The 121,896-nt window shown below is 41.7% G+C and overlaps 3 protein-coding genes and 1 long non-coding RNA gene across 5 annotated transcripts; 2 read left to right on the top strand and 2 right to left on the bottom strand.

The window, feature by feature from the left end:
- Positions 1 to 201: 201 nt before the first annotated feature.
- On the bottom strand, positions 202 to 34,868 carry susd6 (sushi domain containing 6). Its single transcript, XM_037085772.1, has 7 exons — positions 34,607 to 34,868; positions 27,288 to 27,473; positions 8,416 to 8,610; positions 6,788 to 6,982; positions 6,531 to 6,669; positions 4,133 to 4,608; positions 202 to 2,728 (listed from the first exon to the last, which is right to left on the bottom strand). The coding sequence occupies exons 2-7, from the start codon at positions 27,430 to 27,432 to the stop codon at positions 2,703 to 2,705; spliced, it is 1,176 nt and encodes a 391-aa protein (XP_036941667.1). The 5' UTR covers positions 27,433 to 27,473; positions 34,607 to 34,868; the 3' UTR covers positions 202 to 2,702.
- A 2,382-nt stretch (positions 34,869 to 37,250) lies between these two features.
- On the bottom strand, positions 37,251 to 38,436 carry LOC119012192. The gene is made up of 2 exons (XR_005072390.1): positions 37,809 to 38,436; positions 37,251 to 37,670 (listed from the first exon to the last, which is right to left on the bottom strand). It is a non-coding gene; the product is annotated as an uncharacterized LOC119012192 (long non-coding RNA).
- Positions 37,514 to 40,875, top strand: acot20 (acyl-CoA thioesterase 20). The gene is made up of 4 exons (XM_037085771.1): positions 37,514 to 37,645; positions 38,445 to 38,985; positions 39,072 to 39,274; positions 39,810 to 40,875. The coding sequence occupies exons 2-4, from the start codon at positions 38,529 to 38,531 to the stop codon at positions 40,383 to 40,385; spliced, it is 1,236 nt and encodes a 411-aa protein (XP_036941666.1). The 5' UTR covers positions 37,514 to 37,645; positions 38,445 to 38,528; the 3' UTR covers positions 40,386 to 40,875.
- A 3,617-nt stretch (positions 40,876 to 44,492) lies between these two features.
- On the top strand, positions 44,493 to 58,871 carry gpr176 (G protein-coupled receptor 176). Of its 2 annotated transcripts, XM_037085475.1 has the most exons (4): positions 44,493 to 45,395; positions 53,468 to 53,720; positions 56,731 to 57,937; positions 58,108 to 58,871. In XM_037085475.1, the coding sequence occupies exons 1-4, from the start codon at positions 45,164 to 45,166 to the stop codon at positions 58,114 to 58,116; spliced, it is 1,701 nt and encodes a 566-aa protein (XP_036941370.1). In that variant the 5' UTR covers positions 44,493 to 45,163; the 3' UTR covers positions 58,117 to 58,871. The 2 variants fall into 2 exon arrangements, with proteins under 2 accessions (XP_036941370.1, XP_036941369.1); XM_037085474.1 differs by having other exon boundaries at positions 56,731 to 58,871.
- Positions 58,872 to 121,896: the final 63,025 nt, after the last annotated feature.

Here is a 121,896-nt window from a genome sequence, read left to right as displayed (position 1 = left end):
AGATCCTCCAGTATCTAATCTAAGGGCTAATGAAATCATAGTATTTTGACCAATAGAAGGAGATACACATTGCCATGGTTTATGGGCATCAGGAATATCTTGACATTCGATGCAGACCCCGCTTTTCAGGCTGAAATTGTGCACCTTTTCCAAGAGTTAGTCACACAGACAGACTGACACATTAAATAATGACACATCATCTTCCACATTCAAAAGAAAGCTTTAATTAGAAAGTTATATACACACTGTAAAATTAAATTAAACTTTATACAAATATTAAATTACTATCTTCACACCCACTGCCATGTACAGAGGAAAAAAAAAAACAAAGCTGAAAGCATCGAAACCTAGAATCAAGATGTGTACTTTTTTTTTTTTTAACTTGTTTTCTTTTTCAGGGAAGCAACACCGTACAACAGTGCTTCTGAATGCAAAAATTAATTTCACTTTTTTTTCTTTTCAATCCCGTTATTTCTTAATGCCTTGTAGCAAAAGAGAAGCAAAAGAACAGTGAAATATAGGTGCTTATAGGTTCATCACCATCATCTTCACAGTAGCTGGAAAAGCTAGGGCAGGAGGACAGAGAAGGATGGACATTCGTTTAGTCGTGTCCACAACAGAAGTAAAGTCATTGATAAATACACAAAGACAGTTGTATGCATAGAATAGAAAAAGAACAGAGTAAGGCCATTGGGAAAACAGAACACGTTGCAGTACTGTAAAGCAACCAACGCGGAGGCTTAAGATTATACATCCCAACAAAAAAAAAAATACAAAAGAAAATGTACAAGTCTAAGGCAACATTCTGTTTGCATTAATAATGTAGCCGTTGACACTGACAGACAGCCACAAATGCCAAATAAAATTGAGAACAGGAATCCACACAGGTTGTTCTGTGGGGGGGGGGGGGGGTTAACTGCTCTTCTGAGCAGATAAGCTTGAAAAGTAATTCTCAGGATCCTCTGGAGTCATGCTGTTTCCAGGGTGACCAGCTCAACCACCAAAGCTTTTTTCGAGAGGAGATGAAAACAGGTAGATGATTTCTAACAAAATAACACGATTCTCTCTTACATTTTCACTTGGCATTAGGAGGGTTCAGTGAGTGTGTGTAGCGGTGGTGGGGTGCTATATCACAAAACTTTTTTCCCGTTTTCACTGCAACCAGTTGCAGTTGTGTCAATAAAGCACAAAATTAGAGTGTCTTCGGTACAGTCTGAAAGTGGGCGGGAGCCATTTCTCTGAGGAGACTTGTTTTACAGCCACTCAGCAGAAAATGATAAATATTCGAGAGTGGATGAATAATACACACATTGTGTAGTGGACCCCGATGCCTGAAGTGATGCTGGTTTGTTCATGTGACTCGTTTTCTTATGGTGAACGACGGGGACATTGTGCAGCCTGAAAAGAGGCAAATCAGACTATGGCTGTGTCGAGGCCTACCATACGAGAAAGTGTCATCTTCTGCCTAGCTAACACACACAAACACACAAACACACACACACACGCACACACGCACACACGCACACACACACAGACACACACATGCTCTCGGACTCAGCAACTCAAAGCAAACCGAGCCACACACCAAACAATAAATACAGTGGGAGGAAAATTAAACAACGCTAGAAGTTCAGTCATGTGCCCAATCACTGTGCCTCCTCTGCTTCAAGACAAAATGTGATTTTACCCGTCTCCCTCTCCTCATTAAGATAAGATGTACGGCGCAGTCCTGGAACCAAAACACCAATTGATCCCACTCATGCGACAGGAGAAGCATCTTCCAGATCGTGGGTGCAGCTGGCAAGCAGAAAAGAAAAGGAGCAAGACGGGTCTTTTTATAGTTGTGATATGGTGCTTGGTAAGACGCTGCACCCTGTTTTTAGCTCTTGTGAAGTGGTTGTCAATCCCCCTAATCCACATGCTAGATGCCACCCGGTTACACAGATAGCGAGAGAGACAGAGAGAGGAAATGAGAGAGAGGGAGAGCAAGAGAGGGAGAGCGAGAGAGACTGAGAAGGGGGGCTTCATGCTTCATTCAGAGTGGGCCACCGTGCTGTGACAGCAATAACTAAAAAAACAACATGCAACATTCACAAAGCGGGCTGCAAAAAACACCAGCCGCCACTCACAACTTTTCAAGTACAGCGGGAAGACGATTTTGATTCTGAGCGCCGCAGCGTCAGGAGCAAACATCACAAGTTATTTTTTTTCTTATCCCAGACAGAGTCAACGTGTCTCGGTTGCTATAGCCTGCTCCAATGAAGCCTCTGTAGGTCATTTTAATATGGACAACTACACCTGCGAGGAGGCAAGTGTATGGTAATACATAGCCTATAGTATACAACCTTGACTCAGGATGTATGTTTTACTCGTATACATGGGATCTACAGGATTTATGTTGAGCTGGCACCACTTTGTTTATCTGGCTTGTCTTTATTTTGATCCAGCAGCTGGGTCCAGTGGTACTCTGTCACTGCTTATGATGCATGGAGTATTGGTTGTCGGCGTTGTCTGCATGGGTAGCAATGGCAGAAGAGGTTGCGTGGGGGAATGGGCGTAGTTCTAGTCTTTTCTCTGCTGGCTGCTGAGGGGAGTTGAGAGGGGGAAGAAGGTTGACAGCCACAGTCAGTCAGTCCTGGTCAGCAGTCAGAGATAGGGAGAGAGGGGCTCTGCTGCTGATGCTGATAGCAGGCTGGCAGGCTTCATGCTTCCTTCAACAGGGGAATATCTGCGGAGGAACAGAACAGATGTATCAGAATAGAACAGTGGCACTAGAGTCAGCCATCTACCCACCATACAGTCATACAAGTCATTACATCACAGAAAAGATTTCAATGAAACTGGATTTCCTGTATGTTTCAGCCATGAGAGGTCATTGCTTTGTTCGACTATCAGTTTCCTTCCTTGTTTTCTGCTGCACACATTCTCTGATTCAGATATAAAAGCAACATCATGTAACATTTTACATAGAATATAATTTTGATGGTACACTGACTTACAACCCAGTGAACAGCATGTCTCTCTCTCAGCCTCCTTGCCCCCATCACTGTTGAGAGGGTCTAAAATGCCTGAGCAAGCATGTTTATTCAAAGACTGAAGTTTTGTTTGTAATAAGCATGTTAAGTTACGTTATATTTAACAAAGTGTTGCAGAAACCTGGGATTTGTCTTTGCAGCAGCTGTGTTGCACTACTTAATGTTGCTTTAACAAATAAGCCAACAGGCTGCATTAAACAAGCTCCTTATTGGCTATTTGTAATAATAATAATAATAATAAAAACAATATCAATATCTATAACATCTATAATTTCCTGCTATTTTACCACCGTATGAAAGGTAAGTTAAAATGTTTAGGTGAAATTATTTGTTCAGTGTTTCTATGGTTAATTAGAATTATATAAGATATAATTTCTAAGCAATGTCCAGACTTTAAGAGTAGCTCCACAACTGTAGGGGGCAGCAGCACAGCTAAACCCTCTGAATACTGGTGTATGGTTGTTTTTCTTCTGTTTAATATGGAACATATGTGTAAAAATATTTCCTTTCTTGACATTTAGTGTTTTTATCTTGTTCACTGATTAGATCAAGCTGTAACTTTCGCAGCTTTAACAGTGTAGTAATACAGGACAGGCCAGGGCTAGTAGTTTAGCATGCTAAGTTTAGTAGACATCTTTGCAACACAGGGAATTCTTCACTTAAATGTTTTTAACTAAACATTTCTGGCCATACCAAAAAATACCCATTAACTCCAATCAAACAATTCAAACTTTTAATTAAGTCTGATTTTAGTACTTTAGTGAATGTGAGTCTATACAGTAAATAACATTGAACATGTGGTGACATTTCTACTAAAAATATTGATTGAGCTGGCTGGTGAAAATACTCGTCAGGGTTTTTAATATGATTTATATGAAATTTTATAATTTCATACACCAGAGTTTATTCTGCAACTTTAAACTAACATACCTCGGTTGTAATTCTAACAGTAATTCTAACAGTTAACAGACTACAACCAAAAATGGTGCATCTTTTGTGATCATGTAAAAAACAAAAACAAATTACCAATATCAATATTGGTAAGACATCTTGTTAAAAACTGAATGTGTGGAAAGACATGGTCTGTGTCCACTTACCATCAGAAAAGTCATCTGTAGAGGCGACAGAAAGCAGACTGTGCTGGTCGCTACTCTCAGAGTCTCTACGGAGCGGTAGGGGGCCAGCACATGCACCCCCAGGGTGCTCTCTAGCCCATGATGATGAAGAAGAGGAAGAGGAAGAGGGGGCTTGATGAACCAGCACAGTCTCTGCGTGACGGCGGGAGGAGAAGGATGATGAAGATGACGTAGATGGGAGACAGAAGTCTAAGTCTCTGTGGTGGCGGTTTCTGCTGGGGGCTTGGCCTCCAGTAGCTCCCTGAGGAAGCCCCTCAGAGAGCACGATGGGGACTCGCGACTCTGGAGGAGCCAGAGGAGGCGGTGGAGAAGGAGGAGGACCGGAGGCACCACAGGGTCCGCCACTTCCATATACAGCCTCTTCGTAGGAGGGCAGTGTCACCTGGACGCCCTCCACCATAATGGAGCTGGGCTGGCCTGAGACTCCCTGCTCCCTCCTGATGGACAGAGATGAAGGCAGAGTGAGATAGAGAGAAAGACGAGTGTAGAACATCAGGCCCAGGTTGATGGGCCTAAAGCAGTCATGTGTGTTGTGTGTCACAGCAGAACCAGAATGGGTGATTAGCATTGGCTGTACAATCCCTTTATAGCAGGCTACACCAAGCCCTAAGGCCCAGTACATGATCAAGTACCAAGGAACATTAGATCAAATCATTCTGGCTTTTTTTAAATTTTTTTTTTATCAGAGCCACAGCAGATGCACATTAGTGACTTAGATAAGATGAACTTACTTTCTCTTCTCTCTTACTTTCACTTTCATTTCTCAAGTATTTAAGAAATGTGAACTTGTAAAACTAGTTAGGTCTTTTGCATTTTAAACAGACAACTTGTTTATGGAATGTGTTTCAACCAAAACCTCTGAAGAATAGGTGTGTCCAAAGGACAGATTCTTGGCTTTTCTGTTCTATTGTGTTACTTTGTGACATAGTGGGAGGTGGTTTTACAGCACCGAATATAAAAGGGCAGTGTTCCTCCAAAGCAAACAGAACTAAAGCTTCTGAGCATTTCTGCCAAACACCGTTTGTGTGCGAAGCAAAAGACTGATAAAAAAAAAAAATCCTTTCAACACGTTCCCCGTTCAGGAGAAGAATGCAAAAAGCTTACAGATTGACAGAGGTTGAAGCATAAACATTCTCTTAATGAACAAAGACTAAATGAAAGGTCGTCTCAAAGAATATGATTACGGTTTAATTTATCAGTGTGATCTAAGGAAGTGTCAACTTTCTGAGGAACATCATAACAATGATTGCTATAGAAGGGGAATTCCAGTATCTATGTCAATGGTTCGTATTTACAAAAAGTTTTGGTAAATGGCTCCAGCCATTGCAGCCAATCTAGCGACATGGTCTTTTTTGTCTGACAACATTAGGGAAACGATTTGTATTTGTCAAAGAGCAAGATCCTGTTTATAACCAGAAACAGAAATCTTATTTTAGGTGAAGTATCATTCTGAAATCTCGTGAGGTGCACTGTTACTTCATCTAGAAAGGCAAAATCAGATAAATGTTCAGCCATGACTTTGGAAATACATTTTCTTCCTGTCAGCTCCTCTAGGTAAACTCCAAACTTCTCTCTCCAACTTATGTTTTCACTGTCGTCTTCCTGCAACAACTCACCTCTCGCGAGATTTCAGAGAGAAACTTTTTTTGGCTTTATCTGTGGCTTTACTCTGACAGTAAGGATCTGAACTGACAGGTTGATTTTGAACCCTGGCCCACTGCGGCGAGGACACAGTCTCTGAACACGGAGCACACACTCTACCAACTGAGCTACTGGGGCGCCTCAAGCGAGAATTCTCCTTGAACGAGATTTGTGTTTCTTGTTACAGAAACGATCTTAGTATTTCTGTCTCCGAACAAATTATTTTCTTGATGTTTGTCTGACACTTAGAATACCAGCCTCCGCCTGACAGTGGCAATAACAAACACTTTGTGTGGATGTAACACTGACAATCAGAGGTGCCCCAAAAGATTAAGCAGCAGCCACTGCAGCACTGTTACAGCTGCCAGCTGAGGTGATCTACTGACTGATTCCAAAGCTTTTGGTAAGTAATATGATAATGAGGAAACATTTACTAAGAATAAATATAAATACAGGGCCCAGGTGAAAGATTTTCCAGAATTCCCCTTTAAAACACACATCACAAGAAAAGGCACCTCAAACAACAACTGAAATATTATTAGAAAAAAACTGATCAGCTAACACAACCAATATAAGATCCGGGATGTAGAAACCATAATCTGTTTTTTGTCTTCATAAACAGCAGCACTAATCGCTGCATATAGACCAATTGAGTCAGCACTGAGCCGTTATTATACCCAGGGATCATGAATTACTTGACTGTGTGTGGGTGTCTTACCTGCTGTGATGGAAGGACTTAAGTTTGGGCTGTACAAGAACAAACAGCACCACTAAAAGCAGGATGAGTGCCACAGAACTGGCTGTGGACGCCACAATTGACAGGGCTGGTATACCCAGTGGAGAGCTGGGCTCCTTGTCTGAGGGACAGAGGAAGACAGAGAGCAAGTTATAATGTGTTTAAATCTGGTCTGATTTACATTTCCTGCATGAGGCAGAGACAGAGCACATCAGTTTAATTTAGCTAAGGTGACTGACCTTGTGTGAGTCGGCAGCTAATCTGCATGGGACCGTCCCACTCGCCGTTCTGGCAGGTGAGGAACTTGTAATCGCCCTTTAGAGCATAGCCCTCGTCACAGAAGTACTCAATGACGGTCTTCTGGGTGAGGCGGTGGCAGGGAGATGGGTGACAGCGGTAGCCCCCGTTCTCTGGTTCAGTGGGGGGCGAACACACTGGGAAGAGGTGGAGAAAATAGAGATTTGAACAATTGTGGCTGTTGTTGTGTATTGACATCATGTTTGGTGTTATTTCTACCTGTGGTAAGGTTTGATTCCTGCAGTTTAAACGCTCGTATTTCGGGTGAAATGTGTTCCCTGCTGGCTCTCAAGGACAATCCTTTCTATTCAAGTTATGATACTGTGTCATTTTGAACTGATCACGGCCAACCACAGAACCTGTGAAACTGACTTTTTAGGAAGTGAAAAAAATCATAGCTGTTGTCAAAGTGCTATTGTTATTATAATGGTTTTCCATGGGCTGAAATAATGTCTTAATAATAGGTTTGCATTGGAGTTGAGAAAAAACAGCTACAATGTAGATACTATTTTAACGATTTGTTATATATTGTGTGGAATTATACATTCACATTATCCCAAATGTTTCAATAATGATCAAACACACAGAAAGCCTAGGTTTACTCAAAGTATTTGGTGCATTTCATTGGGTCGCCTCTGCTTTAACTTCTGTGAGAGGTCTGAGATGCTGATAACCTTTGATACTGTCCTGAGTGATAAGCATTTTAGTCCTTCAATTCACACCATTTACATGTACATAACTAGAACAGATACTGTGTGTTTTAAACAGAGAAATATCTTCATGCATAACACTTGCTGAATTAATAAGCAGGCCCAAATAGTTGAAAATAAGCTGAAGATAGCATTTTCACCTTAAGCAACAGGTCTCATAATTAAGTATTTTTTTAAGGGAATCTGGGGACTTTCCCCATGGACAACAAAGAAGTAGAATTTATTAGTTACCATCTACTGTTTTTTGTAAAAATTGACATGTTTACTGTTGTCCTCTTTAATGAATTCAGTGTAAATGGTGAAATCAATTGGAAAGGTGTTTCAAACAACTGTAGAGAGGTACTAAACAGGTTAAGACATGTAAGCAGACAGACACTATTTATAAGGAAATAAACAACTTATTGTATTACATTTAATGCTAGATTTACAAGAAGGCACACATGATTTAGAAATTGCTGTGGCTGTTTTGCAAAGTTGTTAAGTTACTCTTCATGTAACAACTCTTAAAATCATGTGATTCTGAGAGTCTGGGATAATGCGATTACTATTTCAATGGTTAGTTGAAATAGACAGCATGTTCACAAACATCTGCTGCTTACATTAACAGGATAAGAGAGCCCACAAATCTAATTCACATTACAGAGAGCCACATGAAAATCAGACTGTGTGCAATCCCATCTGCCTGCTGTTGTTGCTCCTTCTACTTCTTCAATCCCGTGATCCCAAGCTACTGGAATCTTTTTATTAGATTGAGAGACACCCAGGAACAGAAATTAAATTGCATACTATGCATTTCAAAAGAACTAAATTACACTTAATTATGCTAAAGTATGTTTTTAGTATTTTTGAGTCTTGTTCACCGTTGCTTCTGACGCAGCGTGGAGGTTGATGGGACCAAGCTCCAGAGCTGGTACATATAATGCTGCTGGGTCCATCTGCAGTGTAGCCAGGCTCGCAGCCATAAGTCAGCAGGGTGCCCGGGGGAAAAGAGCCCCGGTTAGCTTCGGTCTGATTCAGCAAGTCTCCGTGCTGCACGCCGGGTGGCCGCGCACAACCTGAGGACACAGAAAAAAGTGAAGAAAATAAGAAGTAGTTGGCTGCTTGGAGGCTGGAATGAGAGAAGCCCTTCAGGTTCAGGGCAAAGTCAGATATGACGCTTCTTTTTCTGGCTCTAGGCTGGATTTATGATCATTACATAAGGAACTACCAACTTCAGGCCAGCAGACAAATTGGGATCCGGAACTGAATTTTAATCATGTAAGGTAAAACGGTAATTATAAGGCATGTAGGTAAACTTTGTAGAGTTAGAAACTGCCTGTAGACAGGATACGTAGCAATGTATGAATGGATTACCATGTATTACATGCCTGCTGAGTGAAACAAGGACAATTTGTCTCATATGTGGATGATTCTTTGAAGAATAATGCCCCAATATCATGTCAAACAAACAATGTCACTAATGCTGCTTGTTATGACTGGCTCAATCACAGTCAAATAGAGAACCTTGATAAGAGTTTTCCAGTGAGTCCATTACATTAATGTGGCGCTATTGGAATATTGTGCTATTCTATCATTACTACTGACATAAACTGTCTCCTCTGCAGGCAGCTGCCACTGGGTCAAACAACTTTTCACAGAGAAACTCTGTCAAGTTGACAGGTTGAGCTGATAATTAAAGCTCAGAGGTATTGTTTCTTGAAACTAGGCTGCAACTTACACAGGCGTGGGAGAAGCACTATATCAGCATGATGAGTTAGGTGGAGACAGAGAACACCTGAAATGCCTACAGTGGATTAAAATGTCACAAGAAGCTTCATATAGATCTAATTTCTCCTGATTATCTCCTGTTCATTAAACTGTCTTCATCTCATGCCACCGTTGTTGGGTCTTTCTTTCTGGCCGTCAGACTGGATCTTTTTGCGAGACTCATTTACTTTGCTCTAATGACAGACTTGAAGCTCCAAGCCAGCCAAAAGAAAGAATGAGGCTGAAGACCTGAAGTTAATTGTTCTTTGATCCACGGTCCCATGCTCCGTCTATGATGTTGCAGTGCCACGCAAGCTCCTTGTGTCTGGGTGTGTGTTTCATTGCAATATGAGAGTGAATTATCTGAATTTGTGCTGAACTCCCATAGCTCCAAACACATTCACCATGTACAGACAGTTTTGTGTTAATACACACATATTGGTAGCTGCAATCTGGCGGGAGCAGAGCGTCTAAATCCAGCAGGTCTGACAAAATATTGCAGCACCTGTGTAAACTGAGACATGACAGCATGACTTTACTTTCAGTATTACTGATATTTATCAACTGTGGCAACCAAAGATACAGACAAATCAATTTAATTACTACTAATCTGGCTCATCTGTGAAGTGGTTGCGCAAGAATTTGGGGCATGGCTTCAGTGGAAATGTCTCAAATGCTAACTATGAACACATAAAATCCATCTGGGCCATTATTTATAAATCAAACCTGTCATAAGTGAAAGCATTTCAGTGTTTCATCTGTACATATTATCCTCTTGATTTATCAAATGGAATTATACACACTGCACAGCGATTTTTCCTCTCTAACAAGACATAAGTCAATTTGAAACACCCCCACAATAAGGAACATTAATAACACCATCAACACTAATGACCATATGGCTCATTATTTAATCTTTGGTCTGAGTATTTATAAAAACGTATTAGCCATGGTCTATTGCAGGGTCTTATCACTCGATTGATGTAAACAAACACACCAACATTGCAAACAACCACTTTGTTTTGCCTGTGTGTGTTAGGAGATTGAAAGAGAGACTATTTCCACAGCAGTGCCTCCAACATCCTCTAATCTCCAGGGAAAAACGTTGCTCTAAGCTGGCAGCACAAGATTAAATGCAAACACTCAGATGTGTGAGTGCCTACTAGGTGACACACAGACACAGCCACACACACACACACAGAAGAAAGAAAGTCAACACCCACAAACAAAGACACTCCCAGGACTCAATCGTGTCATACCAAAGGGTGTGTTATTGAATTCATCTTGGGACAGATTTAGTGTGTGCTCAAGAAGTGCCAACACTGCTTACTGAAGGCCTACTGTAAAACTGTATGACACAGCTACTACTGATGAAGGTCAGTTCTACTCTACACAGAAGACTGCATTTTTACCCATCACAAGATATTTGTTAAAGCCCCCACACACCAAACCGACTTTGAAGAACTAGTGATCCCCATGGCCAACTGTTACCTCCTCTCATGTCAGCTGTGTCTTGGCCAACAATCTGCACCTGACTGCACCACAAAGACTACAGCCAATGGGCAACTAGCCAATAAATTTTGCGGTTGCTTGAGAGTAAATACCTCTTGATACCCCCAGGTGGAGGTTATATGTATTTGTCACTCAAAAAGGGAAACTGGAAAACTGTAGATATAGAAACCTTTGTTATGATAAAGCATGCTTTGTTAAAGCGCAAACTTAGAGTGTCATAAATCACAAGTCACAGCAATTTAAAGCACAGAATTACAGTTTATATGATTCAGTGGTTCAGTCATGACTAACAGTCTATATGCTATTCAGAGTATAATGTTCCAAAACAAGCTGAGGGTTTGTTTAATATAATACAGCATACACATGGTTTGTGTTTCAAAGTAGGATTAATCCTTCTCACTCAAACACATCCATGCTCTTCTCTTGCATGCAGAAACACTATCTGCACACTTATTTCAGGATGCCAGTTGACACCATGACCTAAGCAGTTGTTTGGTGAGCTGCTTCAGGGCGACTAAATGCTCTCTGAGGAAGAGATGGTGCTAATGGAGGTGGAAAAGGTGATGAATTGATGACCCCAGGCTACGAGGCAGCAGGGGACAAAAAAGGCCATAGGGGGCAGTTTAGGACAATAGCCTATAGCCAACAGCCTCTCTTATGATCTTTCGTGGCGCAGTTAATACAACCACAGAAGACAATGAGTGTTCATCACTACTCTCTAAACTGACTAAACTAAACTATATCTGTATAATATTCATTGTCATATATGAAAGGGATATCGTAGTATTTTTAAAGAAAAAAATAATACCGTGCCATAGATTCAAAACATTGGACCTTGCCAATACCTAAAGGAGTACACAGGTTATGTCTGCTTCATAAAATTCCAAAGAGACCACAAGGAAGAATATGCAACATGATCTACCTTCAACTCAGATAGAGGTGGGGGCAACAGAATGAGTCAAACTAGTTTTTCTTGTAGCTTTAAGCAAATCCACTGTTGATTTTGAACAGCTAAATTGACAAAGAAAGAACCTCTCTGCATTAGCATGAGGTTAGCTGATAATGCTTACAGTTTTAGGCTTGACCCAGCTGAGGGGTTACTGCGTGAGAGCTCAGGCCACAGAGGTCAGTGAAGTCAGGTCAGTCTTAACGCACCATGAGGCCAGTAAAATGTCTCAATTTTGCAACAAACCAGGCTCTCACTCTCATGCCAGAAAAACAATATGATATAAACCAAATCATGGTGCCTTTATCCAGGTTAGGTTCAAATCTTGACCTCCATATAGAACAATAGAGCAATATCATCTGAAGTTTACTGTGTTATTATATTGCCCATAAAGTCCTTTTTTGCATTAGAGCTGAAACATTTGGTTGATTATCAAAGTTTGTTGACCAAAAGATTAGGAATTGGCAACTATTTTGATTGTTTCCATAATTTTTCAAGCAAATTGGTTGTTTTTCATTGTCACATACACTAGTACGCTTAATATCTTTGGGCTTTGGCATTCGGTTGGCCAAAACTAGTCATTTGAATATGTTGCCTTGGGCTCAGAGAGGTTACAAGTGACATTCTTGTCTTAGTTATAGACAAAATGATCAATCTATCCTATGAAACTAACCAGCAGACAAACTGATGAAAACCATCATATTTTCATTAGTAGAAACTAACAAATAGACCCCAAATATAGACTGAACATGCCTGAATACTCACACACAGACACTCCTTAGCAAACTACGTCCCCTGAGGAAACCCATACCCTGACTATAAAAAGAAATGAAGACAATTATGGATAGATAAAGAAATGTCAAAGAAGTAGTTGTCAAACTTGCAGAAGTTGTAGTATTAAGAGCCTACCTTAGGAAAATAAAAATATATTCAACAAAAAAACCTGGCAGGGAAGAGAAAGGTCAATCTAGAAAGAAGTGAGGAATAAAACAAAAGAAAATACTGATGGCTAAAGGTATTCATCATCAGATAAACAGGCATGGAGAGAGGGGGGAGGGGAGATTGAGAAAGAGTAGAAGAGAGCGCAGAAAAACGTCAGCATCATGGAGCACTGTGGCCCTGAGCAATTACAAGCCAAAATGAGACATGTCGTGGCAGGTCGATCACTAGTTCTGTGTGTGAGGGAGAGGCTCTGTACAGCGACAATGGGAAGAGGAGGCAGCCACAGTACATACCACACTGTGGGCTGGGCTAGCACAAATGGAGAGACTCTGTTAAAGGAAAGAATGAATGCTGCTTCAGTGTCCAGAGATGGTAGAGTGCTTGCTGTGACTCCCTTTTCCATCGCCCTCTCAGCCTAGATTGAATATTGGCTTTAAAAACACACAGAGTGGAAAAAAACCTGATTAAAGCACTAAGCAATGACAGAGTGGATTTCAGCATGCCGTGTTTTGTGCTTATGAGGAAGGGAATGACTCACAGTTAAACACAAGCTGTTCTCCCACTGGTCTGATGTTGAAATGTCGAAAACAATCATGGCTAACATAGAGTCACAAGTACCTTGTGGAAGCTAGTGAGAAAGAGTGTGTAAGAAAATATTACCGGTACATAAATAAAAAAAAACTATAGAAATGTTAAGCATGTTTGTGTGTTGACAGGGATCGTCTCAAGTGTGCTCCTTTTAGTGTACAAGCTTTGGTTTTTGCCACACTGAGTTAAATAAAATAGACATTTAAAAAAGGTTAAACTGCTTGAAATCTTCTGGGACACACGAGTGTAAGCTGATCAAAGAGCTTAATTGCTAAAAGGTTGGAGAAACACTCCGTGTAGTGGGAGGACTGGGTCGGGATAGAGAGCCCATGAGGCTGATTGCTAATCCCAACATCCAGCGCCTTAAGGCAGTGCTGGAGGACACTCAGGCCATGGGGGGCGTTAAAATCCCCTGCCTTACTCTGAAGTGCCTGCCTGGCTGTGAATATCTCCCTTTCTCCATCTGTAACAGATGGCACCCGCCCGCTAAGAGCTGGTAGGTGGATTGACGAAGACATGGGTGGGGGGCTTTTAGCCCTCTTTGCCCGGGCAAATTAAAATTCTAATTATCCTCCATTACAAGCTGGGAACGTTCTAAAGCAGACCAGATATCGATGACTTCTGCAACCAGCTGTTTAGTTGCTCTACGGAACAATAGGCTATAAAAGAGGGTGTGTTTTCAAGTGTGTGTGTGTGTGTGTGTGTGTGTGTGTGTGTGTGTGTGTGTGTGTGTGTGTGTGTGTGTGTGTGTGTGTATAGCAGAGGAATCTGTGTGTGTCTATGTATACTAAGGGGGGGATGTGTGCTGGATTAAGCTAAGGGCCAAGAGGATGATGATGCTCTCTTTGGCCTGGTAAATATGTTTTTGTTCATGTGCTGGCCTCTCCCCAAGCCCTCTGTTTTTGCTGATGTTGCGGTCATTTTTGAGCAAAGGGTGTTTTTGTTTTTTGCCACGTTCCCATCTCTGCTGCTAATCCAGCTGTTGTTATTAGAGTGCAGTACAGTGTAGCAGAGCCCAAGGTGGGATAGTGTTGGAGGGTATAAGGGGGCGCGCAATACATTTCTGCTATCGGTGGAAAGTGTTTTGTTTTTTCTCTGAGATTGTATAGGGGGGTATTTTTTGCTTTCAATAAAGTGCTGACAGTGTAGTTAAGGAGAACAAACACAGGGACATGGGGACAGATGGCAATAAGGTGCAACAAAGATCTCAAAATGCTACCTGCCACAGGATGTCTCCGAAAAACAACTTGTTAAATCCATCTTTGTTACAAAAGCAGATAGTCTGAAAATTTGAGAACCTGGAACCAGATTAATTGGCTAATCATACTTGTTAGCTCGGTATCACTTTACATTATAAACAACCTATAAGTGTTTAATATTAATTTAACATCACCAGATTTGGAACAGCCAATATTATGCAGAGGGAATCATAATTCCATTGTGTTGTAGAAGAAGACCTTCTATATACACATTTTTCTGGGAAATAATGGTACATGTGGCCCATGTTGATACAGACACCATGCTATGATTGTACTCACTCATGGGTACCAGCCCCCTGAATACACCTGATTTCTTTCATCACGATACATGCATTAATCCCTTGGAAATAAATAAATCAATTTGAAAAATGCCCGGTCACACTTAATAAAAGACAGTGAGAAAATAAGTTCCTAGATCGCATACCTCCATGGTGAAGTTAACAATTTAAGCAAACAGTCTATAAGTATTTGAAAATGATACCTTGATACTGGTCTCTCTGAAGTCCTAAAGGTCAAACAGTTTCAACAGGTGTACAGTCTAATAGAAGATACAATACGGATGCTAAAATCTGGCTTCATATCAAGTGAAAGTTTTTCAAGCGTCATTTGGTCAGAAACTGCAACCTCGAAACTATGAGCGAGTCATAGTAAAACTTCATAATGTGATATAGCGTGAATATATGTGAAAAGCAAGCTTTCTGCACTTACGTTCTTTCACACATACACAGACCTCACAGATGAGCTTCACAGAGTATGAAGTGACACAACTCAGTACACTGACCTGAGTGTGACACCGGTACCAGTAACATAAGTTGCTTAATGTCTGGGTGAGTGATACTAGTAGTGTCATGTTCCACTGCAAGTCAGTGAGAAGTCGTCATGCTTCAACACTGATGCAAACACACTTCTGCTTTCATATTCTCTGCACTCACAACAGCTGGGCCCTGACTTAAAAGCAGATTTTGTTGAACAAGGGGAAAGGTTATGGGAAAGAAAATGAGAAAAAAAAAACAGCTTATGAAGCTGGACTTTTATACTGTAGGGCAGAAAGAATGCAGAACAAAGCTGAAACCTTAAAGCATGAAACCCATTAAAAAAAATGCACACTGAGGGCCTCTGGGGAGAAGGTGGAGGGACCTTACTTAAGAGGAATGGGGGAGGCGGAGGAGGATGAAGGACAGGGAGGCGTTGTGAGGGAGTTGCCGGAGTACACAGAGATCCAGGTGGACAGTTTACTCTCTATGCAAGTGTGGGCTGGAAGTGTCCCAAGGCGCCTTTGTAAACAGCAGGTTTGTACTGCTCACTGACATCCTATCTATGTTGTGTGAATGATTAAGGGTATGAATCTGAGTGTGGGCAAAAATATCTTCTCCATACACTCTAAAAAGGCTAGCCAGGGTCCGTATAGCACACTGGTGTCATAGCTTAAGGTGTCATTTGTACAGTAAACAGGAAATTTGCAAGAAAACATGAGTCAAGGGCCTCCAGAAGAGCATTTCCAGAGAACTCAGCTGCCTACTCACAACACATCTTCCCCCAGCTGCAAAACACACATGCTGCATACACCCAGGGTGAAGGAAGTCTCTTAACAGACACCACATCCTCCATATCCCCACCCATTTCTCCCCTGCTGTTCCAATGCATTTAGCAAGCCACGTGTGCTGCCATTACAGCCCATTGTCCCCGCTCACTGAAGGATGGGGCACAGTGACAGATTTAAGCAGCGTGCCTCCGAACAGGACAACAGACAACTTTGCATTTGAAGGGTTAAATATGCATGGGAGGCCAAAGCGGTTGAGGGCAAGGGGGAGTACCATTGTGTGACCCTATTTCCAACCCGAGATATAGGCATACACACGCACTCTGCTGCCCTCGAGTAACAGATGGGAGGATGTTCGCAAATGCGAACAGTGAGTGCCCCCCCCGCTTCTCTCTGCTTCTATCACCCTCACTGCTGGGGACAGCTGGGAGGCAGACATTCCTTCTTCTCAGCTTTCAGAGGAAAACAAAAGAGTGTGTGGGACCCCTCCTACACACACGTGCATGTGTTCAGACACACACAGAACCCCCTCCCAAAAAACTGTCAGTGCAACTGTGGGCTGATCATATTTCAGCAGCCAGCAGAGGTATGAGTGCTGAGCCTGGAACATTTGCTGAAGGTGAAAGTCAGGGAGATAATCCCAGCCCTGCTTACCAAGGCTGGCACGCTGATATGTTCGTAGCACGAGTTAGGTGTGGGCAGTTTAAGTCTATTGTTAGTTGTACGACAGATTTTTATTTCAAACCACAGTAAACCATAATTCAGTCCGCAGCTGGTTGCTCTTTTCTTTTCTTCTTATGGGGACATTTGAGTTGCTGAACATGTTCACAGCAGCGGCTATGAAGGAAGCAGCTTTCAATGGAGCACAGGAAGTCCCATATTGTGTTCGAACAGCTTTTTACAATTCACTTACACTTTGGAAGTACCCAAACTGAACTTTGTCAGAGCAACTGCTCTAGCAGGTTGTCAAGTGGGTGATCAAATTGCACCAGCCAGAGTACAACCTCTTAACATATGCTCCGCTGAGAGAAGACATATGTTGTCAGTGTGTGACTAGAATTTCTTTTACAACAGAAGGAACTTACCATTGACTGCATCAAATCTGGTCTGAAAAGTTAAGCCAATGCCGAAGTGCTTAAAACATTCATGGCACAACTGTACAACTGTTTTTCCAAAAGAGGCCCGATTGTCTGTGCGCTTATGAGAAAATGGCCTTGCTTCCATCGTGATTTATCACCTCACTAAACAGTTTCTTCAGGAGTTTATGGTCTTTACTGCTAAGTTCCAGTCTTCATCAACATGGCGAGTCATGTCATTATTTAAACTATGGTCCCATTTAAATAGACAATAAAGCAGGCAAACTTGTGAATGACAGGTTGCTACCACAGCATGTCCTCAGGTCTCTTCTGGCTCTGAAGACCAATGTGGCTAAAACCAATCTCAAGGACTTAGCAGCCCACAAACTACTGGGTGAACATCCTGATGGGTTTACACCTTGTTCTTATGTGTCAACATACTATATGTTTGCAATGGCCGTGAATGTAACTGTGAATCTTTCTTTGCACTTGGTATGGCAACTGCTGTTCCCAATGAACAAAATTCTGAGAATATTAACAGCCACGTGCTGAAAATACATAAATAGCAGCAAGAAATCTTATCAATGTGTTCACAGTGTAAGAACTTGGATCTGGATCAAGCGCCTAAAACAGGAAATCCCCAGTCACTGCTGTCATCATGTTAGTGCTAGTGAAAAGAGAAGAAAGACTGGGAAAAAGCAGCATACCTGTATTTGACAGAGACGAAACATTGCCAAAAATAACATTAATCTCCTTGGCAACCATCAATTAGCCTCAAGTAAAAGCCACGCAAGCCATGTTAAGACAAGTTAAACAAAGATTTAAAAGTTTCCAAGATGTTTTAACTTTGGACATTTTCTTCAAGTCAATAATCATGGCTTCATGACACATAAATATACAAGATAATAACACTGAAACCTTTAGTTACTCAAGTGCAAACATTTTGGTGGGCAAATTTGACTCAAGCCAAAAATACAAGACGAAAAGTCCAGTAAGAGAGTTACTAATAAACTACTTCTTATCATCACGAAGAAGATACAAAGTACACTTTATATAGTTGGCTAGACCTCCAACACAGCAAACCTTTCATGGACTCAAACACAGATATGAAACTCTTCCAAAGCCTGGATGGGACTGCTGCCAGCATGAAGAGCACAGTAACATCACCTACACACCTCAGTAACCTACTGCGTGTGAAAGGAAACAGAGCACAATTAACAATAGACAACATGGTTATTTACTCACACAAACTGAAATAAATATTGCAACCTAGTCAAGTCAAGCCTTCAGTCGTCAAATGTGTCAGAAGAAAGTCACACGTTTCATGTTATTTTCTAATGTGCAAAGTGAATTATAAATAGTTGAATTTGTGACTCAAGCCCAACCCCAACTGCAACAATCTACAGTTAATGAGGACTTCAGCCCACACCTACAAACACAAGCTGTTAAAGATAACATGTTTTAAAAATCTGTTACTTATAGTGCTGCAAGGATTAAAGAATTAATCATCCAGTTATGATAATTGTTTCCATCATTTATCAATCCAAAACACCAAATTTATGGAGGTTGCAGCTTCTCAAATACTATAAGTTGGTCACTTTTCTCTCTATAAACTAATCATCTGTGCTTTTGGAGCACAGGTCGGACTAAGCTTGAAAATAAAAGATAACTTTGGATTCTGTTGCCTTTTTTAAAATCTGATATAATTTCGAGGAATTAATTCATAGATGTACAAACATATACAAACAGATGTATACAGATGCAGAGACATGCACGTTTCTCATCAACCCTGACACAATTATCCAAATGGACTCCAGTGCAGCCTATACAAAGGCCTTTGGCATTTGGCTGTTGTTTGTTCCAGAGAGCTGTTTACAGATGATGTAATAAGGACAGAGGGCATTAGAGTGGAGCTAAGCCAACTGGCCACTAAACATATCAACACTCAATCTAATGGACTGGTTACAGTTGGAGGGATAGGACAAGACAGAACAAAACAAAAAAAAACAGGAAATATGTTTAAACGCCTAAAATGATGGGAAATATTAGGACATCCTGCGGTCAAAAAATGAGTCCACGAAATGTACCATGTAGTCACAGGAGAAAGTGAATACAAGATGTGTCAAAAGGGTTGTGTGGGAACAAGAGAGGGCATGCTTAAAGTGGGGGCACAGGGTAAGGCAAGCGAGTCAGCAACTATGCACAGAACTCCAATACAACTCCATGGATGCTGGTCTGATTAAAACTCTAGGCTCTGACCTCACTCTGGAGAAAGATCAGCAAGAATCATGAATTGTGGAGTGTCATCCCATCTACTACCCTTATTTACAATCTCAATTAAACATCTATTAAAGCAGGAATAGAAATGACTTTTCTGCTGAAATGCACTCAGTTAAAGAGAAACAGCTGTACACCATATCCACTCATGACAACCAGCAAAGCACATGCGGCAGGATAGCACATGTTAGAGCCCAGCCCTTCCCCTCAGCTCAATATCAGCGAGTCCGTCAGATCAAGTGGTTAACTTTATTTTTCTGCCTAAGACTGGCTGTGTTTGAGTAGCCTCTATATGCACTTTAGATAATTTATTTAGGAATAAACTAGCAAAGAGTTTCTGACAAAGCTAAAGTTGGACTAAAGCTAAAAGCTGAATCAACAGATTAAGGGTTGTGCATGCTGCAGTACAGTGTTGCCCCATTTCCAACGTCTTTCTACAGCTGTGGCATGTTGAAGCATGACTGTTTGCATTTCCACTCGGTAGTCCACTGTGGATTCTCAGCAGGTGATAACTGTGCAGGCTGTCGACATTTCAGTCGAAACACGTAAGCCGCCGCTCTTGTGCTAAACCGATGGTCATGCAGGCGGCTGAGGAGAAACCACTGTTTGAAAAACAGTCTTGTTATATCCAGCTGTCAGTAATTTAGTAGCTGCTGTCTAACCTAAAATTTTCTGTGGCTTAGAGATGTAATTGCTGTTTTAAGATAGTGTTAATGCAAGCCAAACATTTACTGCTGCTGCTGCTGTTTAACATTAACAGCCCTGAGACAACTACAAAGTAGATTTGAGTGAGTACCGTATGTCCTCAACTTTATCTATTCAGCCAAACTAAATTATCTGTATCCATATCCTTCCTGGAATGGATATGGATATGTCCTGCAACGTCACAGGGAAGAGGGTTGAAGATTTCCCCTCCCTTATAAATTGGACAGTGCTACAAACTTCTTTCCATGTCCCCAAAATCAACTGGAAGTGGTGACCCACCCCAGCAAGATTTAGGAGCTTTCCACCTTTACTCTCCTCCCTGTTAAGTCGCATTTGGAGATCGTCACTTCACGGCTGGCAAGATGGCAGCAAGTGGAAAAAACAACTGCTAAAGTGAGCTGTTCAAAAACTTTCTTTATAGTAAACTCTGTGTACATGAACAATCTTCTCAATTCTCGAGTTCATGTGCAGAGACCCTGGTGATACAAGCAAAGTTTCATGGTGTGTTGAGCCTTCTTTTTGATTCATTTCGATGCTATCATATTAGTGCCCCTTGCACTCCTATTGAAAATAATTATGACCCAAAAATGAAAATGCTGGCAATCTTAAAATTGGCGCTTTTGTTGTAATTATGCTTTTTTAACTTAAGTTAAATTACAAAAGTACATTCACAAAAGACCCTAGGTTGCATTTTGGCGAGAGTTTTGCTTTAAAAATGCATCATAAACTTATTGAGGGAAACAAAGGAATGCTAGCTTCTGGGTTACAGACAAAATGTCATCCCTACCCCTCCCTTCTGTTATAGGTTAATCAGAAGTTGCCAGAGCAATGTCAGTATTGAACTTCAAATTAATGTTTTTGATCACCAGAGCGAGAAAACTATTATAGAATTGGCACATTTTACTTGTTTGCTCAACTCTACTAGAAAGCTTTGCTGTGAAGCATCAAACAAGCCAGATGTGGATGTTTGTGCACTTCATGTCAGTAGTTTACTGTTTACAGTTTTCCTGATAACATTACTGAAATATGGTAAAAGCCACAGACAAAACCTAAAGCTTTCAACTTGTCAGCAAGATTTTTTAGCAAACCATTCATACTATGCCTGTGTCATGAGCTCTGACATTGTTGCACATAGTCTGGCGCAGTCTGGATGCCTCAACCATTGTCAAATTCAGCATAACTGTGTAGGACGCTCTGTGTCTTATGTGTAAGCCGATAAACTTGTTTGAACAGGATGCTGCCGTTGACTAATGATGTGATGAAAAAAATGGCGCACACTGTTTCAGTGGGCCAGAAAACACACAAATCAAAGAGTAGGTGTGACAGGAGGGACCAAAGACAAGACAGACAAAGAAAAAAGTCAAATAAGAGAGAGATTATGGATATGTACTTTGGCAAGAGTTTGAGGAGACAGCTTGATGATGCAAATCCAAAAGAATACAAAACACACACAAGTACAATGATGGTCAAAACACAAAATAAGAGAAAGAAGAATGATTAAAAGACTGAAAGAAAGAGCTGAAGCAGAAGCAACAGAAGACAGGAGAGACTGGGGGATATATTTAGCAGCTCATTAGTCAGAGATGTCCTCTACTCAGCAGGCTGGTCCCACAGATGAGGCCCTTTGGAAATCATTATGACTGCCTGCTTCTTCAGACAACTGCACACGTTTCACAGAAAAAACAATTTACAAATCTGGTCTCTCCGGCTTTAATGTAACTTCAGAATAATCCTCAAGTGCCGGAGAAAACAAAGCTTTGAACAATGCAAAGTATGACGTTTTTAAAAGTAACTGGCTTTTTAATATTATCATATTTAATATTGCATTAGCGAATAAGCAGTAAGAGAGCTGGTTTATAAATGCTGCTCCATGTATCTTAAACTATTTTGTATGTTATCAGATTTGACCGGTTGTGTGCCAGTGCCACCACTCCCTTGTTTTGACATTCATTAACCTTTACCACATGGCAACTGTCACCAGGGGAGGAATAACAAAATGGCAAATAGCACACCACACACAAAAAAACTGCAAAAACTCTGTATAATACAAAAATATGATGACAGACACAGAATGGTAAATCAAATCTTCATAGAAGTAATAAAAAAATGGGATTCAAAAAATAAAAATCACGTCTGATAATAAGCTTAGCGTTACAAGGTGCTGTGTAGCTTACAATAATCCCGGCCATCTGTGATCTTCACCAAGTAATGGAACTGTCTGATCAACCATTCAAAGTGAATGAAACGGTACTGTGTCGCCTGTCTGCACTGCAGTATCTGTTTCCATGGAGTATTTTTTTTTTTTTCTATCTGGTGAGGCGTTTAAAGTTTCCCTTCAGGGCCTGATCGGGTGTGAGAGCTGTTAAATGGCAAAGGGTGAGAGCAGAAAGTGATGGCTCAAGTGATAAACACACAGGTAATGAAAGAGAAAGGCTGATGGATTCAACCAACGGCCTCTAATGGGCTCTGGTCTCACCTGGCTAATGGCTAAAGCCTTAAAGAGAGCAAGAAGGAAGAACAGAGACATCACAGAAAAGGGGGCTGCGCTAGGCTCAATATACTCAGTCACACACACGCGCGCGCGCACGCACACACACACACACAGTTCGCAGTCCTAATTGCAGACTGGTGATCTAGCGGGGCAGCAGCTTGCAGTGGTTTGGCCTGTGGCTTCCAACACCCCCCTAAAAGCCCTCTTTGTTCTCACATTTCAGAAAGGAGCCAGTAGCCAACTTATTACTTTACTCCTGCCTGCCTGCTAACAGCCATGCTAACAGGACTTCAGGGGACTATTCTGAACAGTTAATTGCACTGGACCCACTGTTCCCCCATCCCCTTGGGCTGCAATGTTTGTAAACCCAGCCTATCTAGCAAACGTTCTGCGAGGAGAAACCAACAGTGTGCAAGTGTGTCTGCACACTGTTGGTTGGGGTTTTTTGTACAGCCACACGATTTTGTTTGGCTTCAGAAAGCAACAAGTTTCAAAGACTACAGCTGTTTAAGATGCCAGAAGTAGGGCATGGTGGCCCATTCAGATATTTTCCTCTGTGGTCAGAGCAATGACGCTATGCTAGCCACTGGAGTCTACTCTGTTATTACAGAGAAAAAGGGAGTTGTCAAGCACTTTTTTTAAGCAACTCAACTTACAAGCAAACATCCTTATATCATTGGTTAGGTCCATCACACTGATGCAAGACCTGCCAAATCAAAGGGATCTGTCTGTGCAATACGCCTTCATCGGGTGGAGAAAAATGTATTCAACTCAAGCCAAGAATGGATAACAATCAATTGTCAAAAACAAACACAAATCTCAGAGGAAATTGCAAAGGCAGCTCTCTGCCCCTTCTCTTGCTCCCCCACCCCCTTTCACCTTGCTCTCTTCTCTACCCTATTGACTCCACTTTTCTTCCAAGCCCACTGAAAGCCATTTCCCGTTCTCACACATGAACATACATAAACGTCACCGCCACACAGAGCACACAGCAGGCTTGTTTGTGGGAGACTTCTGGTCCTCACTGGCACTTTCCTGTCCAGCTTTAACTCAACTTCACAAGACAATGGCTTTTCAGAGGGTATCGTTTATCTATTTAAGTGGACCCACAAGAATCACGCAAGTCTTTTTACCTCCTGGTATATAACACTGTTAGAGCAAAAAACATGGTGTGTGATCATGTGAACAGACCCTTTGGCGCTCCTAGTTTTCATCTTTACTCTTTCTGACTCACTGTCTAGGACCACTTCCTCTGGAACAAACCACAAAGGCTCACTCTAAGGAATTGTCACCATATTAGGAACTTAGCTCTATGCAGCCAACATTAGTGGGATGTCAGATAGACTCAGAAAAGTCACGAAACAAGCAATATTTGCACTGTGCCCTGAAAATCCTCCAGTCTGAAGCCATTTATCCTTAGCAAACAGTACACAAAACCCAAGGTGCTGCTTTGTTGCTGTGTCTGTTTACTGGCATCCAGCTTGAATGCAGAGGATGTTTTTGTTGAGCATGTTGCTATTTTTGGAAGACTGTCCTGAATTATAAACACAAATGTTATCATACACAGTAATCGCAAACACAAATTTGAGTGCAACATTTACATTAGCTCAGCAGATACCCTGCTGGTAATCTTGTTTACACTCAACAACTAAATGACACATTAAAAAAAAGACATGACATGACTTGGACTGTGATTGGCTCTAAAAATACCTCAGCCCCAGCAGGTTTGTGATTGTGTTCTAACAGAGCGCATTAAGAGATATAAGAAATTGTTGTCCTGACCTTTCCTCTGAGAACATGAAGTCTCCAATGCAGGAACTTAAAGCTTTTCCTTTCTTTGTTAAGCGAGTCAAAATGGGAGCAAAGGGTCCCTCAACCCTTATGGTGTATCATCCTGTCTCTACATCTTATTTCCTATCACTCAAAGGCCTTATTTCCAAAAAGAATAATATCCACAAAAAATGAGTTAAAGTGACACATCAAACTCCACAGACTCGAAATAGAGGCTGCTCTGTGCTGTATGCTGGTCTCTGGTGTTTAGAGCTCAGCACTTGTATGTAAATGCTGTACAGTATATTTTTTTTATCATCCATTTCTATTCACAAAGCACACTGCTATTTGTATGAGTCTGGAATAAGCCTGTCAGCAGTGATGAAATTTCATATTCATGAAAATTTCCAGAGCAATCTCCATCCCTGGAACACGTCAAGGGATTACCTGTGTGAATTATGTATAGAGAGCAGAGGAGAGATGGCGGCAAGCGAACAGCAGAACTAATAACACAATGAATTTAAAGCTTTTAAACAAGTGTCGCACCCCGATGGTAATATGTCTCATTATAGGTTTAATTTCATATATTCATGTTGTCAGTGTTGCTAGTCATGTTTTTTGTTGTTTGAGTGTTGCAATTGCTGTTATCGCTTCTAATATTTCCATTTGAGCTGTTCTGATTTAAATCCACTTTTATTGTCTTCTACTGAAAGGAAACAAACCCATTTTTATCATCAATAATCATTTTTAAAAGCAAAACAACATGAAAACTATTTGAAATGAGCAGTGGGTTTTTGTTTGTTTCTGTTATTTCTGTTATCGTCTTTCCTTTCTGAATAGAAGTAGCTTGTGATGTTTGATTAAATATTTAAGTTCATACTACAGCGCATGAATTGAAAAATTCCAAACCCCCCCACTGTACACATTCATCATTAGCAAGTCAGGGAAGAGATATATTTCAACACAGCTTCCCAGATGGTGTTAATATATTTTTTAGCTTATATTCATTTAATGCGAGAAAGCAAATATCAAGTGTTGTACACCATTTTGATGAGCCTGAACTCTCAAGCTGTGAGTCAGCATAAACAACTTCTTGCAAACAATAAGGAAGTAATCGTGCAAGAAAAACACAGGTATGACAACACCTACAAATAACCAGTCAGTTCACTCAAAGTACCATTTAGAATTTTCCATTACATTTTGGAAAAGTAATTACAACATAAAATAATGCCAGTGGCAAAATGAAAACAAAGGAAACTATGAACAATAAAACGTGTGTTTGTCTGGGCGTGTTGTCCATGGAAATTCCTTCAAGAAGCTAATGAGACAGTAGGATCTAGAAAGCTTCAGTCAGTTCATAAATCGCACTGCCAGTTGAAAAAAGTCTTTGGAGTGAACGTGGAGTCTAGGAAACTGTCCTTTTCCATCAGTTGACTGACAGGCTTAAAGGCACAGGTCTAATACGGGTACTGTAATGAAATTCTTGAGAGCACATTTGTCCCAACGTAATGCAAAAACAGTCAAAAACATTTGTCGACACAGCCTCTTGATACCCTGCCTAACAGATTTTTTGGGTGTTCTGATAGTGTATGTTACATGCATACCATCCATGAATAACCACAGTGAGTGGAGCGATTTGCACACATGCACACACAAGTATATACACAAACACAGTGCACAGAGCACGTGGGCTGGGGATTTGAGGACACATTTCCTTGGTATTGGTAGGCAGTGTGTGTTTGTGAGTGTGTTGGATGCAGAACGTGAGCGTGATACCAGCCCCTCTGGGCTCTACATGAATCATGTGTATTACATAAGACAGAGAGAGACAGAGAGATAGAGAAAGAAAGAGAGAGAGGATACACTAGGGCTCAACGGTTTCCTCCCCCCACCCCCCACCCCCACCCCCTCATTGCAGACATTTAGGAAAGGAAATCAATTAACACTTTAAAAACAACCCAGAGCCTTATACCACCACTCACACACATTATTCACACATACACAGTCCGCCTCCTCTCTGTGGCAAGGACATCTGGCACATTTCACAAGCTGGATATGTGAGGGGAGAGTGTGAGTGTGTGTGTGTGTGTGTGTGTGTGTGTGTGTGTGTGTGTGTGTGTGTGTGTGTGTGTGTGTGTGTGTGTGTGTGCGCGCGTGTGTGTGGGTTGTTCACGTGGGTAGGTAGTGTGTGTTTGTTTGGGGAGGAGGGGACTGGAACATTGGAGGGCTGAAGTGAAAGGAAAGCTGGCACAAGTGAAGGGGTTCAGTGAGTACAAGTCATCAAGATTGTATTTCTTTTGAAGAAACACAAGCTCTGCATGTCCCCTGATGCTTGATGTATTCTTGAACTTCTTGTGTTTACTTTGACTTCCAAGTATGAACAAAATTTTCCTCCACTAAACAACAATCAGTTCAATTTGAAAACCTGATACCTCACACTCAGATAATAATCTTAGATCTGAGGCTGAAATACAAAACCTGATCTGAGGGTTGTTGTGGAGTAATGACCAGAGCTGGCTATTCGTGCTAAAAGCTCTCACAGGACTGTAAATGTCACGGCTGATTAAAACCTTATGACAGCAATGTGACCGCAGACAACATCATGTCTATATTTCACTCAATAGCGGAGGAACACTGTTGTGACTCATTAGGGCAGTGAATGGATACGCAGAGTGTGTGAGATTGAGCTCTCAGCTGCCGCTCGGAGGCAGACCAACCTGACCAAACCAAGGGTAAAAGGAAGCCACTTTAATCTAACTGACCTGCAAGACAGTGGGGGGAAATAACCTCGATCAATTCACAAAAAATGGGCAAAGATCAATCAATGTGTAGCATACGGGAGCAGAAAAATATGTGTGGGTATGTGTGTCTGTGTCTTACCTGATGCGTGACCATGAGGGAGCAGGGTGAAGAGGAGGAGAAGCACGGAGGCAGCCAGCCTGTGGGCTCGAGAGGAGGAGGTGAAGGAAGAGGAAGAAGAGGAGGAAAGGGTTCTCGTCTGAAACGCTACCATTCCATCGCACATCTTTTCCTCCGGCGACCAGCGAGAGTCCTCTACGGCTTAACCTGTCCAGGCCACATAGAGAGGAAGGGATAGAGAGGGAGGGGGAGGGAAAGGACGCGGATTACTATCAACATTCAGCGAGGATTATGTAACCAAAAGCAACACAGAGAGACAGGAGGGAATAGAGTGAGAGAGCTGTAAAGACTTTAAGAGAGCGAGACAGTGACGGAGAGAAGGCCGTCTCTGCACGTCATCAAGTAACAGTTGGTTTACTGATAATAACGATGGCATGAATGAGTCTACATGTACTTCCTCTTCTCATGTTTCAGTTCCTTAAATGGCATCCTGCTATTTAACCAGGTCCCAGACAAACAATTTCCAGCTCTCTATTCAAAAAACCACCACAGACTTTCTCTGATCTCCCCTCCATGACTACGTTCGTACGTCCTGCCACAAGATCTAACTAAATAAACCAGGAATTACACTCTGCTGTAGATGATGTAACATGGAAAAGATCCCTGCTGCTGATGAGGTAGCAGCTTTAGGGCAAGAGAGACTAAAAGCTTGTAAGAGAGAGAGAGAGAGAGAGAGAGAGAGAGAGAGCGAGAGAGAGAGCGAGAGAGAGAGAGAGAGAGAGAGAGAGAGAGAGCACAAAACAAAACAGTGATTACAACTGTAACTTTAGTGAAAGTCTCGACGCGGAGAGAGGGCCGCATTTTCCTCAAGCTTCATCATAAAATAAATAACATTTCAATACGTCTATGGCTCCGACTGCTCCCTGGTGCCTGAGCAGCAAATATATGTAAGTTTGTGCATTAATAAATGTAGATGAAAACTTCTGATGCAGAATTTCCTTAAATGTAATTATAAAAGAGATGTGATAATGAGGGAACAGTACTTTACAGTTGAATGAAAAAACAGATGCCATACCACCCTCTGCTCAGCTGTGATGCTACTCTGCCATATGCTATGATGGAGTTTGATGTCTCAATTATGTAAAATACATCAGGTGCTTTATTCTGATATATCTCCTGTATTCTTTAGCAGCTTGTTCAACGTTCTGTATAAAATGCAAACTACATCAGCCTAATAAGCTTTTGTTTTGTTCCTTCTAGCATATATTACTGCATTGACTGCAACAAATGTTGTTACTCTGTTTGTCTAAGTTCAAATCTACATATAATAAAGGCATTGACATTTCTGCCTATGTTGGGGTCATAAGTGAGCGTCCGTGGCACTATTTGTTGCGGTTTGTCCCTCACCATTGACACTATTCGGCCCTTACTGCCGGCTTTTTGGCCAATTGAGCATGTAGAATCAGTGGTGATGCACAATAAGCGAAACAGAAAAATAATTCATTTTGAACAACGAATACAGACTACTGCTTACACAGGTGCAATACATAAAAGTAGGCCGTCATCTGTGGTCACTGCGGTACGGTGAAATACAGTTTCTTGGTCGTGACACGGGCAATGCAACATACAGCCATTATTGCCACTTATTCTTTGATGTGGGTTTGGTTAAGTGGCATCTGCTGTGACAGTGGAAACAGTGAATTTTGATAACAGCTGGATGACAGCAGTGTTACTATGAGACACCTTTAAATGGCACCACAGTTAGGAAAAACACAAACCACATGCACAGCCTCATCCTCTCTTCACAAACTACTCTCCATGATACCAACGTAACTAACTTCTTAAAAGCATTTGTCAGTTGATTGGGGGGATACAACAAGGCTCACACTGTCATTACATAAATGAAATGCAGGTGCACATGTGCACATAGGCTAGGTCATGTTGTTTCAGATAGAGTGGGATAAAGTAGCAGTAGTTGCATTTTTTAAGGAACTTGCTTGCTGCCAGGCAGCATATCCTCAAGAGCAGGCAGAGGGCCCATTACAGCCACACAAGACTGCTGAGCTAATGGCTACGGTAATGGTATGGCTGCACTTAGAGAGCCACGAATTTGATTGCAGATCGGCTGCGTGGCTACTGGCACTGCCACGGACGACCCAGAACTACTGTGATGGGGAAAGTGAATGGAAACACACATGCACAACCAGTACGTAGTTAGGTAGGGCTGCACAAAATGCAATATGACCAAGTGCAATATCCAAATCACAGAGGGTAACAGCATTACAGGTAGTACTGTTGTGCTGCAGAGCACACCTGGCCTACAAATCCTGTTCTCCAGATGCAAGACAACATATTTGTTTTGTACAGGCTCAAACTAATTTCACATCATTATGATTTTAATCTGTTTTTTTGAGTGAAAAGGAAAATCTGGATGCAAAAATTATCATTCCAACTATGCATGGATCATATCGCAATCATAAGATATGTGAAATCAGCCATACTTTTTGCATTGTTTTGGAATTTTAAATGAAAAAAGGTGAAGCAGGAAAGAAGGGTTAGCTACTTTCCAGACATAGAACTGGACCCCCTTCTTCCTCCCACCTTTGTGATGCCACAATAATAGGATGGAGAGCCATACCTGCATGTGGAGCAAGGCAGCAGGAGAGAGTGACGTGAGTCGGTTTTGGCAGGACAGTTTGAGTCTCGCGTTGAGCCAAAGGGCAGACAGTCAAAAACACATGCAGGGGACCTGTGCCAGCCATTTGATCCATAGACGCTTTCTCATTTGTCCATGTTGGGATCAAAGCACTGGGTTACAGAGATGCCCTATGTAACTAACACGGACGATGTTCTTGCCAGATGAAAATCTTAGAAATATCAATGTCAGATAAAAATCAAAGTCAAGACAAAAAGTAACATGCTTTCTTTTCAAAGACGCTTGTTGGGATGTAAACAACCACTTAGGATGGCATTTGTAATGCAGGAATGACCTCCTGAGAGAGCTGAGGGCAGAGTATTGACTATCCAGTGTGTTTGCAAACTGAAAACTTAAGCAGAATCAGGCTAATTGCTTTCACACAAGAGCGTCTAAGAAAGGGGAAAGTCATTAGCGCAGTGCTAAGGTATCTCACAAAACAGAGCATTACAATTAGCTGGAACAAGATAGCTCAGAGCCTTAAAAATGTATTTTAGCTGATCTTTTAATGCTCTGACTTCTCGTTCATGCTTTTAATTGATTACTAACATGACAGATAGTTTCTAACTTGCATCTCTCTGTTTTTCCTGTCAGATGATTAGCTTGACACATCACATTAAAGACTGCACTGCTATTTTTAAACCTTCATGAGATTTTGTTTCTTTTTCCTGGAACATACTGTTGTGTCAACCTCAAACAAACACTTCCTGCCTACAGCTGCAAGTAACCAGGTAACATTAGCTTATCCAGGTCACAGTTTATGGCTTGTAATGACGTTGGTGTGTGTACAGTCAAACAGTGCATGTTTCAATAGTTACCGGCATAATTTCAAAGCCATTTTAAATGGCTGACATTCAAGCCATTAAATTGGTGTTATTACAATATGTGTTATTGGCTTTGAAGCACCAATGGCTCCTAAATGACACATAGATGTTGCAAGAAAGGCAAACACGACCTTGTTTCATACAAAAGAACAAGCCAACTTCCTTGTTTCATAATAAGTAAGGTTCTGAGTGGCTGGAACTTCTTTTAATAATTAAATAGAGTGTTGCAGCTCACTGTCAGATTTGAACAAGACGGTGGAAAATGGCATTGTTAGGCGGGAATTACTGCCACAACCAGAACAAAGATGCCCAGAAGTTGTCCACTAAAAAGCAGTGTTGAAACTCAACATCATGCTGGGCCAGATGAAAATGAAGACATTTATTTTCTTACAACATATCTTTATGTTTAACGTCAGTCCTATTCTTTTTCAATGATTTATCAAGACATATGTTGTTATGCTCGATGTTTTGGTTCCAGAGTATTTAAAATATGACTTAAAGGTATCATTATGATTGATTACACAGTGCACTGGCTATAGAATAACAACACCATCTGCGTTTAGATTGGTTCTCTGCAAACCGCATTTATTATGCCATTTTGTCTGCAACTGGTCGTGAAATCTTTAAGGAAACTGAAGGCTGACTGGTGATCCAGAAGCCGGGTAGCATTTCGGTCTGCTTTTAGGTCTTTATTATCAACTAAATTAAAGAATAACTATGATTTGTCCTGTGTGGTTGGTAGTTGCTTCTTTGATGAAAACAGAAACAATGCCATAACCGCTGCACTAACTATAATACCACGTTCACAGGCTGCCAAGCTAGTGACTGCGATTCAATCTGTGATTCATCATTTGTAAACATGACACCAAATGACATTTTTAAGGAGGCCTTTGGGCAATTTCCAGTCTAGTTTGTGGGGAACAAAACATCTGGACAGGTTGCAGCACTTGTAGGTTACCAAAATACTGTATTCGTCAGTCTTTTGTACATATCAAGCAAAAAATGATAAAAATGCAAATTTGCTGCTTCTTCAAGGTCAAAACTGCTTTATTAATCTTACACTGAAAAAATATATAACCACTGGGGCATTCTGATTTTCATTTTCACCGACCAATAACTATCAAAATCACAATATTATTTGTCTGTTTGTGCCAAATAAATATGATTTACATCTGAGAACAAGAATTATAGGCTTTGCTGCACTACAGTACTTTATTATAATGCTGTTTTGTCAAACACTTTACCATTATCAAAGAATTACACACTTTTGTGATTTGGATGTAGTAGACATTTTGATCAACTGTGTAATCCTAGTTACCAATTCAAATAATTGTGTGTTGCAGCTCTTGAGAACTTTTCTGAAAATAGCAATGGTATTTGACAATTCCGTGAGATAAGCTTCTGCCCACTACATTAAGAAAGTAGAGGTTCATAAAGAATAAATACTTTGTCTATTTAGTCCACCACATGGGGAAAAACCTGTGCAACTCTCCACTTCAGACACCAGTGAGACAACCAGCCAGCCAACAGGCTGCTTCTGCAATTTTTCAGCTGCCAGGGGCTCCTGGAATGCAAAGGGAGCCAAGGCGAGCAGCAGCACAGGCATGTGTCCGGGAACAGAGAGGACTCAGTGTGCCAAAGAAACAGCCGGGAGGAGATTTCCACCCGATAGGCCCCAGTGCTGCTACTGCTGCTGGTAAAGCCCGCCTGGGCCTGCGGAGGGAGCCCAGAGATGGGGCTCTGCATGGCAGCACAGAAAGGAGTCTTTGTTATTAAGTATTATGTAGTGTTAAGCCCCACAGTGGCTGAGCATCCCTCTGTACTGCCGTAAGGATGGGGACAAAAAGAGACAGGAAGATGGAGATGAGAGAAAAAGAGAGCAGAGAGACAGAGCATAAGGGGAGAGGAGCTAAATGAAACATGAGAATACACAGGAAACATACAAAAAAAAATTGAGAAATGCTGTCAAATGTTATGTGGACAGCGGTGAAAGGCTGGGATATCCGAGAATGGGATTGGAGCCAAACACAGTGCTCTTATCTTAACTCACAAGATGTTTTCTCTAAGCTATGTTGTCAAACAGAAAAAGCCTCTGAATGCCAGACTGGGAGTTATAAAAATCTCACTGCAGCAACACAATGGGTTTTAAATTGAGAATCATTAAAGCTGCACATTGTATATCTGCTTGTTGCTCCAGAATGTGGACAATGTGTAGAAGCAAATTGTGTCAGTCTGAACAATGGGAGTCAAGTGAGTGATTATGAGACATTAAAAAAAGTACTCTAATCAGTTTTGTCCAGATAAATAAGCTGCCCTTGAGATATTATGAAAACATCGGATATTGTCGAACGCTGAAAATACAGCAATGACAGTTTAGTGTGATTAAAAACATAATAAAAATAGCATAAGCAAGCACATAAAGACACATTGCCTTGCATAAAATTATGTTTACCAGCAAAAATCGTATTGTAGGCGGGCTGAATTCATTTACAACAGTGATAATTGTGTTAAAAAGCAGTTCGGACGTTTGAACATTGAGAGACCCTCAGTGGATAAAAGGGATTGAATGTTTTTGTCTAAACCCCATCACATCAAGGAAGTAAAAATATCTAAACTAAAACACAATAAAGCAAGGATAGCTACCACAGTATAAACTGTGTGGCAAAACTGTCTCTAAGAATGCAGATCATATCCCCAAACCTAGCTCTACAACAACATGTGGTGCACCATGATTTGATCAAAACATTAGCCAACTCAAAAGGCTGTTTGCTTTAAGGGGGAACATTACCTTCCTCTCCTTGGCTCAAAGGGTCTCCCAAAATGTTTAGTCTTCATTACGATGATAAGCAACAGCTCACATCTGGACTTCCCTGACATTTTGCTTTTGTTATGTGTCATATCTTTCCTCATGAAAGCCAACAGGAAACGACTCAAACTTTTACTGGAACATGAAGCGGTTGTAGGAAATTACAGCGTTGGGAACATCCGAGCAGGCAGGCAGACCCTCGAGATTCAAAAATAATGATCATAACAATAATACGAGCCCTGTAACTGCATGAAACGTGCTCAACTGGCTTCATTGCAGCTCTGAGGCAGAGTCACACGCTTCGACACGTGCAACTGTACTGCGAGCTATTTAAACAAAGAGTGTGGTGGGCTGCCAGGACGACACACACACACACACACACACACACACACACACACACTCAGACAAAAACAAAGACACAACCACGGCAACACACTGGCTAGAGCTGTAAGATATTTGTTACAGTAAGTCTGTCGTTAATACGCCATAAAATCAGGATTCAACGCGACGTTTTTCCGTCACTCAGCTAGCTTCTACTTATTGTTGTTCACATGACCAGAATGTAACAATACAGTAAGGCTCCAGCTGTTAACTGTTAACTAGCTACTCGAGCCGGTTTTCTGTTTTACTGTGCCTGTAAGCACTTTGTCAAGCAACTGTACGCCAGCAAACAAATACATAGAGCCAGCTGAAAACGGCAGACATGTCATAAACATGTAGTTAGATTAGTTATCTTGACGTTGATAGAAAAGAGCGGATCACGACTAGCTTCGTGACTGTAACAGCACACTTCGTTAGGTTAGTTAGCTGACACAAAAACTGACACCTCGTTATTCTCGTCAACAAAATGCTGACGGTTTACCCTAGCATTGGGAACTATTTCCCCAGTTTTTAATCATGAAGTTAACAAATACAGGACAGGCAGAAAGGGAAAGGCAGAGCAGCAGATCTCGTAGTGGCCTATGTGTGCTTAGCTTGCGAAAAAAAAAAAAAAAACACGAAAAAAAGAACTCACCAACGTAAAGGTTACCAGCAGCGAGCCCTCCTCTCACCGCTTCACATCCGAGGCATTAACGCTCGTTAAAAATGGCGACACCCGAACGAGAATGTGGCGGAATACAGAAAGAAAAAATACACAGTTTTCGTCGTCTAGTTCCGTCCGCGCCGCTGTGTTGTTCCCCCGTCCTCGGCTCGCCAGCTCTTTATTCGAGGTGTGCGGAAACACTCGCTGTGAGAACTCTACCAGCTGCCTGGCTCTCGCGCGGTCTCCATGACTACCTCGTTAAAAAGGGCGGATCCTAATGTGTCAGGCCCAACCAAAGGTTCGACTTCAAAATAAAAGCACAGGATGTGTTTTTTTTTTTTTGGTGGGGGGGACAAAAGAATCCAGCAGCATACAGAACAATAAATGCTGCAAATGCATATCAGAAAATTGGATGTATTATGGTGTAAGTGTCACTGTAGAGCTTGCTTATGGTGAATGGCCCTGATGCCGATTTTTATAATAACGGTATCTAAAAAAAAAATAATAATAGGTAAATCGTCATCCTTGATATAAACAGAAACAAAACTATGGCAGGGAACCATCATATTCATTGCTTTCCTTTCAGTTACTATCTTTAATGGGATAAAAAAAAAATAGAACATCTTTATATATAAAATAAAATAATGTTCTTTGTGTTTTATACTTTATTCTTTTAGCTTTTCAGTCTCTTTGTAAACATTTTCAAACAAGAAATCCCTGTCTTCATCATGACAGGGGCTCGGTGAACTGTGTAAATACCAAATGCGGAAATAAATTCAAGCCTTCATTGTCACATCTCTGAACTAGTCTTACGCGTGGCCTTTTTACATATCTGCCTCCTTAAATGCAATGGAATATTTTTCCCGTCAACCAAATCAAACTGAAATACTTATCTGACAACACCTATATCCATACCATCTGAAAGATTCTTCTGTGACTGCAATATTTCTTTTATCTCTGACGCTTCACACAGAATCTTGCTTGTTGCCTCTGCAAGGGTGTTTCATTTGATCCTTTGATACAGGGCTTTCTTTGTAGCTTTTGCCGCTGGAGAGAGTACATCATCACAGTGTGCATATGTATTAGATCCACACTCAGATGAGTAGCTGCTAAACCCAAAAGATGATAAATAAATAGATGCAAGATCTGAATGTGCTTACACCATATGGGAAACTGTGCTTCATTATGTAACAAACAGTGCTACACTGTATTTACACAATGTGCTTGCAGGTGGAAGATAGAAACGAACAAGTGGGTGGCAAGACTACTTTCATTCACACAAAGGGGAAAGAGAGATCTCTCCTTGCACCTAACCGCAGTTCATGCTGCACAGTAACCTTGCAAATCATAATGCGTCACTGCAAAGAAACATCAAAAGAGGCAGTCATGTATTTTTTGAACCCCTATCTAGTCCTATACCCTGGGGGAGGTCAGTAAGTGCAAACATCTGTCTTAAAGCTAAAGATCAGAAAATATAAACAATCATGTGGTATGCAGCAGTTGAACTCAGAGCCTTTATGAAGCTACATACACATTCGTTTTGCCATTATTATCAAGAATTTGAATGTCTCACTGTGTTTTGTGAAGCTATTCTTGAAATGTTATGGTTATTAAATATGTATCTTATCTATGTTTTCCCTCTACTTGAACCTATCTGTGGTTTTGTCCATTAAATGTTGGACTAAGTGATCCGTCTCTACTTGGTGTGACGTCGCTGCACTTAAAAAAAATAGTACAAAAGTTCACTCCAAGCACATGAATCATTCTGTGCAAATATTGTAAGTGGGAAGGAAATTCATACCCAACTGCCGACTTAAGTGGTGTTCCTCTAAATGTAAAAATACGCACAAAAGTTCTGAAAGGTATCCAGAAACAGGTCAGTTTAGCTATAAAATGTCATCCCATTGGTAAAATACTAACACTATCAGATGTTTGGTTTGTTGATTCCATGTACCAACTTTACTTTCACTTTCTCAGTACCAGTTAAATCTGGCTCCCTCCCTGATCTTCATTACATCCAGCTCATGTCTTAACCCCCCCTTTATCCAATACGAAAGACTCTCTCCCTTCCCCTCTCCTTAAGAAGAAATCTTTCATGGGCCCTGAGGTTCTAAAGTCCTGGCACTGACCAACTGCTAATTAATAGGATCAAACTCCTGCTAAACACCTTGACATGTCATTGAGGCGTGCGGAGAACCTCCAACAGGACACCCACAGGTCCACCCTGGAGATAAACAAGAAGCAGCCGGGCCCAGCAACCATCCATTTTGCTCATTGATATTAAAAAATATGCAGCAAGGTGGTCCAACACCTAATCAGATAATCTATTCCATGGTGGATCATGTGGTGTATGTGAGCCCCCCATCATGCACTGCTCCACTCTATCATGTTGATGATGACACAAGGGCACAGGCCTACGCTCCACTGCATGCACTGTGCATGAGATAAAAAATGTGATGTTCTTGGTGAGGAAGGGCGTCTTTAACCTTTTCCAGCTCCGCAGGTGTTCAAACTCTGTGCCATTCCTGACATCTTGTGGCTGTTTTACCTTCCTACATACATGTATACCGCTGGTTATATGTAAGAGTGAATTTTATATGATGGGAAATAATGAAAAATGATCGGAATGCATTTGTTTTGTCTTATTTATTTATTTAATGTCAACACATATTTTCAGACGGATGACGTAAACTCTCTCTCGTTTGCGCCGAGGGTCAACAACTAAAAATATGGACTGTTTCATTCCGCAGGGGCAACCGTGACCTTCTGCTTTTATCTGTCAACCACTGTACATTTCTCATTGAATACAGTTTTGACAGGTGAACTTTAAGTTGATTATCTGACATACCATCAGTACACAAAGCGTTACGGTCGTAAACAAACAATCACTAGAGGCGGCACATTCCAAAGCGGCTCCCCCTGATCTTGTAAAGTGGTTGCGTCCAGCGTCTTCCTTATATGTGACGCTTCCTCCGCAGTTGGGGTCCTGTAGTAACAACATTGCTACCTTCTTCTAAAGTTGTCCTGAAGGTAGGTTTTTCGGGCTGCTTTATGGCTGGTGAAAGGTATCACTGTATTAGTCATCATTACTGTCAGCTAAATTAGTGTATGAAATAGTCAGTGTGATTAAAACAAAGGCGGCAAACAAAAACTAACACCACAGTCAAGCTCACATCTGCAAAGTAAACGTTACCTTCTTTCAAAGCTAGCTAGCCCGAGTAGTTCATCAAGCTGTATGCACAGGAGGTCTTCACCCACAATCTGATGTTAGCTGTCATGTTTGAGGTGCCAGCTGCTCGTCTCCATCTGGAGAATTGTGAGCTCTGTGCTTGCCTGACCTTTCACCCAGTTTGTCATGGTCGTGCCCCTGAATTCACTCTCCTTTATCAGCCACAGGAAGACCCTCACAGCATTTTTCGGTACAGACCATAGCAAATGTGGCATCACTGATCGAATTGATAAATGTTTTTAATAGTTTTTTTGAAAATGAAAAGTGTGATGCAAATGGGACTATTCCCAGTAATCGTGAACATCCATCAAAAATAATTGCGGCATTTTGCCTGCAGGGACCTATCAAGACCTCAATCTCAATGAACACTGTTAATTAAAAAAAAAGAAAAAGAAAGAAACAATAAACTACATATATACAGAATCTCATTTTGCCACATCACATATTCTGGTTAGAAGATTATTGAAGCTTGATGAAAACTCACACACCAAAGTTTCTCAGTAACTCAATTTTAAGCACGATTGCTTTCGATGGATCTGAAACACATATGAATTACTTTTTTGCAATGACAGCAATTTCATTCTTGATTTTCCCTGACAGATGTAGTAAGATAAAGGCCTGAGTAAAGGATAAGGACATTCAGGCCATTACAGTGATTTATGGTTCCCATCTCGGAGAGCTGAAATGGCATACTCACAGATCCGCCTGAAAATTCTCCCCAGTGTTCGCTGCCTTTTTGACAAACTGGTGCAGGTAAAAGTCGAGGGACTTGCTCCGCACAAACCGGTGGAACTGAGGTCTAGGCTGGTTGATGACAGGGGGGTGGCTTTCAAGGCCTCTGCCCTGTACAAAGCAGATGAAACTGGCCAGGTGGATGTCAGCCGTGCACCCTCCCTGGGAGGAAGCTACACCGGAGTGGAGCCCATGGGTTTGTTTTGGTCCATGGCACCGGAGACTCCCCACAGTAAATACGTGAAGAAGAATGTGCTCAGCCCAACAGTGGTGGAGTTAGAAGCACTGAGCAGAGACACTGGTGAGATCTTAGCCTCCGAAACCAACGAGAGAGGATTCATGACAGAGGGGATGAAGAGAATACCTGTGCAAGAAGGAAGAATCCGAGGAGTCCTGTTCATACCACCAGGTATGGATTGTACTGTGTGCCAGCTGATTAAAGCTGGGAGATGTTAGTGTGACCTCTTATTTTATTATTTTCTTTTTTTTCTCCAGGAAAGGGTCCGTTCCCAGGGATCGTGGATCTGTACACATTTGGTGGAGCTCTTTCTGAACCCAAAGCCAGCCTCCTGGCAAATAAAGGGTTTGTTGTTCTGGCACTGGCCTATTATGGTTACAAGGATTTACCAAAAAACCCTAAACATTTTGATTTGGAGTACTTTGAAGAGGCTGTAACATATCTGAGAGGACAACCAGAGGTCAGTATTCAAGAATAAATCAATAAAGAAAATTATATATAGGGTGTTAGAATTTCCATTTTATTCCCTCTTGTGATGTTTGCTTTGTTTTTGAACTGATTATGAATATTGGGAAAGCTGAATTCATAAAATCCAGAGTAGGATTTTGTCAAATATTTACACCCATATTCACATTTAATGTGTTCAGTGCTGCCATCTGCTGGATAATTTCTTTCATTTAAAGACCTTGAACTTCAGGAATTTCTGATAGACATCTGCCATTTTTTAAGATTAAAACAATTCATGTATTGATTGAGATAGGAATCAGCAAAAAGGAATTCAAAATGACTGTTATTTGCGACCTCAGTCCATTGAAGCTCTACTTTCAGGGTGAATTCCGGGATGGTTGTTATTCATTAATGTACTGTGCGCTGATCAGCCATTGACATTGATGACCAATGTTGTGGAGGATCCATGTGTGTAATTGATGACATCTTATGACTGGACATATGAGCTGCTCTAAACATGATTATTACCATGACGCCTCTCTGTGCAGGTTAAAGGTCCTGGGATTGGCATCACATCGATCTCTCACAGTTGTGGGATGGCTTTGGCAATGTCATCTTTCTTCTCTGGCATCGCCGCGACCGTCTGTGTCAATGCCTGCATTGGAAACACTGTGCTTCCCGTACACTACAAAGACATTGTTATACCTCCACTAACCCCTATCATCAAGAATATTAAAATGACAGATTCTGGGCTTGTAGATATACGCGATGCCTTACCAGACCCCTGCTGGGAAAAGCACAAGGAGTCGTTGCTTCCAATCGAACGTGCTAGCTGCCACTTCCTGTTCGCCGTGTCTGAAGATGACCACAACTGGAACAGTGCGCTTTTTGCCAAGCGGGCTGCTGAAAGGCTGAGAGACCACGGCAAAGAGACCTTGCAGGTGCTAACGTACCCGAAAGCCGGCCACTTTTTGGAGGTCCCTCACATGCCTTATTGTCCGTCTGGGTTCCATGCAGCTGTGGGGCAGAACGTGGTGTTTGGTGGGGAGCCAAAAGCCCACTCTGACGCTCAGCTGGACCTGTGGGGGAGAGTCCAGGAGTTCTTCAAGAGCCACTTGATTTAACAAGAGCCCTTGATGGCAGGCAATGCTGCTTCAAGTGCACCAGGCATCCCAGAATGGCCATCCTTAGCTATTCTTATCCTTGTCTCCAGTTTCTAATAAATTAGATTGTCAAAGGATCTTGAATCAGACTGTGTCAGCATTTTCCTGTTGAAGCTTTGGTTTAGTGAGTTCTACAATCCTTGTCAAAGCAGAAAAAAACACAGATGGAGCTAATTATGTATTCCACTGAGGCCCAGTCCACACATGCACTCAGGTATTTGTGTATACATACAATGCAGGTTGTCTGCTCTGTGGTTGGTTGCTTTGTTGCAGAAAATAATGATTTTTTTTACTCGTACTGACACTTCAAACACAACCTATACGGCCGCCCGTTCATCAGACACGTTGATTGCATTTGTAGGACATAGGATTGTTTCACCTGACTCTGTATACATTTGCCTTATTTTGATTGAAACTGATACCAATAAAGAATTGTTATTAATAAAAAGAAGGCAGAAATTGCATACTCATTAGTCTCCCAGGTGTAACTCATGTATGTGAATTACGAGTTGTGCAAATGTTGGCATCTAGTGGCAGCTTGGCCTTCCTACATTTATCTTCAACATTAGCACATAAACGTGAGGTATGTTTCATCACATACAGCACGATGTGAAGCAGACCGGGGGGAGCAGAACTTTGAATGATGAAACAAAAGCCTGCGTTTGGAATAGCATTAAGCCCGCTGTTGTGTGTCTTATTTAAAATTCCCCTTTCAGAGTAGAAAAGCTTGGAGTTTTACAAGAAAGGTTGTTCTGTTTCAAAGAGAAGTGAATTTACTTTGATGATGTAAGTGCTTTTTAATTTTTTTATTTTTTATTAATGTGCATCAAAGAGGGGAGTCTGAAGCAGAAGACAAAGACAATGGCATGCCCTGAATCACATTCATCTTTATGAAGGCAGTTATTCATTACATCTTTCTAAATCACACAATGAAGGATGACGCTTCTCATTTGTTGAGTCAAGATTTGATTTGACCCAATTTCAATCGATATTCACATTTTTAGCAAATATGTAATAAAGGCCGCCACTTTTGTTGGACTGAACCGGCTGCTTTTTGGAATAAATATGTCTTTCTTTCTTTCTTACACATCGATCCTGAGCTCTTTTCTCTGCAATGGGTCCATGATGAACATCCCCTGGGGAAAAACACTCACTAGCTTGCACAAAAGAGACTACAAAGGATTCATTGTCATTAATTAAACATTGAATATAAAATACTGTGAGACGTGTCTCCTCCTATTTTTGGTATTTTCAGCAAACCAAAGAGGAATGTCACAAGCTCCTGTGAGGGAACAGACCGAGCAAGACAACAGCACAGTTGTTGAGGGCGAACCTCATCTACACTGATGTTGGTTTACCTCTGTATGTCTGAAAACCACATTTAAAGGGTTGACATAACACAGATTCATAGGGCTCCTTGTTATAAAATTGAGACCCATTAATACTGTCTAGCCTAGATTCTGGTTTGATCGCTGATGATTAAAGACAGGATCAGGAATGTGTGGTTGAGTTTTTTTGATCGGTGTCACGCGGGTTGTCTCCAGCTAAATGCCAAAAAAATTTGGGAAATTATCTTTAAATGGATATGACTATCTAGGTAAAGAAACTGATGAAAAAACATTATGGGACATAAACATCGGTGTCATCTTGGAAAGGATTGCAACGATTGAATATCATGTGGAAACTCCAGCAGTTTGGAATGGACAGACAAATATTAGCTCTGTTTTATCGTTTATTTGTGGATAGTATTTTTAACTTTATCCTTCATGACCCGTGGTAGTTTTCACTGTGCAAAGTTAACAAGAACAAACTCAGTAAGATAACACAAGTTCACATGACAGGAAATATTGCAGGTTAAAAACCCTGCCACACTGTCACTTTGAGAGGCCCCAGCAATCCTCAGTGATGTATCGTCCTTTATACCATCCAGTATCTCTCCATTAAAAAGATCCAAGGTGGCCGACACTTGCATTTGTTTGTATGCAGCACAATGCACAATTGAATGCACACCTAAATTCCCAGGTGTACTGCCTCAGTATACTGGCATTATTTTAGACACTTTAAAATATCCTGCCTCCAAACATCAAATTTTTGATAATCATAATTGAGGGATCATATGTTAATATCAGCCGATATATAAAAGGAGCTCCATGTAGTTTTGGGGAGGTAATTTTTCATGACTGAATAAACAAACTTACCTTAAAGCTGTAGACTGTAACAATTTTTTGGTTACATTTGCTAAAATTGTCGTTATGATCTGCCTGTAGAATAAGATACAGGTCAGCTGTGTAAAAATCCGCTGTCTGTAGGTCCATCCAGTGGCCCTAATTTGATTTGCAAGAATCCATCGCTCCCAGATCAATACAACCAATCAAAGGGAGTGACTGAGAAGTGTCAATCATTCATGTGCATACACTGCTGGCCCTCCCTCACGCAACACGTACTGGGCAGTACATGCCCCTCCCCATGTTCAAGCTCAAACTGTAAACAGTGGCGGAGAACAGACAACAACAACAGAGCCAAAAATTGTCCCGCCATTGCCCACGTCAAAGAGAAGAAATAAGAACATTGACAAAGAAAAGCAGTGACAAAAGAAAGAACTGGACTGGAAAATAAGGATAAATCCCGGAGCATCATTTCTGAGGTGGAGGGAGCTGCGGGATTTGTAATGACTCAAAAGCAATGCAGAGTTAGTAGCTTTTCTGCTGGACAAGTAAGGACCACTGCTTGATATATGTTTCATTCTATGTTTTAATCACAAGGCTATGGTGGTGATGGTTGCAGTAATACTCACACTGGTGCTTATTGCCGATGTTACAGTCAAGCTACGCAGCTTGTTGGTAAATATAGCTTGATAGCTTGTATGCTAACTCCAGTGTTAAGCTCTGTCTTTATGGCCACTGGTTAGCAAAAGTGTCTTTCAAGTGACCGGGCAGTTAAATGTTAGTTCGCGTTGTCAGTTTGCTCTTAAGAAATAACATTTCTCATGCTTGAGAAAGGCAGCATGGCGTTGCACCAACTAACGATTACGTGATAGCTCCTTTCATGGCAGTGTGAGGAATACTGTTTGTAATTTGGGATACAGTGATCTGTACGAGGCACTCGTCATTGTAATTTAGTTGTATTGATCAGAAATGGGCTTATTTTGTTGTTTTTTGAATGCGCCATCTTGAATTTTTTTGAATGCGCTGTTATCAGAGAAGAAGAAGGAGGGACCTGGGGGCTGTGCTCATTCAAATTGTCTGGCTAAGTCCACTTTTTTCTCAAAACTCCAGACTGCGGCTTTAAAGGACAACCCAATTTCAAACTGTTTTACTTTGATTATATGTAGTGGACCCTGCTACTTTTCTATCTTTAAACAGTGTTTTCCTCTGAGAACAGCTTGTTTATTCAGTTATGGAAAAAAAATCTGAGTTTGTGATATTACCCCATTAATACTGTAATAATTAAAATTCAGATTTTGGACCAAAAACTACATAGTGCTATCATAGTGCTATCAGAATTAATCCTGAACTGCACTGTGACTTTAATCCTTAAGTCTTGTCTCTTTTAAACCTCATCTATCTTAGCTTATTATCTTATTTCTTAACTTATCTTGATGTCTTCCACTTGTTTATTGATTTATTTTAAATGCAATTTTTATTGTCTTTTGGTGCAATTTAATGCCCCTGTAAAGCACTTTGAGTTGCCTTGTGTCTGAATCTTGCTATATAAACAAACTTGCCTCATCTTACCTGAGGGCAAAACAAATGTGTGTGCCACAATTAAGAATTAAATGACAACACAATTTCATACTGTGGCGGACCCTGCCACCTCTCTAGCTTCCGTTCAGTTCCGGGGACCTTATTTTTCCTCTGAGAACAGTTTGTTTATTCAGTCATTCATCATTCTGGGTTTGAATTTCTTTCTTCAAATCTGCATACCACCCCTTTATATCTGAATATTTGACTCCTTGATATCGGTATCGGCCCAAAATATCGGACATCGGTGGGGCTGCAGCTGCAACATGAAATGGTAAAAGTTTCGACATATCAGTGGTTTGCATGCCAACATTTCTTCTGACCAGTGGGTTTGGTCATTTCCCACACTTCCCTCCCTCCCCCTGCTTGTCATTCATAAGATTCCGTGGAGTTTCCTCAGAAGAGGAGGGGCTCTCCTCTCTCCTCTCCTCTCCTCTCCAGTCTTGCACCTCACGCTGTGAAATATCCAGCCAGTCTACCAATAAACAGCCTCTGACAGTGCGGTTGGCAGCAGCAGCAGCAGCAGCCGGAGTAACAGCCCTGACAGACACTGTGTGTGTGTGTGTGTGTGTGTGTTTTTTTTTTTCCCTTCCTGAGCTTGATGGTAGTGAGCTCTACGTGCCGGAGGCTTCCCCGGAATGGACTCTTTGCAGCCCGCCGCGGTTTGAGGCGCGCTGGGTGTCAGAGAGCGTAGATCCAGCCGACCTCTCTGCGCACGGATCCCCCGCCATGAGGGGGGGACGATGGAGCGTGCATCCTCGCTGCTCTGATGTGTGATCATTATCGCACCATTCAACACTGAGAGATCTCCTGCGCGCGTTTTCCTACCTGTGTCCATCTTGCATGCACACACTGACATGCACGGTGTTAGGGACTGTGACAACACTTCACCCCTCAAGTAGCACAGCGGTGACCAGAGGATGCCTCTTCCGCGCCTGCCGCTGACATCCCGCCAGCCCTCTTAACGAACCCGCGGGGATAGCGGGGGCTGATCCGACAATGAATAGCGGGAGCCGGGCTGCGACGGTCGGGGACGGTGCCGCCAATTTCACAGCAGCAGCCCACCTCAGGCTGGAGCTCCTGAACGCGTCGAGCCCGCCGACCCGGTGGGACGGCAGCCCACCCGCCGAGGGGAGCGGGCTGGAAGAGCAGCAGCGCCTCGTCCGAGAGCAAGCCTACCGGGACTTCACCACCACCATTCAGATCTTCATCCTCCTAAGTTCGCTGCTGGGTAAGTGGAAATGAACATATTGACAGAAAGGCCACATAAATAACCGAGAAAGGTGCAAATGAGGATGAATATTTTACATTTTTTAATGGTTCTGCAGCTAGAACATTTTTTCCCCCATGACTCAACAGTTTGATTCTTAGATCTGGGTCAGGAAAACCTAGGTGGACTCCCTTTATCCCAGAATGGTTAAAAAATTAAAGGAAATTTGCAACGCCCCCCCCCAAAAAAAAACCCCCAAACAAGTCTGTTAAAGGTACACTGTGTAGTTTTATCGTAGAGGCCCAAACTCAGAATTTTGATAATTACAATATTAATGAGGTAACAATACAAACCCGGAAATATGTACATTTTCCATAAGTGAATAAACAAGTTGCTCTCAGAGTAAAAATAAGGCTTGAAGCAAGATGGGTGGCAGGGTCCGCCACATATAAACAGTATGAAATTGTGTTGCCCTTTAAGGTCACTTTGTTTGTTCAGTTTATTCAGACATGAAAACAAAAAGTGTTTGTTTCTTTAGTTTGGTTAGACATGAAACAAAATATCTTTGAAGATCTCTCTCTTCTGATTGAAATGTCTCCCCCAAAACTACATACTGCACCTTTAAATGTGGCCTCATTATTTAATACTGTGAGTATCAATGTCAAAACTGTTATTCCTTAATATTCAGTTGATAATTTAAGTGCATTTTTTTAAAATGAATTTCAACTAAATTTTTTACATTTTGCACCTTTACGTACATTTTTATTGTTTCTTTTTTCCCTACTTTGTACTTCCACTCCTCTACATTTATTTGATAACTTAATTTATGAGTTGCTTTGCAGATTCAGATTATTCTGCATTGTAGGCGGAACACTGAGTAAAACTACACATTGAGCGGTGACTTCAGAAAGAATGTTGCATCAGAGCCAAAGTAGCACATTCAAATGAATATTTATAGACAATTGGACACAAAAAAACACAGATCGAGATGACTGGAAATCGGTGAATATCAGCTCTGATAGCGAGCTAGGCCAATGGAGACTTGGTCAACTTGTTGCCTGTGTGTAGCTTAAAGTTGTCTGTGTGTGAATGTTTTGCATTCACATGTTGGTTTGTAGCTAACGTGATTATCGGATATCAAACATTAATATGTTAATCAATCAAACACAAGAAAAATTCCATACAAAAAACAAACATAAATTTAACCAAAACGCATGTATTTGGCACTGTTTGAAGGAACTGAAGGAAGCTTCGGCATCCTGACAGGCATTCAGCTGCATATATCACCTTGAAATTGGCAAATATTGATAGTAATAATTCTATCATACACATTTTGAGCTTCTTTTAAGCCTGATCTGTACTGGCTCTGTGACAGATATTCCTCCTGGTACCAGCAGAAGCACTGGCTGCTGCTGCGAGGAAGGAGCCCTGTGAATTGATGTGCTGCACCAGCACATCAGTCACACACAGTCCTGGCTTTGACATACCCACATACCCTACTGGCAGCCAGGAACACAATCCTCCTGCTAATATGAAAGTGGGATTTGTCGCAAATGTAGCTGTAACATCTGACATCTGTCTCCTCGCCGCTCAGAACATGCTCGGCCATGATTCCCAGAAGTGTTTGGAAGAAGTGTGGACTCGGTTAGAGGCTGGGCAAATAGTTCAGCATGATGAAATATGGTGAAACTGATGCCGAAATCAGCTGAACCTGGCCCAATGATTCTCGCTCGATACCACCTCCTGCTGTGTAGTGCAGTGTGGCAGGGCCAGGAAACAAGACACGAATAGCTGCTAAATATTCTCCTTTGGCAGCATGGCTCAAAAGGCCTCCTCTTTCCCAGTATTTTGTGTTGATTGCTTGGAAAACATTATATGAACCCAGAAATCCAGGATGGGAGGGGTCGGCCACAATCCTGCCTGCACGCCTCAGAGCCCTGGAGGTGTGCAGGTCCTGAAGGGATGGAAGGTTGCAGCCAATCACCTTCTCAGCTGAGTGTATGATAAGCTGCAGTCTGCTCTTGTCCTTAGCAGTGGCGGCAGCGTACCAGACGGTGATGGAGGAGGTGAAGATGGACTCGATGATGGCAGTGTAGAAGTGTACCATCATCATCTTTGGCAGGTTGAACTTCTTCAGCTTTTTTGATGAGGGACCTGATGTTCAGCTCCCATTTTAGGTTCTGGGTGATGATGGTGCCCAGGACGTGGCAGGACTCCACAGAGTCGACTGGGGAGCCACACAGGATGACGAGGGCGGGTGGGGCTGGGTTCTTCCTGAAGTCCACGACTATCTCCACTGTCTAGAGTGTTAAGCTCCAGGTTGTTCTGGCTGCACCAGGTCACCAGACGGTCTATCTCCTACCTGTAGGCAGACTCTCCGCCAGAGATGAGCCCAATGAGAGTGGTGTCGTGAGTGAACTTCAGGAGCTTGATGGACTGGTGACAGTGAGAAGATGTTAATAAACGTGAAAGATGATCCTTGATTAACATTTTAGGGTTCAAAGGGTTCAACAGGCGAAGGGGTGACAGTGAATTCCGTGGAAGCCATTTCGCTCCACCTATTGACAATGGAAAAGAAAAATCAAGGCGATTTCATCTGCAGGCAACTCTCAAGCTGAGTGCGAATACATAAATACCCCGGAGAATAAAACAATGAATAATCAAAGCAATGATGGTCCAGAGAGCATCACAAAATGTCTGTTCTTTGTTCTCAAGCCACTTTTTATGACATCAAAAAAGATTTTAGTACACTGATAAAAGCCACAATATCCTTTTTTGATATTCAGACCGCACTTACCCTCAGGGAAGCACAGAACATGCAGCTCCCATCATGTCGGCACTTTTGTTGTCCTGATGCAGGTGGGATTTCATCTGTAAGTCTGTAAGGGTGAGTGAAAAATGGCAGCAGTCTTCTTTTGGCAATATACATGAACAATCGAGAAAAAAACAATTAAACAATATGATGAAATATGTTCTGTACTTATTCACTTTCTTTCTGAGAGCTGAATAAGAAAGGTTGATCCAGAATGTGATTAGCCTAGCATAGCCTAACGACCCTGTTGTTTCTCGTTTGTTTACTCCGGAATAGAATTGAAGTAAAAGACTTTCTGGGGTCTTGTCGTCACCATGAAGTTGCCAGATGTGACAAAATGGTACTCATACAGAGGCCTACAGCGTAAAGGGCTCAAACCCATTTCCTAGTTGTATTTCTACTCCAGAGACTAGAGCTACAAGGGGTAGTGGTTAACTGATCAGACATTTCTAATATGCCGCCTTCAGCTGAGGTTATTTCTGATGGACTGCGGGTATCGTATACAATCAAATGTCGAGAATGCAACGTTGAAATACGCCAAAATGCAAAACTTTCATGCACAAAACTAGTCATAACTCACCCTACCCCACCAAGTATTTGACACCCTAAGGCCTAAGTGTCAGGGGTTAGGATTTTGCCCACTGACCTTTTCTGACAAACTGTGCTATAGCTTAAAAGCTGCACAGACATGATGGATGGGTAAACTGTTAGTTTTTTCAAGAAATTGTTCAACACTTAACTCCACCTTAAACCACAAACCCTCAATTTGACCCTCTCTGATTGTGTATCGATAAATCAAACAAGATGAAACAGGCTTTAGCTGAACTTTGGAAAGAACCAGGCTAGTTCCCCTTTCCCAGACTTTATGCTGAGATAGGCCAAGCTGACGTGAAAGTCATATTTCTCCTCTTGTCTCACTCTCAACAAGAAAGCAAATAAGTGTAACTCCCCCTAAAATGTCGAACCGCTCTTTTACATTTGGAACATTTCAATTAATTAGCGGTGCTCAATACTTACAGCTCAAGCACAGATCAGAGTTAAACTGCAAATGTGATTAATCTGCCACAGAGTGCACGGCGCCTGCTAGAGTTATTGTAATCACGTCTGTGACTAATTACAGCACGAGGACTATGTGGATATCAGGCTCTCCATTCATCTGTTGGTTACCATTCATTAAGTCTCCCATTGAAACTCAAGTAATTATGGCACCAAAGGGATGCAAATTTAAGAAGGTGTTAAGTGTGCTAATGATGTTTCACACTTTTGAAATTTTACACCGCGCGATACTTTGTTTAGACTGCTGGATGAGTCCCATCCGCCGATAACAGCCTCTTATTAACACCCATCCAGAGATGGCGCAGCTTACTTTCACGCACGTGAGGCAGATAAACAAAGCATTTCCACTAGAATGAGATTTTTTTTTCTTTTCTCCTTTGTGTTGCTACCTGTAGTCGGACTACCATTTTTTTTAAGTGGGGAAAAAAAAGCAATCGTGTTTGGTGTTTCTCTTTCTCCCCATTGGCTGCTGTGAGTGTGGTTGCCAAGGTGTTCCTCAAGTGCTAGGTGAGTATTTCAGGCACAAAAGGATTGAGTGATTTTAAAGACAACACGAGCTCTGACTGAAAGCGTTGCAATACTGTGGCATGACAAGGACATATCTTATTAATTAGACATGGCTATGTAGAGCACTTTGTAACCCTGATCTTAAAAAAACTGCTCAAAAACATTCCTTTAAGCAGACGTTCTTAAAAAAACCCTTTCACTCTTACTATGGTTCTCTAGACTTTTATCAAAATAACTGAGTGTATACCATAATGCTTGTGTGGGATATAATATAATGCATTTGATTCTTTTGATCCTGTTTGTTTGTTTTAATTCTTCAAAATGTTCAATATTACGGTGAAACTGTGATCCCACACGCATCACTTGCATTGCAGCCACATGGAGGGTGTGACATTGCACCGTCGCAGCTGTACCAAAGTGCGACTCTCACCCAGCTCCTGTCAACAGCCCTTCCTCTACTATTATTACCTCCAGTGATTTCAAAACACTTCTTCTCTTTTTGTCAGGAGTAATTATATCTAAAAATGGCAAATGTTTCCTTGTATACAACACAAACAAAGACCAATTGCACTCCTTTCTGTCTCCATCCAACTGCTACTTTTTCTTTTTGTGAAATATCTCAACAGCTATTGGTTGGATTAATGTGAAATCCAATCCAACCATCCAACCAACACTCGTGGTGCCAGTAGTGTGAATCCTGGTGATTTAGAAAATTTCTCTTTCTATTCATCTAGCGACATACATGATCTCAATGTACATTTCTGCAAATGTTGGATATGTTAAAACTTAACATTTCTGTTTTTCTTTTGGTTCAGTGTTATTTTTATGTTATGACAACACTGTGCTGAGGCTTAGAAAAACAATACAGTAGTTTTGGTACCTAGAACTGACCAAGTCATTTTGGTACATAAACCTAACAAATCAGTTTTGGTGCCTAAACCTTATCAAGTGGTTTTGGCACCTAAAGCTAACCAAACCATACCACTGTCATTCACATACATTGTAGGAAGCAAGAATTTTCAAAACACTGGCATCGACTGTAATCTGGGGTTTTGCAGAACCATCCGATATCGATGTTTGGCTAAAAGGCTACATGGCTGATGCGTACATTTTCCTGAGATCGGCTTAAGGCTTTTGGCAAATAAGTGCATGACATTCTGAGAACATCATGAAACCTGTTGCAAGAATGTCGGGGTTCATGCAACACATTTGAAACACAAGACTACAGTTTGCATCCTGTATCTGATTAGCAGTCAACATCTAGTAGATCTTTTTACAATGACCCCGTTCCTCTCATAGAAAGTACTTTCCCTCTGCAAGTATGATTTACAACGGTTTCCAAAGGGCACTGGCAAATCATGTTGCACTGACAGTAGGGGTGTCAGATCAGAGCAAACTAATGGGTTTTCAGTAACAAGGGACCTTTTATGTCCTCCCTTTACTTCTCATTATGCCTCTTCTTCTTCCTCTGCACAGACGAGATCTCACCTCACCATTATCAAACTCGTTAGAATGCTACAAACAGAAACCCTAACCCTAACCCACAAAAATAGAATCTGCATGTTGGAATGTGAATGTATTGTTGCACAAAACGTCCTGTCTTATGTAATGCTGCATTATAAACAATGGCTATTTGTGCTAGTGTCATTATCCCATGTGAGTCAGCTTCACAGTGCGCAGAGGCTGATCACTGATTACCACAACATTAGGGTTTCCCCGAAACACAACTGCATGCTGCCCTGTAACAACGTGTGTTACTGAAATCCTGAACAGCTAACCGGCAGTAACCGCTTCAAAACCGCTTCTTACAGCTCCATCCGAAACCTTGCACGGCTAAATTCTAACCCAATCCTCGATAAATTATTTATTACATGTAGTGCAGTGCATTGATTTTAAGTGTTTTTTTTGGGCATGTTTTCCAGCATTCACATCGGCTGTAAAAAAAAAAAAACCTGAGGAAAAAATAAAACAGTTTTCGTCACCAGAGAACATCTTGCTCTGTTTCTGACAGTGAGAGCACGGCGTCTGCGGGTAATTACATTTGGAGAGGCTGCTATCACATGTGTCCCTGTGTGACCTGACATCAGTCGATGCACCACAGGGAGTGTAAAGTTCACCTTTTTAAACCTAATTAACCACCATTACCGTCTCATCACTCCAAATTATGGGGGGATCTTACCATGAAAATGGCAGTTTCACCGCTTGCACCTGATTATGTGCCTGTCTCACTCAGTAATGGCTTAATTGATTTCTTCACCCGGCAGAGAGCTCTTTAGGATTTCTAGCAGCAATACTAAAGCCGTAGGTTAGAGTAAAAATCATTTTAAAAACCTGTCTCCAGAAAAACACTTGCTTTTGTCAAACATTCTGTATTAAGGGGCGGGTTTGCCGAAGCAAACTGAAATGCTTTTCCATGAATCAATACCTGAAAGCATGTCCTGCCATCAGGGGCACGTGCTGCCTCACCAACAAAAGACATACGTATTCTAAAGGAACAGTCCGTTCAAACTCACTGTCATCTGGATTTTTACCCCAAACGGCAGAAAAAATTTTGTCATTGTCCTTTCCTGAAAATCACAGATATGGTGTAACTTTATGTTTCTTTGGGTTCTATTTTCAATGTTACGTTGCCACAGCACTTTGGTGATGACATGGTTATATTTAGTGGGGGAAAAAAAAAAACACTTTCGTGTTATGGCTGAAAACACCTGTTTTAGTCTCAACAGATTCAGCTGGAGATATATCCAGACTTGTTGTCAAAAATATCTTTCAAAAATCAAAAATTGCTGCCACAAACACGACTTTGTCTAAAGTCGCCTTAAAAAACAACCTGTCATGTCAGGCTTGCAAATGTCAGAACACAGTCTTGAACTCTGGTCACTGGGTTGCCGGCCTTCTTGCCTCGTACTCCAACACCATCCCCTTCACCTACCAATATGAAATTCAGGAAATAAACATGTAATGTGAACATGATATGACAGGCATTGAGGGAGTGTCAATATGGTACGTAGTCTATGACACCTCCAGTGTGAATGTATCAGTGGTTTGCAGATAAGCTGATTGTCAACATGTTGTCCTGGCGACTGGGCCGGGATATTACATGAACATGAGTCTAAGGCATTTCCTGCAGCAGCAAGATGCTGATCAACACAAGGTTGCCATGAAAGGAGCAGAGAAGATTTATGTTTGAACCTGCAACCTGCGATTAAAATGTTAAGCATGCATGATTAGGCATGTCTTTTTTGGTTGTTTTGCCTTGATCTGTGGCACAAAACATTTAATTAACTGACAGTTTTGGCCTGTGAGGGCTATAAAAGGAAGAGATTGGAACCAGCGCATTAATATGAGATGGTTAAAGCCTAACTTCTCACTCTTTGGTTCATGAAGTCTGTTCATTCCTTAATTTGCTTAACTGTCCCTTTGCTTAATGGAAATCAGGAAGACATGTCAAATAAATCATCCACCCATCTGCGCTGACTCACATAGATTAGACAGATCATCACCCTTCTCTCATACCAATGCACAATTAAGCGTCTCCAGGCGACCCAAGTATTTTCTGTCTGGACTGTGGGAGGAAGATTGAGGAAACAAGCTTGAACAGAGGATACAGAGAGATCTGAGGACTTGACCTTTGTAGATATTCCAGTTGTTAAAGGATGCTTTCACACCAGTGTTTGCAGTGGTTGATCTTCTTCTGAAACCTTCCTCTGCCCCGCAGGAAATGCCACGGTGTTGTGGTGCACCTGCTGCACGAACGTCTTTAAATCCGTGACCAACCGCTTCATCAAGAACCTGGCGTGCTCGGGGATCTGTGCCAGCCTGGTCTGCGTTCCCTTCGACGTTGCACTGGGAGCCAGCCCTCGCTGCTGCTGGTGGCTGCACACTCTGCTGCTCTGCAAGGCCATCAAGTTCCTCCACAAACTCTTCTGCTCCGTCACCGTGCTCAGTTTCAGCGCCATCGCGCTCGACAGGTCAGTTCAGAGGACATGATTGATGTGAAACGCTTACCAATTTAGGCACACTGTTAAAGAAGAAAGCGATAATGCACTTTTTAGCCAAAGATAATTGAGGTTTGCACTTGAAATGACAAAAAAGAAGAGCAGTCTGTGTCCCTGAGGACTTGAGTGATATTTTGTTTTGTGCTCCTCTCAGCGCTGCAGTAACAACCACTGACTTTGAAATATGTGTTTGAAAGAGGCCGGTGTGTACCTCCCACTCACTTTACAGGATTTGAAAGTACCTCTTGAAAGAGGTGGATGGTGGAAATCGATCCTCTGATCACTTCATCAATACGCTGCTTAGCTGAGTCAGAAGGAGTAATTCTCTTCATAAAAAGCTGAGATGTGGACGTGCGAACAACCATGCTGCAAAAGTGGTGCAAGCAAACTCGGGAATTTTTTATTTTTTTGCAGAAGTCTTTTTCAATCTACATCTACACCCTGCGGCGCGGACTAGAAAGGTTGGGGGTCCGCGATCGATGCGAGCATGTGTACACCACGCTGGGCAGCCTCCCTGCAGTGTTAAAAGCCGCAGCTAAAAGCAGCCTGAGATGAATTCTGCTGTCCTTATATGGTCGCAACTGATCCGGCTTTTTAAATGTAATGCTGAGCATGCCCTAACTTACCTGGAATGAAAACCTCGACTAAACAGCTCTCATTTTAGTTGAAGTTTTCTCAATAAACGTGTAATTTGTTCTGTATTAACACTAGTCCTTTTAATTGATGCACGACATTCATGTGTTTGTATTTATTAGAATGGCCAGAATGACATGCATCTAATTGTTATTGCCAGTAATTTACAAGATTTGGTTTTTGATCATTCCGCAGACGGCAAACTTGAACACCAGCATATTACAAAACAGCCACATCAGCTACGGTCAACAAGTAAAAGGAGATGAAGAGGGATGGAAATTTCCCGGTCTCCCTTATCAAATTGCTCACATTTGTGATTTTTAGAGTCAGGATAAACTCTATAACCTTTTGTGAAGCGCTGTTCCTGAAAATTTCTTAATCATTTGGGCCTTTTTGTAAAGTCGGCATATGTTATGGACTCGTTTTTGAGTGCCCTTGTCCCTGTTAAGAGCAAAGCAATTGCTGACCCCATTCTAGGTCATCAAGTTATAAGATCACTGTGTATGAAAACCCTGCTGTTTCCTCAATAAATTTCATAGATTTTATAGTTTTAGTGCAAAAAATGGCATTGGAAGCTTCACAAATGATGACAGACATTGCTACACTCATTCCTCAAACTCTGAGCATAACCATACCAAGCACATAGAGAAAATTAAATCAAAGGTCTCTTTTTTTTTTTTGATGATGATTGCGCTCAGATCCTGTGTTTGTGCAGCCTCACCGCAGCCTTGGTTTCACTGCAACAAAGATAATATATTGCCTCCATAGCAACTAATACAGCCAGAATGCCATCAAAGCGATGAATTATTTATTCTCAAGGAGGGTAATTCACGCTGTGGATATAGAGGCGGGCTGAGACTGCAGCAGTTATGGGCTCACGCACAATCTGCATGCAACAGATATGAGGAGATCTAGTTATGTGTTTGTGGGTTTGCATGAAAAAACACCCACACAGTTTCAACTTCTGCATAAGGTCGTCGAGATAAATGGAGAGAAAACCCGTCCTGGTTCAGTCGTTAAACCAAAACCAATCAAGAAAGCTTTTTTTTAATTTTTATTTTTGAATTGATTGATTAGTTAGGTCTGTGTGAGCACCTTCAAATTAGCAACTTTTTGCTAAAAATGTGTTTACTAATGCTTTTATTAAACATTTTCATTCATTCAAAACACATCACAAAGTATCACCAAGAATACAGTAAGACGGTGGATGTGATAAGTGGACGCAGGATGAATTTAGCGTCGACAGATTATACTATAAAGCAGCTGCTCCTAGTTCCATTCTGTCAGTTTTTCACCTTTTTGTAGTGAGTGCATGAATGGTTTGGATTGTACCATCCAGAAAAAAAACCTCTTGAAACTCTACCTCACTGAGAGGGTTGTAGTTTCAGCCTCACTTAACTCACTTGATTAACTACTAAGAACGTAAGCAATGTATTTTCATAGCGAGATACTTAAATTTTTGTTGGGGGGGGGGGGTGTTTTAGGTGGATTCACTTAAGAGATATTTAATCATAAGCTGTGTGAGCATGACTGTATTCAGTCAGCCAAATGGCCATTTTAACAGTTGACACAATAGTCAACACAGATGTTACTGATAACTTAATGATTGTTCTCCCAAAATGGAAATTCAGACATTACTTTCTCATCCCCTGTGAGAACAGGCGAAGTTTCCCAGTCCACAAATAATTTCAGTTCAGTTCAGTTTCACAGCGAAACACTGCAGCATTCTCCTAAACAACTGAAGTGGACGGGCACTGCTTCGAAATGTGAAAAACATCTGAAAAAGAAAACATAAAGTTTTAATCCAAGTCTTTAGAAACCTGGTCCTGGATTTTGATAAGACTCTTTTAACACCCTTGACACACAGTTGAGTTTATGCATGTACTTCAGACAGGATATTCATTAAAACTTTTAGCAGCTACAGTGAAGATTTTGGCTTAAAAAACAATTGAAATAATGTCTTTCAAAATTAATTTGGGATCTGGGTGCCTCGGGAGACTAGCATTATGCTGACTGAGCTATATGGAGTCATTTTATGTTTTTTGCATGTTTTTTGTGTGTTTTACATCAAACGTCATTGTTTAGCAGACTTGGGAAACTTAATCCGACTTCCTATCGGCGTGTGAGTGTGATTAGTACTACTCCGCTGGTCTATATCCTAAAGCTTTGCAGAATATGGACAAAATGAATGCAGAGTATGAAGAGAAGACTGCTGTGTATCTGTATCCCCAAGACGCCATTCATTTTATTTACATCTGAGTTTCTCTTGCTGTGAAACGTGTACATTTTCTTCTGCTTGAAAAGGCCAAAATGTCTTTAAGCTGAAATGATGTGTATTTTTTGCGTCTAGATACTATTCTGTGCTGTACCCGTTAGAGAGGAAGATCTCTGATGCAAGATCCCGAGATCTGGTCATCTATATCTGGGTCCACGCTGCCGTGGCGAGCCTCCCTGTGTTTGCTGTGACCAATGTGACAGACGTGTACGTCACCTCGTCCTGCTCCGATGACCATGCCCGCTCCCTGGGCCACATGGTGTACGTGCTGATCTACAACGTCACCACACTGATCCTCCCGCTCGCTCTGGTTTTCCTCTTCATGCTGCTGATCCGCAGAGCGCTCAGTGCCAGTCAGAAGAAGAAGGTGATAATCGCGGCGCTGCGGACTCCCCAGAACAGCATCTCCATCCCGTATGTGTCCCAGAGAGAGGCTGAGCTACACGCCACTCTGCTGGCTGTGGTACTGGCTTTCTCAGCCTGCAGCGCCCCCTATGGAGCATTGGTGGTGTATCGCACCATCTTGGCAGACACTAAAGAGCTCCCCATCTCACTGTATCTGACGGCCCTCTGGCTGCCCAAGGTGTCCCTGCTCACCAATCCACTTTTGTTCCTCACTGTTAACCGCTCAGCTCGTCACAGCTGGCTGGACCTGCTGGCAAGGATTCACAGACGCTACAGCCGCCGTAACGTGGTCAGCACAGGAGGTCTGGCCTCTTTAGGAGCAGAGGGTGTGATCGGGGAGCCGGTCGGACTGGAGACGGCTGGACGCTCCGGGAGCCAGCTTCTGGAGATGTTTAACATCGGCCAGCAGCAGATCTTCAGGCCCTCTGAGGAAGAAGAGGAAGAAGAAGATGTAGAGAATGAAATCCCTTCCCAAGGACCAGGAGGGTGCCCCGGGTCTAAAGAGGACCATCAGGGTGGGTCGAGAATGGGGAGCCTCAGAGGAGAGGTGATCACCAAAAAGGACCCTCTACAGGGGACGGGTGGAGGGCTGGTCATTACCAAGGAAGGGCCTCCTTCTGTCATAGCACCTCGGGCCTCTCCGGTCCACACGTGTGCTTATGCTTCCTCATCTCAGGTGGCACCTGCTACACCCACAGAGGCTGAGGACTCCACACAGTTTGGTTTTGGACCCTTCGAACTGCCACCTCAGTGGTTACCAGAGACCAGGAACAGCAAGAAGAGGCTGCTGCCTCCGCTTGGTAACACACCGGAGGAGCTGATCCAGACCAAACTGCCTCGGCCGAGGCCTGAACGGAGAATCAGCCGGAACAACAAGGTGAGCACCATCCCCACTGTGGACCCATGAACTGTTCCTGCCGGCCAATGATCTGCAACACTGGACACGGCTCTTTGATAGGGCAGGTCTCTTGGGTCAACCAGGACTTGGCAGGGTATTGATGTGTTGGTTCATTGAAGCCTTTTCACTGTCTTTTCAACTTTTATCAGATGCAGTAGGAGCTCCAGTGTCCAGGTTTTCCACTTTACTGCACAAAAGCCAGATGCCTGAGGCGCTGCAGCTTCCTTACTGGACAACAATCAATTTGATATCAGATATTTTCAATGCTGTGAGAAAAATGCCTGCTCAGTCCAACTGCACTGCGACTTGGACGGATCCAATCCCATAATTAGGGACTCATGATTTAGAGAGCAGATCCGATATTGATGAGCTGGCATCTGGAGTTAAATGAACACACTGTACAAATCCAATTATCCTGAGAGATGCACTGATATTGAGTAATATATTTCCATAGCCAATAATCAAGCGAGGATATTAAACCTCCTCACAAAGCATTTTGTAAAATGGTTATGCTGTGATTGCACTCTGTATATGAACACATCTCAGTGTCGGTCCTCTCTCTTAACCCTTTGTGGGCCTGTTTTTGTAACCATGTTTGACAAGTTGTACTTCAAAAGAATTTGCCATTTGCTGGCCGTTTTTTCTCAAGTCTTTTCACTTTCCTTCTAACGTGGTAGATGTTGTCATTTGTATTTTAACTGTAAGTGAATTTGATAAGAAAAAAATGCAGATGTAGAGTGCAAATGTGTGTTTAACTCTGTGTTCAAAAAAATGGAGGAATATCACTGGTACGTTTGGATAGAAGCAAGAAAGAAAGGCAATCATCCAGGTCAGGGATCTGCTAGTCCTAGTGGATCAATTTTATTGATTTCTCCCAGGTTTCCTGAATAACAATCGCTCATTTGAATGACTGTAAAATAAATAAGAGCAAAAAACACTCAAACAGAAGCTCTGTGAAACTGTTTTCAATTTTCAATTTCTCTGACACTGACACTGCCGGCTCTGTTGTCTTTGTGATACATAATTCAATAGCAGCAGCATCAACCTGCGGCTGTGGCTGAGGTAAACAGAGCTGGGCTGCACTTCAAATATTTGTCAAGCCGTAACTCCCTTCGGGGGCTACCACCAATCCCCTGCTATGTCCACAACCCGAATCTATGCTGCATCCTACACTTGCTGTTATCGGGTAAAATTGTGCAGTCACGCCCGACTGGAAACAGTATCCACTGCTATGACGTAAAAGTAGGAAAGAGATGAGTAATGTGTTTATTACAGTATTGGCACAGTCATTAGAGAATACAGTAGCTGCTATGGTAGATGTGCAGCTCTGAATGAGTACTAATCCAAGAATGCTGCTGGACGCAGGAAGATCATGAATTTCTCTGGTGTGAGTGTTTAACAGCATTTCAGCCTTGGCTCAGATTTTCCACCTGATTTGATTTAAGGCTTATTCAAGCAAAAGTCTTTTACTCCTTGAGCCATTAAGATCTTAACAACGGGGCTATAGTGCAGTCAGAGTTAATACAGAGAGGCAATTCTTTTAAAAACCTTTGTGCATTGATTGATTTTCACAAAAAGATGGGTAAAGGAGAAAGCCATACATTTAATAGTTGAGAAGTGTTAAGGTTCACATTTAAAACATTAGTTAAACCTTTGTAGTTGTAATTTGTAAGAAAAAGGCAGCTCCAAAGCAGCATATCTGGTAATCACTTTGCCGTAACAACCTTTTGCTGTGGGGGCAAGCTGCTCAGTTAGTTGTGGAGCTAAGTGACCCTATTAGCTGATGAGTCTGCCACACAACTCTGATAACGGTAGGGGTCATTGAGCAACAGGGCCAAGTCAATGGGCCCCCCAGGCCAGTGTGAACATTGTGGATGGAGGTGATTTACAGCGGCTCTGACTAAGATGCCTCCTCTCCCAGCCGTGTCCTCTCCCATCCCTGGGATGGGAGAGGACACGGCTCGTTGAGATGGAATATTTTGACATTCTTACACGATGAATGGAAGATTTATTTCCACCACACAAAAGATGATTGTGAAAAAACCAACCAAGCAACCAAACCAAGACTGTTATGGTGAGTTTTATTTAGTTTCGGTTGAGTAAGAAGCGTGTTTTAACGAGACCGTTAACCCCATCTTAGTTTGGTAAAAGAAAGACACTATAATCACAAAGTGTACAGTTGTATTTTATTTTTATTTTTATTTAAATTATGTTTATTATGTGAGTTTATTTTGTTAAGAAGCAAATTTGACCACTCCCAGCTGAAAGTAGACCAGCGGTTGAGCAAGATCATGTATTGTGATTAAAAGCTGCAGAGGAGCTACTAAATGGACTTTGATATTTTTTCAAAGTAATTATTCAAATACACATTATAAACCAAATAAAATGGAGAAAATATACAGTATGTGCTCCATCTGTATGCTCCATTATACATGTTTGCCCATTTTACAGTGATAGTACATGATAATATAATGTATAGCAGACTGGGTCCTAACACAACCACTCCTACATTGGCGGTAAAACTCTGCTCTAGTAGGTATAGTTTTCCCTGCAGTGACTTTTCAGAGAAAGCAGTTGTTTTCAAGGATTATGCTCTCGTGACCAATGGGTTAGTGAATGTCTAGACATATTAATGAAAGATCAGAGACTTACTGCCTACGCAAAGGCTCTAATGTATTCAATCAGCAGCACAACCACTGGGTTTGGACAGCAGGGTCAGTATGGTGACAGTAAAACTCCACATTCAGGTTGTCAGAAAAACCTAATCTCAGAGATCCCGGTTGCAGCATTTTGAAATAAAGCAAATTATAGCAGCTGCAGTCCACAGAGTACAAGTACGTAAAAGTTTAATCTTCTTTTCAGTCTCTGTAAGAAGGAGCACATGAGGCGGCTTTGAGCAACGGAAGCAGGAGAACAAAGTCTCTATTTGTTATCAGATTTGGTTTATTTTAATTCTATTGTAATTGTCGTCAGTGGTGTTATTCATGTCGTCACTGCTGTCGTCATTCCTGTTTTCTCCCCCTAGGCTTGATCTTCATGAATAATCCAGTATGGAAAACGACAAATTTACCTGGGCAGTCTAAGTCAATGGACACAGTCAAGTCAGTGGCGTTATCGAGAACAAAAGCCTTCACCTTATCACACACAATACACTGTTAGAAAACAGCAGCTCTCACAGTAACCTACCACAGTCATGCTTTCGCAGAATGTAATTATAACAGTAAGAATATAACAGTAAGCTGCTGTGAATTTGAATTTAAGCAGCGTTCTGATGTGGAAATACTGTAATAAGGGTACAGCATCATACTGTATTGTCACAATGAAATATTGTAGATTTACAGCAAGGCTCACATGCTTACATGTTAAAAGGCTAACAACATGCTAACAGACCTACAAGTGGTCCAACAAGTTACACATGCTAACTTGCTAATAGGGCCATTATGCTATTTTCCATTTTCACAATGGAAGTAAGAGATTGAAAAGGCCCAGATTTTTTTGACAGATGCATGCAACATTCTCCTCACTATATTTCATTTTGTGCTTACAACATCCAAATATTTCTCTTCTTTCCCGGCTGTTTTAGTCTAACATGTGGAAGTGTGTCACATTGGATTTGTTCCAAATTGTGATTTTATGCTGAAGAATTATGCAAATCCCTCCAGTCCACGTTTGAACTGGAATGACTTCCCTCAGTGTGTTGATGTGTCTCATCTGAATTAGAAGGGAAGCTCCTCACTACTGCCATTTAGGTGACACTGTTCTCATTATGTCTATCAGTCAACGGTAACAATTCAATTTAAAGTTGTTTTTTTGTACAAATAAAATAATGAAGATTATGAGGTACCCACACAGGCTGCAGGAGGCTGTTGAAAATGAGAAGGGGAGCACCGTAAATCTACAAAGATATAACAGGTAAGGTGGTTTAAAGGGCCTGTTCACCTGTTTTACTAGAAATTGTGCTTGATGTGCTCAAGGTGCTGAACACCCATGGAACCATTATCTCATCGGGGCAAAGTTGTACATCAGTGCCTTTTAAAATGTAAATGACTCAAATGAACACTGGTTAAGTTTAATCAACACAATTTGCATAGTGTAATAAAAGAAATGACACTATTCCGATTTAGATTAGTTCCCCATAAACCTCACTTTTTATTCTCCCAGAAAAATGAAGGACAAATAACAACGTCTGCCATTAAGCAACCGAACAGGAAGAGGCATTGCTTTCCCCCAGTTTCTATCTCCTTTGGATGGTGGAACAACTGGAACAGCTGTGGAAAAAAAAAAAAAAAAAAAAAAACAGCAGTGGAGAAGGAAAAGAAGGCGAAGAGGGAAAGTGACATTCTTTCTGCTAGATCAGTAAGTAACAAAACCTGCCAACTAATGAATATAACTTTTAGTGGCTTTTCCTGGCACCGGGATCATGATTTCCTTACGGTGGTTTTTGTTTTGCACAGTAGTCAGGCTGCTTGTCATCTTTCAGGCGTGTCTTCGTGACACTGGCACCAACAGTATGACCACAGGAAAATGCTTGGAGGGGGGAATTTAAAAAAAGCGGTCTTGGTTCAAAGAAACCAACTCAGACGGTAGGGGACGGGACATGAACAACAGAATCTTGTGTCTGATTGTTATGTGCCATTCAAACCTCTTCTGCTGTTGTCATCACAAAAAGACCACCAAAGGATGCATACCACAGAATATGTAAACATAGCTTGAAATAGGCAGTGGGATTTGGGATATGGGGATTTTACGTCAGTAGAAAGTTTGTTCACAGCGAGAACTGTGATCCGACCCTTTAACTACCACTCAGCTACTGAGCATGGCTGATGAAGAAAATCTGTATGACTTCCATTACAATGTAATTGTGAGACACAGGCCCAGTTTGAGGGCTACTGAATGATAATTGCCTTCCTCTCAGAACTCATGCTTAAAACGACTTTTTTTAATCACACAGAGCCGACGTTCGTTTGTTTTACAGACAAAACTATATTTGCGCGTCCCGCAGCTTTATGCAGCCTCGTTCATATTCATCAAAACAAATTGCAATGTTTTGCCCAGCCGCAGAAGGCTGTAAGCTAACAGTGAATCACAGAAAACAACAGTGCAGCGTTACATGCGATCGGCTCATTCAGATGCACAACAATTATGATAATTTAATTTGCTCCCTTTTATTATGCAGTAGTTAAAGCTTATTTTAATTAGAGAAAATCAGTCACCAAATGGCTGACAGAGTTATTATCGGCACCATGGATACGTTCATTAACAGCAAGTCCACTTATTGGACTCACAAATAGATGGAGCATTAACGAGTTTTTAACAACTTGATTTTTTATGATGGCCATTACTCGTAATAACTGCAAGCAAAGACCGATTTAATTAGCATGGTTGCTAGGCAACGGGTAACCCAGATGCTTAAGAGCAAGTTATATAGCGTCCGCAGTCCTCTCTCTCTCTCATTCCTGACTTCAAACATAAGGCTGAGGCCAGTTCGAGTGAGAGGCTAAGGACATGATATAGAAAGACGGTGTTAATGTGGAATGACTCACCGAACACTGGCCGTGGCAGATGGTCGCAAAGTCCTTTCAATTCATTTCAAGCGGACCCCAGAGGAAGGGAGGCTTACAAAGATGTCAATTTGTTCCACCCACTCTCTCCTCGACATGGATGAGCTCCTCTGGAAATCACCATGACATTTTGTCACTTTACTTATGCCTCAATTCAGACTTTTATCCAGCAACCTAACTCACGAATGCACACGTCTCGTTCTTCTACCTTGCTGAATGAGAGACTAAAGAGACGGAACGAACGTACAAGGGAAACGTGCACGGCTAACATGCATTTGCAGGCTCGTCATGCACGACGCTGAAGTTAGCGTTTGATTTGGAAGTCGAGGGGAAAATTCAGGGAAGCTTAAGTTACAAGGCTGCATGAATCAAAGTACAGTTCTATACCTAGACTTGTCAAATCTGGACTAAAGATAAAGTTAAAGATACAGTCACAACAACTATACCTAGACTTGTCAAATATAGAAAAGATTATCCCAGAGAGCAGAATTTAAAAAAAAAAAAAAAACATGTATGACAATCCAATAGTCCAGATTCAACAAGTCTAGCTATAGGGGTTTTTGACAGAGACCTGGTCCAGTGTGGCCTAGATCTGAAGAAAGCAGTGAAGCCTACCTTGTTTGTATTTGCACAAATTGAATAAGGTTTTCACAATTTGAGAGTGAGTAAGTTTTGTCTCCCACTTTCTCCCGCACTGCTGAATAGGCAGCGGAGAACCGAAAGCTAACTTAAGCGTTGTTAGTCATCTGCTAAGTAGATTGTCAGCACTTCAGCATTTGTCCTTACAGCATAAAAAACCCCTACAATTGTCATTATGGTATTTTAGATGCTAGTACAATCCTTACTCTTCAATAACCTAATATATTAAAGGGAGTTTACGTAGCTTGGCTAGTAGCAAAGGCTTTATGCTAGCTAGGCAAATCACCTTCTGATTCTAGCGCCATAGTAACCGTACGAACATGACAGGGACAGAAATCTGCTCATCTATCCAAGGGAATAAAGGCAAAGGAAGTGTATATCCCACACTGCCACTGCTTTCTACAGATGTGCAACGAAGCTGCCAAGCCACTGACCACAGTTCAAGACTACGTTTCAACATTTGTAAGTCTTAAACCACAGATACTTTTACACAGACCACACAGCCATTTTCAGCCGTGTTTGTGGTGACAGAATCATTTATTATTGGCCCAAACATGATCTTTTTCTAACCCAGTGGTTTTTGTGCTGAAACCTAATCACATCCGTAGCACAACGCTGTCCAGTGGTGAACTCGCGATGTTTGAGGGGCAGGGGTGAAAAAAAGGGCCCCAGCTGTGATATATACTTTAATCACAAAAAATAAAATATATAAATAAAAAGATGATTTTATTCTAGGTTGACTAATATTGGGTTCATGTCTTACTTTTTGCTTGTCTTACTTAAAACGTCAGCTCTTCCATAAATTCTGCCCTTGCACAAAGATAATAACTGGATGGCAACACACTGTGAGGTCTTTTGAATATTTTGGCCACCCCATTTACATAAAAGAGAGGGGCAGAGCATTAGACAGTTTTAAGCTGAATGCACTCCGGTGCAACACAATAATGAACAAGAAGAGTAATTATCTTTCTGAGAGTGTCAACGAAGACTTAAAGATTATAAGCTTTGAAATAGCAGAATTAATGGCAGAGCTGTCGTATTGCATCACATTAACTCGTTCAGGTGCACCTAAAGGTGTCAGACATCTGTCTGATTTCGGAGTCCTTGTTGTTGTGGTGTTAATAAACACATGCGGCTCTACCTGACAGGTGGAGGGGAGCTGTTTGTGCCGGAGGGAAGAGACAAACAACTCGTCTTCTCGGCTCGGCTCCGATTGTCTGACAACTCGGAAAAGAAAAATGCAGTGAGTCACGGCCGTTTGCTTCTGCAGACTTCTCATACAGTATCTCTGCCGTTTGAGTGAGTCAAACAATTACTCTGTCCCGAAACTCACCAGCAGCTCTATTATTAAGCCCAAGAGGAAAGTGTTATGAGCGATGACTAAATGGTCACTTGACAAAAACAAAGTAATGCCGGAGGTTTGAAATACATAAAATCACTAATGGAATGGATTTATCCTGAAATCGCCAGGGGAAAAAATAAAGAAAAGCTGGCTTGCAGAGCAGCAGTTAGTATTACAGATTCAAGGGTTGGTCCTGTGTGTGTGTGTGTGTGTGTGTGTGTGTGTGTGTGTGTGTGTGTGACAGGTGTGATCATGTTAGTGTCGGGTCGTCTTGACTCTGACACTCAGTCCCGTGTGAAAGCTTGACATTTACAGAGACGCATGCCGTCGAAACACTTAGAACCTTTAGAACGGACACTTTTATATCCATTTTTTAAAGAGTTCGGCCTTCAAGGTGCGTATGAAAACCCTAATCTTAGAAAACAAGATACACTCTATTCTCTGTAGATCTTTGTGAGCCTCAGAGCTCAGCTGCTGCCTGCATCCCTCACCCTCACCTCCTCTCCTCTTTAATCAGACATGTATTTTCATGGAGACCTAAGCCTGTCATGATGATTCCCCTCGCGGCTCTCACAGAGCTGATGCTGGTCTTGTCGAACCGTCTAGACTCCTCTCGCCTCCTCACAAGACCTTGATCCCACCTGAGGGACGTAAATCACTACTGTGACTCTACTTTGTAAAGTGTGGACTGCTGCAGCTATTTGATTTGAAATTTGATTTATTTTATTTTCGTGTCAAAAGCACACCACCAAAAGGTTCCGTGGCAGCGCTCAAAACGTTTAATGGATTTGTTTTTATTGCAAAATTACAGGATGTTTCGCAGCTCAGTCTCAAACAGGATATTCTGCCTTCCATCCGGCGCTTGGCAAACAAAATCTGTCACAAAGAAGGTTCACCAGCTGCAGCACAGCTCGAGTTTTCAGAGTCCTCCAGCCAAAATAGATCTGCATAAACGGAGGATAATTTAGTGAAAAATATATCCGCTATGTGTAGACAGAGCAGCAAAACAGAAAAATCTCAATCCCGTCTAGTTCACACATTAAAATAAAGTGTGTCCTCCTCTGCAGTGCCATTAAAGCTGCCGGTGTCTAAGGTTCATGGTAATGTTGAACGTGAGCTGCAGCTGTTCTTTATGAGACAATACGTGTGTACGTTTTTGCAACAGACCATGCATTTATTGAACTGTGCAATGAACACATAAATTATGTATTAAATAAAATATTTTATATTGGTCCTTTTCTGCAAATAAGCCTTCTATATAGAATACTGAGCTTGTAGCATTGAATGTGTGAGCAGCGAGGCAACATGAACTACAGCTTTTCTGCAACCGTGAGGTTAGATGAAAAACCTGACGTTTATAAAACATTAAATTGTTTAATAATTATCAATTTAATTAACTGTAAATGTGCCATTTATCAATGATGGTTATTGTAAATGTTACCTGGCATCGTGTATAATGCAGAAAACAGGGTTTAGCTTTATGTTTTGTTTGTCTTGGCCTGCTTTACGCTTTGGCCTATTTCTTTCTATCTTTAGTCTTTATGCTAAGCTAGGCTAATCACCTCCTGGCTGTAGCAACACAATCACCATGCAGTAAAGAGAGCAATGTCAACTCAATGCAATACATTGAGTTGTATTTCGGGGCAGGAGATAGCAGGAATTTCTTTTATGGAATATTTCTTTGGTGGCATTTTTGCCCAGGATTGCAGACAGCTACGTCTGGATAAAATAAAAAATATTTTTATACTAACACAACGGATTCAACTTATTTAAAAATGCTTTAATAGGGGTTTTATTTGATAAATCTCTTACAGGGGACTTTGATATTTTATTGTCTAAAATGAATTTATTCCAAGAAACAACTCCTCCTGCTTTGTTTGAACTTTCATTAAGCAAATTGCTAATTCTGACTCTTGATGGTACAGAATTCAAAATTAACAGGGACATTCATGGAATAACAGGAGGTTTTCCACGAACTCCCCGTTCCGTGTGCGAGTGTGTCATGACTCATCCTCTAAGAACAGCTGGCTTTGTGAGGTTTCCACGAACAAGACCCTGAAAACCTTTACTCAACCTATACATCAAGGAGCAGGTATGGCAAAGCTAAAAGTGAGCGTGCCTATTTGTGAGATTTGTCTTGAGACCCTTTTGTGCTCAGCACAAAAGTAGAAATGCAGCCCCATCGACCATTACATGCAGCCCTTGTACTGGTGCTTTACATCCACTCTAAGTGGCTAATCCATCGCAACGCACATGTACAGTTTAGGTCGAGGTTCCAGTATGTTTAATGCCGATAATGGATGCTCAAAGAGGGATTCGTTTGGAAAATTGCAGACGTCTGATATGCTAAAACCTTCACATACAAGGCGCCAGAGTTTTCCGTCAGTAAGTCGTCCTTTCGGTACGGGAAACAAACACATTCACATCACAAAGTTCATTGTGTTCAGACTAAACAAATAGTACCATTTTTTCTTTCTGTTTTGAAGAACGCCCCCGACTGTCAGCAAAGTGCTGAATGAGTGCCGGGAAGAGGACGAGAGAGAGAGAGAGAGAGAGAGAGAGAGAGAGAGAGAGAGAGAGAGAGAGAGAGAAAAAGATAGTGAAGAGGAACAATTACCTGCTCTAGTGAATGGCAACCAGCAAATATCCCCATGGCAACCTCCCCCCAATTCTCAGAATACTGGTGATGATGGTGAAAGAAGAAAATGGACTGTCCTATTATATAATCTGTACAATGCGTACTGTAGAATACATGCTTGGTCCTTCTTTCCTGTTAGAGTTCAGCAACTTCTACCTCTGTTATTCATTCTTGGGCTTTTATCTTGGTTCATTTTGATATTCAGGGGGCATAGTCATCATCAGATAATCACAGTTGAAACGTCAACACAGAGCGCAGGGTCCAAACACTATTCTCGGCCTGTCGGAGGTGTTTAACCAACAGAGCATCATCCCTCTGGGAGTCCGGTGTTCACCCGGGGTCTCTTCAGCTCTCTGGGACTCACGCAGGGTTTGTGTCAGATGGTGAATCAAGGGATGACAACGGCAAAAAACAGCCAGGTCAATAGTCATTAGAAGGTCTGGAGGTCTCTGTACTACACCCTCTCTGCTTCAGATGATGGATTCACACATTTATAAGCATGAACTAAATCAATGATCGGCTGATGTCAGGTGACGCTGACCTTTGGACTGAATCTATGCAGCTCCTGGAGATATCTTGTCGATCAACAGCAGTAAACACAGTTCTTCTTTTAAAATCATAAACTGCTATGTTACAAGATAGTAGTCTTTAAAGGAGCGCTGTGTAGCTTTGAAGAAAACATTTTAGTCAGAAGAGAAAGATTTTCATTGACAGATTATTTTATGCTTAAACAAACTAAATAAACAGAGTATCCTTGTTTCATAACTGAATAATCTGACCTTAAAGGACAACACAGTTTCATACTGTTTTTCTTTGTTTATATGTGGTGGACCCTGCCAACTTTCTAGCACCAAACAGTGTTCTGGGGACTTTATTTTTCTTTGAGAACAGCTTGTTTTATATTTTCTTATTTAGATTTTGTTATGGAAAAATGATATGTATGAGTTTGCACTATAACCTGATTTAATATTGTAAATACGAAGTTGAATATGAGTATGAGTATCTGAGTATGAATTTCTTCTCCATAAACTACATTATGCCCCTGTAATGTCTCAGTCTTTCAGATCAACATAAACACACAGTGGTTCATTAACAAATGACACACAGGTGCGCACAGAAAACAGATGGGAAAAAGACAAGCACAGGAAGTGTAACATAAAATGTGGCACAGAGAGAGAGAGACTCTCAACATAAAACAGGAAATAACAAAAGTGATAGCTATAACAAATATTTTCATATAACAAACAAATAAACCCAAAAGTTCTGAGTGAAGAGAAACAAGTCCACAAAGAATTGTCATCACAGCTCCATTCAACTTTCTGGAGAATTTTAGTGCCTTTGAGCTAATTGTTTTGGTTTTATGGCCCATCGACTCCGCTGTATTGATTCGCTCTCACTTCTCTCATATCTTAATTTTTTGGTGTTCTCAGCAAAACGCTGCAATCAACCCACCAAGCAAAAGACAGGCAAAATTAGCAACTAGCTGGTGAACACTGTGGAGCGTTTGGCTGCTAAATAGCCAGGAACTTTCCCACAGGAGTTGTAAGCAAACACACAGCTTAAAGGAGCAAATATTAGACTAACGTTTGCCAGGCGGCCACACAGCTCGAATGATAATGTTGCTTTTGTGTGCTGAACACCTTCACCATATCAGCTTTATGATGTGACAATGTCTATTATGCTTGCAGCTTGTTTCCGCTCCCCCTCAACTGGCCAGATATCAGCTTTTGTTTCCATTTCGCAAAGTAGCTGGCTGAAGTGTGCATGCAGTCATTATATCAAAATCAGTGCCAAGCAGTAGGATGGACACGGGGAACTGAATCAGAGGCTGTTTACACCTGACGCTGACATGAGTCTTGGATGCTCTGAGCTTGAGCGGACAGCTCTGGGCACATCACTTCACAGCTGGCATTAACACGCATCTCCAGCGGACACCTGTGAGGGGATCTCACTTTCCCCAAGTCGACCCAAATGATTAAGAATTTGTGGCAGACAGCATTTTCAAAAAGTTTAGAAAGATTCTCCCGACTCAACAAATCACAAAATTGCATGATGTGTTAAGGAGTTTCTCCACGGTCTGCATAGAGCTAGCCTATCTTGGTTACTGTTTACTGTATTTGTAAGGATTTGACATGTGATAAAATTGTGTTATCTTTCATAAATCTAGTGTAAATGGTGAAATTAGTTAAAACAGCGTTCAAACTGCTGCTAATGTGCTGCAGAAATTAATGAAGTAAATTAATGAATTCAGTTAATGGAGACATTACAAGAAGGCCTGAAGGATTTAGAGCATGCTGCTGTTAGTGTTTTGCAAGGTTTGATCCTCCAAGTTCCTCCTCACTCAATACTTCTTCTTTCAAATTTTTTAAGGGAGTCTGGTGTTATTGCACTCATGAAAATCAGTTTAAATAGACAGAGCTCACTGACGTCTGCTGCTTACTGTGGCAGGTAAGAGAGCCCTTTACCGTGAACCAAACGGGAAATCAGTTAATCTGTTCTGTCTGTCGAAGCTTTTTCTTCTTGTTTTGCATTGGACATCAGATCTCGCGTCTCCAGGCGTCTTGGTGTGTGCTCACAACAGTACTCAGAGCTGTCCGTTGGTTGGATAACCCGAGAGCCATGTTAGTGCCAGTTGTGAACAGCCTCTCAGTTGCATTTATAAGCCTCTTCATTCGAAATGTTTGTTTTATAGCACTTCTGATTATACAGTTTCTCTTTATTAATTTCAAGTGCTGCCCTCTTAACCAAGAGGACTGATTAGTCACTCTGTTCATGCTATTAAACTCAGAGAGGCACTGCAGCTTCAAGAAGCACTGAGTGGAGTTCAAAGCAAGCGGCATTTCAGTTACGTCACTGCACTTCACAGTCCTTGTTTCATGTAGCTTCATTTGGACGCGATTTAAAAAAAGCTCAACATCTTCACTTCGTTTATTTGCCGTCCCAGGCGGCTGACATTTTGTCCCGAACATGACTGTAATTCCTAATTCAGCTGACAGCCTGTTCCTCAGACATTTAGTGCACACGGCGCTGATCCAGTGTGACATTTTCATTTTCTAAATTTGGCCAATTGGGCAGAGCCATTAGGTGACAGTGTTTTATTTATTTAATTCAGATTGACCTTTATTTGAACAGCTTCCCTGCTACATGGTGCAGAGAATGAAAAATACATATATTAAGAAAATCTACAAAATAAGTGAGTAAATAAATGGATTTGAAATTTTATGCACCAGAAATGTTAAAAATAAATGTAGGCATCGAGTTCTTGGATATTCTATAAATAGATATATTTCTAAAATAGCTCCTGTTTTCCTCAGTCCATGGTTATCTGCATTTATTTTTCAAATATGAGAGTGTTAATTGAACACTTCAATCTTTATGTCATGCAAAAACAGTTTTCTTGCTCTGGTTAAGTTATGCTATTCTATTCTATACGAATTTATTAATCTATGCCACACTTTGCATGGCAGCCCCCTTATGAGCATGATGAAACAGGTTGAATAAAAACACCGAGCAAGAAAATACATTAATAAATACATCTGGGGGAAATGCAAAAATGGGGCGGCTGTGGCTCAGCGGGTAGAGCAGGTCAGCTAGTGATCGGAAGGTTGCTGGTTTAAATACCAGCTCCTGGGCTGGGCCAAGTGGAGCTGCATGTTGAAATGTCCTTGAGCAAGATACTGAACCCCAGATTGCTCCTGATGTGCGGCTGGCACCTTGCATGGTGGCCTCTGCCATCAGTGAAGGGCCCTACGATGAGCTGGCGACTTGTCCAGGGAGTACCCTGCCCTCGCCCAGAGACAGCTGGGACTGGCTCCAGCAAAAAGCTTGTTTATATTATTTTTGGTTCATTTAGTGGTATTTAAAAAAAACAAAAAAAACAAAACAACTTTTATTGCATTAAGTTCATATGTCAGTACAGCCACAAGGTATATTTTGTGTTTACTTACATACAATACAAAACAAAATCCTTATGACCACCTCTCTAACTTAAGTAGTCATTTACTTTATTTTTGATTCTGGCACTTTTGGTCCTCCATATATGTCATCCATGACAGACTGTCCTGCTATAACACAATGCTCTGTACTCACTCCCCCACTCATACCCTCCAAAACACAAACCGATACAACGTGGGTTTCACTGAGACTGAATAAAGGATAAAGGATAAAGTTAAACAGAACAAAACAAAAAATCTTAATTAATAAACATAGTTGTCAGAGAAATCCTAAGAAAAGCAGATGCACACACACCTGAAGGCAGAAACTAATTCAACCACTGCCTGTTCTGCCGGTAGAGGGCAGCAGTGCTCCACAGAAACACTTCTTCATCATTCAGTTACTTTCCTTTTATTGACAGTCGCATGCAGACAGAAAAAACCCCCAAAAAGCATTCATCTCATTCATATACATGATCATCGGCCCTGAGAGTAAATGGACAGGTATAACTCCTTAAGAAGGCGAAGAAGAACAACAGCCAAGTGTTGAGGAATGTAAAGTGGGCCAGATAAAAGCAGTCATCTTCTCAGCAGGTCACATTGCTGGACTCAGAGATGTCTGGCTGCGATGACACGCCGTCCCATCATCCCTCGGGCGCTTTCTCTCATTCCTGACAATTGAACGTGCCCCACAGAGCAGCTTTCACACACGGGACTGACACGTTTATTTCATGCTTTTTTCTTTTCACGTTTTTATGACAGCGACCATCAAAGCTTCAGCGCTTCAGTCCACAGGTAGCGGCACGACACATCGGCAGGCTGACAGGCGCCCATCGATCTCTTTTCAAACATGCGTGTTAAACATGACGGGGCGCAGGTTCAACGTCGAGGCGAGCAGGAAGGAGACATTCGCAGCGTGGCCAGCTGAGCTCCGAAGTAGGTCAGAGTGTGTCAAGTCAAGTGTGTGTTTTTTAGGGCTTGCACCTCCAGAATCTCAGAGGTCAGTGGACGAAATCAAAGTTCAGATAAGAAGAGATAAGAATGTCTGCAATCTGGGAGACGTGTAATAAATTCTGTTTGAATGGAAGGGCGTGAGCACAATCGGACAAGTATCCCACCATCTACGTAGATGTGGTGTGGCGTTATAAAATGACAAATGTGTTATTGACGTGTGTCTTAAATCAAATATGTCACTGACGCTGCATGACATTCTTCCTGGGTGCCGTCACGTTTGTCGTTATTAATTACGGTATTGCGCAAAATACAGACAAACTCTACGTGAATGTGACACTTTGCAGATACTGTTAGCATTTCTTTGTCACTATTTGTGACACACAGTGATGCAATCTTTTCAGAAAGTTCAGAGTCAGGAGAGGAGAAGAGGAGCTATTTTACTGGATTGAAACACCTCGCCTCCGGGTGTTTTTTCCTCCCCATGGATACTGCTGGGTAAAGTTAACCCATTAGACCTTTTACATTACACGGTCCTGTGGTTCTGTCACTGTTCAACATCGAACATGACCTGAAACTTCATTGTCTTTAATTTTGACTGTCAAGGTCATTGTGACCACTCCCCACAGTGTCGCAGCAGCCTACACCAGGACAACCTAATGTATAGATTACCAGGTTGGATTAGTCACACTGGGGGGAGGATAGTTAGCATCGGAGCTCTGAGCGGCTAACAGGCCTCGCTACTGATCAATATCACCATGGAGATCTGCTGGCAACCAAATAGTTTGGTAATTACATGGCTTTTGATGCACCAAAAGAGCAGGGAAAGCGTTGACATTGTCCCAGTTTTCATTTGTTATTGTTTTGACCTGAGTGAGCGCTGACAGGAAGACATAAATCTGAGTCATGTAAGTGGCTGCACTTCACACACGCAACGCCGTTAAACCAGCGTCCCGCAGCCACAGGCACCATTCTGAGCCCGTCACGACATGAAACGCATAAATCAGAGTGGAAGATGAATGTTCTGTTTGCTGTTTTTCCGTGAGTTGTTCACTTTTTTTTGGTTTTATTTGTTTGTTTCATTCCTCATCTGTGTTGTTATTTGGGTCTTTATTTTTCCTTTTCTGGAAAACCGCTTTGTGACCTTATACAACAATAAAGTTTATTATTATTATGATAATGAAGCTGCAGGTTAAGAGCTACAAACATAAGACAGCAAAATGCAGGAAGTGAAAATCAAACAAAATCGGCATTTTCAAGACAGGAAGTCTGTTAATGACCACATTTTCACACAATTAGCCAGACTAGCAAAGCGGGGCAGTTTAAAGCAATGACACACAAAGCATCCTGTTATAGACCATAATATTACTTTTGATAAAATGGCTGAAGAACTAGTATGAAAATTTTAAGATGGCTCTGCACAATTATCACAACATTGTGAGCCACACATGTCTTATCACTTTCAACGCCGGCCTAGGTGCTAGCAGAACAGCCTGTTTTCAGAAATTGTGCCTCCGCAAGGTTGTGGTGTCACGACTATACAGCCACTGCTCTCAGCCACGTCCCCTGGCACTGCTGTGTTTGCAAAAACACCAGCAGACTTGATGTTGAAACAGGGTGGGCAGTGCTTGCTCAGGCCTGTGAGAGCTGACCAATCAGAGTGGTTTTTCAAGAGGCCTTAAAGAGACATTTAGACGGAGCACTCAGACAGAGGGTGAATTGAGGGGCTGCAGAAATAGAAAGTATGAGGACAATGATATGGGCCTTGATCATATTGATACTGCATTATCTATGAAATGCGAGTAAAAACATACATACCAAAGCCTTGCTGTCCAACTGATACATTTCAAGCCAGACTTGGTGCATATGGTCTGGGCCAATGTGCACATGTGAAGCTCACTGATTTGAATTTGTTTTTCCATCCACTGTTTTACTGCAGTGGCACACTGACATACAGACTCCCCTGTAAAAACCCTGCTGTCTTTACACAGAGATGGATATTTATTCCATCCAGTGTGACCACACTCGGCTAATTTCTCAGGTTTGCGGATGGGCTCCGGTTCAAAAATGTTGTTGCAAATAGTGGCGCTGAAAGGAATTCATCATCGGTATTTAATTAGGATTCAGGGGGCTTTGTTGGGTTTGGCAAGAGCGCTTTGAAATTCCTGCGTGTTTCGGGCTTTTTCGGAGTCAAAGTTCTATATTTACATGACTGCATGAGATAAGAATCTCTGAAATAACCCAGCTCTGAATGGTTTGTAATTTCATACACAAAGCAGTCGGAGTAAAGTCATAATTAGCTCTGATCAAGGGCTTTATTTCGGTCAGAGTTCCAACCCCATCTGCTGGATGAAACGGAGTAAAACACCTTCATTCACATGCTGCAGTGAGCGTGCACAAATACGATTGACACAAATATGACGAGAAGAGATCCCTGCATGAAAATACAACATTTAAAATATGACTTTTTGACCCCGTCTCAGAAGCTATATGATGCTGATTTCTAGCGTCATTGCATGAGCCTGATGAAGGATTTGCCAGTGCTTTAGTTTCAGAGAAAAGTCTGCGCTCAGAAAATGTGTCTTCCTGGGGTGCCGAGTGAAGTAGACATCTGCAACTCGCGTGGGACGGGGTCTCACCACGGTGCCAGAAACACCTCCTGGGTGCCAAATGGACTTGTTTTTTAGGAAAGGGAGTCCCACAAAACACGACTTCTGACAAACCTCAACCCAGAAATACATTTTTAAAAGGACTTTTAAATACAGTTTAAATGTACTTTCCTTTTCTTTTTATACGACCCTTTAATTTGCATGTACTTGTGTGTGTGCATGGGTTTATTGTCATGTAATAAAATCATCATTAGCATCAAAATACCAGCCTTTATATTATAATGTTACTAACTAATGCTGCAAACTTTATTCTTGCCTGCAGAGCAGTATAGATTTTTTAACACCAGACAGCTCAGAAGGGTTTCCCAATTAAAGGCCTTTACTGATTCTCCTCCTTTTGTATGGATGCTCTGAGGGTGTACTCCAGTTTTTATGATCTCTATTCTTTCGCTTCCTCCCGTCCCTGGCTTCCAGTCCTCGCCTCTTGTTTCTTTGGCCTCTCGTGATTTTAAGGGAGATTTTCTGGTTTTGTCAGCGCTTTCTCAGCTCCCCCAACGGCGGCTCGGCCAGCGCGTTCCCTCTTGTTATTTCCATCCAGTCGCCTCTCTCTGCCACACACTTTACTGTGTCTCATATAAAAACACGCACAGTGACTCTCAGAGACAGAGTCTTGCTGCTACCAAGGTGCAGTTTTATCAGCTGGAAAGCTCATGTTGTTTGTGGCGTGTTAAAAAAGAGAGGGGGGCCACAGGGTTACAGGCTCGCTGTTGGCACAGTGGTATAACACTGGACATTTGATCCAAGTCTAACCAATGGATGATGGTGTGTTATTTTCCTTTTGTAGATGTGGCAAGGAGCGGATCTTCCAAACGTAAATAAGAGAGAGGGTAAATAAAGATAACCAAGTAGGGAAGGGACCAATTTAGGGATCAACAATGCCACCTGGGGACTTGCACCCCAGGATGTGAAAACCAAATATTATACAGGGCACAGACAACTAATCAAAACCATACAAAATGAGCAAAAATAGGCAAATAAGGCCAGAACAAATGAAAAAGCTGGTCCAAAAGGAGATTAGGGAAAAGAAAAAAGCAAACCAAAAGCAAAGCAAAAACAAAACAAAACAGAACAGAACAGGTGACCAACTTCAGCAGGAAACCACCACCAGCGACCAGCTAGAGGCTGAACTGAGCCAAGCGAGGCGTTATATAATGCACCTGGGCAGGGGGAGGAGCCAAGGGAGGAGCTTGGCTGACTACCTGGTTGCGTTCAAAAACACCTCACTAAGGTTCACTACATAGACAACAAAGTGTCTGTAATTCCCAGACATATTTGATACAGGTACGAATGAAATCTGATATAAATGAAAAGGATGAAGTTACACTTTTATCCTGCATTATACTTTAAGAACTATGTGTGGCATTATTATGTGATTTCCACATCGTCATCATGGTGGCATTAGTCGTTTGTAGAAAAATGAGACATGAAAATAAATGCAGCCTGTGATGGTGAAAGCAGGGGCGCATTGCCGTCTCCAACATCGTTTTCTTAAGTCCTGCCACTGGAGGACACCGACTTCATTTATTTTCATATTATGTCACTAGGCGTCTCTCAAACTGCACTGCATCAATGTTTTGATATAAACAATGTTGAATAGGGTTGCGTATGGTGATTGCGAATTATGATGACCACCTTGCTAGCTAGACATCTTAAAGAACCGTTCACAAAAGGCGAGTGGTGCTCACAGGAGCAAATGTTGGTCTGCTGAATCTGGACTTAAATCCTGACACAAAAAGTTTGTTAACTGTTGCAGTAGATCACCTCAGATGGCAGATGATCAAAACAGGCTGCAAATGGTCGTGTCATGGTAAGAAAGTCAAATTGCTGTTTTTGTCAACAGCAACGCGGCTTAGAAAAGAGACTTAATGGCTGTTTCTGGTAAAACAAAGAGAATGCTCTACCAGGAAGGTCTATTTTGGTTGGGATCCTCTCCATAATGTTGTCATTCACTTACAATTGCACTCCATAATGCCTGTCAGTGGCAAAACCTAGTACTCATAGTGAATATTTGACAGTGGAAGTTGCACTCAGTGATTACATTGCAGCACTTTTTGCACCCGTTTGTCATTTAGACCCTAAGATATGTAAAAATATTGGGGGGGGGCGGGGCGCACAGAATTCCCCTTTAAATCCTGCTGCGATCAGTGCCACGTTAAAGTCAGCAGAAGCAGAGGTTACCTGAGGCACACTCAAAAAAAAAAAAAAAATCTCACAACAGCATTTTTGCCATTGAGTAATGACCAGCTATGTGCAGACTTGGAACTGATGAGTCATCCACGTCACAGTCAACATGTTCGGTTCGTTCATCAGAACCTTGTTTTGAAGTTTGCGCGGTTTGGGAAAATCATTCACACAGTAGTTTTACTGTGTGAAGACAGATCATGTAGAAAGAAAAAAAGTCTGCTGGACGAAGGATGAGCAGCTCATAAGTGTTTCCATCGATTGTTTATGTTTGTGCATTTGGCCTCGCCGCGCTCACGTGCGGGGAACTTTTTTTGCCGCCAAGTGAAGTCGGGCGACCTCGGAGAAGAGCTGGAGAATTACTCTTGTCTGTCTTTTTCTCAGCTAGACTTGTCTCACAACGGCGCTAACTTGTGCCCGGGCACAGAGGGGGGGTTGGAAACAAACCGAGGGCTTCCCATGTGAAAGTGGTTCCCTTGCGGACCGGCACAAGCCCTCGTCCTAATTAGCAGGAATGAGTTACGGCTGGAAAAGCTGAGCTCAGGCGGGCGGGAAGGCAGGGTGAGATGGAGCAGCAGCGGCAGGCATACTCTCGTGCAGCAACACTCGGGGCATTGACCTGCCAACGAGCAAGACTTCAGGTCCCGGCAGCCCCTGATCCAAAGCAGCAAGGCTTACGCAGGACAGGGAGGTGAGGCTTTAACCTGACAGAACCTGGAAAAAAGTTAATGGGAACAATAAAAGGTTGTGATCAAGTTAACAGCAGCTCCTGTGAGAAAGATAAAAATCAGATGGGGTCAGTGTCGGGGCAAGCGTACCGCGGGGATCTCCCACCAAACCCACCAGCTCCAGGCAGTCAGCCCCGGAGCTGGAGTCTGGAAATGATGTAAGACCCACAAGGCAACACAAAGACTCATTTGTGCCACTGTGCCACACAGTGCCTCACAGTGCCCTCTATATGCACCGGGCTTTCTGTGAGATTAGGTTTCAGGAAAAATACCTGGCAGTGCAGAGAGTGTTTCAGTATGTATCTTCAAGGTCAGGGAGTTTTTCTGGACAGGCTTCAAAACACAGGGTGAGGGTACAACCACCTTTGGGTTAGGTTGCAACCACGTCACTAACTGAGGTTGAGTGCTGGAGATCTGACAAAAGATGAGCCTGCCCGGTGTGGCTCTATAGGGACATTTACGTGAGGCAACGCTGAGCCAGCATCTCCAGGTATTTGGCCAACATGTTATTTTTTTTTTAACAGCTCTGCACAGAATCAACCAGTCAGCCCAATCAGGCTAAACTTGGGCTTTGGTGGCCATAATGGGTAAATACTTATGTAAGAGGCTTACATGTACCTCCACATGAAACTTTCTTGACGATTTACACTTAGAAATTAAACAAGTACGAGACCGGTTTGTTTTTATCTTCAAGAGTTTTTTTTGCCGCATTTGCCGAGTTTTGGCAAGACATCGCCAACACTGACGGTCACTTCGGCCTGACACTATTAAGTCGGTGAACTACGGCCACGTTCATTGACGGAATTTAAGAGCCTGACAGGAACTCATACATGCCTCAGTGTGTGTAACCTTGCGATCCTTGCTGAAACAACAAAATAGAAAACGTTTCTTTTCCTTCTAGTTTCTTCGATGCAAATCGGAGCACAAACAGCTTGGTTAGAAAGAGAAACTGGAAAAAGAGTGGACGGGGCTTCCGGGCCTGAGCAATGAAGCCGAGTAAGCGCTTCAAACCTGCGTTCCCCACTGGTTGCAAAAATAAGTCTGATTGGATGTAAGCTTATGAAAAAAATGACCATACTTCTCAACTGATTTAGTAACTCAATAAACAGTTTCGTAATGAATTTATGGTCCTAATCGGTAGTTCAAGTCTTTTTCTATACAGCCTGATGTTCATTTTGTAAATTATGGTCTGATGTAGAGTAAAACAGATGATAAAACAGGGTGTGATTTAGCACATGGCTACCTTATTGACTGACCAGGGCTTATATTCTGGTTCTCAGGCAGACCAAACCAGGACATGCTCCCCAGCTCCAAAAAACCAAGATGGTGTCACAATGGGTTTAGGTAAAATTGTGAACTGTAAAACCAAAACAATGAGCTGCAAGGTACTAAAACCATCCACAGAGCTGAGGGGAGCTGCACATGATAATTCTTTGTAGGTTTCATCACTTAGAGCGACCCATTTCACAGCTCACGTCGTCATTAGATACATATAGATATTGATGATAGTCTCATGCGTGACCGACTTCACATGAAACCATTCGACCATCGTCATTCGACCCCGTCTCCTCTGTGTCTGAAATCGCAGCAGCTCCACCTGTCAGCAGAGTATAATTATTCTCACAACCAGATGTGATGAACACGAGCCAGAGCCACACCTGGTGATTAAGAAAACCATCCTTATCGTTTGCAGCGACATGCCAAGAAAAGTATGTCTCCTGTGGAGGAGGTTAACACGTAGCGACCCCTTGATGAATAACTCACCTCTCAGGTGGTGCGTGCGCTCTTGAGTCATCCTCTTGTTGGAGAGGAGACACTTGTGCGGTTAGAGTGCTGCGGCTGTCTCTGAAGGAGAGCGCGGAGAGGGCTCATCGATCATCTCTGATTGTTAAAATCCAATAAAACTGATGCAGAGGTGACACAGGCAGTTAGGCAAATACATCTTTACATTGACAACAGGCCTGCGCCCATGAGATTGAGGGTCGTAGGGTTAGAGGTTGTCAAACGATGTATTGTGAAGCCCTTTGAGGCTAATTTGTAATTTGGGGCCATTCGTTAACTGAGTTGACTAGTTGCTTCGGTGGACGTGTGTCTTGACTGACCACTTATCAGATCAGTTTTTTACACAAATGAAAACATATTTTCATGTATAACATTAACAGCAAGGCCCAATTAGTTAAGAGTGTGTGCAGACAGTGATTCACTAAGTTTATACAGTTTCTCCTAATGCATCGAGTCACACAAATTCAGCGTTTTTTTAAAGGGAGTCTGGTGATTTTCTCCACGGACGTCGTAAGGAGTAGCCTATGTGAGCAACCGTTTACTTCGCATCGAAATATTCATCACATTAGTAAGTTAACATTGAGTGAGAAGTTCTTTGTGTGCATATTCTACCTGGTTAAGCTATGACAACATTTCAAAAAGTGGTGGAGACATGTTCCCTGCTCTCCCTGGTGTATATTACATCTTAAAGCTCCTCTAGTCCAAATACTGTAAATACATTTTGAGTTTGGTGTTGGGATGCATCTTAAAGGAAAAATGTTGGACTAGAGTCTAAAGATGTGTTGTTTGTGCACAGATTGAGGCAGGCTGGCAGGCATTACATCAACTGATGGACAATTCTAATGTACATTTTTGTATTTGAATTACCCACCAGCAGTCTTTGCACAAGTGAAAGAAAAAGACTGAGAATAAAAAAAAAGCTGTGCTCCAAATGTGGTTCAAATCTTGATCTGATTAGGATAATTACAGGGATTTGCTTTACAATTCAGGTCATCCAAGTACTGGCCTGACTGGATACCGACTGAACGCGCACACTTGTGCATGTATACCCGTTCATTATGATATTAGTTTGTCCAGGTGCCCCATGTAAAAACAAAAGCCATGAAATAACAGAGTCACATGCTGCAACCTGTTTTCCATACTGTTCATCATGTGACTGACCACTAAAATTGAAAACATCTCACAGATTGAACATTCTCGTGTCCACATTTTTATTGCTTTTCCATTCATTTTCAGGAATGTCCGTTAATTTTGTGATTCTAATGCGTCACTCGCATTCTTCTGTGGATTGGTAAAGGGCAGTGGATTTCACGCTGGAGGCAGGACGGCGATGTGTTTTTCCACGGCACGTGCAGGACGTCCAGGAAATGTCTGGCTGCAGCTGAAAGAACAACTTGTGGCCCCGCTGCTCTGCAGGAGCCTGTGCGGGGCCACGACTGTTTTCAAACTTGCCGAGACCTTCTCCACAGGTACATGCTGGGAGGTTTAATGTGCACGGCTGACATGTCTGCTCTCAGCGCAACAACACGTCTATAGGAGGGGAGTGGGAGCTGTTGGTGATGGTCTGTAGGAAATGAAAAAGAAACATTGTGTTTGAATGTTTGGCATTCTGGATTCATTTCAGCTTTCCTTGGTTTTATTGGTTACCTTTTTACAAGTGAATTTTATGTATTATTGAGCTGATCAAATTAAAGGAAACGTTCCCCCAAAAATTTTAATTTTGTCTCCATCCCTTTAGTACCAATGCCGATGAAAAGTCAGGAGGATATTCGTAGTCCGCACAATGCACTTTGAAAGCTAATTAGCTAGCACCAGCCATTTGTTTTGCTTGTGTCTGCTGTGGGGTGATTAGCAGGACAGATGATGCACACTCCTACATGAGAGCAAGATCTATCTCGCGTGAATCTTTTCTGAAACGGAGCATTTTTATTGGTATTTGTCTCATTATCATCTCTGACTCTGAGGCCAATCGCCGGCTGACTGAGACGGCCCGCCGCTGAGATCCAGACAGCTGACCGACCAGGGACTTCTTCAGATGGGGTCTGACCTCCACAGTCAGTCTGGGAGTGTCATCCCGCGAGAGCCCTTTTATCTCTGATGGTTTGTAGCCAGCAGACAGGTGTTATTAGGCAGCTTGTGGAGTGACCCCAGGCTACCATTCATCAGCTGACGATTAGCGACACGCACCCTGCGAACTGCAAGATGTAATGATGAGCCGTCGTCTCCGGGCTGATTTAATCAGTGACCTCTGAGACCTGAAGAAGGACCGAGTTGTCCGAGCCTTTCAACACAGCTGATGAAGACGGATGCTGCAAAGCTATTCTGATTATTGAGAAAAAATCCTTATTCTGTCCTTTTTTTTTTTTTTTTTAATCCTTTTAAGTTTACGCAATGGTGTGAATTAATGAGACAAAACTTATCCCACTTGTATTGCAGTCACTTGCCACAGAAAAAAACCAAAAACCAAAAACAATAATGCTTTCTGTGAGCAAAATCTAACATTTTCCACAAGGTATAACTTACTGAAGGTTTGACTAAAAGCTGGAACAATCATTACCATCCCATAAGGTTAATATGCAATGGAAATGTTCTTTACTTCTCCAGTAAGTAGGACAAACCCTAGATGCGACTTGTCAACAGGAGATACTTCTAGTGTGCTCACTCACTTTGGCTCAGCTGTTAGCCAGAAAGCTAACGTCATGCTAAAAAGATTCAAAGTCAATAACACTGCAATCCTTTGTCAAATGGTGTGTTTAACAACTAGTGTAACTAATTAGCTAGCCACATTGTTGTCCCCAAACAGATATTAAAGATGCTGTTGGCTGCAGCCTAACTACTTCAGGCTGCAGCCAACAGCATCTTTAATGCCTTTTGTTCAGTCATTTTGAAGCCAGTTCATGGACTGAAAAATGTGACAAATATGAGGAAGATGAAATGACAATGAATTATACAATGACACATCTGTAATTGGTTTACAATCCTAAATTTTGATCATTTTACCTCAGTTTTTTTTTAAATTCTGTTTTGTTCTAATGATAAACTGATTTTAATACTTCTCTCTATTCCTAGTTTTTGACATGACAGGGGATATCACAGCGTCTGATAACCCTGACTGTTAATTTATTTTTACTGTAGCATCTCCTGTTGACCTTAAAAAACCCTTTATTCTATTTGTGAAAATACTGCATTCAGTATTGAGAATAAGATCAGATTTTTCATTTCAATTAATCATGTTTTTCATCCAGGTGTCTGCAGCCAAATTATGCCAATGCCACTCACTCATTGAATGACTTTGCAGTCAAATGACATTAGAAGTAGTCTCTTCATTGCAGGACGGTAAGATCTATGTCATAAAGTATAACATGAAGATATCTTGAAGACGTCCAGAGGAGCAGCATTGTGTACTTTTCAGCAAGATCCTCCCTTTGAGGGGTCTGGAGCAGAGGTTAATAGAAGGGGATTTGTGGTCACATGCAGCCTGAGTGAGCGAGAGGTATCCGAGGCAGTCAGGGAGTGGAAGTTATGATTGTGCAAACCAGAGAAACCGCATTTGTTACTCGAGCGCCGACCCGATTCAGTCGTAATCAAATCATGCTGCCGGAGTCAAGGTCTCCGCGCTGCTCCTGTGGTGCGACCTCGCCTCCTGCTCCCATTAGAAGTCATTTTTACCATTTTAGAAATGAAAACTGGGGCCAGTCGCAGACATTGTCATGCCTCGCTGTGAAAAGGATTACGAACGAATACTGAAAGACCATAGCTGAGATGAATGGTAACTGCAGCACGCTTCCCCCGGTCTCTCTCCTCTCTGCACTGTCACATGCACAGTGTCGGGAAAAAAAAAAAGTCCTGGTGTGCTGCACCACCACCCTCTTGTTAAGGGCCACATCAAGCCAGGGGGCAAACTCTGTAAAATATGTGGAAAGACAGCGAGACGACCGGTTGGCTGCTGGTTTTGGGTGGTGCGCTGCTACATTTACGCTTCTATTTTGAAGAGCTTGGCTTAGCCCGCATGGGAACTTCATCTGGCAAGGAGGACGTAATGGATAGAGATGTAAAGGAGGATAATAATGACGGGTAGAGCTGCAGAGAGTGGCGGCGGTTCGCTGTGGTCCTCAGTTTCATGACGTTATCATGGCGGCATCAGCCACAGAGCCATGATACAATCAGGACCACCTCAGACAGACACATACAGACGACTGGAGGGCCCGGGCTGAACAACATCTCGTCGATGAGGCTCAGAGAAGCAGTGGTGGAATGCAACCAAGTACAGTCACTCAAGTACTGCACCCGAGTCTTTCCTCTTAATGCCACTTTCTTCTTCCTCTACAATTCAGAGGTCAATACTGTACTTTTAACTTTTAACTCTACAGCTATTTGCAATGGCGGAAGGTAACTAAATGCATTTTTACTCACGTTTAGTTCACATCAACATGGATGTCGGGAATCATCGCTCTGATTTTGCCTGGAGCACACAGCAAAAATAAAGAAGACAAAAAAATAAATAAAACAGAAGAGAGTACGAGTATTTTCCCATAAACATTTAATTTTCTCTGGGTTTTTTCAGTGCAAGGGACCACAGCACGTTAAATTGTAAATGTGACAGTAAGTCAGGATATCTCTGGTGTAGCTGTGGTCGTGGTGATAAAATTGGACGTTTTTTAATGAGACCTCAAGACACACCAAAACAGGCATTTTAAGTCCAAAGATGATCTTTTCCTAACCCTAACCAAGTGTTTTTGTACCTAAACCCAAACCAACTAACTCCCAAAGTGTATTCTGGTGATTGGGTTGGACCCATCCGACAGTGTGGCTCCCATCCTGCTGAGCCCTAAAAAAACTATTTCTTCTATTTGTCGTGTCTTCTATTTTGCTTCATGAATTCATCTAATGTGATGGGAGTGTTTCCACACAAACCCATGAATCTCAAAGGTCCAATGTAACCTCAGGCATCATATTAAAGGAGAGCGTCACGTGTGGTAAATGTACACCGTCGATGTGAGTCGCGTCACATGCGATCGCATTTTAATTCGCAGGCTGCATCATGACCAAGCGCTCGCTTTAGGGAATTCCCCATAAACAACGACGCGTTTATGTATAAACCTTGTTGATGTTTTCCTTTTGCCGACAGCCTTCACACATGTGGTTATGAAGTCACAGCTTCCCGCTGAGTGTATGGGCCGTGTGGGGAGGCCACGGCTTGGCAGCGTCCAATTAACGGTCGTTTTTTGACTCCAGCCGACCATAATGACGGGTCCGTAATGTCAATGTTCATGGAAACACAACAAAAACAAGAAGCTTGAAGAGAATACAATGTTAGGAGAGTTGGATCACCTTGAAATTACGTAGTTGCTGTCCTATCCGTGATTGTAAATGTCCAAGATGAAAATCTTAACGTCCACTTTTTAAGGAAGAACGCACGGATGTCCCTCTTAGTGGTGTGAATTCATGAATCTTTGTGCTTTCCTGTTGGATTCCACCTTCTGAGTAACAATAAGGTCGATATCATTAGCAGTGGAGTCTTGACTGTCACAGACTGATTTGATATAGCCCTCACGAGCAACATGCAAGGAAAGAAAAGCCATATTATTTGTCCTGAAGGGTTCACTTGTCTTTCCAGAATAGCAATCTGACACCTGTGTCTTATTAAAATGTATAAAAAGTTGTGTCAGTCAGGTGGAAGAAGAAAAAGCCCGACCGGTGGATATAAGAATGCATTCCTGGTCAAGTGCAAATTGAATTGCCGTTGAAAGGGCAGTTTGAATCCAGCCAGCCGGCAAAAAATGAATTAATTTTCTCTGTCAGATTCTTGGAGGAGCCGGGCGGAGACAGCATCTGCTCAGAATCACTCGCCTGTCACTGAAACCTGCTACTAAAAATACCGGATAGACTTGCTGATGTGCAAAACAAAGCTCCACGTTTAGAAGCCAGGTCACAGTAACGTCAGGATCACAGATCTGAAGTGTGTGTGTGTGTATATGTGTGTATCAGGTGCACCAGGAGATCAGATGCAGTCAAAATAAAACGTTTTTATTTTAATTTAAACACTCGAACTGGGATTTCTTGGATTGCAAAAATGACAGTGTGTTTGTTTCCTCATCCGTACGTCTGAAACATAAACATGCCAGGTTAGCTAGATTTAAAAAAAAAAAAAATTCACCCCGGGGTCACAAATGTTCACACCCTTTCACCCTCACACTGTTTCTGGTGCTGTACACTGTCCTCTAAAGTGAGCGAGAAATGGACAGAGAAATGGAAGAGACAAAGAAATACTAAATTTCAGATGAGAGAGGGGATTCTGTTACTCGCATAATATTTTAAAGGAAAGGGGCATGCATTTTGTGTAAAATCTGCCACACTGATTGTTCTGTTTATCATGGGGGGCGTACCGATGTCAATCACCATCGAGAGGCTGAGAATCACTCAACTTCACGTCAGAGGAGCGGATACGTTTGCATCATTCCTTGAGAATTAAGAGTAAAATTACTCTGGTTTCAAAGTCTTCCCTTATTTTGAGGTGTCAGTGTTGCAGAGCATGGCGACAGTATTAACCTCATGTCACTTTAACGGCCGCTACGCAGCGATATTCTGGGCTTACACTTTATGCAAGAACAACCATGGTTCATTAATGAGAGATGCACCGGATACCACTACATCAAAGTCTAGACTGCGGCCACTGTAGGTTCCACTTTTTGTTCAAAGTGAAACACATATGCAAAAAAATAAGCATAATATGTTTTTTCTGTAGACATCATCCAGGCAGAGTTAATAGAACAAAACAGATCTGCGTGTTTCGTACATTTTTCTACCCAAACGCAACAGACCAGACTGACGTCCCAGCGTCGAGCACCGAGGCTGCAACCCCTTAAAAATATGACAGGTTCATTAAAATCCAATAAAGCTTTCACACTGAGATTTGTGGCACATGAGATTCATGAATATAAACTGTCAGTGTGGTCATAATATTAATAATAATGAGGGCTGAATGATTCTGGCAAAGGATAGTGACAGTGTGCAGATGATGGATACTGATGGACCGGACATCTTTAACTGAGTTGGAGGCCCTTTGCTTGTGATGGGAAAATGTCCCTTATTTCTTCGTCTTATTATTGTTATTATTATTTTAGTTTTATTATTCTCACTTCCCAGAGGCACTGTCGTAAATACATCTATTGCATGCGAGCTGATGCCTTAAACTTACCTTCCAACTGCTTCACACCCTCTGTTCTGCCCAGAACGATCGATTCTCGCCTCGGAAACATTTTGTCAGTCTTCTTTAGGTTCATATGAATCATAAGACGTGCGGTACCTATATTAGCATTAATGCGAAACACGTTTTGAGTCCATCCTGCTCTGTATGTGGCTGCTCTCGGAAAAAAAAAAACCCAGCAAGTTATTATTTTGGCAAAGTGATTTAGTGAGGGTGAAGATGCAGAAAACAATCGTAACGCTCATCTTGTTTTGCGCAATGAAGCTTTCATGGCCTGCCAGCGGTGGCCAGAGGCACAGTGTGTGGCGCAGGCTGTTCTCATCCTCCCCTTTTCAAATGGTTCTGCTTTACGAGAAGCTATCATCTGGCTGAGAACAATGGTGTGCCAAATGCAAAGAAAAGAATGTGGTTTTTTTTTTTTTTTTTTGGGTTTTGTATGCAACTGGGGTTGTGTTCCCTTCTTTTCTGGCTTTGCAGCTTGTGTCAGAAAAATTCAGAAGCAAGGCCACGTAAAACACAATTCAAGGACCAAAGTGCCGCTTCAAAATGAACGACTCGCTTGGCGGCCTCAGCAGTTTCGAGCTTGTTCGTGTCTCGATGGCGACAGTGATGCTTTAATAACGTGCGGCCTCCGCGTGTGTTGCAGCTCTGCCGTCAATGGGATCCCTTACCCCAACCCCTGGCCTCTAATCCAGACTCTTGTAATCTGGCCAGCTGCGGCTTGGCTCCCGGAGCGACAAAGCAGCCCTTCCACTTCCACTGGTTCCCCCACATTCCCCCTCGGCCACAGTCAAACCCCACACCGACCCATATATACTGCGTGCCCTGTCATTCTCCACGTCTCACAGTAACTCTGCACACCATCAAAGTTTGGGTGATGATGATAATGATAAGTGGTGCAGCCCTCGTTTGGCTCACTGAGCGCTTACAGTGTCCCCATATACATTTCAGAGACATTTATGTCCAGAATGTTTTTTGAAGAACTTAACGTATATAATTTATGTGGAACCCCTGTTGTCGGGCAGAACACAACTTCCCAATTCTCTTGCACGACTCCTGAGCAAATAAAACTGTCAGCGATTGATGTGTGGATTATTTAGACAAATTGGCGCAAGTGAATAATGCCATATTCTCACTTCCCAAAGAACAAAGAGATGTAAACATGTAGCATTTGTCCTACTATCATCAGTCCAATCGTCAGAGTGTTCACTTCACTTCTGTATGACACAGAAAAGCATCAATCCATTACATCTGAGAAGCTTGAACATTAACTGACCAATCATTTCAGCTCTAATTTTGATGATCTATGGATACAAATTTAGCAAGCATCCATTTAAATCTTTCTGTTTCCAGCATCTAAAATGAAATGAAAGGATTTATTGTTTTTCTCTGTTTACATCCTGAGGAACTGATTTGAGTTTTAAACGACTGCAAGTGTCCTTCCTGATACTGATTCCAATACCTGAACAACGGGCATTGGCCGGTGCCACGTACCAATCCGATGATAGTGTGGTAATAATACAGTAATAAAGATATTCTATGTATTAGTTCTGCATTTAACAAGGAAACAACAAAACAAAACAAAACAAAACAATCAGCATCTCTTTGGGTTCAGTTTCACAACTCTTCCTCTTTCTCCCAGTTTAGTCATTGTCATTGAACACTCAGCTGTCATTCTGTGGTGGAACACTGTCGTCGAGTCAACACATGAAGACAAATCAACAACAGCAACAACAACACTGATTGTTTTGTTTTGTTGTTTTTGTTTCCTTGTTAATTCCAAAGAAACAGTTTTCAGTTGGTCGCCGCAAGTCTCATAATTCAGCGCGGATTTAAACTGCGTGCAAAGACGTAAATAGGGATCATGTTTGTTTGACTGTGGTCAGCAAAACATGTGACAATTAGCAAATAAAACTGATCGTGTCATGTTCGAAATGCTCTGCGTTTGACCTCGCTGTTTACGAGGTGACGCTTTAATTGTTTTCAACATGATATCAGTATCCATCTGCTTTCACTATGGACTTGGAACCTCCCGGCAGAATTCAATGGAACCCTTGGTGTTTGTGTGGTCTTCTGTGAACACAGTCTGTCTGCGTCACCGGCAACCGACACCAGGGACCATCGCTGACACTGAAGGCGTTTTTGAACCATTTGGGTTTGAAAGTGTGACCCACATGGTGGGTTTTGTGCTGCACAATGAGTGGCACGGGGCTCATGAGAATATGATTTCACGTAGACATCGTATGATAATGTGTGGTTGGTTTGTGTAGTTGTAAATAGAAGCGGGGAGCGGTTGACAACAACATTCATGTCGGGTGCAGCTCAGGTCTGATGAGAAATTTGACATGTTAATCTGGCCTTTTTCATGCTCTCACTATTTCCAGTGGATGCCCGTTTTTATAGCTAGTTAAGGTGAATGATATTCTCTATATAGATGACTCTAGCAGTGAGCTTTAGCAGCATTGTGTTCTTCTGATACTATAAGTTATACCTTGCCTTCATACATAGACAATACAAATATCCCTTTTATCCCATAGACATCCCAGTTGAAGACCTCTGTTCTACAGTCGCTGGGACTATATTAGTCCATTACTCTCAAGACCTGGTCTTAGTTCACTTTCAAGCAAATGCTTTGCATTGCTACTCAGGCATGAGAACATAATACAAAACTATAGGTGGCAACCCAAAAACTGGAACGTATTTGTGTATACAGAAACAGATGTTGACATCTGATCACCAGCAGTTCCTCATGCTCGGAATGCTTAGAAAAACAAAATGAACTGAAGGTGGACCTGGAGTCACATGAGGTGAAATCTGCACAGCTTTAATGCCAAAGAATGACTGTGGTGCTGTATGTATAATCACTTGAGGTCAGCAGGAAAAAAATGTACAGATTAGTCTATTATGCAAAGCTAAAATTACATGTTGACAGGAAACTAAGGAAATGGAATCTGCATCCGATAAACAAGCGTTGGAGTTGTAAGAAATCTTGTTTTCTCCATCAGTCGTGACAGGACAGCCCCAGATAGTACGGTGCCAATGAGTCAGTGTTGTTTTGTAGAAGACGCCAGTCAGCGTTTCATATTAATTTAAGCAAATTTAAAACCTTTTTGTCTTTGCAGTTGGGAACAAAACGTCCTGCCAGTGTTTCTGAATTTGTACAAAGTGGCCAATGATTTCCCAAATAAATTGATTACAACTGCAGTTTCAGCCAAGTTTTGCCCCCAAAAAAAGAAGCAACATTTAGCTTCCGCCCGTTGTTTATGGCCCTCAGAACTGAATTTTCAGTTTTATGGTTGGATGCTTCTCACTGAGATGACTCTTGAGGCGCAGTTAGTTAGATATCATCCCTACTTTTGCAACCCAAACTTTACACATCCCCTTCTTACCTTTGTTTATTGTCCTTTTTGTGGAATTAGTGGGATATATAATCTCCAGACACACCTGGTGTCATGTTTCCACGCTAAATAAAACGCTTTAAAGGCCTCTGTTCTGTGGATGTTATGTCTTAAGTGATGGCCTAAAGTGCTCTGCTCTCTTCCTCTGCCCACTAATAATTCAATTTTGTCTTGGCTTACTTGAGCAGAAAGCGTTCTCCTGAATATGGGACCATTTTGACAGTCAAATGTGTGTTTGTCCTTGAAAGAAGTAGGCCATGGGATTAAGACAGTGCGTGATTTTGATGCTTGGACAAACATGAAAAGTCGGTTATTAAGTTGGAGTTTTGTTGTCGAGCCAGTGTTCGTCACTGCCTGGCAGATCCATTTGTTATTCATTTACAAAGCACAGCAAGTGGAGACCTTATCCAAACGTCAATTATCTTTGTCGCTGTTGCACATGTTTTCTGCCAGAGTAGGATTTTTTCAAAAGAGTTATCTGGTAACCTGACGCACAAGATGGTTTGTATTTTATAGAGGCATCTGGCAGGTTTTTCGGATAGAACTTGTTTGGAAAAGGGCAGTCACCTTAAAAAAATACTTTGCAGGTGACTGGACAAACCATCCGTCTATGACCGTCAATCTGGGGTGAACTCACCTAATCAGACCAACAGCAGAAGTGTGCTATTAGTTGTTAAACCTTACGCTTGCCGAAGCCAGGTGAGCGAAGATCGAGGAAAAACTTCAGTGTCCTTTTTTTTTTTTTTTACTCATCTCTTTCTTTCATATATACTATTCAAATCGAGTAAAATGGTTGCTATAGCAGCTCCTACAAACAAGAAGCGGCCACTGTTGTTTTCAATCAAGCAGTCACTTCTCTCATTGGCCAGTAGCTCCTCGTAGGACGCTGACTGATTCTAACCACATATCGTGAAGTTGGCAAGGAGGATTTGAATTTATTTGGAATTTTTTTTGTTGTTGACATTAGTTTAACATAAAGCCAAGTTCAGTTTGACTTTTACCCCCTGATTTTGTGTCACACTAGCACAAGTAGCACTGGGCTGCAGAGCAGCTCAGCCAACAGCTGGAGTCTTTGTGTTGCAGATGCAGCCCTTTCGCAACTTTTGACATCAGTCTGAAATCCATAAACACTGCTCTCAAGAGAATGAAAGCCTGGATGTACTTGGCCTCATGCATTGTTGTTGGGAGTGTTTGATTTGGTGAGCGCCTGAGCCACAGACGGTGACCTGACTCAATCAATCACCTCCGCACTGAGAGCTCAGCAGGATGAGAGACTTTCTAGACTCCAGGCCACCCAAATTTAATTTAGTTTGAGGCTGAAATTGCTGTTATTGTCTGTAGATCAAAAGGCTTTTGTCTGCAACGTAACTTAAACATCAGAACATAATCCCATTTCCATTTTTTTAGCCTTAGTTTCCGACTGCCCCCCTGCCCCCAGAACTGAGTTACAAGGAGGAATGGTTAAAATCTCCCCCTATGAAAACAACTCTTCAAGTTTAATTTTATATATTAATTATGAGCGTCATATACCATCAAAGTGGGTGAATGCAACATGGAAATATGTCAAAATGCAGGACTGTCATGCACAAATCAGCAATAACAATGCAACTTTAGCTAGCAAGCAACTTAGCCACCAAGACGTCAGCGAAATAATAGCTACTGTTTTCTATTAAAAGGACCTTTAAAACTAAGAGTTCTCATACCCTTTGCGGTGCAGCCTGCTCTCAAGTCTGTGCAGCTTCCTGCATACATACAACTCTTTGTGAGGCTGGCTGTCTGAGCGGGCTCACCCTTGCTGTGTGTGTTTCCTTGTCTCGGTTTGCAGCCCTGAGGTGAGATCTCAGAGCAGCGCTGAGGATCATACAAGGACAGGCACATCTGGAAAGTCTAAGCTGGCTTGCACTTGCCAGTTACCGAGCTGGTGCTAATGAAAAGCAGGGCCCTGCCTACCTCTCACACTGCCTGGTTAGCATTAGTTAAGCCAATCGTCTGTGCTTCGTAACGTGCCTCCATCCTCTCCCAGTCTGAGCACGTTTCAAAACATTTTAATCTTTTTTTCCACCTCCAGTATTTACACTATATCATTATAATTTTGCAGGCAAGCTTTAACACATATAGACTACTGATCAAACACTTTGTGGTTATAATGTCGAGACAGCAGGGCAAAATTTGCAAGAGAATTATATGTTTGGACTAAGAGGACTCCAGAAGTTATATTTTGCTTGCTTGATATTGTCTGCAAAATCATTGCGTGCTAATGTTAGACATGCAGTGGTTAATACAGCATGTTCTGTATACATATAAGAGAGATTGTTAGTGGTTAAAAGAATGAGTAAGCACACTCATGGCTCTACTTTTTTCCTTCCCTTGAAAGTTAGAATAAGTGACACCCCAGTCACATGGCAGTGCATTTGTGAAGGCACTCTGCAGGGCTACTTGAGACTATAAAGTGTGTTTATTTAAGCCTTCGCAAACTTCATGCTGTGTGGCTTTCTGATCGGAGTGTGCCAGCATTCACTGCTCCGAAATCCACCGGTCATGAATCTTTCCTAAGCACGTGACAACGCCCTCGCACATGACTGAAAACCACAAAATACAGAGCCAGAGGCATTACCATGACTTCTCGGGATATGCAGGGTCACTGCCCCTTTCCAAGTTCTCCAAGTCCTCCCCTCTTCTCTTCTCATCTCAGCCTCGGTTCAAACATTTCCTGGGCTGCAGGCTGGGAAAGGTGAGCAGGTGTGACTGGAACACTGAACCCCATTCAGAGGGGAAGGCCACAGGGCAAAGAGGAACAAAAGATTTACACCAAGTCCACATCTTTACTGTATGTCGAGATTTACAGCCTTGCTGAACGTAAAGCATAATTAGAACTGAGGACTTTTAACAGGACAGTCAGATGTTTACAAAGCAGGCTGGTATTTTTAGAGGGAAGTCCGACCTGAATGAGCAGCAGGTGATTTCTCGAATTAGTCCCTAAAGGAATGTATGATTGTGACACTAATTTTAGGACAAAATATATCAACAACTTGCAGATTAGGCTAGGACCTGTGATTTTAGATATTGGAAAACAAGCCCAAATTTTAAATAGATATGACCAGGTGCACATAGGCATCCATGCATTTATTCATTCACGCACATGCACAGAAACTTACAAACACTTGACCTCCATGTCAAATGTCAGCTTCACAGATAGAAAGCTGTGATGCCACTGGGACCAGACAGATTTTTGTTAATCATTGATGCCTCCCACAGTAGTGTACCACAACCGGATCACATGCTATGAAAGGGAATGTGGCAAAATCGTGTGTGTGTTAATACATGTTTTCATTACCTGCTGGTGACCTTTTGTGGTACTGACCTTGTTGGGACCAGTAGTCCTCATGGGGACCGAAGACACTAATGTGGCAAAACATCATTTTTGAGTTAAGGTATGAGTTATAGTAAGGTTGTCCACAATAAAGTTGTTATATAGATTTAATGATCAACGATCCAAGATGATTGATGATAATCATCTTAAATTTTGAATTTGAATTTGAATTTCCCCTGTCAAGTCTGTGTCACTTTTTCCATCCAAGCACACCTCCTTCCAAAACATTAAAGTGAGGTTGATAACATTTATTTGTTTTTTCTTCTTATATGGCTTAAAGCACAAAAGAAAGTCATGGCATCTTCTTTAAATCATGGGAAAATGGCATCTTCGCTGGACGTCGTCCAAAAAAATGTATATAATATTCTCTTGTGAAACATGTAAATTATATCCCTTAATTTTGTCATGTTCCATGAATCCTTTTTCGATTTTTTAGGCCACTCCCACTGCCACACCCTCCTTTAGCCAGTTAGCATGAACACAAACAAACACCACCAATACTGAACCTCAAATACCTTTGCCTCCATTTAAAACTTTTCCCACAATTTCTCTGCACATAAAAACAGGAATGGAGAAACTGGTACTTTGAATTTATCATAGAATAGCTTAAATGGTTTAATTTCTTCTCATCGCATTCATTTTCCTTTTCCTCATCATCCATTGTTTTCTCTTTCAGTTCTATCAGCACAGCTTGGCTGCTATGAAGACAGTTGTACAACACACAAATAAAAGGCCTCAGCTTATTTTCAGCGATGGCATGGACCCCAACCAAAAATAAACCAAAACATTGCAGACCTCTCTTTTCAGTGTCCTTGACAGTAAAAGTATCCAGCCTAAACAAGAGACTTTGAAAGATAGTGTTTGTGTCAGTTGTTTGGGAGAAACCAACATGGCCTGCTCTCAAGTTTCTGAAAGCAATGTTTCTGATCTCTGCTTCTGTGTTTGCCCGAGTCCAAACAGTTTTAAACGTCTTTTCCTTGACATCTCTTTGCTTTGCATTTGTTTAACTGTACAGCTTTACATAAATCCTCAATGTTAACACTTCTGTTCTGGCGCACATGCATGATCAAAGCACATTCGTATATTCATTGTGACGATTGTTACATAGACATTCGATTGCAATGTTCGATTTCAGCATACAAGATGAACTAAAGACTTTCACTTAAAATGATTTAAGAAATACTTTCACTTTATATTTTAGATGTCAGTGTAATGGGGTTAGTAGAGCAGAATCATTGTTATTAAACAAAACCAGTGTTTCACAAGAGGCTGGAATATGCTCAGTAGCACTCCCCAAGAGCCACAACAGTGCAGTTATGAATCACTAAACATGTCAAGTTTTTGAACAGTCATCATATTGAACGCAGACTGAAACAGAATTTTTGGCACATATATTTATGCTTGCCTTCAGTTTGTTTTTCAGAAACAAAACACACTGTTTAAATTCAGAACATTTCTTGTCATCCAATACCAGTGACGCAAAATGTCTCTTCAAATTAAGGCCCTGACAGTTTATTCTCTTTCTGTCATAATGATGACTGATTTTCCCTAACTAGTAAATACAGTACCATCTTATGAAACTTTCCTTTATGTCCTACAAGAGAATAAAAATAGCAAGTCTTGCTTTGGATGAGCAAATGTAATTATCTGTTTGTTAACATGATAAATGGCCACCTTGGACCACTGGTCCTTGTTTTGGTTCCTGGATAAACTGAGGAAAGATGGTATCATTATTTCTGCCCCCAAGGGAGCAAAGATGAAAGGAAATACCCAGAGTTCCCTCAAGAGCCAAGGCTGACCATTCCCATCCTTTTCAGATAGGCAGTGGAGATCTGCATCATATTAAATGCCTTGTGTGCCCTTTGTAGTAGAGTATCAGTAAGCTGCAGTGCTGCATCTGCGTTTCCGATTTCGTTTGGATTGAAACATGGTGAGGTGAGCATGACCCGGAGTAGATATGAAATTGTCTTACGTGTTTTGAAGCCATAACAACAAACAGGCATGGCTTTCCTTAAAGAAGAAAAAAGCAAAAACAGCTATCTTCTGATCTGGTCTATATCTTCCCTGATACCTTCTTATTCTCACTGAGACCAGTTTAAGATGAAATAATTAAGAGGCTCCGAGAATGCCTCTGTGGTGCCATAAAGACTGGGAAACTTGTAAACCTCAGGGCCAGGAGTGTATAGGAAAGTATGCAGTAAAAAAAAGGGCCTTTATAACAGGAGAGAGGTGGATTGAACAAAGGCCAAAATGATGCAGGGAGGACACTGAGCCAGACACGAGGATTCAGGGAGTCAGACTACTGAACAGCATGTGCTACACGCAGAGGCTGGGGTTTACTGCAGGCTGGAGCTTTAATGACAAAAATTCTTCCTCAAAAGAAAAATAACCTGACTGGTGAAATCCATGAGCCTCAAGTTTTGGATGCACAAGTTAATTAACTTATAGACTTACCTATCTTTCAGGTGGAAGGTCAAACAGTTAAATACCCTAGGTGGATATAAAGTAGCTAAAGTATGTCTACTTTTCTGTTATCATATTCTCAAGTTGTGTGAAGATGCAGAGCATACAGTATGTAGACTCCTATTTGGAAATGATAAATTCAGCAATCTGTGATTTTGGCTCAACCTCATAAGTAAAGGACAGAATAGTTTGACCCCCAGAATGAAATGTTTATGACAGGTGAACCAGACAGACACTTTCTTAATCTTGCGAAATGGCCCAATGTGGTTACACCATGGTAACAATAAAGAACTTGTTTAATGTTGTGAAATGGTTGCAGTTCAGTTAGGTTTAAGCCACAAACTACTGGGGTAAAATAAGTTTGTTACAGATGCTAGCTGCGAAAGTTCGTAATGAGCTGCACAGACAATTTGGCCTTTTTTGGGGTGGAGGACATTTCTAGAAGTCTTTCTGAAGATCTGTATTTGAAGAAAAAAGCCATTTGATAGCTTAAATGTTAAAGGTTAAAGGTCGTCACCTTTTAATGTGAATAGTGTTTTTTCATATCTGACCGTTGCTTTGTTTTGGTGTTACATGTACAGTAATATTCATAAGTAGAGGGTTTATCTTGCGCCTAAAATAAAGGAAACTGAATCATCATCACCTTCTTTAACTTATTTATCTTGGTAACATGAATGCAGAGACACATTGTCACTGTCTAGGATTCCATAATAAACATAATGTTGTGTATAGCACTTACAGACTTGTATTTTTCAGGCAAATATACAATAGAGGATGACAGCACTGAATACATATTTCCTGCAAAAGCCACTACTGATAATTAAAACAAAATGAGATTTACTTTGGTCCTGTTCCAATGAGAGCTGATTAAGATTAATTTGAGGGGAGGAGGGATTTTGTTTCCTCCTGGCCTTCTGCCCCGCCTTCTGAAGACTATGACTGTCACAGACTTCAAACCAGCAATTCCTTCCTCTGTGAGTTGTGGTTATTTGTGCACAAATATGTTTTAATGTTGAGTTAAAATTCATACATATCTCTTAGACTTGGGATATGAATTATTCTACGAGTGTCCCTTTTCCTCCCTCATAAAATATACAGTTCAGTCTCCACAGACCTCCCTGGGCTTATGCACTGTAGTACAGTAAATCCACAAGGAGGCCACAGACAGCAGCAGGGCTCCATCATCATATTGTATGGAGTTACACTCCAGAGATGTCGGCCTATGTGGTCAACGTTTTCTCCTCTGTTTTGCTTCCATGATAAGCTGACAGAGTCAACCTGACATAATTAGTTGTCTGGGGTTTGTTTGGGTTGTGAATTGCTGCTGCGGTGTAAATCAGCAAGGAGCTGGCGGCCAATGAGACAGCTAGAAGCCACATTAAAGGACAGGGGCGGCTTCTCTGCCGCCGACCACATTCACTGCTGAGCCGCTTCCCATTGTTTTTCCTCCAGGACCTGGCAACCGCAGCTGTGGACTAGGATGTATCGACTGCAGCCAGGGTCTTGGTCATATTTCTCCTCACAATTTGTCCCCTGTTACACCATATAATGTTGGATTTGTGTTCATAGAGAGTATTTTAATGTGTCAGATTCCAGTTAGGACGACGGGTTTAGTCATATATTGTGAAGACAGTTGGATATAAAATCTTTTATTGTGTTTGAGCCAAATAAAGAATAATATTTACATTGAAACTGCCATATGCATAGTCCACACAAACTATGTCATGCAAACATATGTAAGTACCATTGCTACAGACTGTGCTCCACATTCAGTAAGAAGAATAAATATAGCTGCTTTGCTCTTAAAACTATGAGGCCGAGGCGTAGACAGGGAGCCAGGCTGTCTGAGTAGACCTACTTTTAGTCAAAGGGAAACTCTCGGCACGTGCAGGAACAGTTCACCTTGCAGGTCAACAAGCCCGGGAGAGGAAAGTTGTTGGGCACACGTTTAATAGAAACAAGGAAGAGAAACGGCGGCTGTCAGGACACCCCTCCCTCCCCATGGAGATATTTTTACAACACTCCCAAGGCTATAATCGCGGTCTCCTAACTATGTCTTTGGGATTGTTGAATGGAAGTGTTTATCTGAACCCCGCGGAGAAGTGACAGGAATAGCCAAAGGCAGTATAACATGAAACAGCCCTCTGCTGGCCAGAGTATAGCCCGAGTTAGACTCGACTATTTTGGATCAGGAACCTCTGTGCTCATTTTAGAGCCTTTCCAGCTGGCTGCGTCTCTAATCAAAGGATCTAAACCGCTTTATTCTCAAAATGGACAATTACAGTACCAACTACATAAAAATGGCATCAAAGACCTCAGCAGCTTAGTTTCTGCTGAGTTGTTGGTGTAGTGGGATTTTTTTTAGCACAGCTGCTTTGGTTTTTAGCAAAACATGCTGACAAGATATTTTTCATTTTTAGTCAAGTGGCAAGGTTGGCAGTCATTTTTCTTCTTCAGAGGTTCTTTTCTCGGTATTTACATTTTTGCAAGTTTATGCTAGATTTTTTTTTTTTTATTGACAGCCAATCTGACCATTGATATTAGGAGAATTTTGGCCTGATGGACTGCCTATTGGACATTCAGACATTAAAATCAGCAATAAAACTCAATTGCTTAAGATCTGCTACAATACATTATACCTTTCATCTCATAAATGCTGCAGAACATTATATTTATTCTGTCCACTTTGTCAGGCTATTTCCTATGAAAGCTGCTCAGCGGCACGTGAATCCAAAAAAGCTCAACTTCCTGGGTATGAAAATATCCAGATCGATAAAACGATACCAATCTGAAGTTCCTGTGTGATCCGAGCTGTACTGTAATTTGAGATGCATACTCATAGTAATATAACTGAATATCACTGTAATATGAATATAATTTGAGTAAATACTCCAAAGTAAGTCTCCAATTGATTTTAAAATCTAAGAAATCACAAAATGCATAAGGTTGCATTGAGGTTTTCCTCATCAAATTGCAAAACAAAACTCTGAATGGGTAAAAAAAGCCTCCCTTTTAACTGACCCATGGTTACTGGCTGACAGAATATATTATTCACTTGATCAATTAACTCCTACAAAGTCTACAGATTCTGTCTCAGTGTTGCAGTGCTACAACTTAAATATGTCTTTCAGCTGTCAACGTCGGCTCAAATTCGACTAAAAGGCTGCCTCATTAATCAAAATCATTACCATGTTTTGACATTCTACAGCTCTACCATTTTTGAGTCCTTGTCTGAACTACATTGTGTTGTGATATTAGCTCCCCCCATCCTCCCCCTCTTCACCCAAACACAGTCCTTGGGGGTCCCCCATGAGAGGCACTAAGCTCGGTGACACGGCTGTCAAACAAAATCTCTGCGCTTCCCTAAGTCCTGGTTGCCAGGGGCGAACATCAGGAATGTTGCCGGGTGACAAAGGACGATTAGCGGCCTGATTTCTCCATATGCTGACATTTGTGAGTTTTCATGTGTTGTATGGGAATTCTTGGCATTGAGGTTGGTTTGGATACCACAAAGGGCCCCGAAGGTCCTCTTTCAGACACTACACACAAAGGATGTTGTTGAAACACATGTGAGATTTTTGTCTCAACCTGACAAACTGGAGAAAGTGGCTGGATAACAGTATCAATTCCCTTTACCTCAAAGGCCATTTTCTTTTCAACTATGGGACTTTTAAAAAAAGTATTCAGCATCTCTGCTGTCACCTTGTTAACAATTTAAGTTTTGCATTTCATAACTGCTGCAGGGTTAGGGTTAGGCAGCCTTTTTCTGCAGCATTTTATCCGCCTCGCGTGACAATAAATATCGCCTCTGCTAAAGTCAGAGGAAATAATACAATTTATGAGCGAGGCGATTGTTTTGAATGTCATCCAGATCATTAAATGTGTTGACATCACTGTTTCAAAAACACAGCGCGCTCATTTGGATCACTGTTTCAAAAATACAGCGCGCTCATTTGGATCAAGCAGACTTTGATTACATTTGTTGCTAAGTTTTGGACCTGATCAAAAATGGACCATGGGAAACTTGCCCTTCATAGATAATAAAAATAGTAAGATGCTACCAAAACACAAGGACTTTGAGGACTGGTCTGAATAGATTCAGGCATAAAAATGCAGTGTACAAAGTCAAGGATGTCCAAATCTATCTTCAAACTGGCTTTTGGAGATTTTGCATTGGCTGTGCCGAAAAAGATGCAAAAGACAAAGAAAAAAGAGAAAGAAATGGAGCTCTTCTACTCTTGAACCATCCTAGAGCCAACCATCAAGTTGACTTTTAAGACCTTTGGAGTCAGGGATGGAATTGACAATAGCTGAGTCTCTCCTCAAATGTGAGCAATGCACATTTCTGCAAACCACAGATATGTTGAAACGTTACATTTCTTAGGGTTCTTCTTGACTTTTCTTTTGTGAAACCCCTGTGCTTTTGCTCTAGTTAGGTTAAGGTCGAAAAATCACTTGGTTAGGTTTAGTAAAAGATCATGTTTTGGCTTAAAATACCTGGTTTGGTCGCCACAAAAACACCTGGAGATCTCAGAAGTTCAAAAAAATATGTCGCAGCAGCAAAACGTGCCGTGGTCATCCTGTGAAATCTTCGATTGTTTCACACATATAAATGTTGAAAAGCTGCATCAAGCCATTTGATGCGGTTTGAGATCAGAGCTGATAGCAACATTGATCCACGACCGCAGGCAAAACAGCAGGGCTTTTCTGACCTTATTTGAACCCAGCACAATTCCAAGCCCTGACCAGTTCGCCTGGAGGAGATGAAGAAATATCATTTGTTGTTGTCAACTGTATCTTTGAACTTCACATAATCTCTCCTGCAGCTACTTTGGTAAACCTCTCTCCTTTTACAGCTGAATCAGTGGCGTGGTTTTATGTAGTAGGATATTCATGTCAAGCCCTGAACAACAGATGATCGCTTTATGTAACAGGACTGAAATGCCATCAAAATTATGAAAATCTTTTGCCCCAGAAGGCACTGCTGTTCCTTCCGTCTAAGACATAAGGTCCTTGTTTACTTGTACTTTAAAAAATGACCCTTTGTTTAGAATAATGAATCTGTTGGCATGCTCCAGCGACCCAATCTGATTTACTTGCGTTACCACAGTAGCTAATCATATTGATCCTGTGGTTAGCCTAATCTTCACTGTGTTTTGGGACTTCCTGGTGAAGCAAAGCAGACTGTAATCACCTCACTGAACTTCAAGTCTCATTCCATGAAGCGATATAAACCACTTTTGGTCAAGTCCTGCCTTGATCTGATCCTTTGATATGACATGTGAAAGTGGCAATTAGGTGTGTGCTTATTTGTTCTGTCAAAACGAGTTCCCCGTGTGAGTGCAGCCTGAAACAAAGGCCATAATCTGCCTACAAAGAGGTTTATTTTTCAGACAAACAAAAAACCACCGCATTTCCTGCTGCAGATCAGGCAGGAGGTTAGATTTGTGCTTGGGAAGTGTTTAAAGGCATTGCATTGTGCTAAAGTTCAACTGAAATGATTACAAAACTGTCATAGTAAAATCTTCATTGTGGCTTAGAAATGATACAAAATATATTTTTGTGAATCTTTGAAATGATAGAAGATACCTATTTCATAAAACAAGAAGCACTTGAAGAAAAATACTTTGTCTCTGTATTTACCAGGACCATTGGGGATATTAACATTTCAAAATGTTGGTACAAATATATAACTGATACTTGTTTGATACCTTACATAGACCCAAGTATACAGAGTAACGGAACAAAAAAAGGCATAAATTAACTAGAACACACTACACCGTAGATTGCATACCTCCGGCAAGACCCAGCAGCCCCCTTTGATTCAGTCAAGCCTAATCCAATATCAAACTCGACAGCCCTGTCAATTCTCTAAAATTTTAATCACCCATAACTGCTTAATCCCAATTTAGATTCACCAGATCAACAGGAAATTATACTCGCTAATAGACAACAGCCACCTAAATACGACTGAATTTTTTCATCAAAATCCATGAGTTAATCCCAGAGAAATGAACAAAAATATTTTTAAAAAAATGCCCTTTTTTGCAGTGTAAAAGTGAGTGCAAAAATCCAGAAATCCGTCCTTTTATCCAGATTGGCAACAGTCAATGGCGGTCTATTCTGGGCTGAGACCCATCCTGCATCCAAGTTTAGTGGAAATCTATTAAGTGTTTTTTGTGTAATCCTTTTGACAAACCAACAAACCAAACCAAAGATTTTGTGCGAATGCTGAAAAGTAAATAATCAGAAAAAAAAAACAAAAAAACTGTCCTGCCCACAATGTGATTGGTAACACCTCACATTGGTGTTTCTCACACATATACTTTACTTGGTGTATCTGCATAAGGCTGCTTAAGTTTTGATGAGGATGGCTGAGCAAAAATTTTAAAAATTTGGTTTAATAATTTCTCATTAAAAATACGCTACATTTTAAGTTTTTTTTAAGTGGCAAGTATTCACACAGTGAAAAAAATAATGTGTAGAAGTACAAAAAGAAAATGTATACATCAATAATAAAAACAAATTTTGTTCAATAATTGCATCTTAGGCCTCTAAATTGGAATTGGATATGAAGTGCCTGGAGACCTCTACCCCAGTTATGTAATGCTTATCCCTTTCCGTGGGGTCGTGGGGTGTTGCCAATCCCAGCCTTGTCTCAGGGCGAGGGCAGGGTACTCCCTGGACAAGTCGCCAGCTCATCACAGGGCCCTCACTGATGAGCAATGTGGGGTTCAGTGCTCAAGGACACTTCGATATGCAGCTCAGCCCTGCCCGGAGCTGGGATTGGAACCAGCAACCTTCTGATCACTAGTTGACCTGCTCTACCCGCTGAGCTACAGCCGCCCCACCCCAATTATTTATTGATCTATTTTTTTTCTTTTGTCAGGTTAGGTTATGGGACTCCAAACACCCACAAGGTACAAGTACAAGGTATATTTGCTATTTTTAAATCACAAGGATTTAATAAAAAACAAAACAAGGTTTTATTCCTTTGAGTTCTCCTACTATTTCTATTCTATTTTGGAAAATAAAGTGTTGGCGATGAATTCAGGAGTCTTGCGGCCTGTGGAATGAAGCTGCGTAGTCTGGTGTTATGGCAGCGGATACGTCTGCCACTAGAAACCATAAAAACATCCTCAAAACACACATTTCTTCCTCATTTGTTACTCTGTTCTATGGACACATTTAGCTTCCAAAAGTACATCCAGGTTTTTACCCCCACCCTAGTATTTACACAGATTTGAAATATAAGCTTTATGTACAGAAGCTATATGTTGAGTCCCAAGTTTAAGCTTGGCGATGTATGTATAAGCAGTTTTGTATTTAGGTGTGTAAAACCAATCAGGTTAACCTTTGCCTTGAGTTGGGATGTGGTCTCTGTGATTTCTATTAGTACCCATTTACCACCTGGAACACCCTGGAGCTGTGGCATTCTCCCCCAGTAATAGCCAAGTGGTTTGTGCCAGACTGAGCAGGCCGAGCAGGATCACATCTGGCCACTGCAGCCGCAGCCTGGTTATACTGGGCACGTATGACATGCCTGCCTCCCTCTCTCTCTCTGTCATATTGGACTTTAATTGCATCCAGGCCGGCCAGTAGCCGACGGAGAGGGGTTTCCTCAGGCGCGTCCAGAGAGTCGGCCTGGCAGCGATGCTTCCATTTAAGTCAGCCTAATGTGAATGGCAGAGGGAAAAAACACAGATGCTGCACATGACACACACACACACACACACACACACACACACACACAGGCGCACTCTTGCTTGCACAGATTTTACGGCTTACAGTAAAAAATAAATATTGCTCTCTGCATGACTCCCAACATGAAGTAGAGGTGGAGGTCTTTCGGGGGAAATTTCTCTTTAACAGCTGTCATTTCTGATCGTATTTTTCATTTAAAATGTAGCGTAACTATTGTTTGGTGATCCCGCTGAACTTCAGTGGCTGTGTCTGCAAACCCACACAGTTTAAGACTTGGCCATTTGACATTAGGATAGTAGTTAGTTATTTTTAAGCTTTATGATATATATGTCATTGTATTTAAGATCTACACAGAAGCGCTACATATATGTTAGGACTTCTTTGCAACAGCTATTTTAAAGACATGTCAGCACAATGACTTTCAGAAAAGGGAAACAAAAGATCTAAAATGCTAACTGATTTCCAGGGTTTAGGACACATCACTACAGCACTCTATGACAGTATTGTAGGGATGACTACTGGTACCTTAGCAAAATATTAACACAGCGAGGTCTATGATAAACTTTCAGACTGAGTGGGTAAAGGCAAGTAAATGCAAATGCAATTATCATTCTACTTGTAGTACAATCATTTTGATATTTTAATATGAGAACTTGTGGGTCAAAAAGTTGGCAGTAATATACGTGACGTAGAGAGGAGGGAGGGGATTGCTAACTGCACAACAGACAGGAAGTTAGCAAAAATGATGACAACGCTTACGGCAGCTTTTGCAACTATACACTTCTAGTTTCTTACAGCTTCATAACATCACAAGTAATCCATCTTAAATTCCACTCTTTTTAAAATCTCGCTCTTGATCTAAAAGCAAAATTTCCACCAATGCTTAAAATGAACTCCATCACCAACCAAATGCAGTCAGACGTGCAAGTAATTGGCAGGTTTGCTTCACTCACCCGCCCTCCACCCCAAAAAACAAATGACAAAAAACCAACGCTAATCTACTGAGAGGCTGGCAAAATTTGAACATTCATCTGGCCAGAGAACAAAAAAACTAAAAGATTCCCACTAACTCTCAGCGCGTTCCATCACAATTAACGACGGCGATGGCATCTGATAAATGCCCATCTCTGTTAAGATAAAAGACATAAATGTTAGTTGTCCAACTGCAGGGGCATTGTCTCTGTCCAGTGAGGCTCGAGGAGAGACGACAACAGAGCATGTCAGTGGAAGTGGGGATAAGTAGAAGCTGATGTAGCGTGGTGACCCTGCTCAGAGGGCAGCGTTGACTGACGCACAGTGGTGTCGTGTGCAGACAGAAACATGCCAAACAAGCAGATATCTGACTCTTTCCACGGGTGTGAAGGAGGGTAGACCTGGCAGAAAAATGCATGAGAACTGGTCTCACACCACATACAAATACAAGTAAAAAAAAAAAAATAAAAAAAAAATAAAAAAATCTATATCTAGGGGATCCAAGCTCTCACAAATAACTCAATAATAATTAAAGATGCATCTTTAGAGGATAATGAAACAGGGATGTATTTCTTCCTTTTACCACCCTTAAAGTTTGAACATGAAATGAAAGTAAACAAACGGAAGGAGTAAAGAGGGGCTTCAGTGAAGATAAAAGAAACCTGCAGGCCCCGAGCTTTTGTAAAGCCACCCATTCTCTTGCACAATTAGCACGGCAAAGAACAACTTTTTGATCGCACACCTGGTTTGCAGAACGCTCAAAACTTCCCTCAATCAGAAAGAGCAAGACAGCAAATAAATCTCAGAGGGGCCGAGACAGACCTCTCTTCAGCCTTCCCCAAACAGCATCGTCACACCCTGATTGGCTATGAGGGGAATGCGTCAAGCCACTCTCGATCTTTAATTAGGAGCCAGTCTCCACACCCTGTACGACGCGAAATCTGAAGATGCTGCAATCAGTCTAGGGGGATTTTTGACATTCAGCTAAAGAGATCGCAGGCAATGATTTTTGTATTTCAATTACAAAGATTTATGACTCAAATTTATAACGTCTGCTGACATGTAAGTATCTGGGAGACACAGCAAAGTACAGGAGGGCTTGAACTGGCAGCACGAAGCAGGCAGTGTTCACGCCTTCAGGCAATTTTATATATTGTGCAAAAGGGCCTGTGACTAAAAATCAGTTCGCACCTCTTAACCCGCAGAGTCATTGTTGTTATGCAAACCATGAATTGATGTTTGTCTGAAAACACAACTGGGTCATCTTTTTACTGGGTAGAAATGGAACATCTTTGTGCATGGATAAGAACGCTGACATGCCGATGAAAACTCCAACAAAAGCTGGTGAGCAGACCTTTCATTAACATTTATTTTGTCATTATTTGACACCAACATCAAAATGTAACAGTTCTCAATAAGTAACAGGTCTGGCCATCTGCCTACCAACCTACTGGTTAACCAAGGGGGATTCATTTCCCCAACAGGTAATGATTAACGGTGCAATATTATAATCTTAGAAGAATTAACTGCCTGTCGAAATTATACTCCAAACAAATAGGGGGCAGCATGTCACCAGAGTGACTGCTTAGTGCTCCAAACTGAAGCTGCTGTTAGCTAGTCAGTTCAGTTAACGATAAAGCTGGCGGTCCAGACTGGGAGCTCAGAGCACTTACACCCCTAGCACAGGAGCTTTGGGTGGGAAGGGGCTAAGTGGTTAGCATGCTAACCTCAGTGGATGTACCTGTAAGTGAATAAACACTATAACGTCAACACTGTTATTGCTTTACATTCTGTTGATGATTTCATTTATTTTTGAATGTTTTGAACTAACATGACATAGGCCTACTGTAAAATATTATTGGTTGAAGGTCCACATACTGGACCTTCAACCAATAATATATTACACAATGTATTTGTGCACAAAGATTGTGAAGTTCTCTGCATGTTGTCAAAAAATACTGACACTTTGGGGAGTACAGTACAGCCGTCAGTATTTGAGACTCAACAATAATTTATCTTTATTGACAAAGTTACATTAGGTTGTTGAAATGACATCTTTAAATTTACGATGCAGCATTAAATGTTTAATGTAATCCCTTTTAAAGTAAAATTAATACAGTTACTGGTTCAGTTTGTCTACCCATCTGTTATGTTTGTCTGGAGGCTGGTACCGCACACTTCACACCGGCAGCTGTTTCGTTTTTAGCTCCACAAACCTCTATCAAGCTCATCTGCGGTTCAGCGAAAACCACCCACTCCCCTCCACACGGCCCGCTCAGCTCTGGATGAAACCCTCACACGAACAAACCAGCTACAGATTTAAATGGATTGTTTCCACGCTGATAATCACGAACCAGGATCTCGGCGCTAAATTAGATCTAATTCCTTGGCCTCGTTAAGACTGGAGACACATTTGAGTCTAATTTCTTTGGACACGTTTACAGACATGATGGTTACACCAGGCTTAACCCTCATCAGGCTAGGCGCTTTAAATGGCTTCATTAGTGTGGATGCTGACCAGCCAGCACACTGCGCACACCCTTTGGTCCCTCTCTTAAAGCGAAGGCCCTCACGCATGCTTCAGGGTGATGGAAAAATGAGAGCAATTCTCTGCCTTTTTGTGGTCGGCACGCTGAAACTCTTTAATTCCTAAATTGCCATGTAGATAACACCATAAATACATGGTCGCTAAGTGAGCAGAGCGCTTTAAATGTTAAACGATGTAATTAGGAGCTTCAGGGGAAGAAAATAGCAAATATTGAAGTGTTTTGGGACAGCCGTTGGAATGAATGCAAAATATGTTATGCAAACAATCGACAACATAAATCTTCAGTTTTAGCGTGAGCCTGTTTCATTCGTGTTACCTCCATGAGCTTTCTAATTCAGCCTGCAGTGCATTTAGCTCCGCATTTAAGATAATAACAAAACATGTCTCGGGTTGCAGTAATGATTATTTTCATGAATTGTTATAATAACCCTAACAATACATAATAAATGGTCCGCCTACTTTTTTTTTCACCACTGTCCTAAAACATTCCCTAAAAAACACAGTTTTAACCATCCTGAAATCAATCCGTATGATGTTCTGATGATTTTACTGGAGGTCGTCTGCCTACTGTAAACTGATCACTGGATCCAAAGTGTTGAAGGCAGCGTTCTCGCTTCTCCCATCAAGCGTCCAAATGTTACTCTTCATGCCCCGACGGATTTACCTGGTCTCCGTCACGCGGCTATAAACTCTGAGCCTCCATGTAATTATTGGGGGTGTCCCAATCTAGCAGATGGCAGCTGAAACAGTTTAGCGACTCCTCGACATGAAGGTCAGGGATATTGTTTTTTGAACCGAGCCGTTTGATGACACAAACACCAAAGTGTACAGTAGATGAAAGACGCTGGTCCAGATTGTACCATTACAACCCGTTGTATGTTTGTACTGATGTTACCCTGTCATTATCAGAGTCTGCCAACCCGATGCTCGTGAATTAGGTCACGACGTCTGTCGCCTGTGAACGGGGAAGCAGCCAATGTTTTGAATTGTGTAGTACTGGATCAGTTTTTTTTTTTTTTTTTACCACAGACTTAGATCACATAACATAACTGCAGATGTCTCTCAAATGGGAAATCTAATGGTTCTGCATTTGATTTCGATGGAGACGATTAGGTAATGTTTTTACAATAGTTTCATTTTCTTGTCATAATCATTTATATTTCCAAAAACACCCCTTGCTGAAGTCACAGTCATAACTTGTGTGCCTTCATCGAGGAAACTGCCTGTTGACAGGCAGAGAGCCTGAGAAAGCCACAGTGATGCTTCTGTTTGACTTTGGCAGTGATTTGTTTCAGATTATTATTGATTATCAAGAGCATTGAAACCTACTTCCAGTAAAAGAGGTGCCGCCTCAGTGCAAACTGGTGACCTAAATCTGGGGTCGGTTAGGTGATTTACGATGCTATGAATAATGTTTATGGAACAGCGTCTCATCAGATTGCCTCGCTAATGGCTGCAACCAGTGAGGCAAAAAACAGTTTTGCATGCATCAGGATCCTTTCAGGGCATTCAAAGCTGCACCAAATGACTTCATAAATGCATAGCAAGAGGTCAGCCAAGCGTTTTGAAATTAAATATTCAGAAATCAGGTGAAATTATGGGAGTAATGTACACGCAGGATGGCCATGTTTGGTAACCCAGCATGTCCAGGTTGAGCTGGTTACATTGCGATGGAAGTTGTCCATCCTACAACAATAACCAAAGTTTCATTATGTTGTGAATTAGCGTGGGGTCGTGGCGTAGCCTTGTCTTCATTGTGAAATAAACACCAATGACCCTTAATTTGTAGGGTAGGTTTTTTTTTTTCAGTGTTTATTGTACAGGAGGTTTTTACCACAGGTCAGACGAAGCATCCTCCTTTAAACGGGTCCAACTCTGATCATCAAAACCAGTGAAAACACTGAATAAAGCAGCATCACTTTAAAAAACAGTGCTTCTCGTGATGCTCTTTCAGGGTCACAGGATGTCAGGAGGGGCTGCCAGCTGTTAACAACACTAGCGCCCCTTGTTTCAGGGCAGTTCAGCTTTTTTCTTTAGGTTTTAGTGCTCGTCAATCACAACTTGATAATTAAAATCCAGTAAAAGTCACTGAATAAAGTAGTTCCATGTTAAAAATCAGTGTCTCTCCTATGCTGTTCGGTGGACAAATGAGCTCCAGTTGGCGGGCTTTCCAAAACAAATGGACCTGGTAAGTGAATATTGTCAAATTAATAAATGCAGCAGTTCCATGTTTAAAATCAGTGCTTTTTTGATGCTCTGTGGCAGATAAAGGACCTTAGCTGCAAGCTGAGGGGCTGCCAACATTTGCTTTGCTTGCTCTCCTGATAATTAAAATAAAAATGTCTGATGACTAAAAACCTTCATGCGGTCCCCGCTGGGATACACGCCAATGTAAACATGGCATAAGTTTATGTGTATCTGTGCACTGATGTACCCATATTTTGGACTTTTCCCTCTATCCATTCATCTTCAATGCTGTAAAACAAAAGCAAACAAGCAGAGCAAAGACGGCAGAGGACTGTCGGGGAAAGGATGACTTTTCTTCTTATGCAACCTCGTGCGATGATTTGGGTCACGGCAGGTGCATTTTTGCGTAAAAATCCCGCTTTATGCAGCTTTCAAAGTCCAGAGAGCTTTCGTTATGCCCGAAATGAGTTCCCCCGTCTGACACATTCTTTCTTTCATAAACCAAACATTTCTCATTAAGGGACGTCTTATGAGACAGAACAGCATATTGTCTGTGTGCATATGTCTGGCCACGGTACTGTATAAGGAGCCCACTGTTCTCGTAAGCTGCCACGTTCGGAGCAGTAGCCTGTAAGTTCTCTGAGGAATGTCAGTAATTAGCTCAGTAATCACAAGCTTTAGGAAATCTGCAGGAAAACAGACTTTATCGCTGTGTGAAAGTCTTCTGTCTGCACTGGTGTGGCTTTCTTAGAGGCTCGTTTAATTGTGACGTTCAAGCTCGGAACATGTCAACAGCATGCAGCACAGTGCGTCGGGTTGGTCCGGGAGTTTTACCACTGTAGTAAACTGGATAAAAGATTCGGCATTGGGGCACGACAAACTGGCTGCTAAACTGTGTGGTGACCAGATCATAAAGCAGATATTAAGGCCATGCACCCCTTTAAATTGTATTTCTTTATTATTTCGGGCCTGCAAAAGACATCGGATTAGAGTTTTTTCCTCTTTAATTTTGGTTTTCTCAGATAAAAATTAAACAAAAAAACATATATTCTTGTCGTCTATTAAAAATGAAAACCAAAGTTTGTGACCAGGAATGAAGCAGCTACAAATGTAATCTAAAAGAAAAAGACAAGTGAGCAGAAGATGATAAGATAACAACGCACGTGTGTTCTTTCACCAGGTAGGTGAATCTAGCTTGATAGTTGAACTTGCCTCACATTCTCAGTTACGCAAGCAGCACACTTGTGTCTTCACATATGGATCTCCTGATCCAGGCAATCTTTCAGCCTACATCTCTTTTATGTTCAGGTTAGACAGAAACAGGAATGCGGGCAGGTGTGTTTGATAAAAAAGTTCTGCAACAGCCTTGATAGACGAGGCCGAGACTGAGAGACGTCAGCACCGACAGAACGAGTCAAACTGAGGCGACCGGGGGAAATTCTCTGTTTTTCTTTTTTGATTGAACACTTGGCTTTCTCTCACCTGGCCAAAGGCGCACGGAGCAATTTCTCATTTTTGTTTCGATTGATTTGTGGTACAGACGTCTTTGATGTGAGGGCCGTCGCTTAGAGCGCGCCGTCCTCGTGGGATCACCGCGATACCCTGCAGAACTTCATTCTGAGTTTCTGAGCACAATACGTGCGCCAGATTCTGTCTCAATGCGTCTCAGCGCTTTCATTGTACTGTATGTGTGTGAAAGAATTCCTATGTGGACTCAGAGGGCTGTATTTGTGCCAGGACTCCTGCTCACATTAAGAAAGCAGCGATGAACAGTCTGTTTTTTCCAGTGTCAGATGAGACGAGGAAGATGCTTTCACACAAATGTGAGTGTCGTGACTCAGCGAGCGGGTGAATTCACAAAATGCCTGGAACCCTCCCCCTGCCTCTTTCTCTCTCTCAGGCTCTGGCAGGCAGAGGGAATCCTGTGTGTGTGTGTGTGTGTGTGTGTGTTCATTATCAAGGCAACCCATCTCCCCTCAGCACTGAGTGCTTCTCCAAGGTGTACAGTACAGCCAGGCAGGCCGGACGGTGAAAGGACTCTATTCTTCTCCCCGTCCTGACTCACGGCAAAAGTGCAGCACTACCTCGAGCTCTGGTTTCTGTGCTCCTTTTGTCTCGCGCCACCGATCGAGGACACAAAATGGGCCTGGAGGGAACCCAACACCGCGCCCTCACGTTTCTCATCGCCTGTTTGGAAGCTGCAGTCACTGAGAATGAAAAAAAAGAGAATCGGTTTTCAAGAAAACATTTGCAATTGTGACCGCTTAAAACAAAGTAAAGTAAAAATCTTCATTAACGTACCTCTTCAACTTTTACATCCGTCACCTTTAACCTGATATGAGATACCACGTTGCCTTCTCCCCGTAACCTTTAAATAGGAATTTCCCGCTCACACTTGAAACTATCCCAGGTGGGCTGCCCAGTAAAGCAATGCCGCTGACCCAGTAATGTGAGCAGAATGCCTTCCTGTGAGCGGCTCCGCTCGGCAAGAATTAGACCTGAACGTTGCGGAGGGCCAATCACAGCGGAGGCTTGTAAGTGAAGCTTTTTGGTGAAGGAATGTTGCCGGTAAACACAGATCTGCCATTAGATATGTGTGGCACCAAATCTGACCTTCACTATCAAAGGGATATGGTACCTGTGTGAGATCATACGCCAGCAGGAAGGATCAGTGTTTGTGTGTATCTGCGTATTTACACACCACCGCTTCTACATGGGTAGTGTGCTATTTTTATTCTGACCCCATCATTACTTAAAATACACCATAAATGCAAGCTTATGGTCTTTAAGTATATCCAAAACCCCTGGTAGATCTTACAAACTGCTATTACCTGTATATATCATGAGTCGTGTCTCTGTCGTTAGGGGTGTTATTAGTCTCTGTTGGATTTGTGTGCATGTTGGAGTTTATAGTACAAGTACCTCCAGGCCTTCATACGATGAAATGTTGCTTCAGACTCACTCTACTTCATATTACCTCCAGTGAAAGTGTTTCAAAAGTCATTTCAAGCCAGTATCTTTTCATTTCCATGAAGAGACAGACCTTCAGCAGTCTTCTCCTTTAGAAAAACTGTCAATAGTTGCACCTTGCTCAAGGCAGTTAACTTCTCGTGGAGACTCTGTTTGTTTTGGGCAGCTGGTGCGAATGTAAAAAAAAATCCCAGCCAAATAAACTGATTTTGGGACCACGTTTCACACCTATAATTTTGGTTTAGAGCAAACTGTCCAGTCTGTAAGTCTGGACCAGACGAGGAAGGTGTGAAATCCGCAAATACTCAAGTACCTCAAAATTGTACGCAAACACATTACCTGAGTTCATTTCATCACTTTCTTGTCCTAAATTTTGACACTAAGATTTTACTTTTATATGAAGACTGCTTCCTGTAGATAGGCCCTTGACTTGATGGCTCCATAAAAGCATGTCTCGGTTCAGTGTTTTTCCCCCTAGTGATGCCCACTGGCATATTGGCACCCACATGTCAGTCGGCTTCATTTCGAGTTCTTTCCCCTCATTTCCATCTGCCACATAGCCTGGCACATGCCTATTGCAACCTGAATGGAAACCCAGGGTCTGTCCTGGCCCTGTGGCCCACATTAGTCACTGCTGCAAACCTTGTCATAGCATCGGCAGCAGCTCGCGACTGGAGGTTTGCCCGTCTCTCTGTTTCTTCTCAGTTGGTTCTTTCCTGGCTCAGCTTTGCCAGAGGAGCTCCTGCTCCGAGGGGCCAAACAGCAGAGAGAAACAGACTCAAGCCAAACTTTTATCTCTTGTCAAATGTTTAAAAAGGCAGCATTTCAAGCACGGGTGAGAGAGATCAGAGTGATATGTCAGCCAGCATGCAAATACATTTTATGTGAAAAGACAGCCACTTGCCAAGACTTGATTGACAAGAAGTGCAAAAGGGATTACATTAAGGGGACCATAACATCGTAGACTGATAGAAAAAGGTATAATGCACTTATTTACCCAAACACATCTTCAGGGCTTAAACGCTACTTCCATCTTTTAAAAATAGCAAACAATAAAGAGTTTAGAGTTTCCTGAATGCAATGAAAATGGCCTAGATAACTTCTTTTAAAATGGGTTACTGGGTTATTCCTGACTTTTACGATCTACCAAGTATATGAGGCTTAGACCATATTGCACCTTTATAATATATGTCAATTCAAATAAGTTGTAGCTAGTATTATACTTCATCCTTGAAGCAACACATAAAGGAAACACAGGTGTCTCTATCTTGGCTGTTTACATCTCTGTCTCTCACGCAACGCCGGCCTTTAGGGAAGTCTAGTGTCTGTGTGGAAATCTGTCTTCCACAGCTATCTCTAATATTTCACACCTCCGTGTGGAGAGTGGGGGTGGACGATTTGTGGTCAACAACACAGAGAATACTTGACTTCCTCTAGGTAGTCAGTCATTGCCGCGAGTGCTCAAATAGAAGACATCATGTCCATTTTCAGGGCCAACTCTGTGTCCTGAAGCCAACTTTAGAGCTGTCTGGGTTCATGAACACTGCTTATATCACAGTTATGGACTCCTTGTAGCCATAGGAACCAATCCAATTCTCAGAATAAATGTTTGTTTGCGTATGTACAATTCCTCAAACTGCTGATATATTGAAACGTCACATTTATTTGCTTTGCTAAATTCCTTTGGGATACATTTTCATATTTATGCTGCTAACAACAGTGTTCTAATGAACTGGTTAGGTTAAAGTACAAAAAACACTTTGTCCTTGTCATGTCTCCACAAATGTGGCAGGAAATGTCCCGAGTTCTCATCAAAAGCATGTGGTTTTGTTCTCCCAACAGGGCAGGACACCTTGAACTTCGAACAAGGTCAATTATTGCTCTTTCTATTATGAAAAGTGCCTTAGGAGGAGTATAAACCTAGAAGAGCAGCAGCCGGCCACTCAGGAGGGATTGCAACAGCCAAAGAGTTCGGTGTGTTTATTGGGAAAGCTACAGGTCACAATCCTGAAGCACCAGCACTTAGGTAGGTAGGAGAAGCCAAAAAATGTGATGCTACCGAGCAAACTGAGTACACACTACACCTTTAGTGTGAGCAGTAAACAAGCTTACATTAGCAACTTACATAGACAAGTACAGCAAGGCTGAAGGGAATGACATTAGGTTTTTTTTTCTTGTTGAGGTATGTCAAACTGGACTAAAGTGGAAGACCGACCGATTGACTGACCGCTACTGTGGCTTCAAATGCAAGTCAGCGAATGACTTTGCTGGGAAAAAAAAGCATCTGACTTGGGACTTCATGACAGCCAAGGATTAATTTTGGTCTTGTAAATTTATTTTGGTTATCTTTACACACATTTGGTGGTGGCCATGCCCACGAGGGGGCTTAATAATCATTTGAATCTGTTCATTCCTTAGCCTTTTGGAGTGCTGTTAAACCTCCATAGCTGGGCCCGGGGATGTTATGGTCATCAGAGGCTCTGATTCTACAGCGACGCTGATGTGCAGCTGACTCACACTGGTACTGATAGGAGAGGTATACTGAATGGGCACACGCTGCCTTTGCTGTGGCAGAGGATCTGTGTGTTTGAAGCTGTGTCTGTAACTCGACACAAGGCCAGAAGGAATTACAGGCTGTCGGATAAACAGAAGCTGTAGAGGAGTAGCAGGGCGTGCTCCCTTCAGGAAATTAAAAGCCATTGCTTCTTCCTTCAGTCTCCCTATCCTCTCTCATCTGCTGCCAGTCTGGTTAATGAATAGCACACTAATAGTGTCTGGGGTCTTTCCTTTCTGCTGTTGTCTATAAGACATTTACGCTCAGACTTCCACTGTTATATGAGGACAAAAGAAGAAAGAAAATGTTTGCTGTAGTAAGGGGCATTTTTCAAAACGTATTCTGTAAACTGAAAACACAGCTGCCTTATATCATGTTTTTTTTATTTTTTTTATACCATGATGAGTCTGTTTTATGTCTCATTTAATCAGCGATCACAAATTCTGAGAACCAGAGGGAAGAAGAACCTCCTTTGATTTCAACATTTCCCCAAAGATTAGCGAGTGTCATTTTATATCAAAGCTAGGGCAATCTTTGGCATTGATACTGGGCACACATCTGCACAATATAAATGCCTAAATGTGAAAAGATACCTTAAAGCCACAGTTTGGAAGCAGTTAGAGCCTCTTTATCTAACAGCATATATGATCGCGTTACAAGCAGGATTTAAAATAAATCCTTGAGATTTGATCGGATTGAGATATGGAGTTGCAGAGGACTGTTGGCTTCCACCATGATTTCTCTGACATGTATTCTGCATAAAACAAGACATAAATGAATAATTTATGTTTAAAATTTGAAAAATACTGTTTATATTTATATGTATCTACTAAATTAATGTTAAAAAATTTAACATTATGGTTTTTGGCATTTCGAAAACTTTTGACAAACTTATTGCACTAGATGCAATTTTCGGTCACTTTTTAGGAAAGAAAACAATTCAGCAAAGAGAAAAGAAAAGCAGCTCTGAATTCTGAACTCCCATTTTATGCAGGTTGCTCTTCATGGATAGCTGCATGACTGCTCTCTTGGGTATACTACAACAGTTTAAGGTTTTTAATAATTCACCACACATGAAAAAGTGATTCTATCTCATTGCGGTTAACCTTAGTGGAAGACTTGTACTGTCAAGGAGAGTATGTGCCGGGTATTTCCACTCTGCGGAGAAAAAGCAGGCATTTGGCGTTCGACTCAAAGCAATAAAATAGGGAACAAGGACAAATTTCATCCATAATGGAATTCTGGTCACACATACCGTGATGCCAATAATGTGTCCTCTTCGGGTTGTTTTGGAACATTCAGCTTTTCACTATTCAAACACTTGCTCTGCCTCACTTGTGTCCTGAAGAAGATGTTGGAAAAACAAACAGCGGTAATGGACGGAGAGCGCACCAAGCAGATGTGACTAACTTCAAGAAGACGCGTGCAATCAGGTATGACACGTCTCGGTGTAAACCTCAAAACCATGTCAGTGGATAGATTTCAATGCATGGTTCTCGTACCAGACACGTGAAAATGCTAAACAATTTTTCCGCCTCGTTGTTTTTAAAATGTGAACTGTCTTTTCATAACCCATCATTTCTTTACCCAGGAGGCACGCCAACCCGAGAGTCAAGATTTACGACATCCTTACAGTGATGTTTGGAGATGTTTTTTTTTTTTTTTAAACATATTGCTATGTGTTTAAGGTGATAAAGGTCGACGTTTTCCATCAAAATATTCGCCGACTGTTTGAGTTCGCCAGGTGCAGCCAGCTCAGGGGGGCACAGGTCAAAGCACATCCTAGCCAGGAATCCCACTGCTACTGCCAACAATCACAGCAAACGCATTGTTCTCTACGGGGAATTATTCTATGATGGCTTATGAAAGGGAATTACAGAAAAGTAGGTACAGTGTCTACGTGATTATAACACAGTTATGTCACTACGTCTGACATGATGAAAATAACTTTGTTCCCCTGATGCCATGACTGTTATAAAACTCATTACACTGTCCTAAAGGGTCAGAAAGTGTGTGATTGTATATTTACTGCTGACTCCAAACTCCAGACGTGCTTCACCGTCGTCCCTAGACTGTCCTGGAAAACAGTTTTAACAGTCCTGAAATATATGTGAAGCACCGCAAAATTAAAATGCTGTTTCTTTGTTTTTATCATCTACAGTTTAACGGTTTGTTCCTCATAACAGAAACTCTCAGCCCTGCTGTGTAATTAGCTCAGTTATCTGTTTAGCTCTGTCAGCTCTAGCTCAACACACTTCAAGACTCTGCTGACATGGCTGCTAACACCGATCACCTATCTTGCTTTACTGCTTATTTACTTTCACTATGTAGCATCATCAGGGAAGAAAAATGGGATGCATATATTGTTGCTAGTGAGTTGACGCCTCCTTTCAGATTTCAATACAGTTTCTGTTGGTCTCTTGCTAAGTTTGACTGTAAAATTTTTTCACCCCAAACACACGATTTTGTCATTCCAGGTATGACGGGACCGATGTTACTTATCAGTATATTAGTTATGGCATGCTTTATATTCATTCTATGTCTTATTTATGTAAAGCTGCAATTCTTGTATGAAAGGTGCATTATAAATAAAGTGTATTATTAATCTGATCAAGCTAAATGAATTAAGATTATTTCCTATCTCTAGCACCTCATGTGTGAGGATTTGCTACCGACTCTGTTTTACATGATGGTCAGTTAAATTCCCTCTGAGTTTTGTCGCCGAAGGATGCAGCGAGTAGCTCTGATCTTTGGCCTCTTATTTCCAACAGAACTGGCTCCATGGTTTCCTCATTGTTTGAAGCCCTCAATAAGGAGAGATGTCTAGCAACAGCAAAGCCAAGCATGTGTGAAACCAAAAGAGCACAATGACTCCAGTTACATAACCACCGGGTGAATAAAGTGATGATTTTAACAATTCTGGAGCCCCGCAGCTGTTATTTTCCAGTGGAGTACAGGTGTCATTGAGGTTTTGTTTTGATCCCTCGCTACGCACCCAACTAATACTATAGTTGAAAGAAATTGCCTTGACTAAACCACATTCCAGACTTAGTCGTTATTGTTGAAGAAAATGTTATTTTATTCATATTTGAGTCTCAAATACTGTATGTACAGGTGGTGCCCTACAGCTCCCGTACATATGAATGTGCACGGTGGGTAAATGTGGCCGTATTCAGTGGGGGGTCCTACATCTTAACATAACACTTCAACACCTCAACACACAGCAGCACAAAGCACAGAGGTGTTGAATGACAGACCAGAGGAGGATGGAGGCCAGATCAAATGTAGCGTTTCAGTTTTGAAGTTTGAGGTTTGAGGCTGATTGTGGTGGCGGGTTCTGTAAATGGAGCGCAGTCTCCCCACTTCCCCAGGTGGATTACAGGAGCTAAATAAAGCCGCTGTAACTCCAGGGTAGCAGAGCTTTTGTCCTGTTCGTCAGCACTTTGCATTAGTCACGGCATTATCCTTCCACTGTAAAAGGTGCTTTTTGTAGGCCCATTAAAGGTGCTGGAGGTAATTTGGTGGGTCTTTTTCAGCCCAGGTCTGTCATTATTTGAAGTGTGAGTGTGTGTGTCAAGTAATCACGGTCATGACTTGCGACTGGAAGCCTACCGGTTTGAGGTCCCAGTCTTCCTGGGAAAATCTAAGAATGGCTAAGATGACACACTGTGGTTTCCATAAATATTCACCATCTGGGATGTTTTCCAGGATGCCTTTTACTCTAATTAAGATAAAACTAGTAATACCAGAGTAAATGTGTGTCACTGTGTCTGGATAAAACGACTGCAGTGAGTGCAAAATGCTTTGACTCCTTGAAATTGTGCCCTCAATCTGGCCAGCTTGAAGGCACAAGATTCTAGAGTCCAGTGTTTCTTTCTAAACTAGTATGTTGGGGATTTGGATTGCCATTGTGTAAGAAATTAAAATCGTACCAACCAAACTTTTAAAGGGTATTTTTTTTATAGACAAAATAATGACTGATTAAATGATTGTGTAATCAATAAAGTATTTATTTTAAGTAATGATAAGAGTCACTCTTTGCAGTCTTGCAAAAGCTCAATTCATGTGCATGATTATTTAAAATATTACATATCTGAATTTCCCAAATATAAGAAAGATATATATAAATCGTTATTGACATTATTGGACCTCGAAAGACAAAATGAATGTATGAAAATAGCCAAAGTGAGACTTCTTTAAACCACTGGGGATTCTGAATGTGGAAACACTCACTTCCTGAAAGTAAACATGTGGGTGTTGGTAGACAGCCGGCAAAGGCGTGTGAGAACTGCAGCTGGTATTAGTACATCTTCAGAGCTGCCACAGTGTAGTGATCCATAATAACTCATTATCAATAAGAATGAGTTTGTACTTGACTTTGTGGATCACAAAGACCAGAATTTGCCGCCTGTAAGTGTTTTTCTCCATTTGATTGCTACAGAATAACAGTGAGTCATCCTCAGCCCCAAAGGTCATTGCAAGCTCATACTGAGCGTGTCTCAACACACTGTCTGGTTGGTCTTTCTTAAGCAAAAAAAAAAAAAAAAAAAAAAATGGCCACAGAAAATAGTTTACCTTCCTTTCTTTTCATTTTCTTCAAACTGAAGAAGTGTGGTTTTGTGCATAACCAGAGATTAAGCCACAACAGCTAAACAGACAATGAAAATGACATCAACAGGAAGTCTAAGTTAGAAGGCACCACTGTGTGGGAAACACAATTTGACCACTGACCAGTGAGTCCTGACCCAGGACACGGGTTGGGCTGTCTCTTATTTATGTTCCGTTAACTTGGTCTGGACTGAGTGCCATTGTTTTGTCTGGGTGTCTGTGAAGTACAGAGAAAACTTACATGTATTGTTGTTCTTTTGGAACATAATGCTCATTAAATGGTAGAACATGAAGCTCTTTTGACTGGGTCCTTGACTTTGTTCAGATCAGGTCCCTTTCTCTGAAGAAGACACAGTCTGTTCACCCTGCTGCCATCTGGCAAAAGTTACAGAAGTTTCTGCTGCCATACCACCAGACTAGGGAGTTGCTTCATTCCCCAGGCCTGAACTCATCCTCAACACTATGTTGTCTAAAATAGATGGACTAGGACTCGAGGACCAAATTGACCTCGCACTTTACACTTCATGATCATGATACCAGTACCAGTACCCTTAAAATGATAAACATACCAACAGAGGACTTCATTGGAAACCTTCCTTTTTCTACCTTATCACCTTATACCCATCAAGATTATGGATACAATCAGTAGAATAGAAATGTAGCAGACAAACCTGCCTATTAGAGCCTCTCCATGGCTTTTAACACATGAAATTATGTGCACATAGGATTAGTTATTTAGCCTATTAACCATTTATCTTCCCTGAGGTGATCAAAAGTTGCAGTGTGACCTTTTGAGAAGATGACACTGTGAACATGGTGCAGCTGTCCACTCTGTTTTAATTCACACACCACAGACTGTATGGCTAGTGGCGTTTGGCTGCAAGCAAAACAGTCATTATTTTTTCCAGATCTGGAGTTGGTTACTTCACTGAGAAGTCAAAGGGGTGCAGTCTGTCGCTTGCAGCTCTTCATCTAACAGCTCCTTCTTGTATCATTACTCCCACAGACTGAATAAAAACTACTCCCGGACATATTTCAAAATGATCAGCTTTCAACAAATGCTGTAAAAAAATAGTGGTGAGTGGTAAGCTCACTAATCACATTGCACTTGGCTCAGCTCGTGTTTTGCCATTGTGATGCATTTAATGTGAGCAAGAGGAACTGTGCAGTGTCATTAGTTGTAAATTAACACTGCCCTCCACAGATATTGAGCATCTTGTAAAGAGGCCGGAGTACCAGGTAACACCGGGGGTTGTCTTGGGCAAATATGTTGCTGCCACTCAGGAGCACCTAGCGCAATAAACTCAGCACGACCACCATGTTAAAATGACTCATTACAGTGGTGTTTATACGTCACAATGGTATATGAGGTCAAAATTTTTAGCTTTGCTGTGTTGTGTTCCTGCGTTGCCACCAGTGGATTTTTGTCTGCCAGTCAGCCAAAGTCAAGGTTTGTTTCGGCCTAATATTTGCTCTCTATGTTGTTTAACCTTCTGCAGAAGTCAGCGCAGATCAGAGAGGTCAGGCAGATCAA

Source organism: Acanthopagrus latus, chromosome 22 (assembly GCF_904848185.1).
Source record: "Acanthopagrus latus isolate v.2019 chromosome 22, fAcaLat1.1, whole genome shotgun sequence".
NCBI classification, from domain to species: Eukaryota; Metazoa; Chordata; class Actinopteri; order Spariformes; family Sparidae; genus Acanthopagrus; species Acanthopagrus latus.
The sequence above is the reverse complement of the archived record's forward strand: the minus strand, read 5'-3'. Positions and strand labels throughout refer to the sequence as shown.

Excerpts from the sequence above, each read along its gene's own strand:
- susd6 (XM_037085772.1), bottom strand. The coding sequence starts at position 27,432 with ATGTGCGATGGAATGGTAGCGTTTCAGACGAGAACCCTTTCCTCCTCT. Across the intron at positions 6,983-8,415 it reads ACGCTGCGTCAGAAGCAACG|TGTGTTCGCCCCCCACTGAA; the intron begins GTGAACAAGACT and ends ACCTCTTCCCAG. Across the intron at positions 4,609-6,530 it reads AAGTCCTTCCATCACAGCAG|GAGGGAGCAGGGAGTCTCAG; the intron begins GTAAGACACCCA and ends TCTGTCCATCAG.
- acot20 (XM_037085771.1), top strand. The coding sequence starts at position 38,529 with ATGGCATACTCACAGATCCGCCTGAAAATTCTCCCCAGTGTTCGCTGC. Across the intron at positions 38,986-39,071 it reads AGTCCTGTTCATACCACCAG|GAAAGGGTCCGTTCCCAGGG; the intron begins GTATGGATTGTA and ends TTTTTTCTCCAG. Across the intron at positions 39,275-39,809 it reads ATCTGAGAGGACAACCAGAG|GTTAAAGGTCCTGGGATTGG; the intron begins GTCAGTATTCAA and ends CTCTCTGTGCAG.
- gpr176 (XM_037085474.1), top strand. The coding sequence starts at position 45,164 with ATGAATAGCGGGAGCCGGGCTGCGACGGTCGGGGACGGTGCCGCCAAT. Across the intron at positions 45,396-53,467 it reads CCTCCTAAGTTCGCTGCTGG|GAAATGCCACGGTGTTGTGG; the intron begins GTAAGTGGAAAT and ends TCTGCCCCGCAG. Across the intron at positions 53,721-56,730 it reads AGCGCCATCGCGCTCGACAG|ATACTATTCTGTGCTGTACC; the intron begins GTCAGTTCAGAG and ends TTTTGCGTCTAG.